The following is a 144,179-nucleotide window of genomic DNA, read 5'->3' on the forward strand; positions in this document are numbered from 1 at the left end:
AACTTTAACAGATGTCGAACTTATTTTATAAACGTCATTTTATTATCAATTAAAGCTGTTGTTAAGTTTCAATATATATAGCAAACGGGTGTAAGAGTGGGAAAAACCTGACGGTAGTACAATAAACTCATTATCTAAGGGAACCTAAAATTTTATCGTTGTTCGTACTTAAATGAAAGAAATTAAAATGACGAATAATCGTCTATAATTGGATCTGTGATAAGTTATTCATTTTGCATTACTGTATGGAAGATAATACTATTTTTTATTATAGAAATATTTTCGACACCTCAGATTTCTGTTATATTTGATTATTTATCGATCAATATCTGAATGATTATTTATAAAGTGGTTGTAAAAAAGACAATTTTTACAAGCTTTGGCAACACTGCAAAAGCAGACGCCCAATCGTAAAATAAACATTCATAAACGAGCCAAACCTCCAGTACAGAGTCTATTAATTACGCGCTCACTCTCCCTCTCCTTAGTTAAAATTATCTGGGATTTCGGGAGCGTTCAATTCAAATAATTTATTCTCCACACTCCTCCAAAAAGAGTTCTTCTACATTTTGTTTACATAAAGAGAACAAAAACCAAATGATCTCGCTCTCATCTATTTCGCTTATTTTACGAGCAACCACTTCAAATATGAGGAGAGTATGATGTGTATATTTGTGTGTGCGTAATCTGAGCAGGCCCCAAATGTGGAGCTAAAACCTGCTGTTATAAGCGCAAACCAGTCAGTCGCACGGTTACTAGCAAAAGCTTAACATCTGCACATTAACAAGCAAGAATATATTGTATTTTATTTTGAGTAAAACCGAAAAAAAACTTTACTAAAGAGCTTCTCACATTAACCAACATCAACAACAACAACTATATTTACAAAAGAAAACACATAGCAAAAAATATATATTGCATAAAAACAAGTTTTGAAGTGAAGACCTATAAAATATATGACAAATAGTTCAAATACATACAAACATATGTTGGAAAATATTAAAATAAACCAAAACAACAACCACAAGAGTAATGAGGTTTGCACTTATGAATTAAAAAGAAAACCGGTTAATGGATTACATACCGCTATTAAGTGAATGAAAACAGATTTATGTGTGGCAAAAAAAAAATATGTTTACAAATACAAAAGCATAGAAAATTTTAAAGAAATGCAGACACTGTGAAATTATCGTGTAATATATGTATGTCATATCAAAATAATAAAAGATTTATAAAAGAAGTACTTAAAGTGATTACTTAAAAAAATCATACATTAAAATAACAAAAGAAGCGGCCATTTACTTGTCAAAAATTAAAAAAAAAAAAACTATAAAATTTCAAAACACATCGCAACAACGCCCCATCTTCAATAAAAGTATGACTTCAACTGTATTGCAACCAGCGGTCACAGCAACTAGAGCGTCTTCAACCGCCGAATCTTCAGCCATGGGTTGGTCGCATGATAAATTAAGATTCTCCTGTGTGGATAACATTGGTTTGAAACAGTTATGGAAATTGATTGCTTTGGATACAAATTCAAATCCCAAAACGGCTTCATCCCCCTCATCGCCAGCAAAACATTCCGATGAGATAATGGCAAATGCCATCAATAACAATAACAATAATGAGGTAAGTTAAGCACTTAACAAAAAAAGGTAACGAAAACACGCAAAGTATCTTTAGATTTCAAGTAATGATTGATCAATTGTTAAAATGTTAAACACGTAGTAGTTGTCGTCTATCCTGTGATATTGAAAGATTGAAGTATTTGCATGTTTTTTTGTTTATACAATACAACAAAACTCTAAATACGTAGATATTTTATGGGAAGATGCAAAGCATTTTGTTGTTTTTCATACTGAATTTTTATGGAGAACGTAAATAAAATGCAAATTTTTTGTTAAAAATAGAATTTTCGTGATTGACAAATACCGACGGAACATAAGTATTTTGGGGTAAATGATCAAATCCATTTTTGTTGGATTATTTTTTTTCGAAGATTTTTAATAAAATATATTTAAAGGGGGATTTTTAGGCAATTTAATTATTTATTATGTATGAATACTTTTGTTGATTTCTTAGAAGAACAATTAAATGAAATATTATTAATATTTTTTTAAATTAAATTAAAAATACACATGCGACAAGTAACAATTATATATGGTATTAAAAAAAATTAAAAAAAATATTCTTATTAAGATGTCATTTGTATTTCTATTTAACAATTTTAACAACACTTTCTGGGATAGTTTTCTTAGAGAACTCATTTTTTTAATGTATATAAAGGCGACTTCCACATTTATTGCCTTGAATTGACTAAAGATGCTTATATTTAAGTGGACAACATTGTTTTATTTTGTATAACGGTATTTTAACTCTTCTTTAAAGACATAAATAACAATGTAGAAAATGGTTTCTTGAAGTCATTTACAACTATTCCACTTATACAACATTTAATATGAGAAATGTTTTGGTTTCTACGACATTCACATTACTCTTCCAAAATTCACTAAATTTCAACTGTCATTTGCCTTATAAACATAGCTTTCAAATCTTTCTTTGAGCGTAATTTGTAGAGCATCTTATACTCTCTTCTAGTTTAGACAAACAAATATTTTGACATAACGGTAAAAAAAAACTCACTATATAAGAACTAATTAAATATTTCCATAAGAAAAATAATAATAATAATATACAACTAATATACAAATAATTGTATATAAAAGTTCAATTACCTAAAATTATATTTAATAGCCCAAGAAAACTAAAGGAGAAAAATCTCAAATGATCTTTTTAGTTTGCCTTATAAATGTAGCTTTCAAATCACTCTTTGAGCGTAATGTGTAGAGCATCTTATACTCTCTTCTAGTTTAGACAAACAAATATTTTGACATAACGGTAAATTTTGTGATGCTTTAAAGACTTGAATAACAGAGTTGCCAGCATATACAAAATTATATTTAAAGGTCCCTTACAACATCAAATTAAATCAGTACTTTAGGAAATTTTCCATTTGATAGCGATTATAAGGTAAGAAAAGAAAGCTTAACCAAAAATATATTTTGAAAATTTCAACCTTTCCATCCAAGCCGCAAAACCCATGATAACTCAGAAAAAGAACAATAGCAACAACAACAGCTCTACCAACAAAAGTAATCATTTAACCAGTCAACGTATTGCCATTGTATTGTATTTGTTGTATTTCAATTCCTCTATACCAACGACCGACGACAGTGCTGTCTTCTTTTTGGTTTTGTGACGTCAATTGTGGTATTAAACGTTGAAAATGAATGAATCGTCGTGATTAAAGTGGTTGTGACGGTTATTGCGCCAGTTGTGTGGGACAACGCATACTAACTCACGGTTTGTGTTAACCTTTAATATGGTTGGTTTATTCGCAATTTTAACACTAGGAGTTAATTTACCACGGAAATTTCTAGCAAACCGGGTTATAGACAATATGCATGATATGTTTTTGGTCTTGGTTAGGATTTCAACTACGTTTGCGTTCAATTGTTTAGTGTTTACACATCATCATCATCATGGTATGCAACGGATATCCGTGTTTATTTAATGCCAACATTTTCAATCCACAAAGAAAGTTTGCGCCATAGTCTTGTATCTTTTGTTATGCCTCTTTAAATGCGGTTTATAACAAAACAGTTTACATAAGTTATGGTATTATGACCAACAAAGTGGTACAATCATCGAACATATTGTCTTTGTTATTTCATGCCAAAAAAAAAAAAAAATAAAAACAAAAAAACTGGATGCTAAACTCTGCAATATTGGCGATTGCAGCGAATGGACAATCGATGCTAATAGTGTGGTCTTTCTTGATGGTTAAAGTTACAAGGCAAAATCGTGACGCAAGTCACGTTTACATGAACACTAATTAAAATAAAACAAGTTTTTTATTTTACTTATAGTATATATATGTATTCAGGCTTGTCAAAATGTTATAGTTCGTTTAAAATACAGAAATCGTAAGAAAATAATCAGCAATAATTGTGATTAATGAATGCAATGTCGTCAGACCGTTACAGATTATAAATGGGCGCAACGGCCCTAATTTGAATGGACTATTAATAGATATGCCACTTATATATCGGTGCATTCCATTGTATATTAAACACGTGTTTTGCCAACAAAAACATGAATTTAAATTTAACAAAAAATTATTGTATAGGATTTGGGGCGTATTTTATGATACCCTTTGAATTAATAGCTGATTCAAATATAAAACCAACTTCATGACCTTTTATGATTCAGGGTTGTCATACTGTTGGCAAATTTTATATCTTGCATCACTGGTAAATGCATAAACAGAGAGTATTAAGAAAACAAGAGGACGAAAATTTCTCTTCTACAAAAACAACAAATGTCAACCGTATAGATGTCGAACAATGCCTGCAGCTTTGGTATAAACGACGTTGCGGTCGAAGCGCTGTTTTGATAAATTGTTTATAAAGGCATCGGCAGATATAATTTCAAATTGTCTGCCAAAAAAAAATAATAGAATGAAAAGATTTGTATAAAAGAACATTTGTTACTACAAAGTAGGTTCTAAATCCTATTTTTCTTACGTTTCATAAGGCCGGCAGAGAACTGAACTGGGTGACGCCGACGCAAATTATATGATATTTGAGAGAAGCTCCGACAAAAACTGCATGATATTAGAGAAATTTTCCTTATGACTGTCACCTTCTGACGCAGTTTTGCTTCACAGTTTCGTTCTCTTGTGTTTTTATTCTCTCTGACCTTTTATGATTCTGGGTTGCCATACTGTATTGAAGTATTTTAACTCTTGCATCACTGGAAAATGCATAAAATGATTAAATGTCATTCTTTTTACAAACTGGAGGAAGGTGTTTGTGAAGGTGTTTCACGAATCATATTATATTTGATCTCATGGTAAAAAAACTAACTATATAAAAACTAATTAAATACTTCCATAAGAAACCTAAAAAAATAATATACAAACAATTGTATATTAAAGTTCAATTACCTAAAATTATATTTGTGTTATCAAAAAGAACTAAAGGAGAAAAATCTCAAATGATCTTTTAAATCAATTATTTTTTAAATAATTATTTCCGGCACATATTAAGGCAATAATGATGTGATTGTTATGGGGATTTAGATAAACCATAGATATTTTTGTTTTCTCAACTCAAACTAGTTGTTGTCAATTTTAAGACATAATTCCCACGCCAATTTACCAAAGCTTTTGTTTTGGAAAACAATAATGACAGATGAATACAATGTGTACATAAAACTTAACAGTCAAGGTATTTTTAACATTAACTTCAATGCCACATAATTGGCAGATAATATCGCTCCAATAAATTCATGTATGCAAAATAAGTTTTGTAAAACATGACAGTAACACAGCACAATATAAAATATTCCTTGTTGTTTTTTTTGGGAGGGCAAGCATTAAAGAGCACTAAATTAATTTAACAAATTCATTTGCGTCAAAGGTCTTTCGAAACGTATCAAAAAACTCAGTTAATTATATGCATTTTCTCAAAATTATAATATGCCTTTGTACCCAGCCTGCCGGGATTCAATGAACACATGTGAATCGAAGTACAAATACGGCGCGTGTAGAAATATATGTATGTCATTTTATGCATTTTTTTAAGTCAGAATTATATTTTTGTATGGCAACATATTATTTTTGAAGATAAACATTACACAATATAACACAGGAATTTACATAAACTTCTGAAGGGTCCATACACAGTAATCAGATATTTTGCTCATTTTTTTTGCTTTGTGCCCAACTATAGTTCATTGAAGTCAAGGCTAAGAATACTTGTTGTTTTTTAGGTGGGCGAAAAAAAAACATTTAAACTTCAAACACAGGTACAAATGATTACAAAAAAACATAAGAAACCCATATTATATGGTAACGTTAATTTTTAATCTTTGTATTTTACTCTGTTTAAGTGATAAGGGTTAGCACACAATAACACGATCTATATATTACTTAGATGATAGAAGCAATCATCATCATCATCACCTGTCATTCATAATTCAATTTGATGATGAAACTTTCTAAATAGAAACAGAATGCATATAATCTCTTAATATTTTTTTTGTTGTTGTCTAATGAAATAATGCCAAGGAAATTGCATCATAAATACATTCTTCAGGGTCTTCTATAACATTTTCAAAAAACCATGTCATTGTCCCATCATAAAATTGCCATTATGACAAGAAAATAGAACACTAATATCTCACTGTTCTTATCTATAAATTGTTTTTAAACAAAACAATTAAAATGTTTAATTACATTTTTTATTTATGTTTCGAAGTCTAAACAAGAGATTGTGGAATTTATAGTTGTATAAAAAAAAAGACATTTTAGGGCGATTGACAACAAGCTAGAGTGGAATGGTTTTATGCCAATTATAAACCACGATTAATTTGATACGATTTTTTTTTTTTTGCCGAAAGACATAAGTTTTGTATTTTTATTTTTTTAAAATGGACAAATTACCAAATTCTTATACAAGTATTAAAGACGAATGTTTTCATGGAATTTTGTAGAATCGAAATCGCCAAATGAAATATAGTAAAAACAAAACATTTGAAAATTATTTGAAATCGGCTTCCTTTTACACAATAATAAAAGAGAGTTAGAAGAGAGAGTAAGAGTGTGCTACCACATATTGAAGAAATCGCCAAATGAAATATAGTAAAAACAAAACATTTGAAAATTATTTGAAATCGGCTTCCCTTTACACAATAATAAAAGAGAGTTAGAAGAGAGAGTAAGAGAGTGCTACCACATATTGAAGAAAGTAGCTTACATTTATTAATCAACATAAATTTCCTTTTCTCTAACTGTTATGAATCATATTTTAATACGCTTTAATTATTCGTAAATATTACAAAGTAATATGTTTCCCTAATAGAAAATAATAGTAATAGAAATAAGATTAATAAAAAATAATATATTGATATAAAAGTAGATTTGTTTGTTGTTGTTTCAATTATATTCGATATGGATTCATTATATGTGGCTATTGTTTTTTTTAACATATGCTAATTTACAGTATGTGCAATAGTATTTTAAAATAAATTTACAGATTTTTATTCATAATAACCTACTCTGGGCAAAAGAGTGAGCAAAAAAAAGTTGTACACCAAATTGAAATAAATTGAGAAAAGATATGTAATATTTTGGTAGTAAATATATATTTATTATAACTTAAATTAAAGCTAGGATCTTAAGCTTTAATTTAAGGTATAATAAATACCATATTTACTTGATATTATTTATATCGTTTACTTTATTATTTATATCGTTTACTTTACATTGCTGTACAACTTTTTTTTCTGCTGACTGTATATGAGTTGGCAACTTATTGAAAAATAACGGTAAAATTATGAAAAGCAATGCCACAATGCAATAAGTGATGCCAATAGTCATCAAGGTGGCAATATACTATAAATAACCGTTAGACTATATGAAGCTACTCCACAAAATCCAAAGATAAGTGAGAATAACAAGATTAAGCCTTGTGCTCTTATAAAGAGAAAACAAATATCAAGGTATAGAGGGCTATGAGAAATATGATAAAATTGTCTTAATTGTCAATTTTTTCCAAAGCAGCTCTGCCCAGGAATAAATTTAAAACGGCAATATTCACATACAACCATACTGAATATTAGCTTTAAAATACACATACGTTTTATTTTAATTTTCTACAATCGTTTTGGTATTACTTTTGTGGGTTTTTATTCAAAAATTTATGAAAAACACAAATGTTATGATATTTTCCGAAGCAAATGGCAGTACATTTGAGAGACACGTCGACGCAAACTTCATTATATTTTGTTGGCAGAGTCCTCTAGTGCTTGAGGTTTGCTATGACAAGACTGCGTCTTCTTCTAATTTGTCTATAAAAAAACCTCCCAAGTGTTGCCATATCAATGGTCTTAAATTTATATAAAGTTATAAAATTAAAACTTTTATAAGATATATTACCCATATTCAAAACAATTTACTTACAGTTATACAATTTAGCCATTCAAATTTCGTGAGTAACAAACATTTCAAATTTAATTTGAAATCGCCTTCCCTTTAGACAATAATAAAAGAGAATTAATGTTCTACATGTGCTTGAACAATTTGAAGAATGTAGCTTATATTAATAAACTAAATTAAATTTCCTTTTCTCTAACTGTTAGAACATAAACAATATTTAATACGCTTTAATTATTCTTAAATATTTCTAAGTAATATGTTTCCCTAATAGAAAATAATATATTGATATAAAAGCAGATTTATTTGTTTTCGTATCCAGGGTATTAACAAAGGCTATGACTTAAGTAAACATTATTATTATTTTTTTGTTTTTTTTTTTTTAATATTATTTTACAATATCATTTTATTAAGGCGATAAGATTTGGCTTCCCTACGATAACAACCAGAGAAAAACAATATTTACAAATCACCAAGAGAGCAAAGCAATAAAACCGGAAAAATAACTGTTATTTTACAATATTGTCACAGATTAAAAACGAAGAGACAATTTTTTAATTAAGACAAACGCACAAAAAACAATGCAATCAAAAGCAAAGAAGAAAACAAAATTGTGGTAGAAATAATACATTTTAATAGAAATATAAATTAGAGTGGGGAATAACAAAGATTCACTCGGTATTATTATATCTTAAACACCCGAAATTTTAAAGTTCACATCAACACGAGTTTTAGCTTTAGTATTTTCCACGATGAACATAACGGAAATTGTAGCATGAGAAAAAAAAGAAAAAAATCTACAATTGATAAAATTTAAATATAATTTTCATCTACTGATATTTCAAATAAAAAATTCACTGGAAAAGGTCGGGAAAAAACCTTGAAATAGACTTGTTCTATTTGCATTTATATACATTGACCTTAACATTCCATTAAAATAAATAAAAATCTGAAAAAACAACAAACATTTGAAAATTAAATTGAATTTAACAAGATTTCAAATTCAAGCCTTTGAAAAATAAAAAAACATTGGAAAATTAAATTGAATTTAATAAGATTTCAAATTCATTGAAATAAAAGGTATAAATTACCGCTACAGTTTCGCAAAAGCATATTTATGAAGTAATATTTGGTATGTATATATATATATATATATATATATATATATATATATATATATATATATATATATATATATATATATATATATATATATATATATATATATATATATATATATATATATATATATATATATATATATATATATATATATATATATATATATATATATATATATATATATATATATATATATAAAGGGTGATTTGTTAAGAGCTTGATAACTTTTTAAAAAAAAAACCCATAAAATTTGCAAAATCTCATCGGTTCTTTATTTGAAACGTTAGATTGGTCCATGACATTTACTTTTTGAAGATAATTTCATTTAAATGTTGACCGCGGCTGCGTCTTAGGTGGTCCATTCGGAAAGTCCAATTTTGGGCAACTTTTTCGAGCATTTCGGCCGGAATAGCCCGAATTTCTTCGGAAATGTTGTCTTCCAAAGCTGGAATAGTTGCTGGCTTATTTCTGTAGACTTTAGACTTGACGTAGCCCCACAAAAAATAGTCTAAAGGCGTCAAATCGCATGATCTTGGTGGCCAACTTACCGGTCCATTTCTTGAGATGAATTGTTCTCCGAAGTTTTCCCTCAAAATGGCCATAGAATCGCGAGCTGTGTGGCATGTAGCGCCATCTTGTTGAAACCACATGTCAACCAAGTTCAGTTCTTCCATTTTTGGCAACAAAAAGTTTGTTAGCATCGAACGATAGCGATCGCCATTCACCGTAACGTTGCGTCCAACAGCATCTTTGAAAAAATACGGTCCAATGATTCCACCAGCGTACAAACCACACCAAACAGTGCATTTTTCGGGATGCATGGGCAGTTCTTGAACGGCTTCTGGTTGCTCTTCACTCCAAATGCGGCAATTTTGCTTATTTACGTAGCCATTCAACCAGAAATGAGCCTCATCGCTGAACAAAATTTGCCGATAAAAAAGCGGATTTTCTGCCAACTTTTCTAGGGCCCATTCACTGAAAATTCGACGTTGTGGCAGATCGTAAGTCTATTCATGATGAAATGTCAAAGCATACTGAGCATCTTTCTCTTTGACACCATGTCTGAAATCCCACGTGACCTGTCAAATACTAATGCATGAAAATCCTAACCTCAAAAGAATCACCCTTTATATATATATATATATATATATATATATATATATATATATATATATATATATATATATATATATATATATATATATATATATATATATATATATATATATATATATATATATATATATATATATATATATATATATATATATATATATATATATATATATATATATATATATATATATATATATATATATATATATCTTTTGACATTGCCAAATATTTCAAATTCTAGAAATAATTGAAATATTAAATATTTTATTAAATTTTTAATTCTGTGTACGTATGTATACTTTGCAAAATACATAATAAATTATTTTTTAAAATTTCATTATATTTAATTTTGGAACAAAACATAATTTTTATCCCATTGTCAAAACACTTTCTTGACAAACTGTATATATATATTATTTTACAAAACTTATGTAGACTCATATTTAACCTTTAAGTATTTTTATTTTCTCATTATTTAGTTTGATAATAGATCTATATTTTTTTTTCCATATGTCAATGTCAAAACTGTCATCTTATAAGACATTTAATAAATAAATGCCTTGTATAAAAAAAATCATTGATCAGTAATATGTAAGAGTAAAACTAAAAAAAAAAAACAATTATTTGAAATTTTTTGAGGTTTCTATTTTAACACCTGTTCAAACTATTGATTATTGAAAATTGCATTCCCCACATGACATGAAAATTTCCCATTGAATGTGGCTTTGTGGCAATTCGACAAACAGTTTTTTTTGCAAATTTATTTAAGAAATTCCTTTGGGTATTTCGTACAAAACAATATTGAAACAAGTGTGTTTTGGCAAAAAACGTCAAACCTTTGCTGGGAATTTTTATAAACTTGTGGGTAGTACAATAATGTGAGAGGGGGTGGAATTTATTGATGAAATCTTGATAAGGAATTTTTAAATATTTAATATGTCAATAATAGTCTGATATCACATGTTTTGTATATTCACCGAATGAGTTTCAATACCATATATGGTGAAGTTCTAGAACCAATAAATTTTCAAGGATAGAAATTAATTAATTCCTCGAATCATATATTTTATAAAAGGTGTATTTTTTTTTTCAAAAATCACAAATAACATGAATCAGTCAATCATTTGTAGCTCACACATTATTCTCTGTAATATCTGTTATTTGTATGACAAAACCACCTGGTTTTACTTATTAATTTCCATAAGCTGAAAGCAGATATATATTCATTACTTACTGTTGCAAATATCACACTATTATTATTATTATTGTATACACAACTACAAAGCATTGTAATAAGAAACATTTCAAGTCATAAATAATAATGAGATTTTTGCCATATACATATTCCATGAATATTGTGGGTGGTACAATGACAATGAAAGTTTTCAATTATATTCGATATGGAGACGATCATTCACTATATATATATGGCTATTGTTTTGTTTCTTTTTAAATATATGCTAATATTTTAAAATAAATTTACAGATTTTTATAGGTAACAAGTAATTCAAATAATCTACCTTACATATTTGAGATGGCAACTTATTGATAAATAACGGTAAAATTATGCAAAGCAGAACCACAATGCAACAAGTGATGCCAATATTCATCAATGTGGCAATATATTATAAATAACGGTTAGACTATATGAAGCTACTCCAGAAACAGCGTTGCCACAATGAATTTTTATTTTTGACCAACATTTTTCCAAAATTGGACCAAAATTCGTACCAGCGGACCATTTTTCCAAATTGAATTAATATAATTTAAAAGTTAAAAATTTTCCAAAAATTTTACTTCAATAGCAAAATTTTATTTTTATTTCTATAGAAAATTTTGTTAAAATTTTATTTCTATAGAAAATTTTTTCAAAATTTTATTTTTATAGAAAATGTTGCCAAAATTTTTTTCCTATAGAAAATTTTATCCAAATTTTATTTCTATTGAAAATTTTATCCAAATTTTATTTCTATTGAAAATTTCGTCAAAATTTTATTTCTATAGAAATTTTTGTCCAACTTTTATTTCTATAGAAAATTCTATCCAAATTTTATTTCTATAGAAAATAAAATTTTTAAGTTGTGCCTTTGGAAGAACTTGCAAAATTTTTTGCTGGGCGTTTATAGGGTATGTTACCCATATACAAAACAATTCTGAGGAATTTGTTAGAATTAACGTTTACGTAAACTTTTTTTTAATAAAGTGGATATAAATTGTCACAGAATGAAGAATAAATCGACAACGAATATTTATCTGTATACGATGTCATTTGTATGTAACAAACTTAGAATGCCATAGTATTTACTATATGAACCATGACAAATATAAAACCTTCTCTACCAACAGGTATTATTATCACTATTCGAAATGATTAGTCTGAACGACGAGACAATTCACAACTGCAAACATATTCATTAGGTTCAGGTTCAAGTCGATTTTTGTATATTTTTTTTTTTTATAAAAATAAAAAATACATATTTTTCTATTAGCTTAAACAACATTCTACCTAGTACTTATACACTTCCCCTTGCTTTGCACAACGTCTTCTATTTCAATAACTACTCTTGACATTGTATGTGTTTACTTTTCTTATTCTACAATAGGTATGTGATTTTATTTTTTTTTTTTCTTCTTTTTGTTTTTAATTTGTATTAGCATTTTACATTTTTATGCTAATTAACTTATTATTTATGTCAAATTTATGGATATCTATCTATTTATCATTATTTTTCTAGCTTGATATAATTTTTGTTTTTTTTTACAAATACTTGTTCACTTATGATATAAGTACTAAACACGTTCGCTTAGATTTTGCTATTTTCACATTTATATAAGACAAACAAGTATATATGCAGAAATGTAAGTAGTTACTATATTTTACAAAAGTCAGTTTCGAATTTGAATTTATAAGGACACAGTGCTTTAGCTAAAATGTAATACAAAAGATCTTGGATGAATGCATTTGAAATTGGCATTTGGTTTATAATATAATTTTGCATAAATATTCAATAGATCATTTAACAGGTTCTATCAAAGCTCTATGAAAAATAAAAAAAAAATAATTAACAGTTAATACTTGTTTTCGGGGTCCTCACATACATATAATAGAAAAAACCATCTAAATGTAATAAAAACCTAATCACATAAAATGAAAGCAAAAAAAATGTATCAGCTATTTTTAGATATTATAATAGAGAAATAAAATACTAGTATGATAAATTATATTGTGAAATATGATGATTTTAAAATACAATACTTAAAAAAAACAACCCTCTCCGTTATATAGAATATTAGGGTTTCAATTATATAAACTAATTTTTTTGATTTGAAATCCCATGCCATTATAATCTTAACAATCCACTCTTTAGTTTTTGTTAAATAACATCAAAAGTTCTACACACAACAAACAGTATAACTTAAGGTATTGCATAAACAGATTAGGTAACTGTATTATTTGTATGTCGTTCATTTTTCTTTTAATTTTAAATACAAATCCATATTATATTGAACATCTAACTATATATTTTGTAGCAATCTTCAGTATATCTAACATACACATGTCCACTATACATGACCCCATTACTATGACTAATTGCCAATATCAAGTCATAAATGTAATCGAATAATTGTTGCTAGACCCACAATGCAAACAATGATTATTGAAAATTGAAAATAATTCAGTTCGATTTTGTATAAGTAAGCCATGACCTAATACAATACGTTATTGGGGTCTATATACATATTACAAAAAACACATATATATAGATAGTCACTATGAAAACATTAACTGTGTGGGGTATTACAATTAGCTGATCACTGTGAATTGCTGAAAAATAAATTCAAGCATCAAATACACAAAAATTTTATTATCCTACATTAACCACTTATATGGGAAAAAAGAACTGTAATCCCCCTTTTGTCTTGGTGGGGATAAGTGTAAACTAAATATACTTGGCTGTTCGATGTAATTAAACAACGTTTTTTGAAATACAATACCAACAGTTATTTTTTGGCGTTTTTTGTATTCAAGAAACACTGGCATCACTGATTTGTCTAATGATGTCCTTATAATCTCATAGCAAAAAAATAGTAGGGATGACGTTGTTGGTTTTACAACAACATATGTGTGTTTCAACGGTAAATTAGAGAGGGGAGAGAGTAGGAAATACAAGAAGACGAAAAGTTCTCTTCTGCAAACAAAAAAGAACAAATGTCAACCTCATAGATGTCGCACAATGACTGCAGCGATTTTGTAACACCGTTCTCTTGTATTTCCTACCAGGGTTGCCATTTTGGTCCGACCGGAAAAAAATTGGTCCAAAATTTTTAAATTTGGTCCGATGGTCGGACCAAATAGAATTTGGTTGATTTGGGTCCATTTTCGTCAAATCTGCATTTTTTCAAAATCTTCTATAGAAATCAAATTTTGACAAAATTTTCTATACAAATAAAATTTTGACAAAATTTTCTATAAAAATAAAATTTTGACAAAATTTTCTATAGAAATAAAATTTTGACACAATTTTGTATAAAAATAAAATTTTGACAAAATTTTCTATAGAAATAAAATTTTGACACAATTTTGTATAAAAATAAAATTTTGACAAAATTTTCTATAGAAATAAAATTTTTGACAAAATTTTCTATAGAAATAAAATTTTGACAAAATTTTGTACAGAAATAATGTTAAAAAAAAATTAAAGTTAAATTTTAATTTTAGATACAAAATTGTTTTCATTAGAAGCGATATCTATAATCTATAGAAATAAAAGTTTGACAAAATTTCCTAAAGAAATTAAATTTGTACAAAATTGTCTATAAAAATTAACTTTGTACAAAATTTTCTATAAAAATGAAATTTTGACAAAATTTTCTATAGAAATGAAATTTTGACAAAATTTTCTATAGAAATAAAATTTTGACAAAATTTTCTATAGAAATAAAATTTTGACAAAATTTTCTATAGAAATAAAATTTTAACACAATTTTCTATAGAAATAAAATTTTGACAAAAATTTCTATAGAAATAAAAAATTGACAAAAGTTTGTGCACAGAAAATAATATTATAATTTTAGAGCTAACAATAAATTGTTGTTACAGAAAATTTTTAAGTTCAACAACATTTTTGTTGATATAACAAAATGTTTGTTAATATAACAAAATTGGTTGCTAAAGTGACTAAAATCGTAATTGTATTTACAAATTACGTTGTTAGCTCAAATTTAAACATAATTTTAATTGTATTGACAATCAAATTAATTGATATTTTATTTGTGTGTATCGAAATAAAGTTTTGGGAAAAATGGTCCGCTGATACGAATTGTGGTCCAATTTTGGAAAAATGTTGGTCCAAAATAAAAACTCATTGTGGCAAGGCTGTTTCCTACTCTCTAAAGAGGGGTTTATTAGAGTTGCCATATAATTTACATTATGTTTGAAAAATAAAGCATACAATTTAAACCAATAAAATAAAATCAATTTAAAAAGCTATATTATTTTATATATGTTAAAAAAAAAAAAAAAGTTTTGTTTCTTCAAAATATTTTCTAATACAACTTCTGGCAATAAACATTAATATTCATAACCATAAATAGTAAAACAACATTCCTAAATAGATGTAATTATTAGAACATATGTTGCTATTATAGTTTCACAAAACAGTTAATAACACATATTTATCAATCAAAATTGCTATGTTTACAAAAACTAAAATCAATTATTTCATTTAGTAAATAAACTATATCGCATTCACAAAAATTTTTGTGCTAATACACAAAAAAAAATATGACTTAGAGATAGCCGGAAGTATTACTGCACATTTGCTATGATTTAATTATTATTGAGTTTCACGAACGCCCCTAGAATATTTATTATTATTGGTATATAAAATTGTAATTTATTTTGTTCATATTCAAAATAATTTAATTCAATTCTATTTTTGCAGCCATTTGAATTTGAATTATGTATTTCAATCACGTTCTGTACGTTACTAACCTTCATTATTAATGTGGCAGAGAGAGAGAGAGAGAGAGATAAACGAAACAAAACTTAATGTGAACTTAAAATAAATACAATAAATAAATAAAACAAAAAACATTTTAAGTGCTTTTGATATGAACAAAAAAACGAAACAAAACTTAATGTGAACTTATAATACAATAAAGAAGAAATTTTTAAATGCTTTGGAAAAAAAATAAATACAATATAAACTGAACAAAAGAAGTTCTATATAGCCAGCACATATTATTTCCATTATTAAAAAAAACAAACGCAAAGAGGGCAATGAATTATTAACAGCATTTGATAAATACAGATTTGGCCAAAGTTAATGTTAGAGAATTGCAATATATTAAGATGATGAAACATAAAAAGCTTAATAAAATTTTCCATTTCTTAAGCATTTATGGAATGACAGGCTTATTTTAATTTTGAGATAATAAAAATGTGTTTATATTAGCATTTTGACAAGTTCCAAACGACTTTCCATAAATTTTAATATTAAAATTTGTTGGTATCAGATTTTTGGCCATTAATAAATATTTTCTCATTTAGTCAATAAATAGACAAATCAAACAAAAATTTACATTTAAATATACTAAATATAATATTTATTAGACAATTATAAAGCAGTTTTTAAGTAGAAACAAAATATACATCGATCGCTTACTGTTATTTAGCTGATCTTTTTGATTTAGTGGTGTGAAGTTTTTAGAGTCATCGCACAAAAAAAAACATGATTATAAAGTCGATGGTGTGACGTCAATTGTGACCTTAATAAATGAACGGGTTTGTTTACATAAAGAAAAAAAAACAAAATTTGACAGAAACAAAATATATTGCAAATAATTTTATGTGGGATATTCAAAAATAAAAATTGCAAAAATTATTAAATTCCAAAACTTTTGATTCAGCCATAATTGACGAAACAAAAACACAAAACTTTTGACATTGCAAAAGAAACATCAAAATTCCTTTGTACTCATAACACGTCACTTGCATAAATTTTATAATAAAATTGAACCTTTTTTTATACCTATATATGCAAATATAAAAAAGTTTTTTTCGTAACACAAATATAATGGAATTAATTTGATCAAAATGATATGTAATGAATGATTGACAGACCATAAACATACATACAGACTAGATACAAAATTACCATTTTTGACATTTGAGTTTTGTTTTATTTTAAATTTCGAAAATAGGAGATTTCTGCTGTTTCAGCGATGTCACCTTGTTATATTATAATATCAAATTTTAGACAGACCATAAACATGCATACAGACTAGAAACAAAATTACCATTTTTGACATTTGATTTTTGTTTAATTTTAAACCTCGTAAATAGGAGATTTCTGCTGTTTCAGCGATGCCACCTTGTTATATTATAATATCAAAGTTTAGACATTGCACGGGTTCTACCCTTGGCGTCAGGGCCAAACATGAAAAGGTCTGTTTTCTTTTAGCACTGGATGCAACATTTGTATGAGCTATCCAGAACATCGTTGCACTGGTGTTCTATCCAGAACAACTCATCAGTGCAAGCAGAGAGAATAAAAACACAAGAGAAGGAAAATTTCTCTTCTACAAAAACAACAAATGTCAACCGTATAGATGTCGCACAATGTATGCAGCTTTGCTATTACCGACGTTGCGGTCGAAACGCTGTTTTGATAAATTGTTTATAAAGGCATTCGCAGTTATAATTTCAAATTGTCTGCCAACAATTTTAATGGAATGAAAGCATTTATAAAAAAAAGAACATTTGTTACTACAAAGTAGGTTCTAAATCCTATTTTCCTTATGTTTCGTAAAGCCGGCAGAGAACTGAACTGGGTGACGCCGACGCAAACTGTATGATATTTGAGGGAAGCGCCGACAAAAACTGCATGATATTAGAGAAATTTTCCATGACTGCCACCTACTGAAGCAGTTTCGCTTCACAGTTTCGTTCTCTTTTTTTCTTAATACTCTCTGGTGCAAGTCGCGCCAATGTTGCCAGATTGTATTTTGATAAAGTGACGCTTTTATCGTCATAAATAATCGCAGCAGTAAATATTTATTACTATTTTCAAAAAAATGCAAGATTTCACTTCTTTTCTGTGATTGTTTTTAAACAGCTGATGACACACACAAAAAAATTTCGAAAATTTTCCAATTAAAATTTTAATTGAGTTTTAAAAAATATTCAATTAAAAATTTAATTGATTCAAAAAATGTTTGACCTTCAATTAATTTTTTAATTGGTACTATCATTTCTGTGATTGAAGACATTTCAATTAAAAATTAATTGGATCAATTAATTTCGTGATTGAATCAGAAAAAAAAATTTTGTGTGCAGTGTTGCATATTTTTAGAGATATCCTGGATAAACGATTACTCTGTTTTCTTTTAGTCATTCACGGCTTATGCGCTTTACAGACTATCAGTTATTCCGGACGACAGTGCTCGTGTCGAACATATCCCATATATATTTTGCACATTTTAAGTTAAGTCCGAAGGCATAATCGACACTGCTGCATGTTTATGGGATCGATAACACATTTACCGATTATTTAGTCATCGCCGACAATTCGTATCGATCCGACACACTGTAAGATTATTTACAAACACCGACATTCCGTCCGGAATAACAGATAGTCTGTAAAGCGCATTAGGGTATCCAATGCTAAAAGAAAACAGACCTAAAAATAAACAAAAGATAATCAATCACAATAGGAGCTTTAATTTGAAACTTATTTGTATGCAACTCGCTTTCAAAGCGAATGATTTGTGTTTGTTCAATATGTGTTTTCAAATAAGATATTCTTAACCCTAGATTAAATTAATGAAAATTATCATAAATACAGACAAAATAAAAAACTATGCTACAAAAATAAATAATGGAAATTCAATTTATATTATTTTGTAAATAATCTTGGATATTTAAGTTGTTAATTAACATGTCTTTGTTGTTGTGTTTTTTTTTTTTTCTTTTCAAAATTTACTTTTGCCTTTGATTAAAAACACAGTCTTAAAACAAGTATCAAATACAAATATTCATAAAATCATTGACGTCACATGCATAAATTTTTTTATACTGTGTAGAATAAAAAAAAAAAATACAGATATTTCTATTAGATTTATAAATAACAACCAAAGACTTAAGATAAAGCAAAAGTAGAAGTAGAAGTAATTCAATATTTGTATGGTTTGGTTGTATTTAAGAGGATTTCCGAAAATTATTATTACAAAAAAAACGATGAAATTTTATAAATATTTACATAAAATAAAAACAAAACAAATGGTAAGGGTTGGATACATTTTTTTTTTTTTTTTTTTTTTTTTTTTAAAAAAAAAAATAATAATTATCTCAAAAAATTTTCAAAACAATGAAGTATATAGTACAACTTTTGTCTTTCCCTTGATCTAATTTGAGTTGAATATCCCTTGCAACAAATAAAATATTATTCATTTCCTGCATCTTTATGGCAAGAACAATATTTAAATTTTATTGAAAATTTAAAATACCAAGTTACAAAAAAAAAACAAAATTACATATATTGTCCGGAAGTTTTCGAGAGGAAAAGTCAACACACTTTTATAAATTCACATTAGTAATGTTGTGAGAAAAGTAAAAAAGCCAATAAAGCCTTTGTGTAATGTACATAAATTGGAGAAACAGTGAATATATTACAATATGTGTGAGAAATTTTTTTCAAGATCACTGCATAAATCAAAATACAAAATAATGGAATAAAATTCGACAATTTAATTATACATATATGCCTATAGTTATAATAATTTACTGACAGTTTAAGGCCCGTACTCTGTTCGTCTTTCGCGTTGAAACTCCATACAAAACCAAAAAAATGCGAAAAAAAAACTAGCGAAATTTTTTTCCATTTGTAGTACTCTGTTTTTTTTCGAGTTGAAAAACTGATGTTTATTGCATGGCGCCATTTACAATGTGAATTAAGAAATAATTTATTTATTAAAATTATTTGCGTGGGTTTATAACGCAAACACGTATCATATTTTTGTTCCGAAAATATACAAATACATCAAAGGAGTAGTAAATCAATTGCCCAAGGAAAAATAAAATGTTAATTTTGTAATAGCAAGCAGCAACCACTAACTTAATTCAATATCGCTCCCAGTTAAATAGCGTTCCCTGTTACCGAAATAAATACCGCTTTCTATGGTTTCTATAAAATTTTTCGCAAGAATGAACATAGTACCGGCCTTTAAGCCTAGTACTAAGATCGCGTTTTCGCACGAAAAACTGCGGAATAAATGCGAAATCTTTGTATTTTCAAACACATATTTCGACAACCCTGGATTTTTCGCACGAGAAAATAGGCGGGTATATTATTTCGCATAAATAAGTTAACATCCCTGGGTTTGAGACCCTATTTACGGAGATAGATGAAGATATTCGTTTTTCGCAGAAACGAACTTAGTACTAAGCATTATCGAAGGAATGTATGATATGGTAATAGTAGGTTTAAAGTTTACATTAACTTTTTATTAATATGGGGAATATTATTTGTATTAACTTAAAAGTTGTTTGTTTAGTTTAGTTTTCAATTTATATTATTTTCATTTATATATAATATTATCGAATTCAGTCTAATTAGTAACAAAAACAATTGAAACTTTACCACGTCCACAAACGTGTCTATATGAATTTTTTATATATTCTTTATTATTCAGACTTATATATTATGTCACATGACTCGAAATCTAAGGTTTCGAACCAAAGACCAAAAAAAAACCCTGCAAATCATAATAAAATAAACAGAAGAAAAAAAATTAAATTCGATTTCTGCAACATAACTTAAGGATCTTTTTCTTCAATCCCAGCTAGGAGAATACCAACAATTTTATTAAATTTAAAATTTAGTTAAATTCTAATCTAAAAACTAAATGAAAATTAATTAAAACGTGCTTTATTAAAACCCAAGGGCCTTTTATGAAATATCACGTATTTAAAATTGTGGCCAATTGCGATGTTATCAAAGTTTAAATTTTTATCTTTGTATTTTGTTTTTTAGTATATTTGTTGTGACATTACCATCACAAGGTTGTTTATATATATGTGTACATATTAATATGACATTTTAATTTATACCTATATTGTTCTTGTTATCAAGAACACAAAATTTCAAAAAAAAATGTTGCGGTTGTTCATCACTGCTGTCATTATGATAACGTCACTGCTGTCATTAGACATAAAACAATTTACACACTCAACCCATAATATATATCTTCTTTTTTGTGTTTATAAGGTTATTAAAGTTTTTAGCATAAAATTTAATTTTAGTTCAAGTTGAAAATTAAACCAAGAAAGTTGGATAGGAAAAATATAATTTTTCTTTTGAAAATCTATCAAAATGGAAGAAAAGGTTGTAGTGAAATAAACATTTCCGATTTTTATTTCATTTAGACTATTGATAAACCATTGTAAAATAATATTTAAAACCTGATTGATTTATATTTATTGCGAAGATTAATTTTAAATTTAAATAACTACAGTGAAACCTCTCAAGCTTGGACACTCTGAAAACCGGACACCTCCCAAACGTGGACAGTTGTCTGGGGACGTTTGCTATATTAACATTACATCCAAAGTAAACGAATAAGCCTATAGTGTATTGATCCTATGCATTACAGCGCTATGTGGCAACACTGTACTAAACTACATATGACAGTCTACAAATAATTATTTACCGTTATAATACGTGCAGAGTACATTTCTTTTCGAACAAACACATAAATCGACAATAAATTACCATAAATACCATATAATATTGTTGCTTTAAAATAAAATTCTTATTTCTAAACAAATAAAAAACAAATTTTCAATGCAACAGCAAATGCTTAACATCATCATTCACAGATAATTCAAAGTAGATTACCTGGAAGGTTAATGTAATCCTCCATATAATTTCAATAATATATATCACCCTTATATATATTTTGTTTTTTATTTTAACTAATTGATGTACGTTTTCTTATCATTACAGAATCTATCATTTGAAAACTGTGAAAATATCACTGATTACTTGAGTCAACGTGATTTCAATGGTCCCAGTCGTATGTCTCTCCTAAAGTTCCTTGCCATTGTAAGTATCAATATGGTTTATTTACAAATATGCCCAATAGTGACACAAGCAAAAGAATTGTTTATTTATTACATCACTCTTGAGTATAATCAATCAAACAAATAATAAAAAAAAACGAAATTTAACAAGTAAATACCAAATTTTGCTACAAAATATTCCATAAATATTTTTTTGGTGGAAAAAAATTCCATGAATGGAAAAGTTTTATTTTTTGGTCAATGGTATGGCATACACGGTTGGTAGAATTCTACCAAAATTGCTAAATTTTTTACTCTTTGGTAGATTTCGCAAAATATTCCCAACTAAGAGATACTGAGAAAATTTTCTATAGAAGTAAAATTTTTACAAAATTTTCTATAAAAATAAAATTTTTAGAAAATTTTCTATAGAAATAAAATTTTTTGACAATTTTCTATAGAAAATAAATTTATTAGAAAATAAAATTTTTAGAAAATTTTCTATAGAAATAAAATTTTAAGAAAATTTTCTATAAAAAAATTTAGAAATAAAATTTTGACAAATTTTTCTATAGAAATAAAATTTTGAGAAAAATTTCTATAGAAATAAATTTTTGAGAAAATTTTCTATAGAAATGAAATTTTGAGAAAATTTTCTATAGAAAATAAAATTTTCTATAGAAAATAAAATTTTTAGAAAATTTTCTATAGAAATAAAATTTTTAGAAATTTTTATACAGAAAATAAAATTTTGACAATGTTTTCTATAGAAAATCAATTTCTTAGAAATTTTTACGACTTCTTTATTTGGTAGTTCTTTGGTAAAATTTTCTACAAAATAAAATATACAAAAAAATTAAAAATAAAATTTTGACAAAATTTTCTGTAGAAATAACATTTTTAGAAAATTTTTTGTAGAAATAAAATGTTTAGAAAATTGTCTATAGAAATAAAATTTTGACAAAAATTTTCTACAGAAATAAAATTTTTTGAAAATTTTCCATAGAAATAAAATGTTGAGAACAATTTCTATAGAAATAAAATTTTTAGAAAATTTTCTATAGAAAATAAAATTTTTAGAAATTTTTCTATAGAAAATAAAATTTTTAGATATTTTTCTATAGAAATAAAATTTTTAGAAAATTTTCTATAGAAATAAACTTTTTAGAAATTTTTCTATAGAAAATAAAATTTTGAGAAAATTTTCTATAGAAATAATTTTTTTACAAAATTTTCTATAGAAATAAAAATTTAACAAAATTTTCTATAGAAAATAAAATTTTTAGAAAATGTTCTATAGAAATAAATTTTTTAGAAATTTTTCTATAGAAAATAAAATTTTGAGAAAATTTTCTATAGAAAATAATTTTTTTTTAGAAAATTTTCTATAGAATATAAAATTTTCTATAGAAATAAAATTTTGTGAAAATTTTTTTAGAAATAAAATTTTTAGAAGATGTTCTATAGAAATACAATTTTTAGAAAATTTTCTATAGAAAATAACATTTTGACAAAAATTTCTATAGAAATGAAATTTTTAGAAAATTTTCTATAGAAATAAAATTTTGACAAAATTTTCTATAGAAATAAAATTTTTAGAAATTTTTTCTATAGAAAATAAAATTTTGAGAAAATTGTCTATAGAAATAAAATTATTTTTCATGTTAGCCTGATACTGAAACAGGCGATTTTTCTTAATTTTACAATTACTTATTTTTCGAGCTTTATGAAATAGTAGATGAAGGAATTTGATCAATAGAATCATTGAAAAGAAAACGCCAAATACAAATCTAAACACGCCTAGACTGTACATATTTCAGTTCGAGCAAATTAATTTTTCCACAGCCTTTAGTATAGATCTGGGTGGGAGAGATATCTCAATTTTGTTCCCTTTATGCTAATTTCTTATGGAGGGAACATTTGGGAATTTTCTTCTTACAAATTGAATCATCTTAACTCCCACTGTGCATTATCTTTTCATATAGTTACAAATCCCTTGATTTTATTTCATTTTGTTACTACAGTAATGCAACAACACGAAATTTATTTTTAGAAGCTACTGCTGAATCCACCTTAGTGGTGAACAATCGAACAAAGCTTTTGTTTCTATAGTTAACAACAACATGTGACAATTTCTAGAAAATTTTCTATAGAAATAAAATTTTTTAGAAAATTTTCTATAGAAATAAAATTTTGAGAAAATTTTCTATAGAAATAAAATTATGACATAATTTTCTATAGAAATAAAACTATGAGTTAATAGAAATAACATTTTTTGAAAATTATCGGTAGAAATAAAATTATGACAAAATTTTCTATAGAAATAAAATTATGGCATAATTTTCTATAGAAATAAAATTTTGAGAAAATTTTCTATAGAAATGAAATTTTTAGAAAATTTTCTACAAAAATAAAATTTTGAGAAAATTTTCTACAGAAATAAAATTTTGAGAAAATTTTCTAAAGAAATAATTTTTTTTGAAAATTTTCTATAAAAATAAAATTTTGACAAAATTTTCTAAAGAAAATAAAATTTTGAGAAAATTTTCTATAGAAACAAAATTTTGAGGAAATTTTCTATAGAAATAAAATTTTGAGAAAATTTTCTATAGAAATGAAATTTTGAGAAAATTTTCTATAGAAATGAAATTTTGAGAAAAATTTCTATAGAAATAAAATGTTGAGAACATTTTCTATAGAAATAACATTTTGCAAATTTTACAACTTTTTTATTTGGTAGTTCTTTGGTAAACTTTTCTACAAATTTTGGTATAGAAAATAAAATTTTGACAAAATTTTCTATGGAAATAATATTTTGACAAAATTTTCTATAGAAATAAAATTTTTAGAAAATTTTCTATAGAAATAAAATTTTTAGAAAATTTTCTATGGAAATACAATTTTTAGAAACTTTTCTATAGAAAATAAAATTTTGAGAAAAATTTCTATAGAAATAAAATTTTATGAAAATTTTCTTTAGAAATAAAATTTTTAGAAAATTTACCATAGAAATAAAATTTTGAGAAAATTTTCTATAAAAATAAAATTTTGCAAAAAAATTTTATAGAAATAAAATTTTGAGAAAATTTACTATAGAAATAAAATTTTGAGAAAATTTTCTATAAAAATAAAATTTTGCCAAAAATTTTTATAGAAATAAAATTTTGAGAAAATTTTCTATAAAAAAAAATTAGAAATTTGTCTATAGAAAATAAAATTTTGAGAAAAATTTCTAAAGAAATAAAATTTTGAGAAAATTTTCTATAGAAATAAAACTTTGACAAAATTTTCTACAAAAATTAAATTTGCAAAAAATTTCTATAGAAATAAAATTTTGAGAAAATGTTCTATAGAAATAATATTTTGAGAAAATCTTAAATAGAAAATAAAATTTTGAAAAAATTTTCTACAGAAATAAAATTTTGAGAAAATTTTCTATAGAAATAAAATTTTTAGAAAATTTTCTTTAGAAATAAAATTTTTAGAAAATTTACTATAGAAATAAAATTTTGACAAAATATGACTTTCGTTTGGTAGTTTTTTATTTTTGCTTCGAGTGCCAACAGTGATGGCATAACCTATGAAGGAGGCAAGAATACATAAAGGAACCATTAATATTGATGATCTAGATTTACAAGTCTAAAAGATTCCATAGACCTAGACAATAATATAATTGTTGCAACTGATTACAAGTGTTGTCTAATACTTGGGCAATCCATGATGCAATTTATCCTTATTTTGCAATGGGCATATATTATCATTGTATTTGAAATCAAGTTAATTGAATTGCATATTACGTTTATACATATTTATGTATAGATAATAATGAAACGATTTTAATCAAAGCCGTCATTATCGATAATGGATTGATTGACGTTTGAAATGTTAAGCTCCCCCCAGCAATTACTTAACAATTATATCTGAAATTACATCAGGCAGGTGTACTGAACATCACATTTTTTGTCGATATAAACACCCGTGTTGCCCTTTATGGGTTCCATATGTAAGACAAACTGCCTAAATTTAGATGTAATTTAATAATAATAATAATTTGTTATTCTTAGCAAGCATTTTTCACGGCGATATGCGAATGATGCATAAACATTCCTAATACAGTATTAATCAACATATATATAAGCTGGGAATTCAAAAAATTCTATACCTTATCATTAACAACAACAAAAAAGCCAACACTCATTCACGCTTTTTTAAATATTAGCCAAGTTTGTATTAACAAATGTTGGGGGAAACCATATAATTGTTTTCATATTATTTCAAATAATACTAACTAATTTTCAAATATTAATTTCTTGAACATAGAAAAAAAAGAATTCTTCTTGAATTTCCCAAATTCAAGGTAACGATATGATATTTATTTTTTGGATAACAAATTCAATTTAAATTATTAGAAAAATAAAATAAAAACTAGTGTTACTATAGGTGTATAATTTTTGTATTAAAAGATAAAAACAAAAAAGTAAATAAATAATCTTGTCATATCTATTGCTTTTAATTACAGAACGCCTTGGAATTAAGTGCTCCTGCTTCACCGGTTCTATTACAACAGCAGCAGCAACATCAAATAAATAATAAAAACAACAAACCCACAGGGTGGTTACAATTGTCTGGCCATCCAGAAAGGTAAACAAACTAAAAACAAATTTATTTGTGCAGCATACTAATTTTGTCTCTCTCTCTTTTAATTTTAGTATTGTGCCCTGTTCCAGTGGTGTGGTACGCAAACGTGTAGCCAGTTTTAGTGATTATGAAGTCCAAGCCTATCAAAAATTGTCACAAGAAGCCCATACCTCAAAAATCATTCCCGATTTCTATGGCAATATACAATTGGAAAGCGGAGAAATGTTTATTGAACTTCAAGATCTGTTGAAAGGTTTTAAGGATCCTTGTGTCATGGATATCAAAATGGGCTGTCGCACTTTCCTAGAAACTGAAGTCAGCAATAAGACTTTGAGACCTGATCTATATCAAAAAATGATTAAAGTTGATGCCCAGGCCCCCACACCAGAGGAACATGAACAAAAGGCCATAACAAAATTACGTTATATGTTATTCCGTGAAGCCATGTCCTCGTCACAATCGAAAGGTTTTCGCATTGAGGCCATACGTTTAAAGGGCAAAGCCCCCATGAAAGATTTGAAAACTGTAAGAACCTCAGATCAAATTGCCCAGACCATAGATCAGTTTCTAAATAGCAAAAAATGTGTGCAAAAAGAGCTTATCAAACGTTTGAAACATATGCGCTCTGTAATTGAGAAATCTGCATTCTTTCAAACACATGAAATTGTGGGCTCCAGTATTTTTATAGTCTATGATGATGTCAAAGTTGGTTGTTGGTTGATTGATTTTGCCAAATCCCGACCTTTGCCAGATAATGTGAAAGTAAATCATCGCTCCGAATGGATACCCGGTAATCGTGAAGAGGGCCTACTCAAAGGTATGGATGAACTAATCCATGCATTTGAAAATGCCAACCAGAAACACCAGTCACCCAGAAAATTTTTACAAATCTAACTAATCATCATAGCTTACAATGTAAACCAGTTATAATGCATATTTATACTATTTGTTTTCTTAAGACTGATCGCCATTTCTTAGATTTTAAGGTTTCATGCTTTGTAAATCAAACATTAAAATCATTAATTAATTACTATGTATTCTATTTGTTTATGCCCGTAGAATTTTTTCCATATTGGAAATATATACATTTGTTTTCTTGTTATTGTAATCTTTAGTTAGAGGAAGACTTTTCTTTTTTTGCAATTTTGAATTTGTGTTTTTGAAACAACATTTGAAAAATGAGATGAATAGTATTTGATGTGAGAACATAATGTTAGAAATTAATTTATTCGAACTTCGTTCGTTTGTTATTTTGCTTTTTGGCATAATACTGACGAAAGGAAGTAACGAAGTAAAACTAATATAATAATCCACTTACTTAATTAGTTTTTAAGTTATAAAAATCACTTAATATAAATGTAATATTTAGAGATATTGAGAAAGAAAAAAACATATAGAGAAAAAAAAACAATAATCCTCAAAAATATATATGAATGTATTTATTAAAACAAATGAGTTTTTCTTTTGCATAACAACAAGGAATCGTATTAAACTGCTACAAGGAACCAATGGATATGGGATTGGAATGAAATTTTATAGAGGATTTTGCCAAAAACAAGATTTCATCAGGGCCTCTAGTATTGAACAGTTCGAAACTTAACCAATATTCATTCCCTTTCCCCACTATATTATAACTTGCGCCACTTTGTAGTTCAACATTTTCGATACCATATCAAATCCGTAAAATGTGTTGGGTGCCATATATAAAAGTACAACACGTACATTTAAATCTGATTCGATCTGGACAAAATTGATTAGAGTCCTACAAAATCTATAGACTTATATTTTAAGTAGGCTAATGCCCTGGGGTGGAATACAATGTTAGTAAAAAACAAGTATATACAGCACTAAGTTCGGCCGGGCCGAATCTTAAATACCCACCACCATGAACCAAATATTAGGGTTTCCTTTGAAACCCTTGAGGACTTGAGGACACTTCCCGAAGATAAATTTAAAGATTTCACCTATGAGGACTATATCAGATTCTGGATTTATAAGAACCATTTATTTATAAAATAACGTCTTGATTTGAAATCTTAAATCTGCAGAAGTAAAATCTGGAAATTTTACATTGAGTTTCAAGCAATTTTCATGATCAGTGCGCATTCTACACCCTCAAGAAGTGAAGTCGGTCTATATGGAGGCATTGCCAAATGGACCGATAAAAACTTAATCCGATACACGTTTCTGTGAGCCTAAAATACCAGAATATTTACAATTTCAGGCAAATCCGATAAAAACTACGGTTTCTAGAAACACAAGGAGTTAAATCGGGAGATCGTTCTTATGGGGGCTATAATAAAATATGGACCGATACTCACCGTTTTCGGCACACCTCTTTATGACCCGAAAATACCTCTAGATTTCCAATTTCAGGCAAATAGGATAAAAACTTCGGATTCTAGAAGCCCAAGAAGTAAAATCGGGAAATCGGTCTATATGGGGGCTATACCAAAATATGGACCGATACTCACCATTTTCTGCACACCTCTTTATGGTCCTAAAATACCTCTAGATTTCCAATTTCAGACAAATTGGATAAAAACTACGGTTTCTATAAGCCCAAGACCCCAAATCGGGAGGTCGTTTTATATGGGGACCATACCAAAACATGGACCGATACTCACAATTTTTGGCACACGTATTTGTGGTCCTACAATACCTCTAGATTTCCAATTTCAGGTAAATTGAATAAAAACTGCGGTTTCTATAAGCCCAAGAAGTAAAATCTGGAGATCGGTCTGTATGGGGGCTATACCAAAACATGGACCGATACTCACCATTTTTGGCACACCTCTTTATGGTCATAAAATACCTCTAGATTTCAAATTTCAGGCAAATTTAATAAAAACTACGATTTCTATAAGCCCAAGACCCCAAATCGGGAGGTCGGTTTATGTGGGGACTATATCAAAACGTGGACCGATATAGCCCATCTTCGAACTTGACCTGCCTGCAGACAAAAGACGAGTTTGTGCAAAATTTCAGCACGATTGCTTCATTATTGAAGACTGTAGCGTGATTACAACAGACGGACATCGTTATATCGTCTTAGAATTTCTCCCTGATCAAGAATATATATACTTTATATAGTCGGAAATCGATATTTCGATGTGTTACAAACGGAATGACAAACTTATTATACCCCCGTCACCATTCTATGGTGGTGGGTATAAAAAACAAGTATATACAGCAGTAAGTTCGCCCGAACCGAATCTTAAATACCCACCACCATGAATCAAATATAAGGGTTTGCTTTGAATTTTCAGGGGGGGTATGATGACAGATCAAGCAGAGCAGTTCAACCAGTACATTTCCCGAAGATAAATTTAAAGATTTTACCTATGAAGATTATATCAGATTCTGGATTTGTAAGAACCATTTTTGTTTGAGTTTTAGAGGAATCATTAACATCTCTTGTAAGTGTGCAAGAAAATTATCAAATAACGTCTTGATTTGAAACCTTAAATCTGTAGATTTTCACCCGAGAAGTAAAATCTGGAAATTTTAGATTCAGTTTCAAGCAAGAAGTGAAATCGGTCTATATGAAGGCCTTACCAAATGGACCGATAAAAACTAAACCCGATACCCGTTTTTATGAGCCTAAAATACCAGAATATTTACAATTTCAGGGAAATCGGTTAAACTCTACGGTTTCTAGAAACCCGGGAGATCGTTTTTTTTGGGGCTATACTAACACATGGACTGATACTCACAGTTTTCGGCACACCTCTTTATGGTCCGAAAATACCTCTAGATTTCCAATTTCAGGCAAATTGGATACAAACTTCTGATTCTAGAAGCCCAAGAAGTAAAATTGGGAGAGGTCTAACAGGTTGGCTGATAAGTCCCCGGTCTAACAAAGAAAACACATTTTTTGTCAAAATTCGTTTTTATTATTCAACATAGTTCCCTTCAAGAGCGATACAACGATTATAACGACCTTCCAATTTTTTGATACCATTTTGGTAGTACTCCTTCGGTTTTGCCTCAAAATATGCCTCAGTTTCGGCGATCCCCTCTTCATTGCAGCCAAATTTTTTCCCTGCGAGCATCCTTTTGAGGTCTGAGAACAAGAAAAAGTCGCTGGGGCCAGATCTGGAGAATACGGTGGGTGGGGAAGCAATTCGAAGCTTGGTGGAACAACACTTTTTTCTTCTTCATATGGGGCCGTTTTGCCGCGATTTAGACCTTCAAACGCTCCAATAACGCCATATAATAGTCACTGTTGATGGTTTTTCCCTTCTCAAGATAATCGATAAAAATTATTCTATGCGCATCCCAAAAAACAGATGCTATTACTTTGCCAGCGGACTTTTGAGTCCTTCCACGCTTCGGAGACGGTTCACCGGTCGCTGTCCACTCATCCGACTGTCGATTGGACTCAGGCGTGTAGTGATGGAGCCATGTTTCATCCATTGTCACATATCGACGAAAAAACTCGGGTGTATTACGAGTTAACAGCAGCAAACACCGTTCAGAATCATCAACACGTTGCTGTTTTTGGTCAAATGTGAGCTCGCGCGGCACCCATTTTGCACAGAGCTTCCGCATATCCAAATATTGATATGACCAATACATTCCTTTGATATCTTTAAGGCCTCTTCTATCTCGATCAACTTCTTTTTACGGTCATTCAAAATCATTTTATGGATTTTTTTGATGTTTTGGTCGGTAACCACCTCTTTCGGCCGTCCACTGCGTTCACCGTCCTCCGTGCTCATTTCACCACGCTTGAATTTTGCATACCAATCAATTATTGTTGATTTTCCTGGGGCAGAGTCCGGAAACCCATTATCAAGCCAAGTTTTTGCAGTATTTGATCAAAACACGAAATTCCTTTTTTTCCATTTTTTCACAATAACAAAAGTTGCTTCACAAAAGACGCTCTATCTCACAAACTATTTAATTGACTTGCAGACGTCAAATTTTGACACGAATCATTTGAAGGTTGGTACTATATAAAAATAATATGCATTTAATACTAGCGACGTCATCTATGTGTGAGACCAGGGACTTATCAGCCAACCTGTAATTTTCAATTTGTGGCAAATCGGCTTAAAACTGAAATGGGGGTCTAATGGGGGCTATTCCGAAAACATGGAGTGATACACACAATATTCAGCACATCTAATTGTAGTTCTAGAATCTAGATATATCAAAATATTCGGCACACCTCTTTATGGTCCTAGAACACCTCTAGATTTCCAATTTCAGGCAAATTAGATAAAAACTACGGATTCTAGAAGCCCAAGAAGTAAAATTGGGAGATCGGTCTATATGGGGTCTATATCAAAACAAGGTCCGATAATCACCATATTCGGCACACCTCTTTATGGTCCTAGAACACCTCTAGATTTCCAATTTCAGGCAAATTAGATAAAAACTACGGATTCTAGAATCCCAATAAAATCGGGAGATCGGTCTATATGGGGGCTATACCAAAACATGGACCGATACTCACCATTTTTGGCACACCTCTTTGTGGTCGTAAAATACCTCTAGATTTCCAATTTCATGCAATTTGGATAAAAACTACGGTTTCTATAAGCCCAATAAGTAAAATCGAGAGATCGGTGTATATGGGGGCTATACCAAAACATGGACCCATACTCACCATTTTTGACACACCTTCTTATGGTCCTAAAATACCTCTAGATTTCCAATTTCAGGCAAATTGGATAAAAACTACGGATTCTATAAGCCCAGGACCAAATCGGGAGGTCGGCTTATATGGGGGCTATATCAAAACATGGACCGATACTCACCATTTTTGGCACACCTCTTTGTGGTCGTAAAATACCTCTAGATTTTCAATGTCAGAAAAATTGGATAAAAACTTTGGATTCTATAAGTCCAAGAAATAAAATCAGGATATCGGTCTATATGCGGACTATACCAAAACATGGACTCATACTCACCATTTTTGACACACCTTCTTATGGTACTAAAATACCTCTAGATTTCCAATTTCAGGCTTCTACGGATTCTAGAAGCCCAAGAAGTAAAATCGGGAGATCGGTCTATATGGGGGCTATACCAAAACATGGAACGATACTCACCATTTTTGGCACGCCTAAAATACCTCCAATTTCAGGCAAACTGGATAGAAACTACGGTTTCTCTAAGCCCAGGACCTCAAATCGGGAGGTCGGCTTATATGGGGACTATATCAAAACCTGGACCAATATTGCCCATCTTCGAACTTGACCTGCCAGCAGACAAAAGACGAGTTTGTGCAAAATTTCAGCACGATTGCTTCATTATTGAAGGCTGTAGCGTGATTACAATAGACAGACAGGCAGACAGACAAACAGACGGACATCGCTATATCGTCTTAGAATATATATACTTTATATAGTCGGAAATCGATATTTCGATCAAGAATATATATACTTTATATAGTCGGAAATCGATATTTCGATATTTGTAACAACAAACGCAAGCCAAATCGGGGGATCGGTTTATATGGGGGCTATATATAATTATGGACCGATGTGGACCAATTTTTGCATGGTTGTTAAAAACCATATACTAACATCATGTACCAAATGTCAGCCCGATCGGATGAAATTTGCTTCTCTTAGAGGCTCAGTAAACCAAATCGGGGGACCGGTTTGTATGGGGGCTATATGTAATTATGGAATTCAATTTTATGGAACAAACTTTTAAGCAATTGTGATTGTATTTTTTATACCCTCCACCATAGGTATATTAACTTTGTCATTCCGTTTGTAACACATCGAAATATTGTTCTAAGACCCCATAAAGTATATATATTCTGGGTCGTGGTGAAATTGTGAGTCGATCTGAGCATGTCCGTCCGTCCGTCTGTTGAAATCACGCTAACTTCCGAACGAAACAAGCTATCGACTTGAAACTTGGCACAAGTAGTTGTTATTGATGTAGGTCGGATGGTATTGCAAATGGGCCATATCGGTCCACTTTTACGTATAGCCCCCATATAAACGGACCCCCAAATTTGGCTTGCGAGGCCTCTAAGAGAAGCAAATTTCATCCGATCCGGCTGAAATTTGGTACATGGTGTTAGTATATGGTCTCTAACAATCATGCAAAAATTGGTCCACATCGGTCCATAATTATATATAGCCCCCATATAAACCGATTCCCCGATTTGGCTTGCGAGGCCTCTAAGAGAAGCAAGTTTCATCCGATCCGGCTGAAATTTGGTACATGGTGTTAGTATATGGTCTCTAACAACCATGCAAAAATTGGTCCACATCGGTCCATAGTTATATATAGCCCCCATATAAACCGATCCCCCGATTTGGCTTGCGAGGCCTCTAAGAGAAGCAAATTTCATCCGATCCGGCTGAAATTTGGTACATGGTGTTAGTACATGGTCTCTAACAACCATGCACAAATTGGTCCACATCGGTCCATAATTATATATAGCCCCCATATAAACCGATCACCAGATTTGACCTCCGGAGCCTCTTGGAAGACCAAAATTCATCTGATTCAGTTGAAATTTGGTACGTGGTGTTAATATATGGCCTCAAACTCCCATGCAAAAATTGGTCGAAATCGGCCCATAATTATATATAGCCCCCATATAAACCGATCCCCAGATTTGACCTCCGGAGCCCCTTGGAAGAGCAAACTTCATCCGATTCGGTTGAAATTTGGTACGTGATGTTAGTATATGGTATCCAACAACCATGCAGGAATTGGTTCATATCAGTCCATAATTATATATAGCACCCATATAAACCGATCCCCAGATTTGACCTCCGGTGCCTTTTGGAGAAGCAAAATTCATCCGATCTGGTTGAAATTTTGTACGTGGTGGTAGTATATGATATTTAACAACCATGCCAAAAGTGGTCCATATCAGTCCATATTCATATATAGCCCCCATATAAACCGATCCCGAGATTTGGTTTTGGAGCCTCTTGGAGGAGCAAATTTCATCCGAGTTAGTTGAAATTTGGTAGATTGTGCTAGTATATGGCCGTTAACAACCATGCCTAACTAGGTGCATATCGGTCTATAGTTAGCCCTCAGATTAATCGATCCCCAATCACACAAAAATTGGTCCATATCAATAATTGTATATAGCCCCCATATAAGCGACTCCCATATTGCAATTCTGGCTCCCTACGTACCGTGCAAAACTCCATATCGATTCGTAATTATTTGTAGACTTACCTACACATACTTTTTTTGTCTAATGAATACCACGTATGGACTAACACACAATTTAGAAAACGAATTAAGATACCACAACCCAAGTAATTCGATTGAGGCAATCCATGGTGGAGGGTACATAAGATTCGGCCTGGCCGAACTTACGGCCGTTTATACTTGTTTTGTCTAATGTATACCACGTATGGACTAACACACAATTTAGAAAACGAATTAAGATACCACAACCCAAGTAATTCGGTTGACGCAATCCATGGTGGAGGGTACATAAGATTCGGCCTGGCCGAACTTACGGCCGTTTATACTTGTTTAATAATTATCTTTTTATAATTAAGAACTATGTTATTGTTATTTATATTGTTTTACAGAATTGTCCTGAAAATAATTTATTTATTTGTTGCACTCCTAAATTATGTAATCTTAATTTTATTTATTAATAAATATAAATACAAACAGGTTGTGTGTATTAGTGATGCCCGCAGGGTATGCGGAACCGGACCTTCTTGTAAAGAAGGAACCGGCCGACCGGTGCTTCTTCTGTTCTCAGCGAAAGAATGTTTTTTTAAAAGGCTGGTGAACTCGTTTCAAAGAAACGAAATCGTCTCAGTAGCGATAACAAGTTCTTTTAAAAGAACACACAAAACAAAATAAATAACTAAAGATTTATTTTACTTTTATTTTATATTTTAATTTTATGAGTAACGGATCTCCTATTTTATTTTATATACATATTTCATAGGCACTGAATTTGATAATAATAAAAAGTTAAAAAAATATTTGTTAAAGATATGTTTGTACGAATTTATTTCGGCATAAGCCGGCTATCATATAAAACCTTTTTTCGGAAGGTTCAAGTGTGGTTTACTTTTGGGTTTAGTGAACTGCCTGAATTTATTCTGATAATTGGTTGATAGTTTTGCTGCATGTAGAGGATGCTGATGAGGAATGTGGTAATTCCGAAACGTGCGTCCATCCAACCATCTATATTCTATAGGGCTTTGCCCAAATAAATTAGACAAACATTCGTTTCCTCTGTTGGTTAAGCTACTCTTGTAGTTTAGTCAACACCAGGGTTTTAAAGCTGAGATCAGAACAACAATTAAAATGTAACATCTGTAGAAAACTCTGTCAACATTTTATTTTATAGAAAATTTTTTCACAATTTTACTTCTATAGAAAATATCGTCAAAGTTTTATGCCTATAGAAAATGTCGTCAAAATTTTATTTCTGTAGAAAATTTTGTCAACATTTTATCACAATTTTGTCACAATTTTACTTCTACAGAAAATGTAGTCAAAGTTTTATTTCTATAGAAAATATCGTCAAAATTTTATTACTATAGAAAATTTTGTGAACATTTTATTTCTATAGAAAATTTTGACAAAATATTATTTCTGTAGAAAATGTTGTCAAAAATTTATTTGTATAGAAAATTTTATTAAAATTTTAGTTCATAAGAAAATTTTATTAAAATTTTAGTTCATTAGAAAATTTTGTCAAAATTTCATTTCTGTAGAAAATTTTGTCAACATTTTATCACAATTTTGTCACAATTTTACTTCTATAGAAAATGTAGTCAAAGTTTTATTTCTATAGAAAATATCGTCAAAATTTTATTACTATAGAAAATTTTGTGAACATTTTATTTCTATAGAAAATTTTGACAAAATATTATTTCTGTAGAAAATTTTGTCAAAAATTTATTTGTATAGAAAATTTTATTAAAATTTTAGTTCATAAGAAAATTTTATTAAAATTTTAGTTCATTAGAAAATTTTGTCAAAATTTCATTTCCATAGAAAATTTTCGCAAAATTTCAGTTCTATAGAAACTTTAGCCAAAATTTTATTTCTATAGAAAATTTAGACAAAAGTTTATTTCTATAGAAAATTTTGTCAAAATTTTATCTCTATAGAAAATTTTGTGACAATTTTATTTCTATAGAAAATATTGTCAAAATTTCATTTCTGTTTGTTTGTTATTGTTGGCTTCTCTTCAATCGTTATTGTTGTTTTTGATCTCAGCTTAAAGCCATGCATTGACTAAACTACAAGTGTAGCTTAACCAACAGAGGAAAAGTATGCTTGTCAAATTTATTTGGGCAAAGCCCTATAGGCTGCAAGATGGTTGGATGTACAGCTGTTTCGGAATTACCACATTCCTCATCAGCATCCTCTACTTGCAGCAAAACTATCAACCAATTATCAGAATAAATTCGGGTAATTCACTCAACCCAAAGTGAACTACACTTGAACCTCCCGAAAAAGGGTTTGATAGTCGGCTACTGCCTAAACAAATTTGCCAGCATATCTCTTTTCCTTTGCCAAACTCAAATCATCGATTTGAATGTATTTATTATTTATTATTTATTATTTATTAATAGATTAACAATTCATAATTCTTAAAATACATATAAATTTGTAAGTTAATCTATATATGACGTAGCAGTTCCGCTGTATGTCATATTACTTAATTATAATTCTGTTTAATGGACATATTCTTTTAAACGTTGAATTCATTCAAGATTAATTTCCTATATTTTATGCAAGATTCTAAGTAATTGTATAGTATTGAAAAGTTCGTGCCATTTAATATATTAATAACTTCGTTTTCATTTAAAGACGTTTTACCAAAATAAGACATTCTAAATCCGCGATAAATTGGACATATTCCTAAAAAGTGAAATGTGTTTTCCTTCGCATTCATATTACACATGCTACACATACCATCTAACACACTTCTGAAGGAACGAGAGTTTAAGTCCAGCAAACCTCCTCTAGCTTTTACAATTAAACTCGTTGCACGAGAGGATAAATTTTCTGTGAGTGTTGGTATATCATTATACTCCAACTTCGGATAAAGGTCATGAGATTGCGAATTAAGAGCATTCATATAAAATGCATTGCGTTCCTCTATCTTTAGTTTTTCTATAATGACACTCGAGTGCATACATAGTGGCAATCTATCATCCAATTCATTTCGAAAGGAATTACATATATCTAACCATTTTCCTGCCCAATATTCACCCAATTCTATCATCCTTTCCGCTAGTATGCGAGGTAGGCGATGAGAGCCTAGATGTAAGATCTTAGATATATATTCTAAATGCATTCTTAAAGTCGTAATGAATAGGGAATCAAACCCCGTCTCCAGGTAAAGCATATAATTAGGAGTATTCGGCGGTAGATATAACATCTTCTTTATAAAAAATCTAAATAACTTTTCTGCGCCATCAAACTGTTGGAAACCCCAAATTTGAACGGCATAAAACATTATAGATCTCGAACATGCTTCGAATATTTTCAGTTTATTCGCTTTAGAAATCTTTGGGTGATTCAAGTATTTAGACCATGTAGAAGTTATTGCCATCTTCGATTCACACAGCTTATTGTTAATATGTCTATCAAATGCCAAATTATAAGTAATGTCAACTCCAAGATATCTGTAGTGATCCACGATTTCGATACTAGTATCCCCATAGTACCAATTCAAGTCTGTAGGAGCCCTACGCCCCTTCCTAAAAACTAAAATCTTCGATTTGATCAAATTAACTTTCAAGTGCCACTTCAAACAATATTCCCGAAGAGCATCAATCATATCCTGCAGACCTCGTGGAGTATCTGATAGGATAACTATATCATCTGCGTACAGTAACACTTTGACGTTAATTCCAGCAACAGTGACACCGCCTGGAAGTATATCCGGGATATCATTTGTGTATAGAGAAAATAAAATTGGGCTCAAAATACATCCTTGCTTCACACCAGAATCCAAGAAGAAAAAATTTGAAAACGATTCTCCATCATGTATTCTGCTTTTTGTACCATTGTACAACAATTGCAAAATCCGTATAATTTTGGTACTCAAACCTAGACATGATAACTTGAAAAAGAGACTGTTTCTCGGAATCAAGTCAAATGCCGAAGTGAAATCAACAAAGAACGCATAAGTGAATTTGTTATATAAATTATTGAGATACACAATGTTTGTCAAGTTGAAAACATTGTCGATTGTCGAATATCCTTTCTTAAAACCTGCTTGAAACTCACTCAAGATATCCCTCTCGAAAAGCCAATCATTTATACGGTTGAGTAATATATTGTTGAAGATCTTGCAAATACTATCCATAATAGAAAGTCCTCGGTAGTTCGACGCAACGTTCGGATCGCCCTTTTTAAATAGCGGTATTAAAATTGATTCCTTAAACTGTGATGGTATCGACTCTTTCAAAAAAATACGGTTGAAGACTTGTAATATATTCATCAAGAAACATTGAGGAGCATACTTGTAGAATTCATAGGGAATCCCATCTTGCCCAGGCGACTTGTTCTTTCCCAAATTAGAAATAACTGCCCGCAGTTCGATAAGTTCAAAGGGAGAGTCTAAAAACGTATTCGTGTAGTATGGGAGACACCAATTGATCTGAGCACATTCCTGTGTTATTGAAAATGCATTTCTAAAATGGGACAAGAAATCATCTACACCGAGATTACGTTTCGCTGGAGCCTTGTCATTTCTCAAAGACTTTGCCAAACACCACCAATCCTTACTACAGGATATCGTGTCTAACTTCCTCAAATTTGAGTTATAGTATTCCAATTTCTTGAATAAACACAATTTCTGGAATTTAGACCTGGAAATATGGTATAGCTGCCTATTGTGTGGAGTTTGCTGGCGATTATATCTCTTCAGGCTCCTGCGTAGCATATTTCTCGCGCGATAACATTGCCAGTCAAACCACTTTTGCTTGGGTTCAAAATATTTCCTATTTCGTGGCTTGCTATAAGCCTGCCTCACTGTAGAGACAATATAACTGATCATACCATCAACTGATCCGTCCGGACAAAACATATTCCGATCACAAATCCGAACAATATTTCTCTGGTAAGTCGTAGCATATCTGTTGTCCCAGAAAAGCCTATGCAATGGACGCGATATCTCGTTCCGATTGTCTGAACATGGAATCACGAGTCTCACAGACAGTGGCATATGGTCCGAGAACGGTTTAGATAATATCTTGAAATCATCAATATATGACAGAAGGCTCAATGAACTTATGCAATAGTCAATTACTGTGTTACCCATTACCCCACAGAAAGTATATTGACCTTCAATATCACTTCCTGTTCTACCATTTAAAACGATACCACCTATATCCTCTATTAGGCTTAGTAAATTCCTCCCCTTTGCATTTATGATCTTATCTCTTGAGTGTCTATGATTTGAATGTATTTGGCTGGGTTTGTTTTTGAGCGTGCTTCCTCTATCTTTATTCGTTTTGTTTGTTATTGTTGGCTTCTCTTCAATCGTTATTGTTGTTTTTGATCTCAGCTTACATCCAACCATCTTGCAGTCTATAGGGCTTTGCCAAAATAAATTTGACAAACATACTTTTCCTCTGTTGGTTAAGCTACACTTGTAGTTTAGTCAATGCATGGCTTTAAGCTGAGATCAAAAACAACAATAAAATTTCATTTCTATAGAAAATTTTGTCAAAATATCAGATCTATAGAAACTTTAGCCAAAATTTAATTTCTATAGAAAATTTTGTCAAAATATCAGTTCTATAGAAACTTTAGCCAAAATTTTATTTCTATAGAAAATTTAGACAAAAGTTTATTTCTATAGAAAATTTTGACAAAATTTTATTTCTGTAGAAAATTTTGTCAAAATTTTATTTCTATAGAAAATTTTATTAAAATTTAGTTCATTAGAACATTTTGTCAAAATTTCATTTCTATAGAAAATGTTGGCAAAATTTCAGTTCTATAGAAACTTTAGCCAAAATTTTATTTCTATAGAAAATTTAGACAAAAGTTTATTTCTATAGAAAATTTTGTCACAAGTTTATTTCTATAGAAAATTTTGTCACAATTTTATCTCTATAGAAAATTTTGTGAAAATTTTATTTCTATAGAAAATTTTGTCAAAATTTCATTTCTATAGAAAATTTTGTCAACATTTCAGTTCTATAGAAACTTTAGCAAAAATTTTATTTCTATAGAAAATTTTGTCAAAATTTTATTTCTGTATAAAATTTTGTCAAAATTTTATTTCTGTAGAAAATTTTATTAAAATTTAGTTCATTAGAAAATTTTGTCAAAATTTCATTTCTATAAAAAATGTTGTCAAAATTTCTTTTCATTAGGAAACTTTGTTAAAATTTCAGTTCTATAGAAACTTTAGCCAAAATTTTATTTCTATAGAAAATTTTGTCAAAATTTCATTTCTATAGAAAATTTTTTCAAAATTTCAGTTCTATAGAAACTTTAGCCAAAATTTTATTTCTATAGAAAATTTAGACAAAGGTTTATTTCTATAGAAAATTTTGACAAAATTTTATTTCTGTAGAAAATTTTGTCAAAATTTTATTTCTGTAGAAAATTTTCTGTAGAAAAATTTTAATAACATTTTAGTTCATTAGAAAATTTTGTCAAAATTTCATTTCTATAGAAAATTTTGTGAAAATTTCTTTTCATTAGGAAACTTTGTCAAAATTTAAGTTCTATACACTCAAAAAAAAGTGAACTCTCTATTTCACTAAAGCCAATTTAACTTTATTTTAGTTTATGAAACTATTAAGTTTGGAGAAAGTTTCCTTTACTCTAATAATTTTTTGCATACGTTAGTTAAATTAACTGAGAAACGGGAAAAAATTATACATAAAATAACCATAAAGATTTACTAAATTCGTATTTCTCACAGCATAGTTTATTATTTCTTTAAATTTGTAAATTTTACTTGAAATGCGTTCATCATGAACTTCGTATGTCACTAAAGACATTCTTGCAATTTTGAACTCCAATTTTTTCCTTCAAACTACAACATTTTTTTTTTTTAACAAGTGAAAAAACTTAATTATGTCTACTAAATTTTCTTGAATTTGTCGAAAAATATTTACTTATTTTTGTGATATCGGAGTGATGCTAGCGTTTGTAATACTGTTTAGTTAAAAATTTCTAAAAATATTCAACATTTTCAAAAATTAACCGAAAGTTTTCTTCGTGATGGGTTCACTGTTTTTTCAGTTTAGCCAAAATTTTATTTGTGTAGAAAATTTAGCCAAAAAAATCCAATTTGACGAAAATGGACCAAAATCAACCAAATTCCATTTGGTCCGATCGGACCAAAATGGCAACCCTGTTTACAATCTTACGGTGGGTGTTAAGTTCGAGTTTAGCCTCTGAAATCGCCATTTCCCCCCGATTAAATAATCCATTATAAAGAATATAAACTTTGTGAAAAATTGCTTTGGGCTATTATTCCCCATCAAATTTTAATATGATTTGCATCAAAAATGTATAAATTTACACTGTTTTTACTGATTTATTTTAGATTTTACTTTTTTTTGTCCCTTATTACGTATACTCTACATTTATCAAATAATGATCATACTCTAGTGGGAACTAATGGATGGAAGGAAAAACTATTACATGCCATTTAAAAACATACCACAAAAATTACTTAAAAAAAAACATAACAAATCTTTCAAAAACTTAATACAAACTTTACAAGCAATACAAAAGATAAAATTCACACTCTCCTGTTTGTAGACAAACAACGAAATGTGTTTCGTTGTAAGTACAGCAGCAATCATAGAAAGAGAGCTAAAGAGATGATAATTGACATTTTTTATAGAGAGGAGGCCATTGCACAAAAAACATATACACACATACGCACACAAACATCTATTTCATTTCTACCATAGAACAACTCAGAATAACTTTAACATTTTACTCCGGCTACATGATACGATAGACATCAAGACATTCCTCCTCACAAATCAATGTCGAAAATAGAAGAAACAAAAGACTTAATTGTAAGTTGTTGTGGAAAAATCATTCAAAATCATTGATTGTATTTTGGTTAATGTTTATTTCTTTTCGCCAAGTCTGTGATTATTACAGTTTTAAATGGTGCTAAATGGATTGATAGTTGTATGAAATCGATAGTTAAACAAACAGCTGTACCAAAACACCAAACAAATGGTCAACATCAAGCGCAGAATCTGTTTGTGTCAAACACCACAACAACCACCATGACCTCTCCAACAATTTCAAACTTTGCCGCTGTAGCTACAACATCCTTTCCGGCGCCCAAATCAACAAGTCAAAATACCATGCCGTTGTTACACATAGAAATTTGCGTCTTTGACGATTGCAGTTATGATAATACCTACAATTTGTTGTGTGCATGGCAAAAAATCCTAAGAGAAACCTATTACATTCAAATGCATATAAGGCAAAATGAGACAGGAAAGACAAAAGGAGGTACAGTGAGTATCATGGTAGCCATGATACCAATCATAATTTTTCCAACCATAAACTTAAGCAAACTGTTAGAGATTATTTTTATTTTTATTAAAGTAAAGTTATAAATTTTAGTAAAGTAAATTAAAAATAACCACTACAAAATATTACCATAGGTACCATGACTTTTGTTGCTTACTGTATGAGTTTATTTAAATAATAAAACCATATGTAGAGAGTAATTTTTCCACATATTTTTTTTTTCAGTTGGCTATGGCCGCAACAGAGCCATTGAAGTTTCAAATGGAAACTATTTGTGTTTCCAGGATATAGATGATGAAATGCTATCGGAACGTATTGCAAAACAATATTCCATGGCAAGACAGCACAAGAATGCGGTAAGTGTTTTTCGTATATCACACTGCACAGAAAAAATATCACCAAAATATTCCCAATTAAAAAGTTGATTGAAGTTGAAAACTTTTTCGATTAAAACATTTATTGATACTATTAACTTTTTAATCAAACTAGAGACATTAAGTCAATGATTGAAATTTTTATAATTTTTAATTAAAAAATTAATTTATACAATTAACTTTTTAATTAAACTCGGAAGAGTGAGACAGTTAAAAATTATGGATATTTTTTAAAATTATTATTATTATTTTTTTTTTTTTGAAACTATCAAACTAAAAAGGATGGAAAATAGTTATAGATTAAACCTAGTTTCATTATACCCTTCACCACTACTGTGGTACAGGGTATAATAAGTTTGTGCATTTGTATGTAACGCCAAGAAGGAAAAGTCTGAGACCCATCGTTTAGTATACCGATCGTCTTCGAATTAAATTCTGAGTCGATTTAGCGATGTCCGTCTGTCCGTCTGTCTGTCTATCTGTCTGTCTGTCTGTCTGTTAATGTATTTTTGTGTGCAAAGTACAGCTCGCAGTTTTAGTCCGATTGTCCTAAATATTGGTATAGGGTCCTGTTTCGGCTCAAAGACGATCCCTATTGATTTTGGAAAAAATAGGTTCAGATTTAGATATAGCTGCCATATATATTTTCCACCGATCTGGTCATAATTGGCGTGTATATCAACCGATCTTCCTGAAATTCCGTACATCCGAATATTTTATGAGTCTCGAAAAACTTGCAAAATATCAGCCAAATCGGTTCAGATTTAGATATAGCTCCCATATATAGCTTTCGCCCGATTTACACTCATTTGCCCACAGAGGCCAATTTTTTGCCCCGATTTAGTTGAAATTTTGCACAGGGAGTAGAACTAGCATTGTAGCTATGCGTGCCGAATTTGGTTGAAATCGGTTCAGATTTAGATATAGCTCCCATATATAGCTTTCGCCCGATTTACACTCAAATGACCACAGAGGCCAAGTTTTTGCTCCGATTTAGTTGAAATTTTGCACAGGGAGTAGAATTAGCATTGTAGCTATGCGTGCCAAATTTGGTTGACATCGATTCAGATTTAGATTTAGCTCCCATATATATGTTTTTCTGATTTCGACAAAAATGGTCAAAATACCAACATTTTCCTTGTTAAATCGCCACTGCTTAGTCGAAAAGTTCTAAAAATGACTCTAATTTCCCTAAACTTCTAATACATATATATCGAGCGATAAATCATAAATAAACTTTTACGAAGTTTCCTTAAAATTGCTTCAGATTTAAATGTTTCCCATATTTTTTTACTAAAATTGTGTTCCACCCTAGTGCATTAGCCAACTTAAATTTTGAGTCTATAGATTTTGTAGAAGTCTATCAAATTCTGTCCAAATCGAGTGATATTTAAATGTATTTGGGACAAACCTTTATATATAGCCCTCAACACATTTGACGGATGTGATATGGTATCGAAAATTTAGATCTACAAAGTGGTGCAGGGTATAATATAGTCGGCCCCGCCCGACTTTAGACTTTCCTTACTTGTTTTTAATTAAAAACTTAATTGAATTTTGCAATCAACATCAATTAAAAATTTAATTCAATCAATTAAAAAATTAATTGAAATTTGTTAGTGAAATCAATTAATTTTTTAACCAAGTATGTTTCTTTTTGATGATCAATTAAAACTGTCATTTATACTATCATTTTCGTGATTAAAGAAATTTAAAAAAAATTAATTAAATAAATTAATTTTGTGATTGAATCAGATTTTTTTTGTTTAAAAAAACTATTATCGCAAGCACAAATATTTCACGTCCTTAAAATACGAATGCCATTTTAGCATATCATAGAAGACGCATTATTCTGAATAAAAGTTTTTACTAGTACAAAAGTTGATACGAGGATTTGGTTTTATATTTCGGATTTAGAGAACAACAACAAATATTAATCATCGAAAATCGTTTTATAGTTTTTCAAAATATTCCCCATTAAAATCTATACAGTTTCGAACCAATCGAAGTCGAAGTACTTTTGCCACTCTTATTGAGGTATCTCCGAAACATGAATTCTGAACGTATCAACCGCCTCTATAGGTGTCGGAAGACGTAGACCTCCCATTTTATTTTTTATGTACGGGAACAAAAATAATTCATACGGGAACAAAAATAATACAAAAAAAATCTAATTTTACAAAATTTTATGCCTATAGAAGCTTTTGTAAATTTTTTTTTTATAGAAAATTTTGCCCAAATTTTTATTTTTATAGAAAATTTTGTCAAAATATTAGTTCTATAGAAAACTTTGTCAAAATTTTATTTCTATAGAAAATTTTGTCAAAATTTTATTTCTATAGAAAATTTTGTTAAAATTTTATTTCTATAGAAAATATTGGTCTATAGAAAATTTTGTCAAAATTTTATTTCTATAGAAAATTTTGACACAATTTTCTAAAGAAATAAAATTTTGACAAAATTTTCTATAGAAATAAAATTTTGACAAAATTTTCTATAGAACAATATTTTCTATAGAAATAAAATTTTAACAAAATTTTCTATAGAAATAAAATTTTGACAAAATTTTCTATAGAAATAAAATTTTGACAAAGTTTTCTATAGAACTAATAGAACTATAGAAAAGTTGTCAAAATTTTATTTCTATAGGAAATTTTGTCAAAGTTTTATTTCTATAGAAAATTTTCTCAAAATTTTTATTTCTATAGAAAATTTTGTCAAAATTAAATTTCTATAGAAAATTTTGTCAACATATTATTTCTATAGAAAATTTTATCAAAATTTTATTTCTATAGAAAATTTTGTCAACATATTATTTCTATAGAATATTTTGTTAACATTTTATTCTATAGAAAATTTTATCAAAATTTTATTTCTATAGAAAATTGTGTCAAAATTTTATTTCTATAGAAAAGTTGTCAAAATTTTATTTCTATAGGAAATTTTGTCAAAGTTTTATTTCTATAGAAAATTTTCTCAAAATTTTTATTTCTATAGAAAATTTTGTCAAAATTAAATTTCTATAGAAAATTTTGTCAACATATTATTTCTATAGAAAATTTTATCAAAATTTTATTTCTATAGAAAATTTTGTCAACATATTATTTCTATAGAATATCTCCAAAACATGAATTATGAACATATCAACCGCCTCTATACGTGTCGAAAGACGTTGACCTCCCATTTTATTATTTATGTACGGGAAAAAAAAAATAATTCATTCGGTGGAGTATAAGGAGCAAATTTAAAAAAAAAAATACAAAAAAAATTATTTTACACAATTTTATGCCTATAGAAGCTTTTGTAAATTTTTTTTTTATAGAAAAATTTGCCCAAATTTTTATTTCTATAGAAAATTTTGTCAAAATATTAGTTCTATAGAAAACTTTGTCAAAATTTTATTTCTATAGAAAATTTTATCAAAATTTTATTTCTATAGAAAATTTTATCAAATTTTTATTTCTATAGAAAATTTTGTTAAAATTTTATTTCTATAGAAAATATTGTTCTATAGAAAATTTTGTCAAAATTTTATTTCTACAGAAAATTTTGTCAAAATTTTATTTCTATAGAAAATTTTGTCAACATATTAGTTCTATAGAAAATTTTATCAAAATTTTATTTCTATAGAAAATTTTGTCAACATATTATTTCTATAGAATATTTTGTTAACATTTTATTCTATAGAAAATTTTATCAAAATTTTATTTCTATAGAAAATTTTGTTAACATTTTATTCTATAGAAAATTTTATCAAAATTTTATTTCTATAGAAAATTTTGTTAAAATTTTATTCTATAGAAAATTTTATCAAAATTTTATTTCTATAGAAAATTTTGTTAAAATTCTTTTCTATACAAAATTTTATCAAAATTTTTATTTCTATACAAAATTTTATCAAAATTTTTATTTCTATAGAAAATTTGGTCAAAATTTTATTTCTATAGAAAATTTTATCAAAATGTTATTTCTATCAACCGCCTCTTTAGGTATCGAAAAACGTAGACCTCTCATTTTATTTTTTATGTGCGGGAACAAAAAGAATTCCTTCGGTGGACTATAGGCGAAATTTTACAAAAAAAAAATCTAAACAAAAAAATCTTATTTTGCAAAATTTTATGCCTATAGAAGCTTTTATAAACATTTTATTTCTACAGAAAATTTTGTTAAAAGTTTATTTCCATGGAAATTTTTTTCAAAATTTTATTTCTATAGAAAATTTTAAAAAAATTTTATTTTATTTGTCAAAATTTTATTTCTATAGAAAATTTTGTCAAAATTTTATTTCTTTCTATAGAAAATTTTGTCAAAATTTTATTTCTATAGAAAATTTTATTTTTATAGAAAATTTTGTCAATTTTATTTCTATAGAAAATTTGTGAAGTACCTCTTAGTTGGAGAGGAATATATACAATTCTTCCAATCCACCATGTTTGATAGAATTCTACCAACTGTGGCAACCGTGCGAATGACCCATCAGGTCAAAATTTTGTTTCTACAGAAAATTTTGTTAAAAGTTTATTTCCATGGAACATTTTTTCAAAATTTTATTTCTATAGAAAATTTTATAAAAATTTTATTTTATTTGTCGAAATTTTATTTCTATAGAAAATTTTGTCAAAATTTTATTTCTTTCTATAGAAAATTTTGCCAAAATTTTATTTCTATAGAAAATTTTATTTTTATAGAAAATTTTGTCAATTTTATTTCTATAGAAAATTTGTGAAGTACCTCTTAGTTGGAGAGGAATATTTTGCAAAATGTACCAAAATATATACAATTCTTCCAATCTACCATGTTTGATAGAATTCTACCAACTGTGGCAACCGTGCGAATGACCCATCAGGTCGATGTTTTGAGTACTCAGAAATGCTTTTGTTTGAGCCGAGCTCGCATTGGCTTGGTGAAGAGTGGTCCGTCTTCGGCCCCCGTTTATACTGGCAACAGAATTGAGACAGTCGATTATCACACAAACCCTCTTGAAACAAATTTTGCAATATCTAAATTGTTCGCTATGTACATAAACTGATTGTAATCACTTGGTGCAGATCTGGTATACACTGAAAAAAAATATTGTCGGGAGGCCAAAGATGTCCTTAAAATACGAATGCGAATTTTGCTTAGCCTAAAAGACGTATTTCTCTGATATAAAGTTTTTTTTTCATGTCCAAAAGTTAATAAAGTTTTCAATGATGTCGTTTTGTCCTTATAGTTAAGCGATTCGACTTAAAATTGGGTATCCTAATATAAAAGAAAATTTTGTTTTAATAAGGTCAACTTGACTACAAAGCAAAAAAGCGTTTAAAAATAGGAGAAGGTTTTCAACACTTTATTTTAAATACATTTTTACTTGAAACAAAGAGTAATTTCTACTTTTAGTCGAGTCTGAATTTAGATATTTAAGTTGTCGTTAACATGTTTTTAAAGCACTTTGATAGCACATGAAGAAAAAAGCTGAAAAAAAGAATAAATTAAACTTTGTTTCCCAGAATTAAGTACGCAAAACTTAAATTGTATCTTAAATTTGTCCTTGCTACAATTCTCCGCTCCTTGGGCTCAGAATCAATACCAAAAATCATTAGAGTGAAGAGAAAATCTTTGGAACCGGTCATGCATTTTTTCAGTGTATAAAATGGATACATAAGAAGCTCCCAACCAAGCTCCCAGAGCTTCTGGAGAGTCACTAGCGAAGTGTATGGCCTAGAGTTGTCCTAATAGAACATGATTCCACTCCTCTTATATTTATAAAAACTGAATATTATAAGAATCCGCGTTGTCTTTGTAAGAAGGAATTGTCTCTTTAATTTCCTAACATTCTTAATATCACTTGTTTCAGATAATAGGCTCCAAATTTATACGTATACCTGCTAATGCCACATGTCGCTATACCAAATGGGCCAATGACTTAAGTTCAGATAAACTAATGACACAAATATATACATCTAATGGTCCCACAATTATAATGCCAACATGGATGTGTCATCGTAATGTATATGATAGAATAAATGGAGGTTTTTCCGAGGAAGGACAAGGGTGTCCTGAAGATTTGATATTTTTCTATAAACATTTAGATAACAACGGTTTAGTAATGCGAGTCGATGAATGTCTACTGCAATATCGATATCATAATGAGGCCACAACATTCACTATTAAATCTGATACTATATGGAAAATACGCTTGAAACATTTAATAGACAATGTACTCAGATATAAGCCATGGTCAGAAGGCTTTTCAATATGGAATGCTGGAAAACAAGGTAGAAAACTTTTTCGTGATTTACCAGAAGAACAAAAGAAAATGGTTAAAACATTTTGTGATGTGGATAAAAGTAAGCTAAGCTTTTGTAATATGCCTACCAATAATTATTATTTCTTGTTTTTTATTTCATTTTTTTTTTAATTTCAGATAAAATCAATAAATTCTATAGATATTTTGATTGTCCAAGTCGTCAACAAACATTTAGCATACCCATAGTTCATTTTACTAAAGTGCAACCACCAATAGTTGTATGCATGAAATTGGATTTGACAAATGGAGATTTTGAAATGAATTTGCAGAGTTTAAAACTAAATGAAGGCCAGGATTATATATTATTTACATAGATGCGAATACATTGAACTCTTGGTTTTATTCTTGTGGAACCCTTTTTTTATCGGAATATTTTAGTGATATTAGCTTTAGATTATTCGGGTATTATAAAGTTATATTTAGTATATATGACATGTTAGTTTTATTTACAGTTTTTTTATGTTTCAAAGGCAAAAAATTCGGAAATAACATCACATTTTAGAAGCAGTTCGGTTTTGTTCGAATTGGCTACCATTGGCACGAATTATGGCATTCAAATGGCCTACAAATATATGACACGCTGCACAAAAGTGACTCTGCGGAATTGAAGATCGACACTATGGAATTGTTTAGCACTAACCGTACTCTCAAGAATTTCCCAGTTCACGGTTGCCACTCGAGCCAAATATAATCTACCAAAATTTGGAGAAAATTTTACAAAGAAAAACTACCAAACAAAAAATTTTTATTTTGTAAAATTTTATTTCTATAGAAAATTTTGTCAAAATTTTATTTCTATAGAAAATTTTGTCAAAATTTTATTTCTATAGAAAATTTTGTCAAAATTTCATTTCTATAGAAAATTTTGTCAAAATTTTATTTCTATAGAAAATTTTGTCAAAATTTTATTTCTATAGAAAATTTTGTCAAAATTTTATTTCTATAGAAAATTTTGTCAAAATTTTATTACTATAGAAAATTTTGGCAAAATTTTATTTCTATAGAAAATTTTTTCAAAATTTCATTTCTATAGAAAATTTTGTCAAAATTTTATTTCTATAGAAAATTTTGTCAAAATTTTATTTCTATAGAAAATTTTGTCAAAATTTTATTTCTATAGAAAATTTTGTCAAAATTTTATTTCTATAGAAAATTTTGTCAAAATTTTATTTCTATAGAAAATTTTGTCAAAATTTTATTTCTATAGAAAATTTTGTCAAAATTTTATTTCTATAGAAAATTTTGTCAAAATTTTATTTCTATAGAAAATTTTGTCAAAACTTTATTCCTATAGAAAATTTTGTCAAAATTTTATTTCTATAGAAAATTTTGTCAAAATTTTATTTCTATAGAAAATTTTGTCAAAATTTTATTTCTATAGAAAATTTTGTCAAAATTTTATTTCTATAGAAAATTTTGTCAAAATTTTATTTCTATAGAAAATTTTGTCAAAATTTTATTTCTATAGAAAATTTTGTCAAAATTTTATTTCTATAGAAAATTTTGTCAAAATTTTATTTCCATAGAAAATTTTGTCAAAATTTTATTTCTATAGAAAATTTTCTCAAAATTATATTTCTATAGAAAATTTTGTCAAAATTTTATTTCTATAGAAAATTTTGTCAAAATTTTATTTCTATAGAAAATTTTGTCAAAATTTTATTTCTATAGAAAATTTTGTCAAAATTTTATTTCTATAGAAAATTTTGTCAAAATTTTATTTCCATAGAAAATTTTGTCAAAATTTTATTTCTATAGAAAATTTTCTCAAAATTTTATTTCTTAGAAAATTTTGTCAAAATTTTATTTCTATAGAAAATGTTGTCACAATTTTATTTCTATAGAAAATTTTGTCAAAATTTTATTTCTATAGAAAATTTTTTAAAATTTTTATTTCTATAGAAAATTTTGTCAAAATTTTATTTCTACAGAAAATTTTGTCAAAATTTTATTTCTATAGAAAATTTTGTCAAAATTTTATTTCTATAGAAAACTTTATCAAAATTTTATTTCTATAGAAAACTTTGTCAAAATTTTATTTCTATAGAAAATTTTGTAAAAATTTTATTTCTATAGAAAATTTTGTCAAAATTTTATTTCTATAGAAAATTTTGTCAAAATTTTATTTCTATAGAAAATTTTGTCAAAATTTTATTTCTATAGAAACTTTTTGTCAAACTTTTATTTCTATAGAAAATTTTGTCAAAATTTTATTTCTGTAGAAAATTTTGTCAAAATTTTATTTCTATAGAAAATTTTGTCAAAATTTTATTTGTATAGAAAAATTTGTCAACATTTTATTTCTATAGTAAATTTTGTCAAAATTTTATTTATATAGAAAATTTTGTCATAATTTTATCTTTATACAAAATTTTCTGAAAATTTTATTTCTATAGAAAAAATTGTCAAAATTTTTTTCTATATAAAATTTTGTCAAAATTTTATATTTATAGAAAATTTTGTGAAAATTTTATTTTTATAGAAAGTTGTATTTCTATAGAATTTTTTCTTTTTTCAAAATTTTATTTCTATAGAAAAATTTGCCAACATTTTATTACTTTTAAGAATTGAAGTCTCTTAGCTGGAGAGGATTTTTTCGCAAAATCTACCAAAACATCAATAAATCTACCAATCTACCAAACAATAAAAAATCTACCATTTTTGGTAGAAGTCTGCCAACTGTGGCAACCGTGATTGCCACCCAAAAATAAGAATCAATGACCAATATTGTCGTTTTTTTCATTTGCGGAGGATGTACATCGACCCTTCCTCCCAATTACAATTGCTAAAAATATAAAATAATTTCATACTCACATTTTCCTGTAGATTTGGACTGAGTTGTCTGGATGTAAAAATAGTTTTTCGGAATTGTTTTAAATTAATTATTATTTAGTTCTAATTATAGCCTGAAAACAAAATGTATGTCGGGTGAGAAATCAAGCTTACCTTAAACATAAGCTAACCTTTGCATCACAAAGGCAAACCGATATTTATGGATATTAAATTGCAAAAAAAAATACGTACTTAACGATAAAATAGAGTATTTGAAATCCTATAAATAACTATGTGTTAAAACCCAAACGATCGAATACTGAGGATTTTTGGCCTCTAGATGAAGATTGTGCATTTATACTACTGGCAACGTGGACTTTGCCTAAACGCTTCGAAATAGAGGATACCGATGCGGAAGGGCTTGTTGATTTAGATGTACTACCAAGACGTTTGTGGACTGGTACCTCACGTCTTAAATCGGCTTTCATTTTTGGCAACATTTTTTGTTTTGTAGGTGATATGGCTTTAAAATTGGCAGGTTTCTTAACGCCATGTGATTTCGAATCTGTAAAGAAGACTGTGAGTAACAACGATAAATTGATAATAAAGATAAACGTTTACTTAAACCAAGTCTGGCTTTGACAGGTTTTTCCCTCATCATGTCCTGCCTTGCATTAAATGACTTTTTAGTTGGTGAGCTGTGTCTTCTGGTAGGAAATTCTCTAACTTCAGCTGTTGAGGCAAATTTTACGAATTTCTCACTACCGCCTGATATATCCATTTCATCGTCATAAGCTTCGTCATCCGTGTTATCTACACGTCCATTATTATGATCATTATCCGTATCTACTTTAAGAGGGACTTTCTTAACCAGAAAAACTTTTTGCTTCATAGGTTTTGCTATTGGTACCGGTACAGTAGTTTTGGCTTTAACAATGGTAGATAGTCTCTGCAAGTAGATTAATTAATTGTGCTTCTTTATCCAAAGAAAAACTCGAATACAATAGGGTTATTATATTTATAATTAGGTAAATAAATATATTAACTCTTATAAGTTAATAGTTTTAAATACTTACATTTTTTGCTGTGTTTTTCAATATGGGTTTAATTTGTTTTGTCATTGCAATCACATCATCTTCTTTGCCCCCTAGACGAGAAAATATGGATGACGATGTTTGTGTTTTATTTCCTACTCCCGTTATTTTCACCTTGACTTTGCCAGAGCTGCCGGTTGATGATCCACTTGAATCTTCCTCAAGGTCTATTGTTTCTTTGGAGTTGATGGCAAGTCTTTTGAAAATTGTTGGTTTTTCCCTACCTGCCTCTCGATCAGAATATACTGAAAATATAGATTAATATAAATGTAAGGGTTATCTCAAAAGGATTCATCTGTACATATGAGTAAATTACTTACATTTAGCTTGCTTAGCCAATATTTGCTTACTCCTTTCTGTTGTTCCAGATGGTAATTTAATTTTGTATTTTCCTTCATGTTCCGGCAAAACCCTTCTGGGTTTAACAGACATAGGAGCCACAATGGCCGAAGATGTCGATGGAGGTGTTGCTGTAGATGCAGTAGCTAATATCAAAATAGAGAATATTTAACAATAGTTATCAAATGAAGTTATACAAACTCACATTTAAGTCTTATTGTCGTTTTATTTAATGGTAAAACTGGGTTCGCTGGTACCGCTGCCACTGGAACTATATCTGTACTTAAAACCTTTTCCCTTGCTGTCTGCTCGCTTACATTTTTAGCATGCCTGAATTAATTTTCTGCATCATTATTTGACTAATTTTACATAATCTTCTATATACCGACCTCAATATGGCTATAATGTCACCCATGGGAGTGATTCCCATTTCTCGTAGATATTCTTTATTTAAATCCATCAACATATCGATCTGAATTCTGTTCTCCACAAATATATGGGCATAAGAAGCCGCGGCTGGTGAAGGTATGCCGGACGCATTGAAAAATTTTACCCATTGCCCTGAAAATGATGTTAGGAAAATTGACTTAGAAAACTTCTACATTTAATTGGAAATCATAGATTGAACAATAAATAAATACCGGCAGCTGAATTAGACATGGTTCTAAGGGGGGGCTAAATTGTTTTACAAATTATTTCAGCAAATCTTCACACAATTGCCTATTCGAACAAACACAAAATATACTTTATTTTTATTTATTACAGAGTTGCCACATCTAGAATTTGCTACCTATTTGAGGGAATTTATATAATGTTGGCGGCTGCTGAAAATTATCCGGTTACGGTGCGTCGCTGTTGTCTTTGCAATGTAGTCCAAATTTATCGAGTAAAGACCATTATGCGTCGTCCAGATATAAGTTTATCCGGACGACAGTCCTCGTCTCGAACATATCCCATATATTGGCCACATTATAAGTTAAGTCCAAAGCATAATCGATACCGCTGCATGTTTATGGGATCGATAACACATATGTCCATTATTTAGTCATCGCCGACAAATCGTATCGATTGTCAACATTGTAAGATTCTTTGCACACACTGACATTTCGTCTGAACGGCGAATCATCCCCAAGAAGACGTAGAAATAAAAAAGGGTATAGTGTGAACGACGTATTATAGAGCGTTCACACATAACATATTTTGGTGTTTGAAACATTCGCACTATATAAGAATTTCTAAACAAGTCGTTCTCCTCACACAAGTTTACCTGAAAGACGCACATCAGTTGTATTCCCCACCAAGTTATAATAAAAATTGCCGAAAAAGTTCTTCTGCTTTTAAGGCCGGTATGCACCTCTAGCGAAAATTTAGTTCCCATAAGAAATGCATTGCTATTTATGCTAACGAAATTTTTGGTAGCGTTCAATTTCGCAAGCTGCTACGCACCTCATGGCAACTCATGGCAGCAAACATTTAATTTATAACAGTCATTGTGTGTATAAAAGTTTTAAGAGGTCTGTAAATAATCAACAATGTATTTGAGGAATATTTGGAACAAATATAAACAGTTTTTGTGTATAATGTTTCTCTACACTCTATACATAGACGGTTTTTTGACGTAGACTTATAGCCTGTTTCTGTATATCGAACGAGCTTTATCGATCGACTGAAATGGAAACAAACAGCTGAATTTATAACCAAAAATCAGCCGTTTCTATGCAATTCAGTCGATCGATAGAGATCGTTGACATACTGAAACAGGCTGTTAAAAAAATTTTTGCTACCGAAAATTTTGCAAGAGGTGTCTTTACAGAACAATAAAGTTAATACTGACCTTTGTTATTTAAGAAAACTTACTCCAGTGTTGCCCAATTTTGTACATATCCTGTACAAACAATTCTGTAGTTTTTAGTCCCTCAGGCTTGGTTATCAAAAAGAAAACAAAACTTTTTTCATATGTACCACATTTTTATTAAATTACACAGACAAAAACCGACCTATTGTAGTACGCCGACGTATTTAACACCTACGACTACCACAACTTCTGGCAACTCAGAAAAGCATATGATTCACGCTCGGCAAGTATTGTTTACATATTTCTCATGCTTTTTGCCTCTGATTACAAAACATTCTAGACACCAAAATGATTTTTAATATATTTTGGCAATTAAGAAGTAAAAGCGGCTTCTTAATTAAGTTGAACAAGTTGGGAACTGCGAAAAGCACTCTTGGGGGAACCTACCGGTGGGCGTCATCCAGTGTTTTAGAATTTCAAAGTGAAAAGTTGCAACAGTATCTGGAAACCTTGAGACAAGAGTTCTACGACTTGCGGGTAAATTCTTCTGGAAGCGCCAAAGAGTATCAGAGAATGAATCAACTGTCAGACATTGTAAAAATGTTGGAACAGCATAGAGCCCTTAAAGGAAACATGTCCTCCAAAGAGGATATCGAAGCCGAAAAAGATGAAGATATGAGACAATTGATCGAAGAAGAGAATCAAGTATATACCGATTTGATGAAAAAAACCGAAGTGGAACTTTTAACAAAAATGCAACTACTAACAGATAGTGAGTATTATCCATCATTAATCTTTGAAGTCAATGCTGGTGCGGGAGGACAAGAGGCTATGCTATTTGCCAAAGAACTTTTCGATATGTATGTAAATTATTTCGACAACTGTGGTTGGGATTATGAGGTGTTGGCAGAGGACACAACTGACATAGGTGGTTTGCGCCATGCAAATGTCATAATCAATGAAGAAGACGCATTCAAAGCGATATGTTATGAAGGTGGAGTTCACCGAGTTCAAAGGGTACCTGCAACTGAAAAGTCGGGGCGGATTCATACGAGCACAGCTTCTGTGGCAGTTATTCCAAGGCCAGCCGATATTAATGTTGTTATAGCCGACAAGGATCTAAAGATAGAAACTAAAAGGGCGAGCGGAGCTGGTGGCCAACACGTGAACACTACTGATTCAGCTGTTCGAATATTACACATACCAACTGGTATAGCAATTGAAAGTCAGTCAGAAAGATCACAAATCAAAAATAAGGAAATAGCCTTAAAGCGATTAAAAGCCAAATTGGAACAAATCCAATTAGAGTCATCAGAAGCTTCCACAAAGGCTACACGTAGGGCCCAACAAGGAAATTTGGATAGGAATGAAAAAATTCGAACCTATAATTTTGTTCAAGACAGAATAACGGATCATCGCATTCAAGGTGGTACAGTACACAATCTTAAAGAATATCTACAAGGTGGAGAACATTTGCGTAACCTCATGCAGAAAGTTGCCTTTGAAATCAGGAAAAAGAAACTGGCAGAGCTAGTAGAAAACTGGAAGGCTCCAGAGGAAAAGAAAACATAAAACTACTGTTAAAGATAATAAATTGTTGTTATATATGTAAATTATTTTGTCTGTTCTTTATTTGGCAATATTACTCCAATCACCAGCCGAACCCATTTGCATTAAATGTTTTCGAACTGCAGTTTCCATAATTGCTTGTATCTCACGACATCCAGCCAAGGCCTGGTCGATTACCTTTGGCAAATTGTCCAAATGAAAACGCTGTGTCATTTCCATGAAGGCTATTTTATTGGAAGTTGGTAGAGATGCAATAGTTAATGTTGGGCCTCCAGATATTTCCTCGTGATTCGAGACATCGGTTAGAGGAATGTTATTTTTACTTAGTGAAGCCGTACATGCAACAACATACTCTTTCAGACATATACCAGCGTCCACTAGCGCCAAGGTAGCAGCATTTAAAGCAACAGCATAATTGGCTCCGTCAGCTTGTAGAACTTCCACATAAACATCAATTTGAGATCTTGGGTATAATTCCGTTTTTATAGCGGCACGTAAGGCTTGCCTTAAGTACAAGGTAATTTCTTGGGATTTTCTGTCCCCACGAGGCCGTTTTTTTCGTTCAGCTGTTGAGAAAGTCGCCATGCTATATTGACAGTTGATAACGACCTCATTAATATCCATCTTTTTATTTTGAGCTTGATGTGGACCATAGACTGCAGCCAGCACCTTTGTATTTCCTTGTTCCAAGTAGGCACTTCCATCTGGCTGTTCGAAAACGCCCAGTTTGCATTTTATTCTACGTAACTCATGGGGACGGCGACCATCTAGCCGAAGGCCCTGTTCACTTAATAATTCCACATTAGACATTTTCTAAACAATAGAGACTAAAATCAAACCACCGCGTGTAAGAATGTAAACATTTAATTGAAGGCATTTTTTTTTAACTGAAGCATCAGCTGATTGTCCACGTAGCCTAAATTAATTTTTCGGCGATCTGCGTATATAGATAAACGAAGACATTTGATTTATTAAAGATTAAAAGAGTCTAAAATGGTTGTAGTATTTAATTATATTACGATTTTGAAAATTTAACTTTTCTTTTAAAATAATTACTATAATATTATTATTTATATTCAGTAAATTAAGCAGTCCTAGGCGTCAGCTAAATGCATTTTGGTATGTTGCTTTTTCAGGATTTTACAAATCTGGCAACTATGGCAAAACAAAAACATATGACGCTTTTTTAAGTTTGGTGCTAAAAATTACAAGAATTGAAATAAAATACAATGGAGTTTCATCTAATAAAATTTGTTAAAGAAAATCCTATTCTATATGATAAGAAGTTCCGTAGCATGACTTACAAAGAACAAAAAGAACGCAAGTGGAATGAAATTGCAAGAAAACTTCGAAAAGATCGTAAGTAAAGAAAGCTGTGCTATTAGCAGCTTATGGACAAATATTTGTTTTATCAATGGAAGCATGAATATACAGATCTAAAGTTTCCTAAGTATTAGGAATTATCAGACCGATAAAAAAAAAACAAAAATACAACAAAATATATAACTGATAGGCCACTAGTGCTCTGCTGATTCAGACTACAATAGGATTCTCAAACGCCAAATTTCAATATTTAATGAAAAGGATGTAGTTTAATAATGGGATGTAAGAATTTCCTTAATGATGGAGTTCGAACCTCAGGAAATTTAACCTAATTCTGAGTATAATTGGTAAAATTTAGAGACTACGCCTTCATACACACAGATCAGTTAATAAATCTCCCCTCCCCTTCACTGTATTCCAATGAAATTGAAAGCTTCGTCAACATGACCATTAGTTAGATTCGTACGTTGTCTAGCATCGACGTCAATAAATTATAGACGAACGTGGAATTAATGCCCTGTTCCTGTATATTGAACGAAAGATTTCTTTCGTATTCCAAACGAAAACAAAAATTGATTTCGGATCCTCTATTTCAAAAGGCAAGTCACTTTTTTGTTTGTTGTCGAGTAAGAAACGAACAAATACAATATGTGTCAAGAAAGAAGTAGAAATATTGTTAACATTTGAATGAATTTTCAGGTTAAAAATTTGAAAATACTCATTTTTGATAATCGATGTATTCTCGTACAAACGATACCAATAGAAAACCCCAAATTAATTCGAATTCGAGTGACGGCCTTTCTCTCAAATGGGTTTTCATTCGATATACAGAAACAGGGCATAAGAGAATATTACACATAAAGAAATTTGTTAAGAGCCATTGCAGAAAAATTGCAAACAGTCGACTAAAAACGAATCAGTGTCTGAATCCTATTGTTTGAACACGACAGATGAGTTAGTTTTGTCAGAAACTAAAAACTATAGAAAAACGATACATTAAAAATATAGTTCTCCTTTTCTCCATTGGTAGTTTTTAATATGGTCTAAATTGGTCTAAAAACTTTTGCAGACTTGTGAGTTTGAGTGTATAAAATGATTTATTCGTCTAATTAGAAGTTAAAGAGTAGACCATTGCAAAATCCTATTAAAAAAATAATATGATGACGTTTTGATGTCTACTATTACAGCAAATACTGTACGGCTTAAATGGAAAAGTCTACGTGATACTTATAAGAAAAGACTACACCGAAAAACGACTGAGGAAGAAGAAACGCCCTCAACTAAAGTTTGGAAATATGAAGAAGAACTGGCGTTTTTAAAAGACCAATATCCACAGTAAGTATTCATTTAAAAGAATTTAGCATTAACTCCTGATACTTGTGTTTATTAATATTTGTTTTTTTTTTACAAAGAGAAGTAGAGTTTAAATTGGAAGACGTAGAAATACTACAGGAAGAACTTGAAGAACAACTACAGGAAGAGTTTCAAGAACTCCAGGATGATGAAGAAGATGATCAAGATCAATTACTTTCGAATGAACCCGATTTTGAAGTAGAAAATTTCAATTTAAATGAATATCTTAAAAAATTCGACATTACCAATAACGCAGCGAACACAACAAATCCCGAAGAATTACCCAAAAAGAAAAGACTTGACAAAGATTCTATTATAACAGAAGCAGCACAAGAAATGGCATCTTTGTTGGAGAGCGCTAAGCTACACTTTACACCACCATCTGCAACACAAATATTTTTCAATTCGATGGCACTACAAGTAGAGGAGGCAAATTTACCACCCGTAGATTTAATGCGATTACAACAACATGTTTTGGAAGTGGTCACTCAAGAAATTCTAATGTGCCAGGATGGACAAAATCCGACAACATATATTATTCAGATGTGATATATGTATATCAGAGTTAGAGTTTGTACAAGAACTAGTATTTAGGGTATAAAATAGGAGTTTACAAATAGAAATGGTTTGATGCATGTTATATATTCAAATAAACACCAAAATCATTTCGCTTTTAAGTGATACTTTGTAATAAAAATTTCTCCATCTCTTTGATGTTTATTGGAATTTATGGAGCAACTATTCCAATGTTAGCATTACTAATAAAAGGTAATAAACAAAAACATTTGATATAAATTTCTACTCAAAATTCATATTGAACGACCGCCAGATTTTATTTCTTGAAGGCCAATTTTTAGTTTTATGTCAAAAGAATCAACTCTGACCTATCTCCCGAATTCATATCTCGGGGGCTTTCTAAACCTCCGAAATTACAATTGTCCCACAGCGTTCGGTAGGGATGAGAACAAATATTTTAGTGTATACCAATGATTCGTGCTTATTGTTGCATAAATTAAGGGGCATGTTTCCGTTTAATACTGTATGGATACGTGCAGGACTAAGAGAACATATTTTTATCCTAAAGATTGACAAAAATGTGTCATCAGATGTTTAAAATGATCAAGTGATATCTTCATAGTCCAAGAATGGTATAGACATCCCAGTCCATTTACAAAAATATGCTTGTGCGTATACATTATACTCAAGTGCGCATTCGAATCAATCAATGTATCTGTAGAGAACAAGAATTGGCGTAAAAATCGGTCAATTTTTGAAAGATCTGGATGTGTAGAATTTTATATTCTGTTTTTATTTAGCAGAAGAATAAAATCGCCTAAACATTTCTTCGTCGTGGGGAAAAAGTTATATTTTCTCCTGTGATATACGACCTCAGCACGGCATTCTCTTATCTGCCTATAAATTCAATAATTTTCAATGAACACGGAAATGCTTATTTAAGCGACGCCAATCGATTACAACATTATTGTGCTTTTCCGCCAAAATGTAGGAGAGAAGTCGTCCTTATTTTATAAATCTGGCAATAACAAAAAACATCTGTTTCATAAAATCTAATAATTTGTGACGCTGAATCGTTTTCAGTTTCAGAAGAAGTAAAATGGAGTTCGAATTAATAGATTTTATTAAAGCAAATCCTATTATGTATGATAAAAAATTTCGTAGTCTTCACTACCGGGAAAAGAAAATGGCAAAATGGGACGAGATAGCTAGAAAATTGAGGAGAGATCGTAAGTATGCCGCCTTTTGAGTGCATGGCACAACTGGGACGGCGGCGAAATAGAGCAAAAACAAATCAAAAATATTTAAAATATCGTTATTATTTGTAGCCAGTACGCTTAGACTCAAATGGAAAAATTTACGGGATACTTACAAGAAACGACTTCTTCGAAAAAAAGGTGACGAGGAGGATGCTTTAACTTCCAGAAATTGGAAATATCAGAATTGCCTCACATTTCTGAAAGATCAATACATTGAGTAAGACACCAAGTTTATTTTGAAAGGATCGTAGTTCAATTGGTCATTTCTTTTCCTTCTCTCTCTCTCTCTCCAGACAGTTAGTGGAATACAAAATAGAAAATGACGCAGAATCGGATCAAGACTCTCAGGCTGAGCAAGAAGAGCAGCATTATTCCAACACTGAAGGTGAATTCGAAGTAGAACATTTTGATTTGAATGACTACTTGAAAAAATTTGATGGCAATACTACAACCAACTCTGCTCAAAATGTTACTGCAAATCAAGTCGAAGATGTACCAAAGAAGAAAAAATTCGATAAAGAAACTATCATAACAGAAGCTTGTCAAGAAATGACAAATTTATTACAAAGTGCTAAACAACATTTCACACCTGCTTCGGCCACACAAACATTTTTCAACTCGGTTGCAATACAAGTGGTAGAAGCTAAATTACAACCCATAGACTTAATGCGGCTCCAGCAAAGGGTTTTGGAAGTTGTTACTCAAGAAATCTTGAATTCACAGCATACCACATCGTATGAATCGTAATTTTATCTAAATTTTCTTTGTACAAGTTATATATAATAAATCTTCGAATTGAGCTAGAGACTTTCATCGTTTCAATAGATAAATTAAATTTCCCATTCAAATCCTTTTTATAGCTATGGCATGAATAAATAAGGACATATTTTGCATTATATCGACTTATGTCGATGGTCGTTTGGTTCCAGATATAAGTAAATCATATTACATGATATGAATCTTAAAATTATATTTTATTACAAGTTATTTCGACACAAATAATCTCTTAATACATCTCGATTAGCGAATCCTTCATCTTCAGAATTTCTCTCAAATTTCTCATATAGTTTTGACTTTGGAAGAGTTAATGTCTCTCTCCAAACGCCGTTCTTCATTTCCTGTGTTTCCGGATCAATGTGATCTACTAATTCTTTATAAAAATATGAACGATCATGTTCAATCGCAAAATTATGCAGAATAACACAAGATCGAACAATGTGACAAGCGGTTTCCGATAAACAAGTGAATTTATTCTGCAATACTCTCCACTTATAGAGGAGAACTCCAAATGAATTATCTAGATAGTCGGTACACTTCTTTAAGCGCTCGTTGAAATTGCTTTTATTGGGTCCCAACATTTTACCAGGATAAGGTTTCATGGTATGTTTCACCAGTGGAAATGTGTTCGGGCAACATACATAGGATGGTATCATTAACCCCGTATCGGGCATTTGCATAGCTTCTGGCAAGGAGGTTAGACTATCTTGAAACAAATTCCTTATAAAATTATCATTCTCAACGACTTCATGAATCAATCCGACATCTACATTTACAATTTGATATTTTGTGTTGCAGGAACCCAGCAAAATGATGGGGTCGCGGGTTTTGCGTTCTGTCAAGAATTGCAAGGCATCAAAAGCTCCTAAGCAATTTGGTAGTCCCGTTGCCTCCATGTAAGCATCACTTAGCTCATAATAATCGTCATCGTTTAGGTTGGTCAAGAAATAGCGGGAAAGCTCAGTGGAGATACATTCGCACGTTTCCAAAATGATTTTTCTTAAAGTGGACATGCCTAATCGGAATGCCATGGACAACAATGGCCGAGGTGTATCAAAGGCCAAATATCTGAAAGTAATAGAAGTATAGTTTATTTTTTACTTGAGTTTAAATATCTTACATCAATGTTATTAATAGACGACATTCTGGTGGAATTGGCTTTCGTTGAGAGTACTTGGCCAGCTTTCGTTTTAATACCCTAAGCAAGCGTTCATAAGTAGAAATATTTATCCGTGTGAATTTTCTAAATTCCCGATTATTCTTTTGTTTGATCAAATCCAATATTTGATTAAAGAGACTATGCATATCTCGTTCATTCTGTGAAAACTCCTCCCTAGTCCACACAAGACGATTGCTATTGGGGCACACAACATCAACGAAATTTACAAAAGCCAAATATATTTTAAAAATTTCCATGAACTTTTCCATATAGTCATATCGTATCAGGGTATTGTTGGTGCTCTTTACTTTATTGAAATGCTGCATTTTTGTACAAATATATTTTCGAAAGAATCAAAACCGACGCTGTTAATGTGTTTCATATGTAAACAATGAAGCCTGCCATACTATTTATGAAGACGACGATTTGAGGGTTGATTTTTTCCAACGCAGTACGTACATGCTTGGCAATTGCATGGTTCGATCTCATGTTACAATTTAAGGCAATGGTAAAGCTCCAAATTCGATCTGCTAATAAAGGGTGATTCTTTTGAGGTTAGGATTTTCATGCATTAGTATTTGACAGATCACGTGCACCCAGAAAACAAATTCGTTGCCTCAACCGAATTATTTGCCAACCGAAAGCAGGTGGTTCCATCAACTATCAATGATATCTGTCAGCACAACTAACATTTGGCAATTGTAACTGCGTGGTAGTATGTTGGATCAACTTTGCATTGGTTGTCGCAATCTCATATTAATTGTTTTGTTTGTTGGTGCAACCGCCCTCGATTTTCTTTATTATTATCCTAACCAAATTCCAATATTAAATGAAAGGGCAGATTATATTGAGATTTTATTAATTTATTACAAGATTTACAATCATAATAAACTACGAGAATAAATACAAAAGGTGCTAACAACAAAGGCTTTTGATCTACAGATATGTGAGATTAATTTACATTACAATTTACAATTTTTTATAGGTAATGTTTGTATACCAATGACAGATGGTTATTAGGTTGCAATTATGTGGTCAAACTAAAAAAACTAATTCGATATATGCTTGCCAGAAATTTCTTCCTTAATCCTCTAGATATAAATACAGATCGACTTAGACTCGTCCTGTATGCTTAATACAATAAAAAAAAGCTCGCTTGCCGTAAAAAGTATTTGTGTTTGTTGGTGTATGAAGCCTGCAATTTTTATGGAAACTTTTGTAATATTCCTTTTTTATAAATCGGTGCGATACTTACCTGAAGGCAATTTCTTTTCTATGTGATAAACTTTATTCAATGTATTGCGGACTATTATCGAGTAAATGCTGTTCCCCGTTTTGCAAATTTTGTAGCGTCATACCATTTACCATGTCGATGTTGATATAAATATTTATTTGTTGCAACAACTACCTTACGCCCGTGCTATAATTGAACTAAGATTCTATTAGTATACCCAACTTTTGGTTGTACCAATCATTTGTTGATTCCCATGATGTAGGTCTCACTATGCTGGTGGTTAGCTCAACAATTTTATGCAGCATAAAACCAAATTTATCGGCATTGGTTATTGTAACTAATTGAATGGTTATGGAAATTTCGTTTTGATCCTGTGAACTTTTTTATGGTCGTGTTGGATGTATAATGGGGAAAATAATCAAAACCTTGTTCTTGTAACAAAAAATAAGTTACTGACATAATTTCCTCATTGTAATGATCGAATTGCAACCAACCATTTCTCTGGGTGTGGGATTTCAGACATGGTGTCAAAGAGAAAGATGCTCAGTATGCTTTGACATTTCATCATGAATAGACTTACTAACGAGCAACGCTTGCAAATCATTGAATTTTATTACCAAAATCAGTGGCAGAAAATCCGCTTTTTTATCGACAAATTTTGTTCAGCGATGAGGCTCATTTCTGGTTGAATGGCTACGTAAATAAGCAAAATTGCCGCATTTGGAGTGAAGAGCAACCAGAAGCCGTTCAAGAACTGCCCATGCATCCCGAAAAATGCACTGTTTGGTGTGGTTTGTACGCTGGTGGAATCATTGGACCGTATTTTTTCAAAGATGCTGTTGGACGCAACGTTACGGTGAATGGCGATCGCTATCGTTCGATGCTAACAAACTTTTTGTTGCCAAAAATGGAAGAACTGAACTTGGTTGACATGTGGTTTCAACAAGATGGCGCTACATGCCACACAGCTCGCGATTCTATGGCCATTTTGAGGGAAAACTTCGGAGAACAATTCATCTCAAGAAATGGACCGGTAAGTTGGCCACCAAGATCATGCGATTTGATGCCTTTAGACTATTTTTTGTGGGGCTACGTCAAGTCTAAAGTCTACAGAAATAAGCCAGCAACTATTCCAGCTTTGGAAGACAACATTTCCTAAGAAATTCGGGCTATTCCGGCCGAAATGCTCGAAAAAGTTGCCCAAAATTGGACTTTCCGAATGGACCACCTAAGACGCAGCCGCGGTCAACATTTAAATGAAATTATCTTCAAAAAGTAAATGTCATGGACCAATCTAACGTTTCAAATAAAGAACCGATGAGATTTTGCAAATTTTATGCGTTTTTTTTTTTTAAAGTTATCAAGCTCATAACAAATCACCCTTTACTACGTTCACATTATGCTCGAAAGTTCTTTTTGACGAGACTTTCAATATTAAAGAGGGTGATTTCGTGTTAATTGTGTTTTAACATATTTTTGATAAATATCTTTGTTTATCGAAACAAACCAATAAATGCGTGAAATGAAATGGCAAGCAGGCAATAATGCCAACTGTATCATCGTACGCTTATATTTAGGTTAACTCATATCTCAATCAGACAACAAAAATACACATCTGTTAGAATTGCATTGAGTAATTGACGCGGATTTTCTTGTTTTGGCTGAAATATACAATAAAAATGGAATACCAATTGATAGAGTTAATAAAGGCCAATCCAATTCTGTATGATAAAAAATATCGTAATTTGCGATTCAGGGAACAAAAAATTGAAAAATGGGCAGAGGTTGCCGCACAGTTGCGAAGAGACCGTAAGTAATTTTGGATAATTGGTGATTATGGGAAATTCTGTTCCACAGACAAGCACGTACGTACGTAGAGTGTTATAAAGAAACTACCAATGTTCTTGTTCGTTATTAAAAATTAGCCCTAATTTCCTCATTTTCGAGATTGAAAATCTTTTCTTCTGATTAGTTTTAGGGGCTATGGACAATGAGAAGATTTAATGTAATTGTGATTTTTTACAAACAATTTGGTTTATTGATTTCAAGCTCACTCATGTGTCTTTCAATTTACTCTTTTTCTAGCTGCTACTATCCGTATACGTTGGAAGACCCTTCGGGACACTTACATTAGAGAACGACGCCGGAAAAATAAAGAAGACGGGAAAGAAGATGACGAACGATCAAATTACACTTGGAAATACTATCACCATATGACATTTTTGGATGACCATTTAAAAGAGTACGTTGGAACTTGTCAAAGTTGGCAGGGTAAATCTTATATTCTAATAATATTTCATTTTAGGCCTGTTGCCAAATTAGAAGAAACTGAAGTGGACTTTTCACAGTATGTCCAAGACACAAACATGTCTAACGATGAAGAAATTATTCACGAAGTGGAATATGATGGCGAGAATTTTGATTTAAATGAGTATATAAAGAAAATCGATGCATCTACATCAAATGTATGCAATTTGAGCAAAATGGCTGGATCATATGAAGATGCAGCCAAAAAGAAAAAGGTCGATAAAGATGCCATTATAAATGAGGCATGTCAGGAAATATCTAATCTACTGAAAAATGCAAAGCAGCGCTTCACACCACCTTCTCCCAATCAAGTGTTTTTCAATTCCATAGCTCTACAAGTAGAAGAGGCAAAACTACCACCCATTGACTTAATGCGTCTGCAACAAAGACTATTAGAAGTAGTCACTCAAGAACTTCTAATATATCAAGATAAGACATATGAAAATTGAATACTAACAACATTGCTTTATTACATGCTTTCCTTAAATAAATAATCCTTCAATAAATCTCTGCTTGTAAAAGCATCGTTATCAGCAGTATTTTCATAGTTACTAAATAGCCGTGTCTTGGGTAATTTTACAGTTTCCCGCCAAACACCTGTCCTCAGTTCTTGTGTTTCTTCGTCCACGTGATCCATAAGCAGATTGTGCAAATACGAACGGTCATGTTCTATGGCGAAATTATGCAATATTATACAAGATTTAATTATGTTACACGACACTTCTGGTAATCCAGCAAAACGATTTTGCAGAACTTTCCATTTGTATATCAATATACCAAAAGAATTATCCAAATAGTCCGAACAGTTTTTCAAACGAGCATTAAATGCCTCCTTGGAAGGACTTAAGATTTTACCCGGATAGGGTCTCATGGTATGATTAACAAATGGAAATGTACGTGGTGTCACAAAGTACGAAGGAATCAATACTCCCGTATCGGCCATTTGAATTTCATCCGGCAAATTTTCCATTCTATTTTGCAGTAAGTGGTTTACCACATTCTCTTTTTTCATTATTTGGTCCATCATGTCTACATCGACATTGAGCAATTGGTATTTGGTGTTACAGGAAGCCACAACAACGATGGGGTCTCTTGTTTTCCTCTCTGTCAGAAATTGAATAGCATCTAAACTGCCTACACAATTTGGCATTCCTGTAGCCTCCAATTGTTGTTCGCTCAACTCGTAATAGTTGTCCGTATCTAAGGAGGTCAAGAAATATCCAGGTCCTAATTCCCTTGCTATACATTCACATGTATCGGTGATAATGCTTCGCAAAGTGGTCGATCCCAGACGAAAGGCCATTTGAAGCAAAGGACGAGGGGAGTCATAAGCCAAATACCTGAAATACATACAAATAAGCCTTGTCGCCGTTTTTATTTTATTTAGAAACCTATACTTACATTAAAGTTAACATCAGACGACATTCCGGCGGTATTGGTTTTCTGGCGGAATATTTTTGTAACTTCTTCTTCAATAGCTCCACCAAATGTTCATACGTTGCAATGTTGATTCGAGTAAATTTTCGAAACTCGCGGTTGTTTCTTTGCTTCACGATATCAATTAGTTGATTGTATATTGACTTCATATCGCGTTCATTTTGGTTGAATTCTTCCCTGGACCACCTCAATCGTGTCGGACAAACGACATCAATGAAATTGATAAATGCAACATATATTTTCAGAATTTGAAGAAACTCTTCCATATAATCATAAGTCATTAACCACATCATTGTTATGTTTTTAGTTTCGAACGGTTTTTGCAAAATATATCTTTTATTTTCCAGCAGCTTGCGGCCGCGTTTTCGTTTTGGTGGTAAACAATGAAAGCGTGTTGCCGGATCGCGGTGATATGCGCCATAGGGATGGGCAAATTATTGCTACAGTACTTTTCTTGTATGAAATGTACTCAAGGTAAACCTTTTTAACGACTGGATAAAATAAAAGTGGTACTATGATGGATTTTCAGAATCCACTAACAATTTTTTTGACTTCAAGAATTGCCGAACACGACGACGTAGATACAATAGAAAATAAGAAGTCTACTAAAAAAGGAAAATATTCCCTTTTTTCTGAAAAAGCTAAAGTCAACATTACAGTACTAAAATTTCCAGTTGACTTTTTCGAAATTTGAGAAAGTTAATTTAGGGTTTAAGTTCGAGTTTAGCCGCTAAAATTGTAATTTTTTCATGATTACTTTTTTCTACTAATCCATTTAAAAGAATATAAACTTCGTGAAAGTTGCTTTGGGATATTCTCCATCAAGTTTTAATAAAATTTGCATCAAAAGGTAAGTACTATGTTCGCTTTTCGAGTTGAAATTTTCGCGGTTACTTTACTAAAACAATGCAATATAAAGCAGATAAATTAACTCAATTGATGCGCAATTTCTTGTTCCTATAGATTTCGGCATGACTTTACGGGAATATGTTTGTTTTCATTTATAATTTTGATTATTTCAGGAAAAGTAATCGCGAAAATATAGTGATTTTCAACTCGAAAAACGAACATAGTACACACCTTTAGGTTAGATTAGGTTAGGTGGCAGCCCGATATATCAGGCTCACTTAGACAATTCAGTCCATTGTGATACCACAAAGGTGAACTCGAACTTAATACCCACCTTAACTCCAGATTTGTTTGAAATTTACAAGGCAAATGGCAGTTGAAATCTTCTTAAAAGTGGACCTTGGAATTGTAATGTGATTCAAAAGTCGAATTGCAAGTTTGACTGATGGGAGTTATCCTACTCGATTTACATGTAAGGAAGACAGCAGAGCTGACACTTATGAGACTTAAGAGCTTGAGGACGCTGGAGAGGACTGCCTGCAGGAATACTGAAATTCTTGCCGGCATTATAGAGACACGGACCATATGGCCACGGGGCATGTTTATCATCACAAACCGGCACACATTATACCAAGGGCAGCGGTATTTATTGCAGTGAACTGGGAATAAGGGAGTATAACACGTTGGATAGTGTTTGCAGTATTTTCAGGCTGAGATTTATACTGAGTCGCTGTTGATGAGGCCGTTATTCAGAAGCAATATCAGCTTCTTCGTCGACAGTCAAGCAGCTATAAAAGCATTGTGCAGTGCTGACATAAGGTCTAAGGTAGTCAGCGGCTGTCGTAGAGAACTCAATGATGGGTAACCTGGGCACTGTGGGATAATAGGAAATGAGGAAGCGGATGTGCTGGCTAAGGACGGTGTGTGTGGAACGAACGGACGTTTTTCCTCCACTATCTTCTTATCATTACAGAATAGAGGTCAAATATGATGAACTATGGTGAAAACGCTGGGTCTCTTCGGATGGTTGCGAGCAACCTAAGTTGATATTGGACCAAAAGAACCGAAGGAACTGTGAAAGTTGTTGATGTCGATGACAGAGATGAATTGCGGCCTCTGATTGGTATCATAACAAGACATAACACACTTTGGGAAACATATGGTAAGAATAGGTCTTAAAGAAGAAGATATATGTAGATGGTGGTGGTGACCCGGAAGTTACGGAAGACTCGTACCACTTCCTGTGTACGTGTCCAGCATTATCCTTTAGAAGAAACAAGATACTGGTCTCCTTTTTCTTTCCGGCTCTCACTGGTCTGCGGGAGTGCAGTTTAAGGAACATACTTACCTTCATGACAGTCTCTGGTTTGTTGTTCTAAGATTTCTTCTAAAGAAAACAGACAAGTGGAATTTCTGAGACTATTCCAAAGGGGACCGCATCGGAAGGAAGAATATGAAAAGATCACATCGAAGAATCACAATGGACCTATATTGGTCTAAGTGGACATCAATTCAACACAAAATTGATGTTATCCTCTACAACAACCTAACCTTGACACGAACTTCAAGAAAATCTAAAGTCGATTTGTCGAATTTGGAGATAGTCGATAGCCAATGAGGGATCTGCGTTGATACAATTTTATATTGCATTTTTTATATATTTGAAGTTGAGAGCACTTAAAAAGAAAGATTTCTTCGGTTACTCATTAGCACAAAAATTCGAATTCCTATTACAGTAGAATTCGGTTATAGCGACCGCCAAGGGAACGAAATTATACGTCGTTATAACCGAACGTCGTTGTATCCAAATAAGTGTACACAATATTTTTATCATGTATATTCATATTTATTGAGATTGGAAATAGTTTAGAATTGTGGTTTGTTTTCTACTTACAAGAATTTCTTTTAATAATTTACTTTCAATAATTTCAAAGGAACTATATAAACTCTCTGATATATAAGAACCCCCTCTCTGATAACTCAGTATTTATCCAAGTAAAAGTGCAGCACGCAACCTTACCTGCGTTTGCTTGAGCTGGATTACAGATTCTTATGTAAATAAAAAATTTCTATAACACCGCTGGTAATTAAAAAGTGAATATTTATGGGTCCATCAGCTTTTACGACTCAAACTGGTTTGAATATTTCTTCTTTGTCATTTGCACCTCTGTTTGGGATAGTCGAAAACAAATTCTGTGATTTCCCGCAGTATATGTTTCTTTATTTAGTATTGGCTGACGACAAAAAATGGAATGAAAAAAATAAAAATTAGTACACAGAACTTACATCGTCGTTATAACCGAATGTCCATTCCAAAGCAGACGTGCAAATTGGTCGTTAAAAGCAGATGGTCGCTTAAACCGGAGTCGTTCTAAGCGAATGCTTGCGCATGTACAAACTATTAAGAAATTTCTATAACACCGCTGGTAATTAAAAAGTGAATATTTATGGGTCCATCAGCTTTTACGACTCAAACTGGTTTGAATATTTCTTCTTTGTCATTTGCACCTCTGTTTGGGATAGTCGAAAACAAATTCTGTGATTCCCCGCAGTATATGTTTCTTTATTTAGTATTGGCTGACGACAAAAAATGGAATGAAAAAAATAAAAATTAGTACACAGAACTTACATCGTCGTTATAACCGAATGTCCATTCCAAAGCAGACGTGCAAATTGGTCGTTAAAAGCAGATGGTCGCTTAAACCGGAGTCGTTCTAAGCGAATGCTTGCGCATGTACAAACTATTAAGAACCAAACTTGCTTTGAAAATCCGTCGTTATAAACGGATGGTCGTTATAACCGAGGTCGCTATAAATGAATTCTACTGTATTTTAAATTACATTCCGAACACAAATAAAACCCACTACCAACAAAGAAAACTTCACCTTGCATATATATGTATTTCAATAAATATGTTTTATTCTTTTAGTTTTACATCAATTAATACGTATGTTTCCTCAAATGGAATTCTTGACATTCAATATGTTTAGGGGGGAGGGGAATTAATTTCGACCTTTTTAAGGTATATTTTTTCATTTTTTTTTGTTTGCTTTCAGATTAGCGCTATTTGGCGAAAAATTGTGGTTATTGTGTATAGGCGTATAAAACTTAATATTTAAATATATAGAGGATATTAAAAACTAAAAAAAATGTATACGAGAATGATGATTGTTTGTTAAACATAGATAAAGATACGAGTACAATATAAAAAATACGTAAACAACATAAAATTCTATAGCCACCTATTCTATCAGGATTTTTCTTTCTTGGTTTTTCTATTAGATTCAGCGCAGTGATGTGCTGGAATTTGATTTGAAATCGTTGGGAACAAAATAATTCGCCGACGTATTCGATTTTCATTCATGCTGTACACTCTCATATGTTTATGATTGTATTTAAACAACAACTGCTCCAGCTTCAGAACGACTCACGGGCAAATCAGGACAGTTTTTCCAGGTATCTGTCAAAGGATCATAACATTCTACGGCGCTTATAGTTACCTGTGCACGATAGAAAGTAGCTTCGCAGGGCTATTAAGGATAATTGTGTTAATATACTAAGTAACGAAAAAAAAAAAATAAATCTCTTCATTCATACCTGGTCTCCACCAGCCACATATAACAAGCCATCAGCAGCAGCTACTGCCGGAATAGCTCTGGGTACAGACATTGCACATACCGTGGACCATGTATTATCATCGAAACTATAACGTTCCACAGAACTGAGGACAGCTTGAGAGCTGCTATTGCCACCCACCACATATAAATAACGATCCAAAATAGCCACACCCATTTGACAACGGGCTACTTGCATACGTGCCAAAGGCTGCCACTCTTGGGTTACAGGATTATAGCTACAAATACATTTGGGAAAATTATTATAGTTTCCATTTGCTATGAATCTTTATTCTATACCTCACTAAATCTGGCAAATGACGTGTGGAAATAGTACATCCTCCCACTATATAGATAAGACCTTCAAAACTCACAACGCCCATACTAAAACGTGGTTCCGGCAAACTACCAATAATCTCCCAAACATCCTTGTCAGGATCGTAACGTTCCATTGAGCCACCAATATCATCACCTATCCAACCACCAACTGCTAACAAACTATTATCCATGGCGCACAAACCAAATTCACAACGTGGTACAATCATTGGTGATATGGGTGACCAACAATCGTTTTGTGGATCGTATACTTCGCCATTGGCCAAAATTTGAGCACCTCTCTCACCTCCTATTACATAAATTTTCCCATTTAGGGCAGCAACGCCTGGTAATATGCGACCAATTTCCATGGGTGCTGTCTCTGACCACTCTCTGCGGAATATATCGAATTTAGCCACAGTATCGAATATATCATCGGCGGGATTCCATGTGGATGAGGTTTCTCTTCGTGATCCACCAATAATGTATATGTTTTTCTTTGCCAGTTGCCTTGGACAAACCCTCAACGGCACCAACTGGCCCCTTTTGGAAGCAATATCTCTACATATAGAGCGAAGAGCTATCTTTACCGACATATCACGGCAGTCACGTAATGCTTGATCGATTACTTTTACAGGAACCAATGCGAGCCGGACCAAAGATAAAATATCGAAAACATAACATCTTCTTTGTGTAACATCATGTTTGATCCATCGCAAAGCTGCTTGAAAAACTTGAGATTCTGAATCGACTCGTAGAAGCTCAGATGTTAGCAATTGGGACAGCAAGGTTTGTGGTGTTTCCAGAAATTCATCTTCTTGTGTAATCTTCGGAAGCAAAAAGATGGTTAATAGACAATTTTTATAACATTTTTATAATATAGAAATCCTTGTTCCAAACTAATGGTAAGCCTAGAAAAAAAATCAAAAAATTTGCTTGAAGCAATTTGTGTACCCTCAAAATGAGTGTTCCTTTAGTTACAATGTCGATTTTCAAACATTTCATTTAATTTATAAGGGAAGATCATGCGATGTTAATTAATCTAGCTACGGAAATTTGGTAATATTGTTTTTTTTTTTTTTTTTTGGCTGCAAACAGTTTAAATTTTTTAAACCTGGAAGGGTTATTTTCTTTCACGTTTGTAGAGAAGTCTACTTATCATGTCACGATTTTCGAATTGTTCGATACATTTTTAAAATAGAATTAAAAATCTCTATTTTTTGTTAAAGGGCTATTAGTCGATTTTCGTCACTATAAAGTCGATTTTTTTTACAAAAATCCATATTCGATTTTTGTATATCTAGACGACCTACATAGCTTGGAAGTAAGATACCGAAAAGTATAATTAAGAAATTTGCAAAACCTTTACTCAAAACAACACGATTTTTGTTTTGATGATGGCATTGCATTAAACCGTTTAGAACTTACCGCTGGAAAATTGGCATGGACATAATTTAAAGCGCTTTTTGCCAACGCTTCACAATTGTGAGCTTCAGCAAATCTAAGAATTCCCAATGCATTGCTGGCATGCAATTCACGACAGAGAAATTCACAACAACCGTCAACAATTTCATGTAATTGTAGCATATCTGCTGCCGCTAATAATTCCTGGACGTTAGACTATGGAAAAAGTGTTATGGTTAGTCATTTTGATTATTTGTATGTAAGGAGCTATATTAATTTTATTAAAATCCACATACCTGTGTTATTTCACATCGTCCCGTGTAAATAAAGTCTAAAAGTATACTCAGAATATCACCGTCGATTGTGTGCAATACCACAGTCTTCTGATTTACTTCATTCAAACCCAATTCTGGTCTGAACATAGCCTCGAAATAACAAGAGGCCGCACTTAGGATTACACGGTGGCAATAGTAAGTTGCCCCACCTGGAATTTTTAAGGATAAGTGTGTGTTAATAATATAAATATACTTAATAGGTCAGAAAGAATTTGAAACGAGAATCAAATTCTTTGTAAAATATGCATGGCGATTTTTTTTGTGATGGCCCAAAAATTCGACACAGACTTTGTATGTGCGTCCGTTTCACAGCTATCCTAATGTGACCTGGCTATAAAAAGGAGGTTTGTTGTGATTCATTGAATATGGAATATATAATATGGAAGCACTGATTGTGTCACTACAATTGACAGAATAGTCTAAGCCTAAAATAATGATCTGCCACTATACCTAACCTAAGCTATTGAGATTTGAAACAAATAAACATACTTCGAGGGGAAGTTGCAGCCCTTGATCAAGGACGCCATGTGTCACACTATGTAGGAATCATTATTTTATTCTACGTTTGATACCATACAATTTATTACTCAAAGATTTGTCTCCGTCAGTAGAGACGGGTTTTCATGTCCAATAAGAGGGTGGATGACTGTACAAAATACCGAGACAGCTCGAGAACAACAAGAACCATTATGCGAGCCGACTTGAGTTGGTTATAACCTCTGATATATCAAATTCATATATATCTTTCTCCAATATCTGACATTCTTCATAAACGGAATCATATTCACGATTGCTACAGTTGGTAGAATTCTACCAAAAATGGTAGATTTTTTATTATTTGGTATATTGGTAGAATTCTTGATATTTTGGTAGATTTTGCAGAAGGTTTTCATAATTTTTCTATAGGTTAGGTTGCAGCCCGATGTAACATATCAGGCTCAGTTAGACTATTCAGTCCAATGTGATACCACATTGGTGAACTTCTCTCTTATCACTGAGTGCTGCTTGATTCGATATTAAGCTCAATGACAAGAGATCTCCTTTTTATAGCCGAGTCCGAACGGCGTTCCACATTGCAGTGAAACCACTTAGAGAAGCTTTGGAACCCTCAGAAATGTCACCAGCATTACTGAGGTGGGATAATTCACCGCTGAAAAACTTTTTGGTGTTCGGTCGAAGCAGGAATCGAACCCACGACCTTGTGTATGCAAGGCGGGTATGCAAACCATTGCACCACGGTGGCTCCCATAAATTTTCTATAGTAATAAAATATTGACAAAATTTTCTATAGAAATAAAATTTTGACAAAATTTTTTATAGAAATAAAATTTTTAAAAAATTTTCTATAGAAATAAAATTTCTAAAAAATTTTCTATAGAAATAAAATTTTGACAAAATTTTCTATAGAAATAAAATTTTGACAAAATTTCCTATAGAAATAAAATGTTGACAAAATTTTCTATAGAAATTAAATTTTGACAAAATTTTCTATAGAAATAAAATTTTGACAAAACTTTCTATAGAAATAAAATTTTGACAAAATTTTCTATAGAAATAAAATTTTGACAAAATTTTCTATAGAAATAAAATTTTGACAAAATTTTTTACAGAAATAAAATTTTCACAAAATTTTCTATAGAAATAAAATTTTAACAAAATTTTCTATAGAAATAAAATTTTGACAAAATTTTCTATAGAAATAAAATTTTGACAAAATTTTCTATAGAAGTAAAATTTTGACAAAATTTTCTATAGAAATAAAATTTTCACAAAATTTTCTATAGAAATAAAATTTTGACAAAATTTTCTATAGAAATAAAATTTTGACAAAATTTTCTATAGAAATAAAATTTTGACAAAATTTTCTACAGAGATAAAATTTTTACAAAATTTTCTATAGAAATAAAATTTTCTATAGAAATAAAATTTTGACAAAATTTTCTATAGAAATAAAATTTTGACAAATTTTTCTATAGAAATAAAATTGTCACTAATTTTTCTATAGAAATAAAATTGTGACAAAATTTTCTATAGAAATAACATTTGAAAAAAAAATTTCTATAGAAATACGATTTTGACAAAATTTTCTATAGAAATAAAATTTTGACAAAACTTTATTTCTATAGAAAATTTTCTATAGAAATAAAATAGAAAATTTTCTATAGAAATAAAATTTTGACAAAATTTTCTATAGAAATAAAATTTTAACAAAATTTTCTATAAAAATTAAATTTTGACAAAATTTTCTATAGAAATAAAATTTTAACAAAATTTTCTATAGAAAAAAAATTTTGACAAAACTTTCTATAGAAATAAAATTGTGATAAAATTTTCTATAGAAATAAAATTTTTACAAAATTTTCTATAGAAATAAAATTTTCTATAGAAATAAAATTTTGACAAAATTTTCTATAGAAATAAAATTTTAACAAAATTTTCTATAAAAATTAAATTTTGACAAAATTTTCTATAGAAATAAAATTTTAACAAATTTTTCTATAGAAATAAAATTGTCACTAATTTTTCTATAGAAATAAAATTGTGACAAAATTTTCTATAGAAATAACATTTGACAAAATTTTCTACAGAAATACGATGTTGACAAAATTTTCTATAGAAATAAAATAGTGACAAAATTTTCTTTAGATATAACATTTGACAAAATTTTCTACAGAAATACGATGTTGACAAAATTTTCTATAGAAATAACATTTGACAAAATTTTCTACAGAAATACGATGTTGACAAAATTTTCTATAGAAATAAAATAGTGATAAAATTTTCTTTAGAAATAACATTTGACAAAATTTTCTACAGAAATACGATGTTGACAAAATTTTCTATATAAATAAAATTTTGACAAAATTTTCTATAGAAATAATATTTTGACAAATTTTTCTATAGAAATAAAATTTTGACAAAATTTTCTATAGAAATAATATTTTGACAAATTTTTCTATAGAAATAAAATTGTCACTAATTTTTCTATAGAAATAAAATTGTGACAAAATTTTCTATAGAAATAACATTTGAAAAAAAATTTTCTATAGAAATACGATTTTGACAAAATTTTCTATAGAAATAAAATTTTGACAAAACTTTATTTCTATAGAAAATTTTCTATAGAAATAAAATAGAAAATTGTCTATAGAAATAAAATTTTGACAAAATTTTCTATAGAAATAAAATTTTAACAAAATTTTCTATAAAAATTAAATTTTGACAAAATTTTCTATAGAAATAAAATTTTAACAAAATTTTCTATAGAAAAAAAATTTTGACAAAACTTTCTATAGAAATAAAATTGTGATAAAATTTTCTATAGAAATAAAATTTTTACAAAATTTTCTATAGAAATAAAATTTTCTATAGAAATAAAATTTTGACAAAATTTTCTATAGAAATAAAATTTTGACAAAATTTTCTATAGAAATAAAATTTTAACAAAATTTTCTATAAAAATTAAATTTTGACAAAATTTTCTATAGAAATAAAATTTTAACAAATTTTTCTATAGAAATAAAATTGTCACTAATTTTTCTATAGAAATAAAATTGTGACAAAATTTTCTATAGAAATAACATTTGACAAAATTTTCTACAGAAATACGATGTTGACAAAATTTTCTATAGAAATAAAATAGTGACAAAATTTTCTTTAGAAATAACATTTGACAAAATTTTCTACAGAAATACGATGTTGACAAAATTTTCTATATAAATAAAATTTTGACAAAATTTTCTATAGAAATAATATTTTGACAAATTTTTCTATAGAAATAAAATTTTGACAAAATTTTCTATAGAAATAATATTTTGACAAAGTTTTCTATAGAAATAAAATTGTGACACTACATTAGACCAACACATCATCACCAGTCCAATTTGTAAACTTAAAGGATTTCTTTTCATATATGTACACAAAAGCGAACTCTAGGCTTAAATAGATTATTTAGTCCATTGTGATGAACTGTTGAGTGCCATGTATAGAGACTTTTCTACTTGCTAAAGTTTTCAAATCCTTGAAATTTTTGTTTTGTTGTTTCTTGTTATACGATAAATGACTTCCTGTTTCTGGCCGAGTCCCAATGTCCGAACCACTTTGAAAGATTCAGAAATATTACCAGCTTTGCTGAGTGATAAGCCCCACTGAAAAAACTTGTTGGTGTTCGGCCGAAACTGGGATAGAACCCATAACCCTTTGTATTCAAAGCGGTTATGCTAACTATTGCACCAAGTTGGCTCCAATACAACCTTCGACCCTATTCATTTCTCGAATTGGTAAAACACCTTGCATTTTATTGGGTGTGGCCATTGGATGTAAAAGAAGTAAATAAATCTACATTTATTAATGTTACAAAATATATAACATTAATAGTTCCCAGCTACAGTTTCTTTCGCACAAAATTAAAAATATTATTAGCATCTTTCCCAGACACTGAAATAAATAAAAATTGGCTATTACTATAAATTCTAAATGCAACTCCTAGACGTGATAACTAATATAAGCGTACAGGATTATAGACAAAAATATTACCTGCAACTATATCAACGTCACAAAATCTTTTTTGTGAACGGAGCTGCTGTAGGTTTCCCAGAACCTTAAATGGATATTGGGCATTATTATATGGGGGCGACTTAGTGGTCGAACGTTGAATATTCAACGAAGTTGTAACATTTGAGCTAGATGATGCCGCAGTAGTATCAGCACCATTGGCCCCTGAGGTGTTATCGGTAGGCGAGTTATTGTTTCCATTATATTCGTTTTGTGGTGAATAGGATTTCAAGGGAGGCATTCTATGGAAAATAAAATACTCCAATATTAGTTATATACAAACAAAATCAATTACTTTCACTTACTCGTTACAACTCTGTGTTTACGAATCTTTCTTTTTTATGGCTTCTTATATTGTTGCACTCTCTTTTTTAATTAATCTTAATTAGTGATAATTGCCTGCAATCCAACTGATGGTACACTAAATAAGAAATACGATAGTTACACTTGATCAGCTGTTAATTGTCTTCCCCCGATAGATTTATGTCAACATTTATTTTGCATGTTTATTAGAAATTTGTTAAACTCATATCTGTGGATAATTACACGATATAAAGATTTTCAACATATGCTTATTTTTATTATAATAAAATAAAATTCTATTCAGGAATATTTATGAGAAGTTGAGAAAAGATGATGACACTGACCAATTGACAGATACAAAATTAACAGGGTGTTTTGGAATTTTCAATATTTCACATATGTTGAAATCCGTTACGGAATTTAACATTCAAAAACGTATATATATATTTCCGGTAAAAAAAATATACAATAAAGGGCCTGTTCGAAATCGAAACTTTTTACTAGCATTGGTAAAAATTTGAAGTAAATCGAGGTGAGTATAATTTCACTAGCTCAGGGACCTAGTAAGAAGTTTGACAAATGTTGAAAATTCTTGACATTTACGACATCACTAGGCTTAGCATGTATTGATTGTATCAAAACGAACACAATGTAGTTTTATTTATTAAACAAATGAGTACACAAAATTAGCAAATGTTTTTTACCATAGTAAATTAATATCTCACCATAGTAAAAAGTTTCGGTTTCGAACAGGCCCAAACAAATTATGTACAACCAACTAATTTATATCAACCTTTAAGCAAAAATAATTAGACAAGCAAAACTAAAAACATATTTCTTAAGTAAACATCATAATAATGTACTATGACGGTTTGAAAAAACTACTAAAACTAATCGTTCCATTACATTTATTGAATTATGTTCACATATACTACTACAAGAACAATATTTGGTTATATCTTATATTTTTTATTTCAATTTTATTTGTTCGAAGTTTCACACACAATAAGATATTATTATCTTTTGATTGCAGTGCGTGATTTCATGTGGTAGAGTTACAATTTTATACAGTTTATGCCATAAAGTATATAATATATAATACATAAAAGACGTTTCAATAGATTAACGACCTTAAGGTGGGTACTATGTTCGGTTTTCGAGTTGAAAACCACTTTATTTTCGCGATTACTTTTCCTCAAATAATTAAAATTATAAATGAAAACAAACTTATTCCTGTAAAGTCTTGTCGAAATCTAGAGAAACAAGAAACAGCGCATCAATTGAGTTAATTTATCTGCTTTATATTGAACTGTTTTAATAAAGTAACCACGAAAATTTCAACGCGAAAAGCGAACATAGTACTTACCTTTATTCATAAAAACATTAACAATGAAAGTGCAAAAAAGACAAATATTAATGAAAATGGCAGACTATTGAGAATAAAATCTGTAAAGTGATTTTTTAAATATATTAGCGTTGTGAATGAATTGTATTGATGAAGGCAAAGAGTTCCAAGGACGGCATGCTGTGAGAAAAAAGTACCATTCTGAAATTAGAAGTTGGTGTTGTTGAGGTATTAGGAGGATTCTCCGGTTAGTCCTTCCGAATCGTAATTTCTCATAAAGGTATGTAGGTGTTTTGGTATAGATTATTTAATTCAATAGTAAGAGAATTCGTATGTCCATCAGTTGTTTAAATTCGACTCCATATAACTTTCTTGAAAAGGACGAACAAATTTCATAGCGTTTAAGGCTATAAACATATTGCACAACTGCATTGTTGACAGAATCAAGGTGGGAACCTGGAGGAAAAGACTTCACAACCAGTAGTTCTCTTATATGTTGAGGTGTAAAGTATTGAGTTTGATATAATGTACGTAACATTCCGAAAACTTTTTATTTTATATTTTACCACTTCCAAGTGCGAAAAATTCTAGCTTCTCCATTGGGCCCCCTTTTGTGTTTAAATAAAGGGTGATTTGTTAAGAGCTTGATAACTTTTTAAAAAAAAAAAACGCATTTGCAAAATCTCATCGGTTCTTTATTTGAAACGTTAGATTGGTCCATGACATTTACTTTTTGAAGATAATTTCATTTAAATGTTGACCGCGGCTGCGTCTTAGGTGGTCCATTCGGAAAGTCCAATTTTGGGCAACTTTTTCGAGCATTTCGGCCGGAATAGCCCGAATTTCTTCGGAAATGTTGTCTTCCAAAGCTGGAATAGTTGCTGGCTTATTTCTGTAGACTTTAGACTTGACGTAGCCCCACAAAAAATAGTCTAAAGGCGTCAAATCGCATGATCTTGGTGGCCAACTTACCGGTCCATTTCTTGAGATGAATTGTTCTCCGAAGTTTTCCCTCAAAATGGCCATAGAATCGCGAGCTGTGTGGCATGTAGCGCCATCTTGTTGAAACCACATGTCAACCAAGTTCAGTTCTTCCATTTTTGGCAACAAAAAGTTTGTTAGCATCGAACGATAGCGATCGCCATTCACCGTAACGTTGCGTCCAACAGCATCTTTGAAAAAATACGGTCCAATGATTCCACCAGCGTACAAACCACACCAAACAGTGCATTTTTCGGGATGCATGGGCAGTTCTTGAACGGCTTCTGGTTGCTCTTCACTCCAAATGCGGCAATTTTGCTTATTTACGTAGCCATTCAACCAGAAATGAGCCTCATCGCTGAACAAAATTTGTCGATAAAAAAGCGGATTTTCTGCCAACTTTTCTAGGGCCCATTCACTGAAAATTCGACGTTGTGGCAGATCGTTCGGCTATTCATGATGAAATGTCAAAGCATACTGAGCATCTTTCTCTTTGACACCATGTCTGAAATCCCACGTGATCTGTCAAATACTAATGCATGAAAATCCTAACCTCAAAAGAATCACCCTTTATAACCATAGCGACAGGCAGTAGGCGAAACATTTTTGCCGCAACGACAAATGCAATAAGCTTGTCGGCAAAGTTTTCCTCTTTTATTGTTTCCGTGTATCTTTGATGGTCAATATTTCATGATTTTTAAATATTTAATAAAGAAGTTCAATAAAAAATGTAATATCTTGTTTTTTGTTTTGTTGAGTTATTTGAAGATAAAAGAATGTTCACGTGGCCACGCAACAACAATGTGTGTGTAAATATAACCATAGCGATAGGCGGTAGGCGAAACATTTTCGCCGCAACGGCAAATACAATAAGCTTGACGGCGAATAATTCCCTTTTTCACGTTTCCTAGCGTTTTTGTTGTCAATACAGCATGCTTTGACAATATTAAACAATGAAGTTGAATAAAAACATACAATGGCTTGTTATTTGTTGAGTTATTTCAGGAAAAAATAATCTACACGTGTCCAGGCAACAGAAATTCCTAGTGGTGAGTTAAAAAAAATTGATAAGCGATGGCAACACTATACTAGTTTTCGCCAAGGTATTGACATCACTGAATTGAAGTTGCTGCAGCATGCGTGCAAAACAGCTGTTTTGTGTGTTTGTTCTCAAGTCAAGAAATTATCCCGTGCATATATTTGAATATGAATACTGTAAGACCTTGTGGATGCAAAGGAGTGCGAACATGCTTACAATGTGAAGAAGATTTTCGCATTGAGAAAACTAATCCGAAAACTGAATTTGAGAAACTTGATCCTTGGTCTTGGTGTGTCAAATGTAAGAAGTTTTACCGTGGATGGAATCCCACGGAAATTCAAGACGAACACCCTGAACATAGACAAGCGATTGGACTACAATTGCCGGGCATTGTTGTAGAAGAGCTTTTTATCTCGCCGGAGGAGGGCAGCAGAACTATGTGTGATTTGGATTCCCTTGCATGGTGCATATCTCAAAGTGGACGTAGAAAACAAAATTTTGGTCCGAAAACCAATTTTAAGAAGCGGAAAATACAAAATGGCCTTTTTAAAGGATTCCCTCAAACTACACAGTACTTGCAGCAAAAACTGGGAGAAAATGAAATTCTTAAAAATTTCCAAACTATAGAACAATGTTCGTTGGAATATGATCCAACAAAAGGTGCTTCAATTGATCCACATATTGACGATTGTTGGATATGGGGTGAACGTGTGGTTACTGTAAATTGCTTAGGGGACACAGTATTCACTTTGACGTTATATAAAGAAACTTTAGACAAAGATTTGAAAGATATTAGCAAATATAATCTAAACTTAGTTCCCAGCTATGAAGATAGACTTTTGGCGCCCCTACTCGGCAAAGAGAAACTGGAAATGTATAAAGACAAAGTCTTAAGAATACCAATGCCAAAGTAAGTACTCCTAGAAAGCGTACTACATTGAAATGGGGTAACATATTTTTCTTGTAGCTTGTCCTTGATAATTTTGTATGGTCCTGCCCGTTACCAATTTGAGCATGCTGTATTACGAGAAGATATTGTGGAGAGAAGAGTATGTATTGCATACAGAGAATTTACTCCAATGTATCTAGAAGGGGGAACTTCTTATGACAAGGGTTTGATAGTAATAGAAAATGCAAAACAATTTTGGTAATAATAAATATATATGATATTAAAATAATGTTATTATAAATATAATGTCTCTATAAACATAATAACGATTTTGCTAACCAGTATCAACGTCAGTGGTGAAATAAATACTGCTATCGAACTCGGAATAATCAATATTGAATTGATGTGCTGGGGTCGCATCATCACTTTGTCCTACTTGAACTGTTTCGATGATGTCGAGAAGTGTTACTTTGGGCGGCAATTTAATTTGATGTATACGTTTAATATGATGTCTCAAATTAGTAGTGGAACTAAGTACTTTTTGGCAAATTACACATCGATGTTCCGAATGAGATTCTCTTATATGACGATATAAATCCGTGGCCAACTTAAAAGCCTGTGTGCAGAAGTTGCATACATGTGTTTTTAGAACATGCGTTTTTAGAAAGTCTGATTTTGTAAAAGCTTGAGGGCAATATTGGCACATATATATTGCTTCATCTGAGGATGCAAGGCGTTCATCAGTATTAACAATTGAAGGTGTTTTGAATGATCCTAGTTCGTTCATATCTTTTATTTCCACAGCTTTACAGTCTACTGTAAGGAGTTTAGGAAATGGATATATGTCTTCGCCATCACGTTCATTAGGTGGCTTAATAAAACTTGCAGCAGGTTCCAGGGCGGTGGTTATGAGCTGTGTTACAACCAAAGATGAATTTTCATCAAAGGACTTTCGTACATTGGCATTTCTTTCCTTTTCTGTAGTATTTGTAACTTCATCTTCTAGTAAGTCTTTGGTAAACGAGTGAACCTCTTCATCTAAAGGAGTTTCTTCCATTTCTTTCTGGTCGGTCGTTTCTAGCTCATTTTCTGATTCCTCTATTAAATGTTCTTCCACATATGATGTTTCGAGGTATTGATCATAGAGATTCTTCAAACTACTATTGGCAGTTTTTATTTTTCTGTAAAAATTGAAGCAATCCTTCAGAGTATTCAAACAGTGGCAACATAATGCAGGGAATACATCGGACAATTCCAAAGTAGCAATCTAGAAAAAGATGTTTGTAACTCATAATAGAAAGTTGATTAGCTTTAGGCTTGTACCTACCGAATTGTTAAATATATCAAACATATCCAAAACACTTGTAAAATTAGTATTCTCCCCTGTGGACTCGTCCAATAATGTCTCCAGATAGTTGTCTTTCATCTTCACCCTATGACTCCATATATTAATATCGCCCTTTTGCAAGCAAATGCGACATGCTTGTTGCAACGATTCCAAATTAAAAAATTCTATACTCTCCATTGTAATATTTTATTTCTTTACAACAATGTTTGTTGTATATATTCAAAACAATTATTATTACTTTTTACTTACAGTGTGGCATACTATCAATATGCCTTAAAAACGCATAAAAGACTTTTGGTAATTAGGGCTGTTTTCTTTTAGTACAAGTATATGAATGAGGCAGAGAATGAAACAGACCAATTTTTGTCGGCTGCGACTGACACTAAATTTTTGCCTCCGGCGGCGTTGGCTTGACGGCTAAGCTGGTATAAATTTATCCATTCGGCCGCGGACAATTATCCATTATAAAATCAATTTGAGTGTGTAAATATAACCATAGCGATAGGCGGTAGGCGAACACTTATTTACGTGTATTTCTTATGGGAAGCCCAAAATCCGCGACGGAATGCCGTGACGGCTAGCGGCGTGCGCTAAATTAAAACTTATTCTAACTCCTTGGCGAAAACTGGTATAGTGTTGCCATCGCTTATCAATTTTTTTAACTCACCACTAGGAATTGCTGTTGCCTGGACACGTGTAGATTATTTTTTCTTGAAATAACTCAACAAATAACAAGCCATTGTATGTTTTTATTCAACTTCATTGTTTAATATTGTCAAAGCGTGCTGTATTGACAACAAAAACGCTAGGAAATGTGAAAAAGGGAATTATTCGCCGTCAAGCTTATTGTATTTGCCGTTGCGGCAAAAATGTTTCGCCTACCGCCTATCGCTATGGTTATATTTACACACTGAAGTTATGCGCTTTACAGACTATTAGTTATTCCGGACGGAATGTCGGTGTTTGTTAATAATCCTACAGTGTGTCGAATCAATACGACTTGTCGGCGAAGACTAAATAATCGGCAAATGTGTTATCGATCCCATAAACATGCAGCAGTATCGATTATTCCTTCGGAGTTAACTTATAGTGTGTCCAATATGTGGGATATGTTCGACACGAGCATAACTGATAATTTGTAATACGGTGTTCTCACCAAGCCGAATGAAGCCGATTTAAGTCGCCAATCGGAAAATTTGTTAATAATTGTCGTACTTTTGCCAAAAGTCAAATTCAACCCTAAGCAGTCACGGACTAAAAGAAAATCCAGTGCATCTCCAAAAAAAATGTAACACTGCCATCAGCTGTTTAAAAACAATTTTTAATGCGCTTTACAGACTATCAGTTATTCCGGACGGAATGTCGGTGTTTGTAAAGTATCTTATAGTGTGTCGGATCGATACGACTTGTCGGCGATGACTAAATAATCGGTAAATGTGTTATCGATCCCGTAAACATGCAGCAGTATCGATTATGCCTTCGGACCTAACTTATAGTGTGCACAATATATGGGATATATTCGACACGAGCACTGTCGTCCGGAATAACTGATAATCTGTAAAGCGCATAATTTATGAAATGCCCAAATAGTAATAAATATTTACTGCTGCGATTATTTATGACTCTGTACTACTTTGAATTTAATATTAGGGCTGTTTTCTTTTAGCACTGGATATGCTAAGCCGTTAAGGACTAAAAGAAAACAGAGTACTCGTTTATCCAGGACATCTCCAAAAATATGCAACACTGTCATCAGCTGTTTAAAAACCATCACTGAAAATAAGTGAAATCTTGCATTTTTAATGTATTAAATGCTCCAATTAGTAATAAATATTTACTGCTGCGATTATTTATGACACTGTATCACTTTGAATTTCATGTTTTTCGATAAAATAGTCACAATAAATTGTTATTGTGAATCGAAGAAGCGTCTCTTTATCCAAATACAATCTGGCAACATCGGCGCGACTTGCACTGATGAGATGTTCTGGATAGAACGCCAGTGCAACAATGTTCTGGATAGCTCATACAAATGTTGCACCCAGTGCTAAAAGAAAACAGCCCTATTATTCGATAAATTAGTCACAATAAATTGCTATTGTGATCCTTAAAAGCGTCACTTTATCAACATGCAATCTGGCAACACCGACGCGACGTGCACTGATGAGATGTTCTGGATAGAACATCACAGCAACGATGTTCTGGATAGCCCTTACAAATGTTGCATCCAGTGCTAAAAGAAAACAGCCCTAATTTAAATTTTTAATTTGCTTCAAAATGTTTGAGAAATTATGCATTTCAATATGAGGATTACAGTTGAGAAATTATTGTTAATGTTTTGAATTTTTCGTAATGTTTTGAAATTTTCTTTCTGTTTTTTGTTGAGAACAATTTCTTAACAATTTCTCAAATTTAATATTACCCTAATTCTTTGAAAAAATGTTTGAATTGTAGTATTTTTCAAACTTTGTGTTTATTTGGCAATATCATATGACAATGTTGCCAGTATGATGCTTTCACAATTTTATTTCGCAACTGCAAATATTGGCAATGCTGTTGTGCCGAGCGAGGGTTGATTCATATGAAAATCGGCGCCAAAGGAGAATCAAAAATTTTTGTGTACACTGTCGAATACTGTCGGTTGTTGAACGTCGTTGTGGCGTCCTTTGCATTTTTATTTTAGTTTGTGGCTTAAACTAATAAAAGATATTCTATTTGCATACATTCCAAACCTTATCCCAAATATAACAATTCAATAGATACCAATAAATATGCCCAGAGCTAAAGCAAAAGCTAAGAAGGACGAGACTCCGAAAGAAGTGAAAGTTGTGAATACTAGTACTAGTGAGGAGTTATTTGATGCTTTACTAAAACAGGACGCTGAAAAAGCCAATGGTACAGAAAAGAATAATGAAAAATTGCATAGTGATGCGGAAGAACCAAATGTAGCCCAAGAAGAGTCAAGCAAGATTCCAGTAAAACCGGCAAATGGAAACAAAGGCGGTGGTCGCGGAAAAAAGATAGAGAAGCCGGCGGAGAATAACGAGCAAGATGGGGAGAAAGAGCCGGTTAAAAAAACCGCGTCCAAGGGCAAAGGTAGGAAAGCGACGGCGGCAGATGTTGAGGTTACAGCCAAAGAGACCGAAAACATCGAAACCAATGGTGGCGAGGTGGACAATGAATCCGAAGTGAAGCAAGAAACTGTTGTCAAAAGTAGTGGAAGAACCGGTGGCAGTAGGGGAAAGAAGGGCGCAAAGGCTGTTGCGGAGATCCCTGTAGAACAAAACGGTGGCCAAGAAAATGATATGGAAAATGGAATATCTGAGGAAACAGAAAATCAAGAAGTCATAGAAACAAAACCTAAAGGCAGGGGAGGCAAAAAGACAGCAAAAACAGTTAAAGAGCCCATTCAAACCGAATCTCCAAAGGAGAATTCTGTGGCTGATAAAAAGGTGGAAGATGTCAAAACATCAGCAAAGACTGGTGGTCGAAAGAAAAAAGTTGACGAGACAAAGGAAACTGTTTCCACATCCCAAAAAGGTAGGTTAATAAATCGAAGTAGTTTTTATTAATTAAATTCAAAAATATCTCATTTAGATACAGAGAATGGCATCAATGGTGAAGAGGATCTGAATATAGAACCAAATCCACCAAAGAAAAGGGGGCGAGCGGCCACAAAGAAACCTGCTGCCAAAATAGAAAATGACCAAGAAGAGCCTCCTAAAGCCGAAACCGAATTGCCCGAAAAGAAACCATCGAAGAGAGGAGCAAAAGCATCAGCTAAAGTAAACAATGATATGCCTAAGACTGAAGAAATTCCTAAAGAAGAACCAGAAATACCAGCTAAGAAAGCCACAAAGAGAGCTGCAGCAAAAGAAGCAGTCAAAGAAAAAGCTGATGTAGAAAAGGTCCCAGCAAAAAAGGCGAGAGGTGGAGCTAAAGTAAATAACAAGATAGAGGAGAATACGGAAGATCATTCAAACGAAAAGTCCGAGCCTATTGAAGAACCCCCAACAAAAAGTAAATTCTATAATTAGTATGTGATCATAAGTTTGAAAATTATATATATTTTTAGAACGATCCCGTAAAGAGCCCAGTGTTGAGAAGGAATTGAAACCTCAAGAGGAAAAGCCTAAAAAGGGTAGGGGAGGAAAAAGGAAAGCAGAAAAGGCTGATACAAATGAAGACGTTGAAGTCAAACAGGAAAAGAAAGAAGACGAGGTTGTTGCTCAAGAAACTTCAGTGCCAGGTATGATATTGTCACAATATCTTTTTTTTTGTGGAATGAGAACGTCTTCAAGTTATGGCCAATATTTGATACAACTGGGAAGCCAAATGTATGCAATTCAATAATTAATGCTTCGATGTTTTTTGGACAAGTTGAAAATAGCAAAACTTTAATTCGACCAAGTTCGTGGTATTAGCATAATGAGAATGATCCTGAACAAATCGCAAGGACGAAGAAGATCATATGAAATGGCATGTGACATTTTAAGAACATGCTGATGAACTGCACTCATGCGGTGTACGGCGGCAGATAGCAAAAAGGGTGACTGCAGATATTGCTAAAAGCAATATATGTATATTTTTGTACTTCAGGATCTATTGAACAAAAAAAAAAATGGAAAATGTTTACATTTTAAAATGTTACCTACATCAATTTTTTGGCGTATTTCTACTTTTTATTGGAGCGCAAATCAAAAATACAGGATTTTCCGCATTGACAATTTATTCCGACAACATTTTAACAGACTGATAAATCAAAGTATTTTTCATCGTTAGCCACCTTTTTCTCATCATTCGGGTAACATACGGATACCGAGACGAAAAACCATACGTCCACAAATGGATCGATTTTTTTTCTCATAAGAATTCAAATGCAGATAAGTCAGGTCATGCATCATCCATCGACTGCAAGAAGTGGTAATCAGAAGGAGAAATTTCTGAGCTATACGGCGGGTGGGGGTAGTACATCCCATTTTTGTCCGAGCTTTATCGTATTGGAAAATTATCTTGTTGGGCCTATGGTAGATGGTATAAAAAAGCTACATGAGTTGGTTGGAAAAATTTTATTGTTAAATTGCGACAAAACGTTTATCAAAACAAGCACTAACTGTTCCAAAAAATCTTTTGAAGTATATGAAGACATAAAAAGGGAACCAGATATACTATAGGGTAAATTTTTTGTATGACCCTCCATTTATTAGGCATGAAAAGTAGGTAAGGGTCAATGACCCACAAATGTGCAAAATATTTATAGATTATGGTCACGGTTGCCAAACGAGTTACAAATAATCTTCCAAATTTTGAACAATTCTCATTTTGAAAATTTTAATCGAAGTTTGCACTCTGGGGCCAAATCACCGCAGTCGAAATCGAAATCGAATCGTACTTCGTCATCGTAATGTAGTTTACGCGGATCACCGCAGTCGTTATCGAATTGTTCTACTCGAAGTTGAACACGATAGGTAGCATGCCATCGAAAAAGAAGTATGTAGTGATTTTGAGAGGAAAAAAGGTAAACAAAAAGAAACAAAAAGTTGGTGAAAATGTAAGTATCATTCCATTTTGGCAAAATACATTTAAGAAAATATATTATTAGTTGCATTTAGGAAAAGTAGCCGCTTCAAAAAAAACTTATTTTTTCGAACATATTTAAAAGCTTTTTTGACAGACGAAAACGTCTTTTAAATCTATGGATGTCAAAAACACATTTAGTTAAAAGCATTCACTTCAAAATAGAATCACTCTACTTCAGGCAATGCTAAAGGACTGCTTTTATCACGAATATTTTTCCTTATTAATGCCACTTTGAACCCTAAAACGAGGAAAACAAAAAAACACTTGGATTCATAATATACTTTTACACATATATTTCAACACACAAAAACAATATAAATTTCTCAGAAATAACATAATTTGATCATAAAAACTTATTTGGAAATTCTCTTTCGCTTCCAATTTCTTATTACCCTAGTTTACAGCAATGTAAAAAAAAACAGTAGTAGACAAAATAAATTACGATCGAATGCGGTGATCCAAAAATTTACTACGATCGAAATGTTTCTCTCTACGAAACTGAACTCGATGACGAATGCGGTGATTTGATTTGGGGAAATTCTTTTCTTTCCAAAAAATATTTTATTAGATATATATCATTCAAAATTTTTGCCTTATTAATTAAAGACAATAAGATTGTAGACAGCTTTTTTATATCATTTGACCGATATTTGAAGAAAATCAGTAAATATTGTGATAAGTGAGGGCAACTCTAATAAAAATTTCATAATACAAGGCAAACTTGCTAGCCAAAAAGAATCCATCTGAACTTATGACGATTTCGTTTGGAAAAAAGGACACTGTCGTATCCCTCACAATATAATGAATTTACAATAACTTTGAAATTGCATTATCATTTGGGTGAAAGTACAAAGAGGGAAAAAGTAGTGTAACACCAAGGCAACATATTTTTTACAAATGCCCTTAGTTATTCTAAGCGAGTATTTAAAAAAAATTGCATTATAAATACTAACGGATAATCTATTTCATTCTAATTTCTCTGTACTAAAAATCGTTAAAAATATATGTATGTTCTAGTAGATTAATTAGAGTTGAACAGAACAAGTATTTACGACCGTAAATTCGGCCGGATCGAATCTTAAAAACCATGAATAATATTTTGAAAAACCTTTCGTCGTAACAGGATTCTTCAAATGGTACGCTTCCCAAAGTTAAAGTTACCCCTATTACTGGAATACTACTCTAGCTTCGGCAAATTTGGATAATCAGTGCGCCTTCTATCCACAGTTGCCACCCGAGCCTTAAATAATCTACCAACCGATTTTAACTTCTACCCACTTGGGAAAGTTACTTTTTTTTGGTGGTGCCACTGTGGTGCAATGGTTAGCATGCCCGCCTTGCATACACAAGGTGGTGGGTTCGATTCCTGCTTCGACCGAACCCAAAAAAGTTTTTCAGCGGTGGATTATCTCACCTCAGTAATGCTGGTGACATTTCTGAGGGTTTCACAGCTTCGGACTCGGCTATAAAAAAAGGAGGTCCCTTGTCATTGAGCTTAACATGGAATCGGGCAGCACTCAGTGATAAGAGAGAAGTTCACCAATGTGGTATAACAATGGACTGAATAGTCTAAGTGAGCCTGATACATTGGGCTGCCACATAACCTAACCTTACCTATCCTAGAGGGTCCTTACCAAAAACTTGGAGCGATATAAAGCAAATTGAACTCAGCTAATTACGGACCTGGAGCTATAAAAAGCAATTAAAACTAATTACGGACTTAGGTATATAGCAAACTATGGACCGATACTTTATACATCTCTTTGTGGAAATAAAGGGTGATTCTTTTGAGGTTAGGATTTTAATGCATTAGTATTTGACAGATCACGTGGGATTTCAGACATGGTGTCAAAGAGAAAGATGCTCAGTATGCTTTGACATTTCATCATGAATAGACTTACTAACGAGCAACGCTTGCAAATCATTGAATTTTATTACCAAAATCAGTGGCAGAAAATCCGCTTTTTTATCGACAAATTTTGTTCAGCGATGAGGCTCATTTCTGGTTGAATGGCTACGTAAATAAGCAAAATTGCCGCATTTGGAGTGAAGAGCAACCAGAAGCCGTTCAAGAACTGCCCATGCATCCCGAAAAATGCACTGTTTGGTGTGGTTTGTACGCTGGTGGAATCATTGGACCGTATTTTTTCAAAGATGCTGTTGGACGCAACGTTACGGTGAATGGCGATCGCTATCGTTCGATGCTAACAAACTTTTTGTTGCCAAAAATGGAAGAACTGAACTTGGTTGACATGTGGTTTCAACAAGATGGCGCTACATGCCACACAGCTCGCGATTCTATGGCCATTTTGAGGGAAAACTTCGGAGAACAATTCATCTCAAGAAATGGACCGGTAAGTTGGCCACCAAGATCATGCGATTTGACGCCTTTAGACTATTTTTTGTGGGGCTACGTCAAGTCTAAAGTCTACAGAAATAAGCCAGCAACTATTCCAGCTTTGGAAGACAACATTTCCGAAGAAATTCGGGCTATTCCGGCCGAAATGCTCGAAAAAGTTGCCCAAAATTGGACTTTCCGAATGGACCACCTAAGACGCAGTCGCGGTCAACATTTAAATGAAATTATCTTCAAAAAGTAAATGTCATGGACCAATCTAACGTTTCAAATAAAGAACCGATGAGATTTTGCAAATTTTATGCGTTTTTTTTTAAAAAAAAGTTATCAAGCTCTTAACAAATCACCCTTTACCTCTAAGATGCTCAATTTCATGCAAATCGGATAAAAATTACGGTATCTGGAAACCCAGAAAGTCAAATCGGGAGACCGATATATATGGGGGTCTTTACCAGAATATGGACCGATGCACGACATATTCGGCCCACCTATTTAATGAGCGAAAATACCTCTAAATTTTCAATTTCAAGCAAATCGGGTAAAAATTTCAAGCAAATCGGGTAAAAATAAAATCGGGAAATATGTAGGTCTATATGGGGGCTATACCAGAACATAGACCGATACACACCATATTCGGCAAACCTATTAAAGAAGCGAAAATACCTCAAGATTTGCAGTTTCATGCAAATCTGGTAAAAATTGCGATGTCGATAAGCTCCAGAAGTAAAATCAGGAAATAGGTCTATATGGGGCCTATACCAGAGCATGGATCGATACACACCATATTCGGCACACCTATTTGTGGACCTAAAATACCTCTAGATTTCCACTTTCATGCAAATCGTATAAAAATCGTGGTATCTGGAAACCCAAGAAATCAAGTCGGGAGATCGGTGTATATGGGGGCTATACCAAAACATGGATGGATACACACCATATCCTATTTAAGGTGTGAAAATACCTCTAAATTTTCAATTTTAAGCATATCGGAAAAAATTACGTTGTCTATAAGTCATGAAGTCAAATCCCGAGATTGTTTTAAATGGGGGCTATATCAAAACCTAACCTGTTTGCAGACGATAGTGGCATTATTAAATGCTGTTATGTGATTACAACAGACAGACAGATGGACATGATTATATCGTCCAAGAATTTCTCCCTGATCAAATATATATATATATGTATACGTGTACAGCCGGAAATTGGAATGACAAACTTATACTCAAAAAATCACCATTCTATGGTGGTGGGTATAAAAACCGAATGCCCCAACAAGACGACGGTGTGGGCCTAACAAGCAACGAAACCATTGCTCTTTTATAATGTTCTCGAAGAGTTGATCAAAATTGTCCACCAAGATCTTGGTTTTTAACACCTTGCAACTTCTTCCTTTGGGTCTATGTCATAGGTGAGGTCTACGCAGCAGCCCCGTGCCCATATAAAATCTGAAAGATATAGAATTCGTAAGGTTATCGAGGACATAAAAAAGCCACTTTGGAATTTTGTAATGCAAAATTTTGTTAAAGGGAGATGGTCCTACAAGCGTGGTCGCAATGACCATTTTGGATAATATGGCTTTTGAATACCAAAATTACACGTCTTATTGGAATGCCAGGCGAATTAATAGAATTCGTTGAGTATGAGGAAAAGTAAACTAAATTAATTCTTGTTATTATATGGAATAATTGTATAACCTCAGATAGAAATTCACCTGAAGTGGTATCGTAAAGAACTGAAATGGACCTAAAATACTACCCGGCTGTCACACTATTCCGAATCTAACCACAGGCCCCCGTTTTTTTTTTGCAAAATCACCATTCCGCTTGGTATATTCTCAATGTATAACAAACGTTCATTCATGTAGAAGATGCCTAATGTTCCTAGACTAGTGTAATCAGCTGTTTTAGCTTCCATTACTATTTTAGTGGATATGTTGAACTGAACATATTTAGTGATTGTGAATCCAGCTAAACTATTGCAATATGAAAGGTTGTACATTTGGAAAAAGGCACACTACTGTTTTATATCTTTTTACTACATGGACTCATAATATTTGTTTTTGTTTGTCTTTTAATCTTCGTGGCTCGTAAGTTAACATTGAGATGTTTGTATTTCCAAGATCAAATCATGACTATTAATGGATTCGCCGAAAGTTTGGGTTTTATATTGCTATACTTGATGCAAATTTTCTTTTCTAACTTCCTCAAAACATCGCCTTGTCATTTCTTTTTTTGTAGACACGAATAATGAGGAAAAGCCCACATCTAGTCGAGGTGGTCGAAAACGTGCCGCACCGTCAACAAAGAAAACTAAAAAGGCTAATGCGGATGAAAAGGTTGACGATGAAAAAGTAACTAACGCAGTTGCCGGAATTGAAGATAATGATGATGATGAAAATGACGAAGCAGATGGCTCGAAACGTAAGTTGGATATGACGTGCGGCACGCAACTGAAAAATCTCTTATTTTCCTGTTTTACAGCTTCTAAAGCAAAAAAGAAGAAGGAACCGGCTCGCATGAATTCCACAAGCACAATTTATAATAAAGCTGACTTTGAATTGCCTCCCCTTGCCGATGGCCAGACCTCTGATGAGCCTAGATTTAATTTAAAAATATCCAGCTGGAATGTAGCTGGCTTAAGAAGTTGGGTCAAGAAAGATGGTTTGAAATTTCTTGAATATGAAGAACCCGATATATTTTGTCTGCAAGAAACCAAATGTGTCACAGATCAATTGCCCGATGAAGTTCAACGTATTCCCGGTTATCATCCATATTGGCTGTGTATGCCTGGTGGTTATGCAGGTGTGGCAATATATTCGAAAATTATGCCAATTAATGTGGAATATGGTATTGGCAACAAGGAATTCGATGATGTTGGTCGAATTATCACTGCCGAATATGAAAAATTCTTTTTGGTTAATGTTTATGTACCGAATTCGGGTAGGAAACTTGTTAATCTAGAGTCCCGAATGAAATGGGAGAAACTATTCCAAGAGTTTGTACAGAAACTAAATGAACGCAAACCCCTGGTTATTTGTGGCGATATGAATGTATCGCATCAGGAAATCGATTTGTCAAATCCCAAAACTAATACCAAAAACGCTGGTTTCACCAAGGAAGAACGAGATAAAATGACCGAACTATTAGGTCTTGGCTATGTGGACACATTCCGGCATTTATATCCCGATCGCAAGGGAGCCTATACTTTTTGGACATATATGGGCAATGCCCGATCACGAAATGTTGGCTGGCGTTTGGACTATTTCCTTGTTTCGGAACGTTTCATTAAACGAGTGGTCGATAATTGTATACGCAGTCAGTGTATGGGCAGTGATCATTGCCCCATTACGCTGTTCTTGAAATTGTAATTTTCTACAAAATAAAGAAAACCCATAAAAATATAAATAAGAATATAAATGCATATAATTAGGATTTTTTAAATTTTAAAAAATCTATATAATTTTTTGCAAAAAAAAATCGTTTTTTTTAACTCCATATAACTCTAAATTCTAAACAAAGTTATGTCACATATTAACTTGTCTTTTTAGATACCCTCTCCGCTCTGTTTTAGTAACCAATTTGTTTATTTTTTTCATGTCTAAGTGTTTTTAACTGCGTTTTTGTTTATTTCTCTTGATAAGATATCTATCTATACCAAAACTTTGGTTTCGTTCCTTTTTTGTTTACGTTCATTTGAATACTCATTGATTACTATTATTATTACTATTATTATAATTTTTAATAATTCCAAAAGTAAAATCTATTCGTTTACAATTTGTCGACATTTCATGTTTTCTATAAATTATCAACATAATAAAAACATAAACAATAAAGTAGAATCAATGTCAAATTTGATTTGTTTATTATTGAATGGAATGAATGGGAGCAAACGGGACGTAAAAGGTCTAAATAAGAATATATTTTATAATTTGTATAGTATATGTATATCTTGGCATCTATTCTTGATAATAGAAGCGGTTTTATGGAATATATGGGTCAATTTATAGACAATTTTGTCAAAATTTTATTTCTATAGAGAATTTTGTCAAAATTTTATTTCTATAGAAAATTTTGTCAAAATTTTATTTCTATAGAGTTTTGTCAAAATTTTATTTCTATAGAAAATTTTGTCGAAATTTTATTTCTATAGAAAATTTTGTGAAAATTTTATTTCTGTAGAAAATGTCAAAATTTTATTTCTATAGAAAATGTCAAAATTTTATTTCTATAGAAAATGTCAAAATTTTATTTCTATGGAAAATGTTGTCAAAATTTTATTTCTTCAGAAATTTTTTTAAAAATTTTATTTCTATTGAAAATTTTGTCAAAATTTTATTTCTATTGAAACTTTTGTCAACATTTTATTTCTATAGAAAATTTTGCCAAAATTTTATTTCAATAGAAAATTTTGCCAAAAATTTATTTCTATAGAAAATTTTGTCAAAATTTTATTTCTATAGAAAGTTTTGTTAAAATTTTATTTCTACAGAAAATTTTGTGAAAATTTTATTTCTATAGAAAATTTTGTGAAAATTTTATTTCTGTAGAAAATTTAGTCAACATTTTATTTCTATAGAAAATTTTTTCAAAATGTTATTTCCATAGAAAATTTTGTCAAAATATTATTTCTATAGAAAATTTTGTCAAAATTTTATTTCTATAGAAAGTTTTGTCAAATTTTTATTTCTATAGAAAATTTTATCAAAATTTTATTTTTATAGAAAATTTTGTCAAATTTTATTGCTATAGAAAATTTTTTAAAAATTTTATTTCTATAGAAAATTTTGTCAAAATTTAACTTTTATAGAAAATTTTGTCAAAATTTTATTTCTATAGAAAATTTTGTCAAAATTTAACTTTTATAGAAAATTTTGTCAAAATTTTAGTTTTATAAAAAATTTGTCAATATGTATTTTGTTTTTATAGAAAATTTTGTCAAAATGTTTAGAAAATTTTGGCAAAATGTTATTTCTTTAGAAAATTTTGTCAAAATGTTATTTCTTCTAAAAATTTTATTTCTACAGAAAATTTTGTCAACATTTTTCTATAGAAAATTTTCGTAAAATTCTATTTCTATAGCAATTTGTGAACATTTCATTTCTATCGGACATTTTGACAAAATTTTATTTCTATAGAAAATTTTGACAAAATTTTATTTCTATAGAAGGAGCCACCGTGGTGCAATGGTTAGCATGCCCGCCTTACATACACAAGGTCGTGGGTTCGATTCCTGCTTCGACCGAACACCAAAAAGTTTTTCAGCGGTGGATTATCCCACCTCAGTAATGCTGGTGACATTTCTGAGGGTTTCAAAGCATCCCTAAGTTGTTTTGACTGCAATGTGGAACGCCGTTCGGACTCGGCTATAAAAAGGAGGTCCCTTGTCATTGAGCTTAACATGGAATCGGGCAGCACTCAGTGATAAGAGAGAAGTTCACCAATGTGGTATCACAAGTTCACCAATGTGGTATCACTCGCCTATAAAAAGGAGGTCCCTTGTCATTTAGCTTAACATGGAATCGGGCAGCACTCAGTGATAAGAGAGAAGTTCACCAATGTGGTATCACAATGGACTGAATAGTTTAAGTGAGTCTGATACATCGGACTGCCACCTAACCTAACCATTTCTATAGAAAATTTTTGTCATAATTTTATTTCTAAAGAAAATTTTTGCAAAATTTTAAAAATTATTGTCAAAATTTTATTTCTATAGAAAATTTTATTTTTATAGACAATTTTGTCAATTTTTTTAATCGAAAATTTTGTCAACATTTTATTTTTATAGACAATTTTGTCAAAAAATTTTTTTTTGCAGAAATTTTTCCAAAATGTTATTTTTATCGAAAATTTTGTCAAAAGTTTATTTCTATAGAAAATTTTGTCAAAATTTTATTTCTATAGAAAATTTTCCCAAAATGTTATTTTCATCGAAAATATTGTCAAAAGTTTATTTCTATAGAAAATTTCGTCAAAATGTTATTTCTATATAAAATGTTCGCAAAATTTTTATTTCTATAGAAAATTTTCGCAAAATTTTATTTCTATAGAAAAATTTCGCAAAATTTTATTTCTATAGAAAATTTTATCAAAATTTTAAATTTTGTCCAAATTTTATTTCTATAGAAAATTTTGTTAATTTTTTTTATAGAAAATTTTCGCAAAATTTTATTTCTATTGAAAATTTTGCAAAATTTCTATAGAAAAATTTTCGCAAAATTTTATTTGTATTTATTTATTTATTTAATTCTATGGATATAAATCCTAACAGACTACCGCTTAATAATAAATTATTTCTAAAATATGCTTAAATTCAGTTTCACTGAGTGAGAAATCTAAATTATATATTTCAGATATTGAATTGAATTCTCGAAGACACCGCAATAATGGCTCATTCATAGCATAATTAGTCCTATGTAAAGGAATATAAAAAAATTTTCGCAAAATTTTATTTGTATAGAAAATTTTCGCAAAATTTTATTTCCATTGAAAAATTTCGCAAAATGTTATTTCTATAGAAAGCTTTTCGAAAAATTTTATTTCTATAGAAAATTTTTGCAAAATTTTATTTCTACAGCAAAATTTTATTTCTATAGAAAAGTTGTGATGTGCTCTTTATGTGGAGAGGAATATTGTGCAAAATCTACCAAAACATCTAGACTTCTACCAATCTATCAAACAGTAAAATATCTTTTAAAAATGTACCAACTGTGGCAACCGTAGTAGTCATTGATAAGAGAAACGTGTTGATATTCCGATTGATGTTGCCTATCTTGTAATTAATAACTTGGATTTTAAACCGAAATATTTTTAAATACTAATAGTAAAAATTATCAAGAAATAAAACAACAATATTATAATTTTACGTCAATAAATTCCATTTAATAAATAATAGTCATCATCATTTATAAAAATATATATGTACAATTATATGTATATATATATGTACAATTTTAAAAATAGCTTAATCTAAAGATATACAACTTTTTATATTATTTTTAATAATCCAGTTTAAACAATTAAAAATTAATAATAATAAAATTTAAATACACAATCATATATCACTGGTGGTAGAAAAAAATAAAACGTTTCAAATTAAAACATTTGAAATTATCACAATTGTATTTCCATTCCATTTGCATTTCAATGGATAATGCCGCCTAGTTTCCCATTATGTTGTGCTGGGGATAAAAATTCGTTTGCCTTTTTAGAATCTCTCCCATACAAAGGGCTGCCTGTTGTTTCTGTAGAACCATAGCAAAAGTCTGGGGACTAAAGTTATATTGTCGTAAACTATAGGTGGGTGGTGTTGGCAAAGGCAAAAATGTGGGAGCAAAAGGCAAAGCAGCAGCAGGTGATGATAGTGAGGTTACCAAAGGTTGTTGATATACTGGTGGACTATGGGCAAACCTCTTATAGTCTGTATTATAATCCAAATTATTTGAATGTTCATCTTGGATATCTTGATATTTGCGTTTCCGCGTTGTTGATGGTTCTTCCAAAGCATAGGGTCTGAAGATATCATTTGATGATTTTTTATTGGCATTATCCATGTGTTGTGTATTTCTAGTGTCCATTAAGATTTTTGATGTTTCCGAATGTTGTGTGATAATTTCCATATTTTGAATCTCTACTGGTGATGGTGACCGTGTTCCAAACTTTTTATGAGCGTACTGTTTACCTTGGAATTTTTTATGTGTATAATTTGTTCGATTTTGGGGAAAATCCAATATTTGTGCAGGAGCCATATTTGAAATTATTTTTTGTTGTTTTTATTGGAACTTTTTCTTTAGTGTCGTAGTCCTCTCAATTGTTCAACACAAATGTTCTTTACTCATTGATGTCTGATGTGAATCTGTTGCATTTTCCCAGATCATCTCAGATTTTATATCACTAAACACACACTCACTCTTTTTCGTTCATTTAGTCAAGTGACCTGCTTATAATGGATGCCCAATTTCGATTCAGGTAAATGTGTATACTGGCCAACAATGATGCTGACAAGCATCATATGTATGACCTGTACCATCAATAAATTATCATTAACCGTAACATTTATGACACGGTCATACAGGTTATACCTCGAGTTCCCATAACAATATGAAGACGATGCTGCTGTTGTCCAGTGATAAACACAACCCAGGTCAATTGATTCTGAAAATGAGCGAGACCTTTTTCATAGTTGGAATTTTTCTCTTGTCTGTCTGTCTTCCAAATAGGTACGCGGATCGATTGTAATTGGGTTTGAATACAGTCATAAATATTTGGGATTTTCTTTCAATGCAAGATGCGTTGTCATGTTCAACCATCCATACCTGTAGCATACAACACTTATGTCAGGGCGAAAGGTTTCGATGCTCTATAGTGGTTATATGGGTAGGCCAACTGGAAGTGTATTGCATATTAAATGGAGAACTCATAAGACTTCTCATAAGACTCACAACAAATGTTCTCCCTCTACCTGAGTGCTGTCGAATGAGTGAAGGGTGGTGCTAGCTAGAGGTGTTAGTTACATGTGTACCTTTTTTCGTAGTTGAGTGTTACAATGAAAACCAATTAATATTTCATTTAGCTGCATATGCTATCTAGCTATCCCTGTCTTAATCCATTATGGATAATCTGGTACGAGTAAGGATAGATCAATTAAGCTCTGGATTCCATTGAAAGACAATTTTGATGTACCAAAGGTGACAACCTGTATATCTACGGTGTTGTGTATACTTTTGAATGATGACAGCCAAATCAATAAACTTTGTGAAAGGATCAAATCTTAAATGCAATTAAATAGTATAGTGACAAAATTGTTTATCTAATTTGTTTTGAAATTGACATTTCGATTATATGCAAATCAAAGCCAGGCTTGGGCACAGAGTTGCCAAATCTTAAAAACGTATTAACGCAAACTCATATATTCGAACGTCTTTTAGCTTTGTGCTCGAGATTAGAGGTGTGCACGTGAGTAATAGTTTACTCACGCACACTCACGACGGAAAAATCTTACTCACGCACACTCACACACGATATTGTTTGGTAGGACTCATGCACACTCACGAAAAGAAATTTTGTACTCACGTACGAAAATGTCGTGACTCACGAAAAATACCGTGACTCACGAATAGTTTTATGAGTAATTTACTTTAGCGACGTGTGTGAAATCATGAGCATTATTCAAATAGAGAGCGTTATTACACTCTTAACATCCCAGGTATCACTAAAATTGTAGATGAGTTTAACTCTTAAGCGTTTTATGTTGGTGAGTAGGATTATTTTCGTGAGCGTAATTCTTTACTCACGAACACTCACGAAGATATTAGTTTCGTGACTCACGCTCACGCACGAAATTTTGGTATATTAATCACGCACACTCACGCCGTTGCCATGAGCGTGATTCTCGCCTCATGCGTGAGTCACGAAAATCTTCGTGAGTCACGAAAATCTTCGTGAGTCACGACAATTTCGTGTCACGTGCACAACCCTACTCGAGATACAAAAAGCCAACAAATAAATAAAGATAAAAAATATTTCATTAATTTTGAAGATTTTTTCAGAAGATACCCAATTTCAACTCGAAGCATTTAACTGTAAGGATATTTTGACAGTGTATTTAATTTTTAGACAAAAATATGAAAATAATTAAAGGAGGAAGGCAAAATCGTCTTTAGGAGTTGAATCTGCGAACGAGCCACAGCAACATATGGCTAATAGACCATATCCAAACCACAGCTGTCATAGTTGGTAGAATTCTACCACAAATGGTAGATTTTTTTACTGTTCAGGCCGGTATGCACCTCTAGCGAAATTTCCGGTAGCAAAAATTTATTTAAGTCTACAACAAAAAACAGGGCTGTGTACACAAATTTTAAACCAGCTAATCGCTTCTAAAAATTGTTAATATATGTTCCAAATATTCCTCAAATAAATTGTTTATTATTTACTGACCTTTTAAAACTTTTACGCACACAATGATTGTAATAAATTAAATGTTTGCTGCCAAAATATGCTTTTGACAACCCTGTTATTTTCATTAGAGGTGCGTACCAGCTTACGAAATTGAACGCTACCGAAAATTTCGTTAGCATAAATAGCAATGCATTTCTTATGGGGATGAAATTTTTCGCTAGAGGTGCATACCGGCCTTTCGATAGAATTCTTGATGTTTTGGTAGTTTTTCAAATTATTCTGCTCCCACTAAGAGTTACTTCACAAATTTAGCAATAAAATTTTGTCTAAAGTTTCTATAGAAATAAAATTTTGCAAACATTTTCTATACACCCAGAAAACAAATTCGTTGCCTCAACCGAATTATTTGCCAACCGAAAGCAGGTGGTTCCATCAACTATAAATGATATCTGTCAGCACAACTAACATTTGGCAATTGTAACTACATGGTAGTATGTTGGATCAACTTTGCATTGGTTGTCGTAATTTCATATTAATTGTTTTGTTTGTTGGTGCAACCGCCCTCGATTTTCTTTACTATTATCCTAACCAAATTCCAAAATCAAATGAAAGGGCAGATTATGATGAGATTTTATTAATTTATTACAAGATTTACAATCATAATAAACTACGAATATAAATACAAAAGGTGCTAACAACAAAGGCTTTTGATCTACACATATGTGAGATCAACTTACATTAAAATTTACAATTTTTTTATAGGTAATGTTTGTATACCAATGACAGATGGTTATTAGGTTGCAATTATGTGGTCAAACTACAGAACCTAATTCAATATATACTTGCCAGAAATTTCTTCCTAAAGCCTCTAGATATAGATACAGATCGACTTAGACTCTTCCTGTATTTTTAATACAATAAAAAAAGCTCGCTTGCCGTAAAAAGTATTTGTGTTTGTTGGTGTATGAAGTAGAGGTGTGCACGTGACACGAAATTGTCGTGACTCACGAAATTTTTCGTGACTCACGCGTGATTCGTGAGTCACGCTGACGGCTACGGCGTGAGTGTGCGTGATTAACCAATCAAATGTCGTGCGTGAACGTGAGTCACGAAAATAATATCGTCGTGAGTAACGAATTTCGGAAAAAACCGCTCACGAAAATAATCCCGCTTACGAAATGGCTACGAGTTGAATTCATTTATAATTTTAGTGACATCCTAGGTGTTAACGTGTTTTATAACGCTCTCGATTTTAATATACTCATGTTTTTTGTCAGGTTCTATAGGTAAATTACTCATAAAATTATTCGTGAGTTACGAGGTTTTTCGTGAGTCACAACATTTTTCGTGAGTCACGATATTTTTCGTGAGTCACGACATTTAAAAGATTTTCGTGCGTGAGTGTGCGTGAGTACAAATTTTCTTTTCGTGAACGTGCGTGAGCGTGAGTCCTACCAAAAAATATCGTGCGTGAGTGTGCGTGAATAAGATTTCTCCTTCGTGAGTGTGCGTGAGCAAAATATTACTCACGTGCACACCTCTAGTATGAAGCCTGCAATTTTTATGGAAACTTTTGTAATATTCCTTTTTTATAAATCGGTGCGATACTTACCTGAAGGCAACTTATTTTCTTCTTTATTCAATGTATGCGGACTATTATCAAGTAAATGTTGTTCCCCGTTTTCATTAGCGTAGCTAGACAATTTTCTATAGAAACAAAATTGTGACAAAATTTTCTATAGAAATAAAATTTTGCCAGTCTTGATTGGGCTATCGCCGAGCAAACATCGTTTTTGCGTCAACACGGTTAAAGCAAATCAAAGGCACTAACACAGTTTATTTTATTCTCTCACGTTTTTCCTTCGCTTTTCTTTCATTCGTTTTCATTATACCCTGCACCATAGGATGGGACTATATTAACTTTGTCATTCCGTTTGTAACACATCGAAATATTGCTCTAAGACCCCATAAAGTATATATATTCTTTGTCGAAACGAAACAAGCTATCGACATGAAACTTGGCACAAGCAGTTGATGTAGGTCGGATGGTATAGCAAATGGGCCATATCCGACCATTTTTACGTATAGCCCCCATATAAACGGGCCCCAGATTTGGCTTGCGGAGCCTTTTAAGAGAAGCATAGTTCATCCGATCTGGCTGAAAATTGCTACATAGGTATATGGTCTCTAACAGCCATGCAAAAATTGGTCCACATCGGTCTATAATTATATATAGTCCCCAAATAAACCGATCCCCAGATTTGGCTTGAGGAGCCTCAAAGAGAAGCAAGTTTCATCCGATCCGGTTAAAACTTAGTACGTGGTGTTAGTATATGGTCTCTAACAACCATGCCACAATTGGGCCATATCGGTCTATAATTATATATAGTCCCCAAATAAACCGATCCCCATATTCGACCTCTGGAGCCTCTTGGAGGAGCAAATTTCATCCGATCCGGTTGAAATTTGGTACGTGGTGTTAGTATATGGTCTCTAACTACCATGCCACAATTGGTCCATATCGGTCCATAATTATATATAGCCGTTATATAAACCGATCCCCATATCTGACCTCCGGAGCCTCTTGGAGGAGCAAAATTCGTCCGATCCGGTTAAAACTTTGTACGTGCTGTTAGTATATGGTCTCCAACAACCATGCTATCATAAAAACGATCCCCATATTTGACCTCCGGAGCCTCTTGAAATTTGGTACATTTCGCTAGTGTATGGCCGATAACAATCATGCCAAAATTGGTCCGTATCGATCTATATTATATATAGCCCCCAAATAAACCGATCCTCAATCACGATTGCCACTGGAGCCAAAAATAATCTACCAAAATTTTATTGCCATAGAAAATTTTGTCAAAATTTTATATTTGTATAGAAAATTTTGCCAAAATTTTATTGCCATAGAAAATTTTGCCATAATTTTATTTCTATAGAAAATTTTGTCAACATTTTATTTCTGTAGAAAATTTTGTCAAAATGTTATTTCTATAGAAAATTTATGAAGCATTTCATATTTGGAGAGGAATATTTTGCAAAATCTAATTAGTAAACAAATCTGCCATTTTTGGTAGACTCGTGTTCATAATTGCATATAGCCCCCATATAAAGCGACCCCCATATTTCAATTCTGGCTCTATAAGTAGCCCACAAAAGTTCATATCGATTCGTAATTATTTCTTCCGTATTTGTACCGGTCAGGCACTGAATATCAGTGTTGCTAGGTTAGGGTTTCCCCCCCAAATTTAGGGGGTTTTTCACGTTTAGGGGGATTTATAGGGGTAACATTTATTTGGGGGTAAAAAATATCTTAGACTATATAAAGTGGAAAAATTCTGGCAAGAATTTGGAGAAAAAAGATGCAGGAAGTCAACCCAAGTTCCTGAATATAAGCAAGTATGCATTAGCATTATATCATGAATATCCTTTTCAATTGCTTCAGTTGAAAGGGCATTTTTAATACTTGGCACAGTTAAAAACAAATTAAGAAGTCGTATTTTAACTTAGCTGCTGAAAACATTTTTAGAGTTAAATTTTGATTCAATTAAGGGTCTCATAATTAAATGCCCAACGTTTTTGAAACACAAATCTGTAAATAAGATAAAAATTAACAATCGATGCACAATCCGTGAAGCCTGGATAAGTTTTAACTCCAAACCATCAGCTCACCTAATAACTTCTTATACTCCAAAAGTCACGTACGCTCAAGTAGCCAGCAAATGCGACTCCACCAATAATCAAACTACGAAATTACACCCTGTAGAAATCACTCCACCACCAAATTCACTTTCTTCACCACCTCAGCATATAACAGGTTGGCCGATAAGTCCCCGGTCTGACACATAGATGGCGTCGCTAGTATTAAATGCATATTATTTTTATATAGTACCAACCTTCAAATGATTTGTGTCAAAATTTGACGACGGTAAGTCAATTAGTTTGTGAGATAGAGCGCCTTTTGTGAAGCAACTTTTGTTATTGTGAAAAAATGGAAAAAAAGGAATTTCGTGTTTTGATAAAATACTGTTTTCAGAAGGGAGCAAATACGGTGGAAGCAAAAACTTGGCTTGATAATGAGTTTCCGGACTCTGCCCCAGGGAAATCAACAATAAATGATTGGTATGCAAAATTCAAGCATGGTGAAATGAGCACGGAGGACGGTGAACGCAGTGGACGCCCAAAAGAGGTGGCTACCGACGAAAACATCAAAAAAATCCACAAAATGATTTTGAATGACCGTAAAATTAAGTTGATCGAGATAGAAGAGGCCTTAAAGATATCAAAGGAACGTGTTGGTCATATCATGCATCAATATTTGGATATGCGGAAGCTCTGTGCAAAATGGGTGCCGCGCGAGCTCACATTTGACCAAAAACAACAACGTGTTGATGATTCTGAGCGGTGTTTGCAGCTGTTATCTCGTAATACACCCGAGTTTTTCCGTCGATGTGTGACAATGGATGAAACATGGCTCCATCACTACACTCCTGAGTCCAATCGACAGTCGGCTGAGTGGACAGCGACCGGTGAACCGTCTCCGAAGCGTGGAAAGACTCAAAAGTCCGCTGGCAAAGTAATGGCCTCTGGTTTTTGGGATGCGCATGGAATAATTTTTATCGATTATCTTGAGAAGGGAAAAACCATCAACAGTGACTATTATATGGCGTTATTGGAGCGTTTGAAGGTCGAAATCGCGGCAAAACGGCCCCATATGACGAAGAAAAAAGTGTTGTTCCACCGAGACAACGCACCGTGCCACAAGTCATTGAGAACGATGGCAAAAATTCATGAATTTTGCTTCGAATTGCTTCCCCACCCACTGTATTCGCCAGATCTGGCCCCCAGCGACTTTTTCTTGTTCTCAGGATGCTCGCAGGAAAAAAAATTGGCTACAATGAAGAGGTGACCGCCGAAACTGAGGCCTATTTTGAGGCAAAACCGAAGGAGTACTACCAAAATGGTATCAAAAAATTGGAAGGTCGTTATAATCGTTGTATCGCTCTTGAAGGGAACTATGTTGAATAATAAAAACGAATTTTGACAAAAAATGTGTTTTTCTTTGTTAGACCGGGGACTTATCAGCCAACCTGGATTGGTTCAAACAAAATATTAATATTGTTTGCATTGTTCAAACATATTATGTTTCACCTTAGGGCATAAACTGGTAGAAAAAAAATTTTAATGAAATTTTCTATTTGTGGATATATTTTTAAGGCGCCAATTGGTTACTTCAATTATTTTACTTGCAGCTTACTCTCTAGGTTTCTCTTTCTAAACACATATGTTTATAGGCTATTTCTAATGTAATATATGTTTGCATTTAAGCATATTATATTTACAAACATTTTATGTCCCAAACATAATATGTTCTAACATATTAACATATATGTCCCAAACATGTTATGCTAGTTTATAAACATTATATGCTTTCACTTAAAAATATTGTGCTGAAAATTTTGAGCTCCAAACATATAATTTTTAAACCCAAACATATGAAAAACAGTCGTTTTCGTCCGTGTAATAAAATTAAAAATTAAAAATTTGTATAAAAATTTTCTACAAAATTTTCTATGGAAATACATTTTTGAAAAAAAAAAATCCTATAGAAATAAAACTCTGACAAAATTTTCTATAGAAATATTTTTTGACAAATTTTCTATAAAAATAAAAGCTTGACAAAATTTCCTATAGAAATAAAAAATTTCCTATAAAAAAAGAATATTTTTTTTGTTTGGTAGTTTTTTTTGTAGAACTTTGCTTATTATCGAGATACAAAATATTTTTTATACCCTCCACCATAGGATGGGGGTATATTAACTTTGTCATTCCGTTTGTAACACATCGAAATATTGCTCTAAGACCCCATAAAGTATATATATTCTGGGTCGTGGTGAAATTCTGAGTCGTTATTGATGTAGGTCGGATGGTATTGAAAATGGGCCATATCGGTCCACTTTTTCGTATAGCCCCCATATAAAGGGACCCTCAGATTTGGCTTGTGGAGCCTCTAACAGAAGCATATTTCATCCGATCCGGCTGAAATTTGGTACATGGTGTTAGGTTAGGTTAGGTTAAAGTGGCAGCCCGATTAAGGTTCAGGCTCACTTAGACTATTCAGTCCATTGTGATACCACATTAACTAAAAGTACCTATTACATATGGGCACTTCTAGTTTTAACCGTTGAACCTTCTCGATTATTTTCTTCTGTTGAACCAACCAGATTGTTCCAAAATCATTAGCAGACTGCTTAAGTTAACGTTTTCCAGGTCCGCAAATAATCTGAAGCTATATGCCCCTAAAATTTGCTTACGCCTTACACAAAATGCAGGTGTTTTATTGATTCATTTTCCTCCGCATCATGACAGCTCATACAATAGTCATTATACTTCGCACCAATAGTTTTTGCAAAATCGCCTATCAGGCAGCGACCCGTTATAGCAGATATCAGGAGTGATGTCTGGCGTCTCGAGAACACTAGCATATCTAGTGTGCGGTTTAAGTTTAAATGGGTCCATATTTGCTTGGTGTCGTTACAACCCTTACAATTCTCCCATCGAACATTTGCCATCATGACAGCCTTCTCACGCAGTAAGAGCTTGCAGGTAACCAGAGACACACCAACAGATTCTAGTTCCCCTGGAATATGTAAGGTAGTTCCTAGCCTTGCTAGCTCATCTGCTTCGCAGTTCCCCGGTATGTTCCTGTGGCCAGGCACCCATATTAGGTGAATATTGTGCTGCTCAGCCATCTCATTGAGAGATTTGCGGCAGTCGATGGCCGTTTTCGAGTTGAGGAACACAGAGTCCAAGGATTTTATTGCAGGTTGACTGTCTGAGTATATATTAATGCCAATATTGCTTGGAGCATTACTTCTCTGCCAATTCACCACTTCTCTTATTGCTAATATTTCAGCCTGAAAAACACTACAGTGATCAGGTAATCTTTTCGCTATTCGAAGTTCTTTAGATCTTTAGAATATACTCCGAAACCCACTTGGCCATCCAATTTGGAGCCATCAGTGTAGAAATCTATATATCTTTTATTCCCCGGGGTCCGTGTACACCACGCCTCACTGTTGGGAATTAGTCTCAAACTTTTTGTCGAAAAGTGGACTCGCTAAAGTGTAATCCACTACGTTAGGCACATCTGGAATTATTTTGAGGACCGAACTGTGACCGTAACTTTTTTCCGACCACAGCAATAGCTCGCGCAACCGCACAGCCGTTGTTGCAGCTGACTGTTTGGCCAAAATGTCTAAAGGCAATAGATGCAGTATGACATTAAGGGAGTTTGTTCCTCCCTTAATGTCATACTGAGATACACAAGCACGCCATACGCTGAACTTTGTCTAAACTTGTCGGCTGGTGAAGTGCCGGCCACCAGACTACAACACCATATAGCATTATAGGTCTAACCACTGCCGTGTATAGCCAATGTACAATTTTTGGTTTTAGTCCCCACTTTTTCCCTATTGCCTTTTTGCACGAGTATAAAGCTACCGTTGCTTTCCTCACCCTTTCTTCAATATTAAGCTTAAAGTTCAGCTTCCTGTCCAAAATAACGCCAAGGTATTTTGCACACTCCCTAAAGGGAATTTCAATACCCCCTAAGGAAATGGGCCTAACCGTGGGAGTTTTGCGATCTTTGCAGTACATGACTATTTCTGTCTTTGCAGGATTTACCCCAAGACCATTATCTTTCGCCCATTTCTCAGTTATCCGGAGGGCTCTCTGTATAATATCTCTAACTGTTGATGGGAATTTTCCCCTGACTGCTAGCGCCACATCATCTGCGTATGCCACCACTTGTATCCTTTCTTTTTCTAGGGAAACCAGAAGGTCGTTTATAGCAACATTCCAAAGAAGAGGTGATAGAACTCCTCCTTGAGGAGTGCCTCTGTTCACATACCTTTGCATGTTTGCTTGTCCTAGTGTGGCTGAAATGCGTCTCTTCCTTAGAAGTTCGTCTAACAGGCTAGGTTAGGTTAGGTTAGGTTATGTGGCAGCCCGATGTATCAGGCTCACTTAGACTATTCAGTCCATTGTGATACCACAGTGGTGAACTTCTCTCTTATCACTGAGTGCTGCCCGATTCCATGTTAAGCTCAATGACAAGGGACCTCCTTTTTATAGCCGAGTCCGAACGGCGTTACACATTGCAGTGAAACCACTTAGAGAAGCTTTGTAACCCTCAGAAATGTCACCAGCATTACTGAGGTGGGATAATCCACCGCTGAAAAACTTTTTGGTGTTCGGTCGTAGCAGGAATCGAACCCACGACCTTGTGTATGCAAGGCGGGCATGCTAACCATTGCACCACGGTGGCTCCCAAGGCTAAGTATACCTGGATCAACATTCAGAGTTGTCAGTCCATTTAATATCGAGCTCGGATGGACGTTATTGAACGCCCCTTCGATGTCTAGAAATGCCTCGATTGTGTATTCTTTGACAGATAGTGAGCTTTCAATAAAGCTGACTAGTTCATGTAATGCGGTCTCAGTAGACCTGCCTTTCGAGTATGCATGTTGTCGTTTCGAGAGCAAACTTGAATCGACGCTAGTTCTAAGATAAATATCTATCATCCTCTCCAGAGTCTTAAGTAGGAATGATGATAAGCTGATTGGTCGGAAATCCTTCGCATTCGAGTGAGAGGCTTTTCCCGCTTTAGGTATGAAAACGACTTTTGATTCTCTCCACTTTCGTGGAATATATGCTAAGTTGATACATCCTATATATATCGCCGACAACCAGGGGATAATTCTGTCAGCCACCGCTTTTAACTCCGCCGGAGTAATTCCATCAGGTCCGGGGGGTTTTGAATGATCCAAAGCTATTTAACGCCCATTTTATTCTAGATTCTGATACAATTTCCTCGATAGGAAACGACCGCTGAGCCACTGTGGCACCGCCAGTGCATGGTTCAACCGTCTGATTTCCGGGAAAATGTGTGTCCAATAGTACCTCCAGCGTCTCCTCACTGGACGTTGTCCAATTGCCCTCCGATGTTTTAATGAAACCTGGAGCGGTGCTCGTGGATGCTAGCACCTTCCGTAGTCTGGAAGCCTCGGACGTATTCTCAATGCTGATGCAGTAATCATTCCAAGAGTTATGCTGAGCCTTTCTCAGTTCTCGCTTGTATCCTCTCAGATTCTTCTTGTAAGCGTCCCAATTCACAGGAGCTCTGGTGGACTTTGCTTTGTTAAAGAGCTTCCTGCACGATTTCCTCCTATTACCTAACTCCATAGACCACCATGGTGGTCGATTTTTCCCCCTTGGCTTCCCTTTAGGGCATGCAGCTTTCAGTGAAATGTTGAAGGCCTTAGTAATCCTCTCCACTGCGTGTTCGATAACTTGCACAGTGCTCATATTTGTCTCTGGTATTTCCGGTATCATCATATTGAACGATTCCCTATACCTATTCCAGTCAGCTTTCCTAACATTTGGCGGAAATATGGTCTTGGTGGTATGAACATCAAATTTGAAACTGATGTAGCGATGATCTGAGAAGCTGTGTTCACTTAAAACATGCCACTCAGATATCACTTCATTCAGTTCTTGCGAGGCCAAGGTGATGTCCAAAACCTCTTGCTGTTTTTAGTGACAAAGGTTGGGGCATCTCCCTTGTTGCAAACTACCAGATTAGTACGCAAAATAAACTCTATTAGCGACTCTCCCCTTGCATTAGTATCACTACTTCCCCATATACTATGATGCGCATTCGCATCGCATCCCATAATGAGTTTCGTCTTTGTTTTCAGTGACTCCTCAACTAAGGTCTTAACGGCACATGGAGGCATCTCCCTGTCATGTCCCATATAGACCGAAGATACCCAATATTTGCATTTGGCTATTTCTAAATTGGCAACGACAGTGTCTGCATTGCACATTGAAGGAAGCAGAAACAAGTTAAGCTCGTTTTTAGCAATTATACAGGCTCGAATTACATCATTACCAGTATACTGCAATAGTTTGAACCCCGGAGTACTTAATTCACATATTTTGTTTCTATAAACATATGGTTCTTGAATAAGAACTATGTCTAAGTCCCCTTTCATCAGGAGAACTTTTAAGGCAGCACATGCAGCCTTACAATGATGAAGATTTATCTGGAGGATCCGTAGGACCATCGAGATTTTCAACAACCGTCACATCAGCCGCTTCAATCGAGTCATCAAGAATGTCCTCTTCAGAGATATCGGTGACTCTCGCAATAACCATAGGTTCAACTTTGGTGAGTTCTGAGGCAGTAGAAGCCTCCTCACGCATACGATATCTATCCATGTCTTCAACTTTGGTATCTCCCTCGACTTCGCAAGAGGATCCGCTTACTTCTGATTCAGACAGAGGCTTGTCCATTTCTGAATCCTTTAGCTGATCGTTTTTATACACCTTCATTTGAATATAATGAAAGCCATAACATACACGGCCCTGAGACTTTGCTAGATGTGGCAAAGACTGAGTGTTCAATATAAACACTGCATGCCGTCTTGGCCCATCCACTTCATCGAAACGGCCAACCTTCCAATCAGCTGTTGGAAGATCTGGATTGCATTGTTTCAGTCTATTTAAAATAGATTCAGGGTCAGGAGGGTTTGCAGGTATCCACGCATGTGCTCTTGGTCTAGCCGGTATGTCTTTCTTCTCGACTAACTCTAGAGCAGCTCCTTCCCAAACTTCACCAATTAGTATCAGAGCAGCTTTAAAACATTCTATAGATCTCTGGTCCTCAAATGCGACTAGCTTAAAGCGTCCTTGATACCAACCAGCCTCTTAGTGTCGAGGATCTGGGCATGGTGTTGGTATATGGTCTCCAACAACCATGCAAAAATTGGTCCATATCGGTCAACAATAATATATGTAGCCCCCATATAAACCGATCTCCAGATTTGGCTTGCGGAACCTCAAAGAGAAGAAAGTTTCATACGATCCGGCTGAAATTTGGTACATAGTGTAAGTTATGGTCTCTAACAACTATGCAAAAATTGGTCCACATCGGTCCATAATTATAAATAGCCCCCATATAAACCGATCCTCCGATATAGTTATATACAGCCGATCCCCAAAAATAATCTACACAAATCTTATTTCTATAGAAAATTTTGTCAAATTTTTTTTACTATAGAAAATTTTGTCAACATACATTTTATTACTATACCCAACAAAACTTATGGTTACTGGTGGTACCTTCAACTTTTGTGGAAGTCGAAAATCTTACTCATACTTCACATTGTTGTTGTTGTTGCCATCAAACCCTGTAGTTGCTTTTTTCGGTTGTTGCTATTCTTTTTGCTACAAAAACTAATAATTTAGCTCATATTTAAGTGGGAAGAATTCCCCAGTCCTTCATTGGATTTTATTTCTATCGAAAATTTTGTCAAAATTTTATTGCTATAGAAAATTTTGTCAAAATTTTATTTCTATAGAAAATTTTATCAAAATTTTATTTCTATAGAAAATTTTGTCAAACTGAATTATTTACGTATTTAATTGGCCTTTTTTGTTTAATACATACCCCGTATGGACTAACTTACAATTGAGAAGACGGTGTTAAGAAGTTTTAAGATACCTTGCCATCGGCAAGTGTTACCGCAACCCAAGTAATTCGATTGTGGATGACAGTCTTTAGTACAAGTTTCTATGCAATCCATGGTGGAGGGTACGGCCGTATATCCTTTTTTTAATTATTAAATCCGAGTTTGCCTAAGACAAACAAAATGTTCTTTAATGTGTAGAATTGCTTAACTATAAGGACTAAAAAAAGTTGTTGTTTTTTATTTCTGCCCAAGGAAACAAACTTTATATCAGATTAATGCATCTTCTATGCTAAGTAAAATTCCCATTTGTATTTTAAGGACATGAAATCTTTGGCCTCACGGCAATATTTTTCTCAGTGTATGTGAAAGGCCCCATAATGTTGTATAATTGGATTGAAAAATCGCTCATTCAGACAGTTCCCATTCGAAATTTTTAACAATGATCTAGATTTTCTTTTATTGCTTTCATTTCCATGGAGGCTTTAATTGCAATCATTAATCAAAACATGATAATAATATGGTTGATTGCCATCTCGAAAGTAAAAGAAGACAGGCAGCTATAATTGTTTGGTACTTGGTGTTCAGCGTTTTTCTAGTCCTATTCAAATAAAAAAAGTACCAAACACAAATGGATTCATTGTTCAAGGATTATTTTGAAAATCCGTCATCCACCAAAAAGGATAGGGTAGATTCATTCATCAATTCCCTGTTTGGAATTAGGATGAGAGCCTTTGTATATGGATTGTTGGTTAGGCTCTTTGAAGAGGGGGGAATTTCCCTGAAATGGTTTAACAATTTGTAGATTCTACCTGTGGCCTTCTCTAGGTCTTTCCTCTCTCTCTCTGGCGATTGTTACAACAATGCCTTTGAATTTGGTTTCCCTTGAAGTCATAAAATAACAATTTGCAAAAAAAAAAACTATAATAAGAAATAAACACCTTTATGACCTCAACGATTGCCCTGGAAAATGATATTCACCAGAAACTGAAATTACAACGAAAGGTAGTCGTCATCAAGATTCCTTGGTTCCTTGTAGATATTGCTTATTGTACTGGCGCTTAAGCAAACTATTTATCCTTTGTGCAATGCCTATAGACAAAAGGATCTTGGATTTCTGCTAAATGCAATTGTTCTCCTGGGAACACACACACACAGATAGTTAGCGAAGATACATAGTTAGCAATACCTTTGAAGCATTACGGCTGTGATAACACGTATGTTTTTACAAAATATAGTAATTTATTGTTTGGCTTCTATTGTTGTCCTACGAAAACAACAATGAATTGATTTCGGCAAAAATTGTCCAATTTGAAAAAAAGGAAAGATTTGTGGTTAATCCTAATCCCTTTTCAAAATGCAATTTCAACTGGAGTACTTTAGAAAATCGTCTCAATAAATAAAATCCCTTCAAAAAAGAGATTTAATGGTCAAGGCTTATTGTATCTATGAATTGGATGAGCATTTTGAGCAGAAACCCTAAAGAAACCTTCATCTCAATATTTGGGTAGGCGCTGATGGTTAGCGTTGTTCATTTAAATTTAATTTTAATGAGCATTAAATTTAAATTTCCTAGGAGAATAGATAGAGAATAGATCTTCAAATAGAGAAATTTTTAAGGCCTAGACAGTGTTATAGAGTTGGAAATTTTTATAAAATTGATCAAAAATGTTCTTGGCCCTAAAAAGTGGGAGAGTAATTTAATTTCAAATTGCTTTCCAATTAAAAAAAAAACTCACACTAATTTATAACAAGTAAATACGGTTGAATAAAGGGAGCCACCGTGGTTCAATGGTTAGCATGCCCGCCTTGTATACACAAGGTCGTGGGTCGATTCCTGCTTCGACCGAACACCAAAAAGTTTTCCAGCTGTGAATTATCGCACCTCAGTAATGCTGGTGACATTTCTGAGGGTTTCAAAGCTTCTCTAAGTGGTTTCACTGCAATGTGGAACGCCGTTCAGACTCGGCTATAAAAAGTAGGTCCCTTGTCATTGAGCTTAACATAGAATCGGGCAGCACTCAGTGATAAGAGAGAAGTTCACCACAGTGGTATCACAATCGACTGGATAGTCTAAGTGAGCCTGATACTTCGGGCAGCCACGTAACCTAACCTACTTCGTCCTAAAAAGTGAAAGAATCATTTAATTTCAAAGTGCTATCCAATTTTGGAAAAAAAGAAACTCGAAAACTAATTTATAACTAGTAAATACGGCCGAAAGTTTGGCCGAGACGAATCTTATTGCGTACAAAGTTCTCCAAAAGACTGTCATCCACAACTGAATTTCTTGGGTTGTGGTAACTGCTACCGATGGTATTGTATGGGTTGTGTTTTCTAAATCAGTGATGTACGCAGATAAGGGGGCAACGATTCGACCCGAGTCCTTACGAATTAATTCCACAATAGTAAAAAAATTCTTAAGAACCAGAGTAAATTGTAAAGTAGCTCTTGGGACCGCAAATAAATGCCGTGGAAGAGGAGGAAATTCTGTTTCTTTGAGGAAATATGGTGTCTTTGGCAATATTGCCGGCCCCTGAGCACGATTGCCACAGTTTGTAGAATTCTACCAAAAATGGCAAATTGTTTACTGTTCGGTAGATTAGACTTCTTGATGGATTGGTAGATTTTCAATTTTCTATAGAATTAAAATCTTTACAAAGCATTCTATAGAAATAACATTTTGACAAAAATTTTCTATGGGAATAAAATTTTAACCAAATTTTCTATAGAAATAAAATTTTGACCAAATTTTCTATAGAAATAAAATTTTAATAAAAATTTCTATAGATAAAATTTTGACAAAACTTTCTATACAAATAAAATTTTGACAAAATATTCTTTAGAAATAAAATTTTGACCAAAATGTCTATAGATAAAATTTTGACAAAATTTTTTATAGAAATAAAATTTTGACCAAATTTTCTATAGAAATAAAATTTTGACAAAATTTTCTATAAAAAAAAAAATTGACAAAATTTTCTATAGAAATAAAATTTGTCCAAATTTTCTATAGAAATAAAATTTTGTCCAAATTTTCTATAGAAATAACATGTTGACCAAAATTTCTATAGATAAAATTTTGACAAAATTTTCTATAGAAATAAAATTTTGACAAAATTTTCTATAGAAATAAAACTTGGATCAAATTTTCTATAGAAATAAAATTTTGACAAAATTTTCTATAGAAATAAAATTTGTCCAAATTTTCTATAGAAATAAAATTTTGTCCAAATTTTCTATAGAAATAAAATTTTGACAAAATTTTCTATAGAAATAAAAGTTTGACAAAATTTTCTATAGAAATAAAACTTGGATCAAATTTTCTATAGAAATAAAAATTTGTCCAAATTTTCTATAGAAATAAAATTTTGACCAAAATTTTTATAGAAATATAATTTTGACATAACTTTCTATAGAAATAAAATTTTGACAAAATTTTCTATAGAAATAAAATTTTGACCAAAATTTCTATAGATAAAATTTTGACAAAATTTTCTACAGAAATAAAACTTGGATCATATTTTCTATAGAAATAAAATTTTGACAAAATTTTCTATAGACAAGAAATTTGACAAAATTTTTTATAGAAATAGAATTTTGACAACATTTTCCATAGAAATAAAATTTTGTCCAAATTTTCTATAGAAATAATATTTTATCCAAATTTTCTATAGAAATAAAATGTTGACCAAATTTTCTATAGAAATAAAATATTGACCAAATTTTCTATAGAAATAAAATTTTGACAAAACGTTCTATAGAAATAAAATTTGGACAAAATTTTCTATAGAAATAAAATTTGGATCAAATTCCACCGTGGTTCAATGGTTAGCATGCCCGCCTTGTATACACAAGGTCGTGGGTTCAATTCCTGCTTCGACCGAACACCAAAAAGTTTTTCAGCTGTGAATTATCCCACCTCAGTAATGTGAAAACCTATATATGATTATCCATTATATATTGTTACTGTAGTATAGATAGTAGGGGGGGCTATAGCCCGCACATAAGGGGGGGGCTATAGTCCGGCAATGCACATAAGTAACAAGTAAGTAAAGTCTAAAGTCGGGTGGGGCCGACTATATTATAACCTTCACCACCATGTAGACCAACATTTGTGTTACCTTCTCAACTACTTCAAATTTGCTGGGAGCTATATAAAGGTTTGCATTTCCAGATACAAATACTTATAATGGAGACAATTTTTTGTACTTCTACAAAATCTCTAGAATTAAAATTGAAATCGGCTAACGCCCTGGAATGAAACACAATGTTAATAAAAAAATATGGGAAATATGAAGCGAGAGAAATTTTGAGGCAATTGTACAAAAGAGCATTTGCGATTTATCAGGCAATACTTATGTATTCGAGATAAAGGACAATTTGAGTAACATTTACAATTTTTGCTACTCAGCAGTGACGATTTTACAAGGATATTGGTTAGATCTTGCTAAGATATGTGGTCAAGTGTGGGTTGTGATATATTATTTGGTCAAGTCGGGCGACTTGGAGCCTTATTTAAAACTCAACCGTTCTGTGGAAAGTCTGGCATTACAGTGTGTAGAATATGACTAAGATATTGGAAATTATCACATAATTTTGTGTAAAGTGTGGGAATTTTTGGCCATTTGGCCAATGGGAGTTTAACTTTGGCCCCCGTGGTCATTTGAGTATAAATCGGGCGAAAGATATATATGGGAGCTATGTCTAAATCTGAACCGATTTCAACCAAATTTGGCACACTTACCGATACTGTTAAACGTACTCCTTGTGCAAAATTTGAACCAAATCACGGCAAAACTCTGCCATATAAGTGCAAATCGGACGAAAGATATATATGGGAGCTATATCTAAATCTGAACCGATTTCAATCAAATTTACCAAGCATTGGTAGAATGTCAATTCTACTCTTTATGCAAAATTTCACGTAAATCAGTAGTAAACTTTGGCCTCTGTGGTCATATGAGTCTAAATCGGACGAGAGATATATATATATATATATATGGGAGCTATATCTAAATCTGAACCGATTTCAATCAAATTTACCAAGCATTGGTAGAATGTCAATTCTACTCTTTATGCAAAATTTCACGTAAATCAGTAGTAAACTTTGGCCTCTGTGGTCATATGAGTCTAAATCGGACGAGAGATATATATATGGGAGCTATATCTAAATCTGAACCGATTTCAATCAAATTTACCAAGCATTGGTAGAATGTCAATTCTACTCTTTATGCAAAATTTCACAAAAATCGGTAGTAACCTTTGGCCTCTGTGGTCATATGATTCTAAATCGGACGAAAGATATATATGGGAGCTATATCTAAATCTGAACCGATTTAGCTGATATTTTGCAAGTTTTTCGAGACTCATAAAATATTCGGATGTACTGAATTTGAAGAACATCGGTTGATAAACACGCCAATTATGACCAGATCGGGGATAAATATATATGGCAGCTATATCTAAATCTGAACCGATTTTTTTCCAAAATCAATAGCGATTGTCTCTGTCCCCAAAAACGACCCTATGCCAAATTTGAGGACGATCGGACTTAAACTGCGACCTGTACTTTGCGCACAAAAATACATGAACAGACAGACAGACGGACGGACAGACATACAGACGGACATCGCTAAATCGACTCAGAATTTAATTCTAAGACGATCGGTATACTAAACGATGGGTCTCAGACTTTTCCTTCTTGGCGTTACATACAAATGCACAAACTTATTATACACTGTACCACAGTAGTGGTGAAGGGTAGAAAAATGAAAGTAGTTAATGAAAACAGAAGTTATCATCTTACAAGAAATTTTTGCTCTGGGAATCAATTTCGATTGTATATGTGATTATCAGAATGTTTGACAAAAAATGAAATCTTAGTATAGTCATCAACATCATTTTAATCAACTTCTATATTGGCCAAAATCAGTTCCTTGCGGTGTATGTACAAATTTTTTATTCTCAAATTGGTAAAACAAGAGAAAAAAACAAAAAATAAGGCTAAGCCTTTCATGCTAATGTATGCTATATATTTATAGCGTCCACCAACTGCCTATTTATATTTCTCCAATGCTATAACTTCAAACACAAACAAAAAGTTTAACTTTTATGTTATATACTAGAGTTCTCCAACAGGAGCATTGTATAGATTAAGTGTATGTATATTATTGTTTGTTTTAGTCCAAATTATATTGATAGTTAAATAGATAAACGATTTAAAAAATTGTATAGCGTCCTAAAAGTATGCAATAATGTTATGGTATTGCAAAACTATGCAATACTTTTGTAATACAACATTTTCGTACAAATCTTAATTCATTACTGAGAGTAGTTAATGATAGCAGAAGTTTTCATCTCATATGAAATTTTCGCGTTGGAAATCGATTTCAACTCTATGTGTGTGTGTGACTATAAATACAGTTTCAGAATGTGTGACAGTCAGCGACACTATTTAAATCAATTTCTATATTAGGCATAATCAATTTCTTGCGCTGTATGGACAGATGTCCATGGCCACTATTGTCACTCCTCTCTCCACACATACCAGAACCAGGTAAAACAAGAGAAATATGTCAAAAATATAAAAAATGAATGTATATTGTACATTTATAGCGTACTAAAAGTATGCAATAATTTTGTAGTATTACAAAAATGTGCAAAACCTTTAATTTCGCAGGTTTGTTTTATACCACAGAAGGTTACCTTGAGCTAAATTTAAGTAAGATCGGTTAATATATAAGGGTTTTATGGTCCAATTTGGAAAATCGGGCGATACATATATATGGGAGCTATATCTAAATCTTAACCTATTTGGATGATATTTTTTAGGTTTGTTTTATACTACAGAAGGTTACGTTGAGCTAAATTTGAGTAAGGTCGGTTAATAAATAAGGGTTTATGGGAGCTATATCCATATACATATAACATATATGGGAGCTATATCTAAATCTGAACCGATTTGGATGATATTTTTAAGGTTTGTTTTATACTGCAGATGGCTCCGTTGAGCTAAATTTGAGTAGGATGGGTTAATAAATAAGGGTTTTATGCCCAAATTTCGGAAAATCGGGCGATGCATATATATGGGAGCTATATCTAAATTTGTTTCCATATTTTCCTAATTCCAATAGCTTTCTTCCTTGTGCCAAAAGAGAACTCTGTAACAAATTTCATCAAAATCAGTTAATAATTGCGACCGAAATCCCGCGAACAACAAATACAGGGACAGACGGACACCAAGGCCTATATCGACTCAGGAGCACGGTTGCCACAGTTGGTAGAATTCTACAAAAAATTGTAGATTTTTTACTGTTTGGTAGATTGGTATAATTCTTGATGTTTTGGTGGATTTTGCAAAATATTCCTCTTCAAATAGGAGGTACTCCACAGATTTCTACAGAAATAGAATTTTGTACAAAATTGTCCATATAAATAAAAATTTGACAAACTTTTCTATAGAAATAAAATTTTGACAAAATTTTCTAAAGAACAACAATTTTGACAAAATTTTCTAAAGAAATAAAATTTTGACAAAATTTTCCAAAGAATAAAAATTTTGACAAAATTTTCTAAAGAAATCAAATTTTGACAAAAGTTTCTATGGAAATAAAATTTTGGCAAGAATTTCTGTGTAATTAAAATGTTGAAAATTTTTTATGGAAATAAAATTTTGACAAAATTTTCTATAGAAATAAAATTTTGATAAAATTTTCGATAGAAATAAAATTTTGACAAAATTTTCTATAGAAATAAAATGTTGACAAAATTTTCTATAGAAATAAAATGTTGACACAATTTTCTATAGAAATAAAATTTTTACAAAATTTTCTGCAGAAATAAAATTTCGACAAAATTGTCTATCAAAATTAAGAAAAAAACAGAAATAAAATTTTGACAAAATTTTCTATAAAAATAAAAATAAAATCAATAAAAATAAATTTTTACAAAATTTTCTATAGAAATAAAATTTTGACAAAATTTTCTATAGAAATAAAATTTTGACAAAATTTTCTATAACAATAAAATTTTCAATAAAAATAAATTTTTAAAAAATTTTCTATAGAAATAAAATTTTGAAAAAAATTTCTATCAAATATCAAATTACTGCAGAAATAAAATGTTTACAAAATTTTCTATAGAAATAAAATTTTTATAAAATTTTAGATAGAAATAAAATTTTAATAAAATTTTCTATAGAAATAAAATTTTGACAAAATTTTCTATAGAAATAAAATTTTGACAAAATTTTCTTTGGAAATAAAATTTTGTGAAAACTCTCTATAGAAATAAAATTTTGACAAAATTTTCAATAGAAATAAAATTTTTATAAGATTTTCTATAGAAATAAAATTTTAATAAAATTTTCTATAGAAATAAAATTTTGACAAAATTTTCTATAGGAATAACATTTTGACAAAATTTTCTTTGGAAATAAATTTTTGTCAAAACTCTCTATAGAAATAATATTTTGACAAAATTTTCAATAGAAATAAAATTTTGACAAGTTTTTCTATGGAAATAAAATTTTGACAAAATATTCTTTGGAAATAAAATTTTGGCAAAATTTTCTGTGTAATTAAAATGTTGACAATTTTGTATGGAAATAAAATTTTACAAAATTTTCTGAATAAAATTAAAATAAAATTTTGTCAAAATTTTCTATAGAAATAAAATGTTTACAAAATTTTCTATGGATACAAAACTTTGACAAATTTTTCTATGGAAGAAAAATTTTGAATTTTTCTATGGAAATAAAATTTTGACAAATTTTTCTATGGAAATAAATTTTTGGCAAAATTTTCTATAGAAATAAAATTTTGACAAAATTGTCTATCAAAATTAAGAAAAAAATAGAAATAAAATTTTGATAAAATTTTCTATAAAAATAAAATTTTGACAAAATTCTCTATAGAAATAAAATTTTGACAACATTTTCGATAGAAATAAAATCTTAATAAAATTTTCGATAGAAATAAAATGTTAATAAAATTGTCTATAGAAATAAAATTTTGGCAAAATTTTCTATAGCAATAAAATTTTGGCAAAATGTTCTATAAAAATAAAATTTTGGCAAAATTTTCTATAGAAATAAAATTTTGACAAAATTTTCTATAGAAATAAAATTTTGACAAATTTTTCTATGGAAATACAATTTTTACAAAATTTTCTATAGAAATAAAATGTTGCAAAATTTTCTATTGAAATAAAATTTTCCACAGAAATAAAATTTTGAAAAAAATTTCTGTGAAATGAAAATTTTGGAAATTTTTTAAAGAAATAAAATGTTGACAAAATTTTCTATAGAAATAAAATTTTGATCAAATTTTCTATAGAAATAAAATTTTGACAAAATTGTCTATCCAAATAAAATTTTGACAAAATTGTCTATAGAAATAAAATGTTGACAAAATTTTTTATAGAAATAAAATTTTGACAAAATTTTCTATAGAAATAAAATTTTGACAAAATTTTCTTTGGAAATAAAATTTTGACAATATTTCCTAAAGAAATAAAATTTTTTTAAATAACATTCTTGTGTTTGCTACAGTTTTTTTCAAGTTTTGGTGGATTATTTATCACTCGAATGGCAACCGTGCTCAGGAGATGATTCTGAGTCGATTGGTATATATTTTATGGGGTTAAAATCACTATTTCTGGTAGGCACATTTTTTTGGGCAGATCAAAGTTATTATGCCCTGACTACTATGTGGTTTAGGGTAAAGATATGCAATGATTTTCTAAAACTCTATGGATAAGCTGACAACCATGAAACCCATAAGGCTTGAAAGATCTGATCCCAAAATAAAAAAACACACATTATTTAAAATTTCTTTTTTCGAATGAACTTTTGTTCTCTTATTTTTAATAAATTAAAATAAATAATGAAAATTAGTCTCGTTTCTCTGGCAAAAATAAAAAAAAACTTAATTCCTAAATGCCTAAAAGTATGTAACAATAAAAAATCTCTAATAACTGAATTTTTCCTAAATTCTAGAACTCCTTCACATTGCTCTTCTAAAGATATATCACAAATGCCAAAAACAGTCTATCAAACGTTTTGGGTTTTTAAGGAAATCGTAACACTCCAATAAACTTATCAATGTTTAACAACCATTAAATATTGGTGCATTTACATTGGCATAACCCATAGGCTGCTGTTGATGATGATGATATGTGGCCAAAGTGTGAGATGTAAAATTTACTGGAGCTTCTGGTGAGATGTGGTGAGCTTGAATGGCTTGGCCTCCAGCATGAAATTGTTGCATATAACGCATATAGAGGGCAGCTCTTTGCCGTTGCAAACGTTGAGCATAGGAGTTAGGACTCAAGGCTGGAGCGGGACAATTGTCGGTCATTGTTGCAGCAGGACTAATAGCTTGTTGTGGCTGTTGGTGCTGATGATAGTATGTGGCAACTGGTGAGGAGCTGGGCGAGGCAATATGATGTTGTTGTTGTTGGCTATGGGTTTCCTCATCGCTTGATTCTGAAGAAGAATCACGGCTGACTTTACGTTTTCTGGGAGTATCTTCACCCAAAGCATAAGGTCTGAATAGACCACGGGAAGGAGCGTTGGATGATTTCCTGGTTATTTCAGAGCCATTGTTAACCGCCTCAATATTTTCCTTGTTGTTTTGCAATACAGCACCTTCGCGTTGTCTTAAACGCATACCGAGTTTTTTGTGAGAATATCCGCAGTTGAACTTCTTGTGGGTGTATCCATGGCCCAAAGATTGTTCCTGATGGTGTTCCATTTGTGAGGGAGCCATTTTTGTGAATTGATGTTTTTAGTATTAATGAGAAGTAAATTGATGTGGTAGCTGTGTGTTCTTGCTGCTTGTCGAAAGCAAACTGATGCTCTTGCTGGCATCCGCTGGGCCTTTTATACTCTAACCGAGCGAGAAGAGTTTTTGCTGCAACTGCAGGTAAACGAATTTTCCAGTGTGACATTTATTTCCATTATTTGCTTAACGATACAAGCTAGTAGTTAGTCCGTCCATCAGTTTGTCTGTCTTTCGGTCTATCCCATTTTCCTTGCCTGCCTGCCTGCCTGTTTTCCCTAAAAACCCTGGCCGTTTGTGTGATCCCTTGAACAAAAGCACTTTTCACCTTTTTTTTTGAAATCCTCCCATATGGATATTGTTTATGGTCCCTAGGCATTAAAGAGGATTAATGCGGCCAAGGGTGGATTTTAAGAGTTTCAATTGAGTTCAGTTTTATTACCCTGGAGTGAGTAACGGCAACTACAATTGTCCGTCCATCCCATCCAAGGGTTTTGTTCGTCCGTCCGTCCGTCTGTCCTATTTTTGGGTCTATGTGTGCATTGTCAATTTTCCATACTGGGAATCCATTTGTTCAGCCTTTGATTTTGGGAATTGTTTCTACGACGAGGCGACTCTACAGGATATCAATTGTTTTGAAGTATGAACACTAATTAATTTTTCATTTCGTTTCGTTTTCCTTTGAATACTCCCTGCTTTTCCCCCACTTCCCGAGAGTTCATATAAATTGTGTCATATGTATGTTTTTCGTTTTTTTGTTTTTTTTTTATTGCGACCATTGATCTTTTTCTCTTCGTATTTAGACACCCTGCTGTGTTTTTCCTTCGTCAATTTCACAAAAAAAATCTTTGTCGCCCTTTTTTAGATTAAAAAAAAAAACTATTCCAAAAAGATACCTCCCCTATTATCACATTAGACAGTTTTTTCCGACACAAGATGTTTTTTTTTTATTAAAAATAATACTCCGTTTTTTTGTGGATGGGTTTCTTTTTCTACATAATTTATTACATGCTTAAGATTGTCTATTGATTTTGGATTCTTCTTATGATTCTATGAAGGGGGCGTTTTCGAATGGCAGGTGAGTTCGAAAGTTATAAGGGGTTTTCATTAATTTCTATAGAAGGGGGAACATCTATTGAATTGACTTCTTGTCTTGGAATTGCTATACATAGTCAAGCAAAGAGGGCACTTTGTATGTGGAAAAGTCATAGAGACGTGGGAAAAATGATTCCACTGAAGAGAAATGTCAGTTTTCTGAAGAACTTGTTAATATGGTCAATTAATTCTTATTAAGGTGACTTTATGACATTAGATTCGCTTAATTGTTGATTGGTAATAAATTTTCTAATTTTTGGATAAGAATTAAACCAGGCCAAGAAGATAATCCCTTGGAACAAAGTAATACTAAAATTAATAATAAAAAAAAAACAATTAAATAATAGGACATTTAGAGAGAACAAGTGAATGTTTACGGATACAATTAAACAAAACAAGTATATACGGCCAGGACGAAGCTTATGTACCCTCCACCATGGATTGCGTAGAAACTTCTACTGAAGACTGTCATCCACAATCGAATTACTTGGGTTGCGGTAACACTTGCCGATGGCAAGGTATCTTAAAACTTCCTAACACCGTCTTCTAAATTACAAGGTAGTCCATACGTAGTATATATTAAACTAAAAAAGGCCGATTAAATACGTATATAATTAAGTTTAAAGCAGGGATCCGGAGCGGAGCGTGGAGCGGAGCGGAGCAAGCCCTTTTTTGCCGGAGCGGGAGCGGCATTTCTAAAATCCGGAGCGGAGCGGGGCGGTTTCCAAATGAAAAACCGCTCCGCTCCGAATAAAATATTACTTTCTTTCAAAAACGGCAAATGTCAAAATATATCTCTAGTATGTGTTATAAAAGTAACAACAGTACTTTCGATCAATTTCATCCCGTATTACTACAAAGATGTTTGTAATGAACGTCAAATAAATGCAATTAAACGATCTTATTTATATTTAATTTTTTAGTTTTCTACATTGAAAAAAATATTGTCGTGAAGTCAAAGATTTCATGTCCTTAGAATAAGAATGCAAATTTTGCTTAACATGGAAGACGCATTTCTCTAAAATAAAGTTTTTTCCTTGTCCAAAAGTCAATAAATTTTTGAATGAAGTTGTAATGTTCTTACAATTAATTGATTTTACTTAAAAATGTGTATCATAACATGAAAGATAAAATTTTTGAGGTAAGGTCAACGTGACTTTAATAATTAAGAAAAATTCTTTTTTTTTTTCAGTGTAAGGACATTCATATTTGCTTTACTATTGTACTATATCCTAGCATTCTCTTATTTCTGATATTAGTTCTCGAAAATTTAATTAAAATTATGGATAGTTTCAATTTTGGTTGAAAAATGTGCGCATATACATTTATTTTAAGTTTTTTCTCACATTGAAAAATAATGACTTGCTTTGTATTATTGTATGTTATCTACTTTTTTTTGAGAACGAACATTTCTTAAAAACGCTGTTCGAAAATGTATTTTTACAATAAAGGGAAAAAAGCGAAATTAGGTAACACTAGATCTGAGTAAGAATATTCGTAGGTATACCACGGACTGATTTCGATGGAGGTTGTTGCAAACATAAACATACACACACACATTACAAATATAACAAAACCTCTTCTCTACGTCTGTTGCAAAACAAAAAAAAAAAACTTTCGGAGTGTAGTTACTTCTACTCTGTGTATAGACTTTCAATTCCAATCAGCGTTGCCGTTTTGGTCCGATCGGACCAAAATTGGTCCAAAAGATTTATAATTTTTAAATTTGGTCCGATGGTCGGACCAAACGGAATTTGGTCCATTTTGGTCCATTTTCATAAATTTGGTTTCTATCACATATTAAATAGTAGATAGTGCACCGCAAATAATATTGTCGGGAGGCCAAATATTTCACATGCTCAAAATACGTATACGAATTTTGGTTAGAATAGAAGACATATTTCCCTGAATTAAAGTTTTTTCCTTGTCTAAAAGTCTCTAAACTTTTCAATGAAGTCTGTTTGTCCTTATAGCTAAGTGATTCGACATAAAAATGTGTATCCTAACATGAATGAAAATTTCGTTTTAATGAAGTCAAAATGGATTTAATATTCTGAAAAAAATCTTCAATATTAATAAAATGTTTCAACACGTTGTTTTAAAGTCATTATACCCTAAACCACATAGTGGTCAGGGTATAATAAGTTTGATCTGCCAAAAAATGTGCCTACCAGAAATATTGATTTTAGACCCCATAAAATATATACCGATCGACAGGATTCCGGTCGCAATTATTAACCGATTTTGATGAAGTTTGGTACAGGGAGTTTTTTTGGGCACAAGGACGAACGCTATTGAATTTGGAAGAAATCGGATCAAATTTAGATATAGCTCCCATATATATGTATTGCCCGATTTCGACAAATGGGGTCACGTTGCACTTTTTTACTAACCGATCGTCGTCAAATTTAGCACAAAATAATCTTCTGTATCATCCTTTAAGTCTGAAAATTTCATCGAAATCGGTTCAGATTTAGCTATAGCTCCCATATATGTACCGCCCGATTTTTCTAAATAAAATAAAACTCAATTGAACCAATAATACAATGTTTGTACTATAATTTTCTCGAAGAGGAGCGGAGCGATTTTTTTTCTCGGAGCGGAGCGGTTTTTTTTTCTCCGGAGCGGGAGCGGAGCGGAGCGGAGCGAAAAAAATGGACCGCTCCGGATCCCTGGTTTAAAGTTTCTATAGAAATAAAATTTTGACAAAATAAAATTTTAACAACATTTTCTATAGAAGTAAAATTTGGAAAAAAATTTCTATAGAAATAAAATTTGGAAAAAAATTTTCTATAGAAATAAAATTTTGACAAAATTTTCTATAGAAATAAAATTTTGACAAAATTTTCTATAGAAATAACATTTTGACAATGTTTTCCATAAAAATAAAATGTTGGTAGATTATTTTTGGCTCGAGTGGCAACCATGAATATGAACCGATATGGACCAATTTTTGTGTGATTGGGGATCGGCTATATATAACTATAGACCGATATGGACCAATTTTGGCATGGATATTAGCGGTCTTATACTAACACCACGTTGCAAATTTCAACCGGATCGGATGAATTTTGCTCCTCCAAGAGGCTCCGGAGATCAAATCTGGGGAACGGTTTATATGGGGGCTATATATAATTATGGACCGATATGGAGCAATTCTTGCGTGTTTGTTAGAGACCACATTATAACACCATGTTCCAAATTTCAACCGGATCGGATGAATTTTGCACCTCCAAGAGGCTCCGGAGGACAAATCTGGGAATCGATTTATATGGGGTCTATATATAATTATGGACCGATATGGACCAATTTTTGCATGGTCATTAGAGAATATATACCAACACCATGTACCAAATTTCGTTTCTTAGAGGCTCCGCAAGCCAAATCGGGGGATCGGTTTATATGGGGGCTATATATAATTATGGACCGATGTGGACCAATTTTTGCATGGTCATTAGAGAACATATACCAATACCATGTACCAAATTTCAGCCGGATCGGATGAAATTGCTGCTCTTAGAGGCTCCGCAAGCCAAATCGGGGGATCGGTTTATATGGGGGCTATATACAATTATGGACCAATGTGGACCAATTTTTGCATGGTTGTTAGAGACCATATACTAACACCATGTACCAAATTTCAGCCGGATCGGATGAAATTTGCTTCTCTTAGAGCGATCGCAAGGCAAATTTGGGGGTCCGTTTATATGGGGGCTATACGTAAAAGTGGACCGATATGGCCCATTTGCAACACCATCCGACCTACATCAATAACAACTACTTGTGCCAAGTTTCAAGTCGATAGCTTGTTTCGTTCGGAAGTTAGCGTGATTTCAACAGACGGACGGACGGACATGCTCAGATCGACTCAGAATTTCACCACGACCCAGAATATATATACTTTATGGGGACTTAGAGCAATATGTCGATGTGTTACAAACGGAATGACAAAGTTAATATACCCCCATCCTATGGTGGAGGGTATAGAAAAAAAAAACAACAAGTTCAGTAGGGCCGAATCTGAAATACCCACCACCATGATTCAAATATTATAGATTCCTTTCAAATTTCAGGGAGTTTGATGACAGATATTCTCCCAAGCAGAGCAGTTCAACCAGTACACTTCCCGAAGATAAATGTAAAGATTTTACCTATGAAGACTATATCAGATTCTGGATTTATAAGAACCATTTTTGTTTGAGTTTTAGAGGAATCATAACTATCTCTTGTAGGTGTGTATGAAAATGGTGAAATAACGCCTTGATTTGAAATCTAAAATCTGTAGATTTTTACCCAAATTATTTAAATGATTACGAGAAGTAAAATCTGGTCATTTAAACATTCAGTTTCAAGCAATTTTCAAGAAGTGAAATCGGCTTATATGGATGCTTTACCAAATGGACCGATAAGAAGTAAATCCTATATCCTATACTAAAATATGGACCGATACACACCGTTTTCGGCACACTTCTTTATGGTCCTAAAATACTTCTAGATTTAAAATATCAAGCAAATTGAATAAAAATTACGGTTTCTAGAATCCCAAAACAATATTCAATTTCAGGCAAATTGAACAACAACTACGGTTTCTACAAGCCCAAAAAGTAAAATCGGGAGATCGGTCTATATGGGGGCTATACAAAAACATGGACCGATACTCATCATTTTTGGCACACTGTTTGTGGTCCTAAAATACCTCTAGATTTCCAATTCCAGGCAAATTGGATAAAAACTACGGATTCTAGAAGCCCTAGAAGTATAATCGGGAGATCGGTCTATATGGGGGCTATACCAAAACATGGACCGATACTCATCATTTTCAGTATACCTTTTTATGGTCCTAAAATACCTCTAGATTTCCAATTTGAGGCAAATTGGATAAAAACTACGGTGAAATCGGGAAATCGGTCTATATGGGGGTTATACCAAAACATGGACCAGTACTCAAAATTTGTGGCACACCTCTTTGTGGTCGTAAAATACCTTTAGATTTCCAATGTCAGACAAATTGGATAAAAACTACGGATCCTATAAGTCCAAGAAGTAAAATCAGGATATCGGTTTATATGGGGACTATACCAAAACATGGACCCATACTCACAATTTTTGGCACACCTCTTTATGGTCCTAAAATACTTCCAATTTCAGGCAAAGTGGATAAAAACTACAGATTCTAGAAGCCCAAGAAGTAAAATCGGAACTTGACCTGCCTGCAGACAAAAGACGAGTTTGTGCAAAATTTCAGCACGATTGCTTCATTATTGAGGACTATAGCGTGATTACAACCAGCGTTGCCAATTTAGCTTTTTTCCCGCTAGATTTGGCTTTTTTTGAAGACGTTTAGCGGGAAAAAAATGCATTTAGCTTTTAGTTTTTTTTCTGGCTTTTTTTTCATGACCCTTTTAGCTATTTCTGGCTTTTTTTATTTTCGACATGTTCCTATTGAAATATGGATAAGACTTCGTTTTTATCTGAATTGTGAAATGTGAATTGCTTTGTACACTGAACAAATATTTTCGTGAGGCCAAAGATTTCATGTCCTTAAAATATGAACGCGAATTTTGGTTATAATAGCATTGGTGAATTTCTCTTATATAAACTGTGTTCCTTGTCCAAAAGCCGATAAAGTCGTTTTGTGCTTATAAAGGGTGATTTGTTAAGAGCTTGATAACTTTTTTTTTAAAAAAAACGCATAAAATTTGCAAAATCTCATCGGTTCTTTATTTGAAACGTTAGATTGGTCCATGACATTTACTTTTTGAAGATAATTTCATTTAAATGTTGACCGCGGCTGCGTCTTAGGTGGTCCATTCGGAAAGTCCAATTTTGGGCAACTTTTTCGAGCATTTCGGCCGGAATAGCCCGAATTTCTTCGGAAATGTTGTCTTCCAAAGCTGGAATAGTTGCTGGCTTATTTCTGTAGACTTTAGACTTGACGTAGCCCCACAAAAAACAGTCTAAAGGCGTCAAATCGCATGATCTTGGTGGCCAACTTACCGGTCCATTTCTTGAGATGAATTGTTCTCCGAAGTTTTCCCTCAAAATGGCCATAGAATCGCGAGCTGTGTGGCATGTAGCGCCATCTTGTTGAAACCACATGTTAACCAAGTTCAGTTCTTCCATTTTTGGCAACAAAAAGTTTGTTAGCATCGAACGATAGCGATCGCCATTCACCGTAACGTTGCGTCCAACAGCATCTTTGAAAAAATACGGTCCAATGATTCCACCAGCGTACAAACCACACCAAACAGTGCATTTTTCGGGATGCATGGGCAGTTCTTGAACGGCTTCTGGTTGCTCTTCACTCCAAATGCGGCAATTTTGCTTATTTACGTAGCCATTCAACCAGAAATGAGCCTCATCGCTGAACAAAATTTGTCGATAAAAAAGCGGATTTTCTGCCAACTTTTCTAGGGCCCATTCACTGAAAATTCGACGTTGTGGCTCGTTAGTAAGTCTATTCATGATGAAATGTCAAAGCATACTGAGCATCTTTCTCTTTGACACCATGTCTGAAATCCCACGTGATCTGTCAAATACTAATGCATGAAAATCCTAACCTCAAAAGAATCACCCTTTAGTTAAGTGCTTCAACTTACAAATGGGTATCTTTTCATGAAAGATGAAATAGTCTTTATACACGCTCACAAAAAATCGCTTCTGTAACATATACTCCCAAACATATTTTGCTTCAAGCATATACATTTTTGGGTATTGCCCAAACATTTATATGTTTGATCTCTTCCAATATATAATATGTTTGAAAGCATATTGGTCTAAACAATATATGTTTGGGTAGTCTAAGTTCCAAACATTTTGTATTTTTGCATCCAAATTCAATAATGTTGTCTTCCAAAACAACAATATGTTATTATATGAACATATAATATGTTTGGAAGCATTTTGCACCCAACATTATTATATGCTTAAAAAAAATCTCAACATTTTATTTATTTATTTATATATTTACAATCATAATGAATTATGAAAATAAACAGGTAATATAGGTGCTGACAACATAGGTTTTCGACCTGAATGCTCAAAATTTTGTTGTTGTATATTCCCCCACATCTTTCTCACTTCCACGAGATTTTTTAGTTCTTAGCACCTTTTTCTGTAATACAAACATTGTAGAAGAAATTATTCAATTGTATGATTTTTTTATTTTAATTTTACCTTTTGCCGGACGGGGATTCGAACAGCGGACCACACAGTTTGTAAGGATCAAAGAAGTAGCTGATCAATTGCCCAAGGAAAAATAAAATGTTAATTTTGTAATAACAAGCAACAACCACCAACTTAATTCAATATCGCTCCCTGTTAAATAGCGTTCCAAGCTACTAAACACATATATGTTTATAGGCTATTTCTAAATTAATATATGTTTGCATCCAAGCATATTATATTTACAAACATTTTATGTCCCAAACATAATATGTTCTAACATATTAACATATATGTCCCAAACATGTTATGCTAGTTTATGAACATTATATGCTTGCACTCAAAAATATTGTGTTTAAAAATGTGTGTTCCAAACATATAATGTTTATAGCCAAACATATGAAAAACAGTCTTTTTCATCCGTGTATATGTGGAGTTTTTGTATCTTGACCACAAACCAAAATAGCGTTCAAAAATAGAAGAGGTTTTGTAACATTTTATTTTAAAAACGTAACATAGAATAATTTCTACTTAAAGTCGAGTCTGAATATGGAAATTTAAGTTGTCGTTAGCACGTTTTTAAAGCATGATAGCTCATGAAGAAAAAGCTGAAAAAACGAATAAATTCAAATTTGACTCGGAATCAATACCAAAATCATTAGTGTACAAAATCTTTGGAACCGAACATAGAAATTATATAATAATAAATAAAATAATAATAAAGTTTTGAATGTGGTATTATTTTTTTTAACATAAAAAAATGCAATAAAAAAATCGTAGTGATAAGATCAAAACAAATCTGCTATTTATTAATGGATTGGACAACAATAGGTTTGTATGGGAAATTTTCGAATAAAAGTTATTCAGTATAAACTTGCAAGACAGTTAGAATGGGTTTTATTCTCTTGGGTAATATTAGGAGAAGTGTACACGTTCACGGCTTTATCATTAATTCAGTTAAAACGAAATATATTGATATTTTCTAATGCAGTTCTATGTGATATTGTGCAATATATCGCATATTGGACTTGTTGATGATTAACTAGCTGATAATCGCAAGTTTACTGGGAAAAATGTTTTTACTAGGAAATATAAACGAAGGACTTCCAGTAAAAATTTGTGATAGTAATCAAAATGTATCGAGTACGCAAACATAGCTAATATAACTTAGATTTTCTTACAGTCTCATAGAAATGGAAATAAAATGAATACAATTAAAATAATATGCATTTTAAGTGAAATAAAACCATTAAGTTTGTTAAATTTCAATTAAAAATGTGACTTTTGATACAAAAAAAATTTAGCTTTTTTTTTCTAGTTATTTTTTAAAATTATTTAGCTTTTTTTGGCTAGTTTTTTGGACAAATCTAGCGGTTTTTGGTGAAACAATTCTGGCAACGCTGATTACAACAGACAGACATGACTATATCGTCTGAGAATTTCTCCCTGATCAAGAATATATATACTTTATATAGTCGGAAATCGATATTCCGATGTGTTACAAACGGAATGACAAACTTATTATACTCCCGTCACCATTCTATGGTGGTGGGTCTATAGTAAAAAAAAATTGGTAAAATTCTCTAGAATTTAAAGTAAAATTTGGAAAAATTTTTCTATAGAAATAACATTTTGACAATGTTTTCTATCAAAATAAAATTTGGTAGATTATTTTTGGCTGGAGTGGCAACCATGATAATGAACCGATATGGACCAATTTTTGTGTGATTTGGGATCGGCTATACATAACTTTCGACCGATACGGACCAATTTTGGCATGGTTATTAGCGGCCTTATACGAACACCACGGTGCAAATTTCAACCGGATCGGATGAATTTTGCTCCTCCAAGAGGCTCCGGAGATCAAATCTGGGAACGGTTTATATGGGGGCTATATATAATTATGGACCGATGTGGACCAATTTTGGCATGGTCATTAGAGAACATATACCAACATCATGTACCAAATTTCAGTCGGATCGGATGAAATTTGCTTCTCTTAGAGGCTCCGCAAGCCAAATCGGGGGATCGGTTTATATGGGGGCTATATATAATTATGGACCGATATGGACCAATTTTTGCTTGGTTGTTAGAGACCATATACTAATACCATGTTGAAAATTTCAGCCGGATCGGATGAAATTTTCTTCTCTTAGAGCAATCGCAAGCCAAATTTGGGGGTCCGTTTATATGGGGGCTATACGTAAAAGTGGACCGATATGGCCCATTTGCAATACCATCCGACCTACATCAATAACAACTACTTGTGCCAAGTTTCAAGTCGATAGCTTGTTTCGTTCGGAAGTTAGCGTGATTTCAACAGACGGACGGACGGACATGCTCAGATCGACTCAGAATTTCACCACGACCCAGAATATATATACTTTATGGGGTCTTAGAGCAATACTTCGATGTGTTACAAACGGAATGACAAAGTTAATATACCCCCCATCCTATGGTGGAGGGTATAAAAAGGCCGATTAAATACGTATATAATTAAGTTTAAAGTTTATATAGAAATAAAATTTTGACAAAATAAAATTTTGACAACATTTTCTATGGAAGTAAAATTTGGAAAAAAATTTGTATAGAAATAAAATTTGGAACAAATTCTCTATAGAAATAAAATTTTGACAAATTTTCTATAGAAATAAAATTTTGACAAAATTTTCTATAGAAATAAAATGTTTACAAAATTTTCTATAGAAATAACATTTTGACAATAAAAATAAAATTTTGGTAGATTATTTTCGGCTCGAGTGGCAACCATGAATATGAACCGATATCCCACACACATTCTAACACCATGTTCCAAATTTCAACGGGATCGGATGAATTGTGCTCCTCCAAGAGGCTCCGGAGGACAAATCTGGGAATCGATTTATATGGGGGCTATATATAATTATGGACCGATATGGACCAATTTTTGCATGGTCATTAGAGAATATATACCAACACCATGTACCAAATTTCAGCCGGATCGGATGAAATTTTCGTGTCTTAGAGGCTCCGCAAGCCAAATCGGGGGATCGGTTTATATGGGGGCTATATATAATTATGGACCGATGTGGACCAATTTTTACATGGTCATTCTGTATTCAACCGTCGAACGGAACGGACGTGTTTTTCAATAGCGGATAAACTCATCGTAATAGGTACCTACTAAGAATTTCAAGTGTGGTGGGATATTAAGCCACCATGCAGGGAAATTCCAAGTCATCCACTGGGTTGCTAACTTCAGGGCCCAGTGGACGGGTATTGACTGGTGTTATAAATCTGGGCAATGACCAAGAGTTAGGCCCATTTAGTCGACCTGTAGACGGTGGCGACACTATGACAAGTCGAACTTTTTCTAAAGTAACGACATCAAAAGGAGGTAATCCCTCACGAAAGAGATTCAAGGAACGCAGAAATGCTTTGTTTATCCTAAAGAAGTTAGGATCAGTCGACCCAAGCACGCTGTCGGCTAAACAAAGCGACTCCTTAAAATGGGCTCAAGGAATTCTTGAGACTGGAAAAAGGGAACGATCGCCGGATGAGCTGCCATCCTCCAAAAGGGATCAAAGATCGTTTGCCTCAGTTGCTAAATACAGCCTTGTGATGGCTATCATTAATAAAGGAGCATTGGACGGTATGGTTCCAAAGCAAAAATGGGGGGAAATTGAGAATGCTCTGTCTGTCTACTCACAGGTGCTGGAAAAGTTTCCCGGCCCAGATCCTCGACACCAAGAGGCTGGTTGGTATCAAGGACGATTTAAGCTAATCGCATTTGAGGACCAGAGGTCTATAAAATGTTTTAAAGCTGCTCTGATACTAATTTGTGAAGTTTGGGAAGGAGCTGCTCTAGAGTTAGTCGAGAAGAAAGACATACCGGCTAGACCTAGAGCACATGCGTGGATACCTGCAAACCCTTCTGACCCTGAATCTATTTTAAATAGACTGAAACGATACAATCCAGATCTTCCAACAGCTGATTGGAAGGTTGGCCGTTTGGATGAAGTGGATGGACCAAGACGGCATGCAGTGTTTATATTGAACACTCAGTCTTTGCCACATCTAGCAAAGTCCCAGGGCCGTGTATGTTATGGCTTTCATTACATCCAAATGAAGGTATATAAAAACGATCAGCTAAAGGGTTCAGAAATGGACAATCCTCTGCCTGAATCAGAAGTAAGCGGATCCTCTTGCGAAGTCGAGGGAGATACCAAAGTTGAAGACATGGATAGACACCGTATGCGAGAGGAGGTTTCTATTGTCTCAGAACTCACCAAAGTTAAACCTATGGTTATTGCGAGAGTCACCGAGATCTCTGAAGACAACATTCTTGATGACTCGATTGAAGCGGCTGATGTGACGGTTGTTGAAAATCTCGATGGTCCTACGGATCCTCCAGATAAATCTTCATCATTGTAAGGCTGCATGTGCTGCCTTAAAAGTTCTCCTGATGAAAGGGGACATAGATATAGTTCTTATTCAAGAACCATATGTTTATAGAAACAAAATATGTGAATTAAGTACTCCGGGGTTCAAACTATTGCAGTATCGTGGTAATGATGTAAATCGAGCCTGTATAATTGCTAAAAACGAGCTCCACTTGTTTCTGCTTCCTTCAATGTGCAATACAGACACTGTCGTTGCCAGTTTAGAAATAGCCAAATGCAAATATTGGGTATCTTCGGTCTACATGGGACATGACAGGGAGATGCCTCCATATGCCGTTAAGACCTTAGTGGAGGAGTCACTGAAAACAAAGACGAAACTCATTATGGGATGCGATGCGAATGCACATCATAGTATATGGGGAAGTAGTGATACTAATGCAAGGGGAGAGTCGCTAATAGAGTTTATTTTGCGTACTAATCTGGTAGTTTGCAACAAGGGAGATGCCCCAACCTTTGTCACTAAAAACAGGCAAGAGGTTTTGGACATCACCTTGGCCTCGCAAGAACTGAATGAAATGATATCTGAGTGGCAGGTTTTAAGTGAACACAGCTTCTCAGATCATCGCTACATCAGTTTAAAATTTGATGTTCATATCACCAAGACCATATTTCCGCCAAATGTTAGGAAAGCTGACTGGAATAGGTATAGATCGCAAGGCAAATTTGGGGGTCCGTTTATATGGGGGCTATACGTAAAAGTGGACCGATATGGCACATTTGCAACACCATCCGACCTACATCAATAACAACTACTTGTGCCAAGTTTCAAGTCGATAGCTTGTTTCGTTCGGAAGTTAGCGTGATTTCAACAGACGGACGGACGGACGGACATGCTCAGATCGACTCAGAATTTCACCACGACCCAGAATATAAAGGGTGATTTGTTAAGAGCTTGATAACTTTTTTAAAAAAAAAAACGCATAAAATTTGCAAAATCTCATCGGTTCTTTATTTGAAACGTTAGATTGGTCCATGACATTTACTTTTTGAAGATAATTTCATTTAAATGTTGACCGCGGCTGCGTCTTAGGTGGTCCATTCGGAAAGTCCAATTTTGGGCAACTTTTTCGAGCATTTCGGCCGGAATAGCCCGAATTTCTTCGGAAATGTTGTCTTCCAAAGCTGGAATAGTTGCTGGCTTATTTCTGTAGACTTTAGACTTGACGTAGCCCCACAAAAAATAGTCTAAAGGCGTCAAATCGCATGATCTTGGTGGCCAACTTACCGGTCCATTTCTTGAGATGAATTGTTCTCCGAAGTTTTCCCTCAAAATGGCCATAGAATCGCGAGCTGTGTGGCTGTAGCGCCATCTTGTTGAAACCATATGTCAACCAAGTTCAGTTCTTCCATTTTTGGCAACAAAAAGTTTGTTAGCATCGAACGATAGCGATCGCCATTCACCGTAACGTTGCGTCCAACAGCATCTTTGAAAAAATACGGTCCAATGATTCCACCAGCGTACAAACCACACCAAACAGTGCATTTTTCGGGATGCATGGGCAGTTCTTGAACGGCTTCTGGTTGCTCTTCACTCCAAATGCGGCAATTTTGCTTATTTACGTAGCCATTCAACCAGAAATGAGCCTCATCGCTGAACAAAATTTGTCGATAAAAAAGCGGATTTTCTGCCAACTTTTCTAGGGCCCATTCACTGAAAATTCGACGTTGTGGCTCGTTAGTAAGTCTATTCATGATGAAATGTCAAAGCATACTGAGCATCTTTCTCTTTGACACCATGTCTGAAATCCCACGTGATCTGTCAAATACTAATGCATGAAAATCCTAACCTCAAAAGAATCACCCTTTATATACTTTATGAGGTCTTAGAGCAATATTTCGATGTGTTTTATTACGAAGAAAAGGGATGAAGTGGATGCTCACCTTGATGGATACGAAGTAAAACAGAACAAAATTCAAGCGATATTCTATCCATCAAACCTATGATTCTAATTTTCGTTTAATTGACAATTGACAATAAAATGCACTCGATAACAATTCAGCTTGCGACAGCTGGCTTGCGATTGCTCTAAGAGAGGAAAATTTCATCCGATCCGGCTGAAGTTTTGAACATGGTGTTAGTATATGGTCTCTAACAACCATGCAAAAATTGATCCACATCGGTCCATAATTATATATAGCCCCCATATAAACCGATCCCCAGATTTGACCTCCGGAGCTTCTTAGAGGAGCAAAAGTCATCCGATCCGGTTGAAATTTGGTACGTGATGTTAGTATATGGTCTCTAACAACCATGCAAAAATTGATCCACATCGGTCCATAATTATATATAGCCCCCATATAAACCGATCCCCAGATTTGACCTCCGGAGCTTCTTAGAGGAGCAAAAGTCATCCGATCCGGTTGAAATTTGGTACGTGATGTTAGTATATTGTCTCTAACAACCATGCCAAAATTGGTCCATATCGGTCCATAATTATATATAGCCCCCATATAAGCCGATCCCCAGATTTGACCTCCGGGGCCTCTTAGAGGAGCAAAATTCATCCGATCCGGTTGAAATTTGGTACGTGGTGTTAGTATATGGTCTCTAACAACCACGCAAGAATTGGTCCATATCGGTCCATAATTATATATAGCCCCCATATAAATCGATCCCCAAATGTGTCCTCCGGAGCCTCTTGGAGGAGCAAAATTCATCCGATCCGGTTGAAATTTGGAACATGGTGTTAGAATGTGGTCTCTAAGAAACACGCAAGAATTGCTCCATATCGGTCCATAATGATATATAGCCCCCATATAAACCGTTCCCCAGATTTGATCTCCGGAGCCTCTTGGAGGAGTAAAATTCATCCGATCCGGTTAAAATTTGCAACGTGGTGTTAGAATGTGTTTTCTAAGAAACACGCAAGAATTGGTCCATATCGGTCTATAATTATATATAGCCCCCATATAAACCGTTCCCCAGATTTGATCTCCGGAGCCTCTTGGAGGAGCAAAATTCATCCGATCCGGTTGAAATTTGCAACGTGGTGTTCGTATAAGGCCGCTAATAACCATGCCAAAATTGGTCCGTATCGGTCTATAGTTATACATAGCCGATCCCCAATCACACAAAAATTGGTCCATATCGGTTCATAATCATGTTTGCCACTCGAGCCAAAAATAATCTACCAAAATTTTATTTTTATAGAAAACATTGTCAAAATGTTATTTCTATAGAAAATTTTGTCAAAATTTTATTTCTATAGAAAATTTTGTCAAAATTTTATTTCTATAGAAAATTTTTTCCAAATTTTATTTCTATAGAAAATGTTGTCAAAATGTTATTTTGTCAAAATTTTATTTCTATAGAAACTTTAAACTTAATTATATACGTTTTTAATCGGCCTTTTTAGTTTAATATATACCACGTATGGACTATGTGGTATATTATACGGTGTTAGGAAGTTTTAAGATACCTTGACATCGGCAAGTGCTACCGCAACCCAAGTAATTCGATTGTGGATGACAGTCTTCAGTAGAAGTTTCTACACAATCCATGCTGGAGGGTACATAAGCTTCGGCCTGGCCGAACTTACGGCCGTATATACTTGTTTCCCTTGGTATTGCACTATTTTTTCCCCTCTTTGTATTTTCGCCCAAATGAAGCTTAGATTATGTTAGGTTAGGGATAATGGCAGCCCGATATTTTAGGCTCAATTAGACTATTCAGTTCATTGTTATACCACAGTAGTGAACTTCTCGTTTATCATTGAATGTTGCCCGATTCTGTGTTAAGCTCAATGGCAAGGAACCTCCTCTTTTTATAGCCGAGTGCGAACGGCGTTCCACATTGCAGTGATACCACTTTGAAACACTCAGAAATGTCACCAGCATTACTGAGTGGGGATAATCAATTTTCAGTTTTTTTTTTTAAATCGTTTTATTTAGTCGTCAATTGAATCAATTAATAAAAATCAAAAGAATCAACTTTAACTGAATCAATTAAAAAATTAATTGAAATTTGCTAATGAAATCAATTATTTTCAATTAAAACGGTGATTGATACTATAATTTTCGTGATTGAAGACATTTAAATTAAAAAATTTATTGGATCAATTAATTTCGTGAAAAAAATTTCGGAAAAAATTTTTGTGTGTACATAAGGTTCGACATGGCCGAACTTACGGCCGTATATATTTGTTCTCAGTTGTATGTGTTTTTTTTTTGAAAAATTTTCCTGTAGCTCTTAAAAACTCACAAGTCTGAGGTAATGCTGTGGAAATGACGTTTAGTTATGCTAATAAGTATTTCGCCTGCCATTGTAATATTGTCGAATATGATCGTCGAGAAGTTGCGTTTCGCTATCCTTTTAATTCTATTGTATTAAATAATATTCGTCATTATTCGAAATTTGCATGTTGTGAAATACGAAAGCTGTTATTTTACGAACTTCGATACAATGGTGTGAAAATCTCAGATTTTTGCATACACAAAGAAATTCAGTTAACCTTCAAAGGATAATTGAAAACTCATCCAAGGTATAATTGATGCTCTAACAAAGAATGGGATTGTAATTGTTATGCAAAAACGATCGATAAGAATCGATAATTTTTTGTTAACAAAAAAAAAAAAACAGAATTTGCGTATCAAATTTCCTTCCATAAGTAAAATGATCCCTTAACACTTTGCCAAATCATGGATATCCTTTCATTTTTGTGGAATTTTTCATGGTCCCACCCATTAAAAGATGCAAGGCATTTACGTATAACAATTAGTTCAAGATAACCATCACCAAGTCCTGCATTTAAAAATACACAGAGAAATAACAATGATGATATTGCATAAATTTGTCCCAAAAGGCAGACATCCTGATCCATGAAATTCTACTTGGGATGGTAGATCCTGTTTAATTGAAATGTGATATGGTCTCTTTTTGAGACAATGAGACATTAGATGTTATAGACAAAGTCTATGATTAATGGCAATTCTATGCCATTGTAGCTAAGTACATTCAATGTCCTATGAATGTGAAACATTTTCACAATCTTTTGTTACCCGCTCGTCCTTGTTGTTGGAAACTATTTCCTGTGTTGTCCTTTGTTCGGAGGACGATGACGAAAATCGACGAAATGTGTTAAGTGTGATGTGAGGTCTTTTTGTTGGAATCCGTAGACCACATATTGTTTATTATTCTAAACCGGATGATTGACATACTATATACAGGGTATAAGAAAGATAATCAAAAGATCCAAGGATCGCATGTAATGTGGATGCATGATGCAGACACAAATGACAATGACCTCTAATGGTAAACTATTTGTTTGTTTATCCGTCTGTCTGTCTGTCTGTCTGTCTATTTGTTCAGGTTCTCTAGATCTACATGAATAAACATTTATGTGTCTAAGTACT

At 32.2% G+C, this 144,179-nt stretch overlaps 15 protein-coding genes across 20 annotated transcripts; 8 read left to right on the forward strand and 7 right to left on the reverse strand.

Annotated features, from left to right (window-relative positions):
• The first annotated feature begins 732 nt into the window (after window positions 1-732).
• IP3K1 (inositol-trisphosphate 3-kinase-like protein) lies at window positions 733-28,391 on the forward strand. 3 transcript variants are annotated; one of them, XM_075293633.1, is made up of 4 exons: window positions 733-1,629; window positions 22,246-22,344; window positions 26,821-26,942; window positions 27,011-28,391. In XM_075293633.1, exons 1-4 carry the CDS (start codon window positions 1,378-1,380, stop codon window positions 27,831-27,833), a joined length of 1,296 nt encoding a protein of 431 aa, XP_075149748.1. In that variant the 5' UTR covers window positions 733-1,377; the 3' UTR covers window positions 27,834-28,391. The 3 variants fall into 3 exon arrangements, with proteins under 3 accessions (XP_075149748.1, XP_075149750.1, XP_075149749.1); XM_075293635.1 differs by lacking the exon at window positions 733-1,629 and adding an exon at window positions 21,960-22,150; XM_075293634.1 differs by lacking the exon at window positions 733-1,629 and adding an exon at window positions 21,960-22,144.
• Window positions 28,392-42,822: 14,431 nt separating this feature from the next.
• Window positions 42,823-50,492, forward strand: LOC142223783 (queuosine-tRNA galactosyltransferase-like). The gene is made up of 5 exons (XM_075293636.1): window positions 42,823-42,928; window positions 43,001-43,379; window positions 43,626-43,756; window positions 49,611-50,103; window positions 50,181-50,492. The coding sequence occupies exons 1-5, from the start codon at window positions 42,896-42,898 to the stop codon at window positions 50,375-50,377; spliced, it is 1,233 nt and encodes a 410-aa protein (XP_075149751.1). The 5' UTR covers window positions 42,823-42,895; the 3' UTR covers window positions 50,378-50,492.
• A 2,439-nt stretch (window positions 50,493-52,931) lies between these two features.
• LOC142223784 (uncharacterized) lies at window positions 52,932-55,049 on the reverse strand. The gene is made up of 7 exons (XM_075293637.1): window positions 54,910-55,049; window positions 54,658-54,829; window positions 54,474-54,598; window positions 54,250-54,414; window positions 53,912-54,174; window positions 53,457-53,784; window positions 52,932-53,400 (listed from the first exon to the last, which is right to left on the reverse strand). The coding sequence occupies exons 1-7, from the start codon at window positions 54,926-54,928 to the stop codon at window positions 53,126-53,128; spliced, it is 1,347 nt and encodes a 448-aa protein (XP_075149752.1). The 5' UTR covers window positions 54,929-55,049; the 3' UTR covers window positions 52,932-53,125.
• A 1,298-nt stretch (window positions 55,050-56,347) lies between these two features.
• Window positions 56,348-57,674, forward strand: mRF1 (mitochondrial translation release factor 1). Its single transcript, XM_075293638.1, has one exon. The coding sequence runs from the start codon at window positions 56,412-56,414 to the stop codon at window positions 57,633-57,635; it is 1,224 nt and encodes a 407-aa protein (XP_075149753.1). The 5' UTR covers window positions 56,348-56,411; the 3' UTR covers window positions 57,636-57,674.
• On the reverse strand, window positions 57,658-58,510 carry Ski6 (exosome complex component Ski6). Its single transcript, XM_075293639.1, has one exon. The coding sequence runs from the start codon at window positions 58,440-58,442 to the stop codon at window positions 57,693-57,695; it is 750 nt and encodes a 249-aa protein (XP_075149754.1). The 5' UTR covers window positions 58,443-58,510; the 3' UTR covers window positions 57,658-57,692.
• Window positions 58,511-58,798: 288 nt separating this feature from the next.
• Window positions 58,799-60,985, forward strand: LOC142223787 (uncharacterized). The gene is made up of 3 exons (XM_075293640.1): window positions 58,799-58,991; window positions 60,143-60,290; window positions 60,368-60,985. The coding sequence occupies exons 1-3, from the start codon at window positions 58,862-58,864 to the stop codon at window positions 60,855-60,857; spliced, it is 768 nt and encodes a 255-aa protein (XP_075149755.1). The 5' UTR covers window positions 58,799-58,861; the 3' UTR covers window positions 60,858-60,985.
• An 874-nt stretch (window positions 60,986-61,859) lies between these two features.
• On the forward strand, window positions 61,860-62,888 carry LOC142223790 (uncharacterized). The gene is made up of 3 exons (XM_075293642.1): window positions 61,860-62,053; window positions 62,153-62,300; window positions 62,377-62,888. The coding sequence occupies exons 1-3, from the start codon at window positions 61,924-61,926 to the stop codon at window positions 62,828-62,830; spliced, it is 732 nt and encodes a 243-aa protein (XP_075149757.1). The 5' UTR covers window positions 61,860-61,923; the 3' UTR covers window positions 62,831-62,888.
• Window positions 62,889-63,038: 150 nt separating this feature from the next.
• On the reverse strand, window positions 63,039-64,430 carry LOC142223788 (uncharacterized). The gene is made up of 2 exons (XM_075293641.1): window positions 63,981-64,430; window positions 63,039-63,928 (listed from the first exon to the last, which is right to left on the reverse strand). Exons 1-2 carry the CDS (start codon window positions 64,343-64,345, stop codon window positions 63,061-63,063), a joined length of 1,233 nt encoding a protein of 410 aa, XP_075149756.1. The 5' UTR covers window positions 64,346-64,430; the 3' UTR covers window positions 63,039-63,060.
• A 2,406-nt stretch (window positions 64,431-66,836) lies between these two features.
• LOC142223791 (uncharacterized) lies at window positions 66,837-68,099 on the forward strand. Its single transcript, XM_075293643.1, has 3 exons — window positions 66,837-67,062; window positions 67,339-67,495; window positions 67,559-68,099. Exons 1-3 carry the CDS (start codon window positions 66,933-66,935, stop codon window positions 68,007-68,009), a joined length of 738 nt encoding a protein of 245 aa, XP_075149758.1. The 5' UTR covers window positions 66,837-66,932; the 3' UTR covers window positions 68,010-68,099.
• Window positions 68,100-72,739: 4,640 nt separating this feature from the next.
• LOC142223792 (actin-binding protein IPP) lies at window positions 72,740-80,686 on the reverse strand. The gene is made up of 7 exons (XM_075293644.1): window positions 80,374-80,686; window positions 80,051-80,310; window positions 75,476-75,663; window positions 75,204-75,395; window positions 73,761-74,602; window positions 73,444-73,699; window positions 72,740-73,376 (listed from the first exon to the last, which is right to left on the reverse strand). The coding sequence occupies exons 2-7, from the start codon at window positions 80,307-80,309 to the stop codon at window positions 73,242-73,244; spliced, it is 1,872 nt and encodes a 623-aa protein (XP_075149759.1). The 5' UTR covers window position 80,310; window positions 80,374-80,686; the 3' UTR covers window positions 72,740-73,241.
• Window positions 80,687-83,809: 3,123 nt separating this feature from the next.
• LOC142223794 (alpha-ketoglutarate-dependent dioxygenase alkB homolog 4) lies at window positions 83,810-84,951 on the forward strand. The gene is made up of 2 exons (XM_075293647.1): window positions 83,810-84,646; window positions 84,704-84,951. The coding sequence occupies exons 1-2, from the start codon at window positions 83,904-83,906 to the stop codon at window positions 84,885-84,887; spliced, it is 927 nt and encodes a 308-aa protein (XP_075149762.1). The 5' UTR covers window positions 83,810-83,903; the 3' UTR covers window positions 84,888-84,951.
• LOC142223793 (uncharacterized) lies at window positions 84,879-86,445 on the reverse strand. Of its 2 annotated transcripts, XM_075293646.1 has the most exons (3): window positions 86,223-86,445; window positions 85,953-86,107; window positions 84,879-85,892 (listed from the first exon to the last, which is right to left on the reverse strand). In XM_075293646.1, exons 1-3 carry the CDS (start codon window positions 86,230-86,232, stop codon window positions 84,960-84,962), a joined length of 1,098 nt encoding a protein of 365 aa, XP_075149761.1. In that variant the 5' UTR covers window positions 86,233-86,445; the 3' UTR covers window positions 84,879-84,959. The 2 variants fall into 2 exon arrangements, with proteins under 2 accessions (XP_075149761.1, XP_075149760.1); XM_075293645.1 differs by lacking the exon at window positions 86,223-86,445 and having other exon boundaries at window positions 85,953-86,216.
• Window positions 86,446-88,551: 2,106 nt separating this feature from the next.
• Window positions 88,552-97,758, forward strand: Rrp1 (Recombination repair protein 1). The gene is made up of 5 exons (XM_075293648.1): window positions 88,552-89,513; window positions 89,571-89,993; window positions 90,049-90,222; window positions 96,147-96,329; window positions 96,390-97,758. Exons 1-5 carry the CDS (start codon window positions 88,745-88,747, stop codon window positions 97,274-97,276), a joined length of 2,436 nt encoding a protein of 811 aa, XP_075149763.1. The 5' UTR covers window positions 88,552-88,744; the 3' UTR covers window positions 97,277-97,758.
• Window positions 97,759-100,759: 3,001 nt separating this feature from the next.
• LOC142223797 (uncharacterized) lies at window positions 100,760-102,776 on the reverse strand. 3 transcript variants are annotated; one of them, XM_075293651.1, is made up of 2 exons: window positions 102,588-102,776; window positions 100,760-102,524 (listed from the first exon to the last, which is right to left on the reverse strand). In XM_075293651.1, the coding sequence occupies exon 2, from the start codon at window positions 101,651-101,653 to the stop codon at window positions 101,066-101,068; it is 588 nt and encodes a 195-aa protein (XP_075149766.1). In that variant the 5' UTR covers window positions 101,654-102,524; window positions 102,588-102,776; the 3' UTR covers window positions 100,760-101,065. The 3 variants fall into 3 exon arrangements, with proteins under 3 accessions (XP_075149766.1, XP_075149765.1, XP_075149764.1); XM_075293650.1 differs by having other exon boundaries at window positions 100,760-102,290; window positions 102,367-102,776; XM_075293649.1 differs by having other exon boundaries at window positions 100,760-102,290; window positions 102,347-102,776.
• Window positions 102,777-125,174: 22,398 nt separating this feature from the next.
• Window positions 125,175-126,185, reverse strand: LOC142227458 (uncharacterized). The gene has a single exon (XM_075298026.1). It carries the CDS (start codon window positions 126,112-126,114, stop codon window positions 125,452-125,454), a length of 663 nt encoding a protein of 220 aa, XP_075154141.1. The 5' UTR covers window positions 126,115-126,185; the 3' UTR covers window positions 125,175-125,451.
• Window positions 126,186-144,179: the final 17,994 nt, after the last annotated feature.

This window comes from Haematobia irritans, chromosome 2 (assembly GCF_050003625.1).
Source record: "Haematobia irritans isolate KBUSLIRL chromosome 2, ASM5000362v1, whole genome shotgun sequence".
NCBI lineage: Eukaryota > Metazoa > Arthropoda > Insecta > Diptera > Muscidae > Haematobia > Haematobia irritans.

What these genes read in the sequence shown, in the direction of transcription:
- IP3K1 (XM_075293633.1), top strand. Translation starts at nt 1,378, where the DNA reads ATGACTTCAACTGTATTGCAACCAGCGGTCACAGCAACTAGAGCGTCT. An exon ending in TCCTAAAGTTCCTTGCCATT is followed by an intron (nt 22,345 to 26,820) that starts GTAAGTATCAAT and finishes TTTTAATTACAG; the next exon opens with AACGCCTTGGAATTAAGTGC. An exon ending in TTGTCTGGCCATCCAGAAAG is followed by an intron (nt 26,943 to 27,010) that starts GTAAACAAACTA and finishes TTTTAATTTTAG; the next exon opens with TATTGTGCCCTGTTCCAGTG.
- mRF1 (XM_075293638.1), top strand. Translation starts at nt 56,412, where the DNA reads ATGATTTTTAATATATTTTGGCAATTAAGAAGTAAAAGCGGCTTCTTA.
- LOC142223793 (XM_075293645.1), bottom strand. Translation starts at nt 86,150, where the DNA reads ATGGAGAGTATAGAATTTTTTAATTTGGAATCGTTGCAACAAGCATGT. An exon ending in TTGATATATTTAACAATTCG is followed by an intron (nt 85,893 to 85,952) that starts GTAGGTACAAGC and finishes ATCTTTTTCTAG; the next exon opens with ATTGCTACTTTGGAATTGTC.
- LOC142227458 (XM_075298026.1), bottom strand. Translation starts at nt 126,114, where the DNA reads ATGGCTCCCTCACAAATGGAACACCATCAGGAACAATCTTTGGGCCAT.
- LOC142223788 (XM_075293641.1), bottom strand. Translation starts at nt 64,345, where the DNA reads ATGCAGCATTTCAATAAAGTAAAGAGCACCAACAATACCCTGATACGA. An exon ending in CGTCTATTAATAACATTGAT is followed by an intron (nt 63,929 to 63,980) that starts GTAAGATATTTA and finishes TATTACTTTCAG; the next exon opens with ATATTTGGCCTTTGATACAC.
- LOC142223797 (XM_075293651.1), bottom strand. Translation starts at nt 101,653, where the DNA reads ATGGCTCCTGCACAAATATTGGATTTTCCCCAAAATCGAACAAATTAT.
- LOC142223791 (XM_075293643.1), top strand. Translation starts at nt 66,933, where the DNA reads ATGGAATACCAATTGATAGAGTTAATAAAGGCCAATCCAATTCTGTAT. An exon ending in CGCACAGTTGCGAAGAGACC is followed by an intron (nt 67,063 to 67,338) that starts GTAAGTAATTTT and finishes CTCTTTTTCTAG; the next exon opens with CTGCTACTATCCGTATACGT. An exon ending in TTGGATGACCATTTAAAAGA is followed by an intron (nt 67,496 to 67,558) that starts GTACGTTGGAAC and finishes ATTTCATTTTAG; the next exon opens with GCCTGTTGCCAAATTAGAAG.
- LOC142223794 (XM_075293647.1), top strand. Translation starts at nt 83,904, where the DNA reads ATGAATACTGTAAGACCTTGTGGATGCAAAGGAGTGCGAACATGCTTA. An exon ending in TTAAGAATACCAATGCCAAA is followed by an intron (nt 84,647 to 84,703) that starts GTAAGTACTCCT and finishes TTTTTCTTGTAG; the next exon opens with CTTGTCCTTGATAATTTTGT.
- LOC142223784 (XM_075293637.1), bottom strand. An exon ending in AACGACAATAAGACTTAAAT is followed by an intron (nt 54,415 to 54,473) that starts GTGAGTTTGTAT and finishes TTTTGATATTAG; the next exon opens with CTACTGCATCTACAGCAACA. An exon ending in ATTGGCTAAGCAAGCTAAAT is followed by an intron (nt 54,175 to 54,249) that starts GTAAGTAATTTA and finishes CTATATTTTCAG; the next exon opens with TATATTCTGATCGAGAGGCA.
- Rrp1 (XM_075293648.1), top strand. Translation starts at nt 88,745, where the DNA reads ATGCCCAGAGCTAAAGCAAAAGCTAAGAAGGACGAGACTCCGAAAGAA. An exon ending in TGAAGAACCCCCAACAAAAA is followed by an intron (nt 89,994 to 90,048) that starts GTAAATTCTATA and finishes ATATATTTTTAG; the next exon opens with AACGATCCCGTAAAGAGCCC. An exon ending in CGAAGCAGATGGCTCGAAAC is followed by an intron (nt 96,330 to 96,389) that starts GTAAGTTGGATA and finishes CCTGTTTTACAG; the next exon opens with CTTCTAAAGCAAAAAAGAAG.
- LOC142223790 (XM_075293642.1), top strand. Translation starts at nt 61,924, where the DNA reads ATGGAGTTCGAATTAATAGATTTTATTAAAGCAAATCCTATTATGTAT. An exon ending in TAGAAAATTGAGGAGAGATC is followed by an intron (nt 62,054 to 62,152) that starts GTAAGTATGCCG and finishes TATTATTTGTAG; the next exon opens with CCAGTACGCTTAGACTCAAA. An exon ending in CTGAAAGATCAATACATTGA is followed by an intron (nt 62,301 to 62,376) that starts GTAAGACACCAA and finishes CTCTCTCTCCAG; the next exon opens with ACAGTTAGTGGAATACAAAA.
- Ski6 (XM_075293639.1), bottom strand. Translation starts at nt 58,442, where the DNA reads ATGTCTAATGTGGAATTATTAAGTGAACAGGGCCTTCGGCTAGATGGT.
- LOC142223792 (XM_075293644.1), bottom strand. Translation starts at nt 80,309, where the DNA reads ATGCCTCCCTTGAAATCCTATTCACCACAAAACGAATATAATGGAAAC. An exon ending in TGACGTTGATATAGTTGCAG is followed by an intron (nt 75,664 to 80,050) that starts GTAATATTTTTG and finishes TAAAAATTCCAG; the next exon opens with GTGGGGCAACTTACTATTGC. An exon ending in GACGATGTGAAATAACACAG is followed by an intron (nt 75,396 to 75,475) that starts GTATGTGGATTT and finishes CTTTTTCCATAG; the next exon opens with TCTAACGTCCAGGAATTATT.
- LOC142223783 (XM_075293636.1), top strand. Translation starts at nt 42,896, where the DNA reads ATGTCGAAAATAGAAGAAACAAAAGACTTAATT. An exon ending in GACAGGAAAGACAAAAGGAG is followed by an intron (nt 43,380 to 43,625) that starts GTACAGTGAGTA and finishes TTTTTTTTTCAG; the next exon opens with TTGGCTATGGCCGCAACAGA. An exon ending in CAAGACAGCACAAGAATGCG is followed by an intron (nt 43,757 to 49,610) that starts GTAAGTGTTTTT and finishes CACTTGTTTCAG; the next exon opens with ATAATAGGCTCCAAATTTAT.
- LOC142223787 (XM_075293640.1), top strand. Translation starts at nt 58,862, where the DNA reads ATGGAGTTTCATCTAATAAAATTTGTTAAAGAAAATCCTATTCTATAT. An exon ending in AAGAAAACTTCGAAAAGATC is followed by an intron (nt 58,992 to 60,142) that starts GTAAGTAAAGAA and finishes CTACTATTACAG; the next exon opens with CAAATACTGTACGGCTTAAA. An exon ending in TTAAAAGACCAATATCCACA is followed by an intron (nt 60,291 to 60,367) that starts GTAAGTATTCAT and finishes TTTTTTACAAAG; the next exon opens with AGAAGTAGAGTTTAAATTGG.